The sequence below is a fragment of the Phodopus roborovskii genome, unplaced genomic scaffold (genome assembly GCF_943737965.1).
Source record: "Phodopus roborovskii unplaced genomic scaffold, PHOROB, whole genome shotgun sequence".
Lineage (NCBI taxonomy): Eukaryota > Metazoa > Chordata > Mammalia > Rodentia > Cricetidae > Phodopus > Phodopus roborovskii.
The window spans coordinates 31,487,896-31,629,912 of NW_026126517.1; the positions used below are offsets into that span (position 1 = coordinate 31,487,896).

The following is a 142,017-nucleotide window of genomic DNA, read 5'->3' on the forward strand; positions in this document are numbered from 1 at the left end:
AAACTGTCCTCTGAACTGTCCTCCAAAAATCCGTGGCAATTCTTCAAGGTCAGCCACAGCTTTGAGTGTCAGTTTCATCATCAGCTGGAATAGTGTATGACCCTAGAGTCTTAGTTCACCCCCAGGCATAAAGTAGTTTAAAAAAAAAAAGTTTCCATTATTTTCTTGCTATGCATGCACTTGAGTACAAGTAAGGATAAATATGGCTAAATCGTCTATGAATGTTTTTGACTGTGAACTGATTGTTCAGGTCCTTTGTCCTCTTATTTACTGCTGTATTTAATGTCTTTCTTCAAATTTGTTGGATTTTTCCCCTAAAACTGAGATGGGAATTGTGCTGGATAACTTTATGTCAACTTGATACAAGTTAGTTAGAGTTATCTGAAAGGAGAAAAGCTCAACTGAGAAATTGCCTTTATAAGATTGGGATGTAGGCAAGCCTATAGGACATTTTCTTATTTAGTGGCTGATATGGGAGGGCACAGTAGGTGGAGCCACCCTGGGGCTGGTGGTTCTGAGTTCTATTAGAAAGCATGTTGAGCAAGGTCTTGGGAGCAAGCCAATAAGTAGCACCCCTCCATGGCCTCTGCATCAGCTACTGGCTCCAGGTTCCTGCTCTGTGTGAATTCTTTTCCTGACTGCTTTTGATGCTGAACAGTGATATAGAAGTGTAAGCCAAATAAACACACCTCTTCCCCCAAGTTGCTTTTGGTCATTGGGTTTTATCACAGCAGTAAAAACCCTAACTAAGACAAAGATGCATGCTTCACTGGCAATATTTTTATTTTTATGTGCATGGGTGTTTTGCATGCATGCTTGTCTGCATGCCTGGTGCTTTCAGAGGCCAGAAAGAACTTGGTTTCCTTGGGAATGGAGTTACAGAGAGTGTGCTCATGCAGGTGCTGGAATCAAATCCTAACCGTCTGGAAGAGCAACCTGTGCTCTTGAGCGACTCTGCAGCTTCCCCTTTAAAGAATCATTTAGATTGATTATTTTCATTTTATGTGTGAACGTTTTGCTCACATGTAACACATGTGTCCCTGCTGCCCACAGAGGTCAGAGGAGGGTGTCATATTCCCTAGTGCTGGAGTATGGGTGGTGGTAGGCAAACATGTGGGTACTGGGAACTGAACCTGGTCCTCTGGAAGAGCAACAGCTGCTTTTTTTTTAAGTGAGTTTTATTAGAAAGGGAGGGGGAAAGAGGAGAAAGAGGGGGGACAGAGAGAGAGAAAGAAGAGAGAGAAGAGGGAGGCAGGAAAAGGCCTGTCTGGCCCTTCAGAGGAGCCGTGGGAAAGAGACGCAGCTGTTAACTGTTGAACCATCTTTCCAGTCCATTTATTTCATTTTATTTGTTGTTGGTTTTGTTTTTTTTTTTGTTTTTGTTTTTGTTTTTTGAGACAAGAGTCTTGTTCTGTATGCAAAGCTGGCTTCAAACTCATGAGACCCTTCTTCCTCAGCCTCCTCAATTCTGAGATTACATTATCATATTTTAGTAAAGATATTTGAAATAAACCAGGAAAACTTTGTTGAAGAGATTTTGTGTCTTCTAAAAACATGCTCCATGAATCGGTGAAGTGAATAAAGCACTAGCAGACAAGCTTGATGACTCGTTCAATGTGGGAACCCACATGGAGGTCAGAGGTCAATGTCAAGTACTCTCCAGTCCTTCACTTTATTTTTTGAGATTTCAGACAGAATTCATTCATTGTCTTGGTCACTGTTCTGTTTCTGTGGAGAGACACCACGGTCAAGGTACCTCCTTTAAAAAGGAAGCATTTAGAAGCATTTAACAGGGTCTCGCTCACAGTTTCAGAGGGTTAGTCTGTTATCATCATGGTGGAGAGCATGGCAGCGGTCACAGTGTTGGAGCAGCCACCTCAGATCCCACCTCCAGAAACATGCTTCCTCCAACAGATTCACATCTCTTCATCTTTCTAACCCTACCAAGGATTCCACTCCCTGGTGACCAAGCACTCAAATATAAAAGCTTACGGGCCATCATTGGATAACAAGTACCTTAGTACAGTAGTCTCTGCTCCAGAAACAAAGTATTAAGAAATGTTCTAGTGGAAAAGAATGTCAAAAGTTTCTCAGTCTGGGAGTCACGTGTTTGGTGTTCTGAGTAGAAGGGACACTGGGCAGATTTTGGAGGCTTCCCAAAGAAACCAACAACTGAGTTGAGTTTTGACAAGTGGCTGAGACTTCAGTAGTCAAGGATGGGACAACAAGGCACAAAGGGCAGAGGGGACAGAATAGCAAGAGCCTAAATGTGGAGGGTGGCACATGGGAAATATCTGGGGGCCAGCCAGCACCCTTACATGCTACTACCTCCCATCTTTGGTGTTGGAGTGAGTGATAGATAATAAACTGACAAGCCGGGCATTGGTGGGGCACACCTTTAATCCCAGCACTCGGGAGGCAGAAGCAGGTGGATCTCTGTGAGTTCTAGGCCAGCCTGGTCTACAGAGTTAGTTCCAGTACAGCCTCCAAAGCCACAGAAAAACCCTGTCTCCTGGGAAGAAAATAAGCTGACAAAATACACCAATGGTAGGAGACAGTAAGGGAGAGTCACCCTTTACAGGCATTGGGAACTCCAGTCAGAGCTTTGCTTAAAAGAGGATGGCTGGGGGTGGGGAAATGCTGAAGAAATGGTTCAGTAAGTAAAGTGCTTGCCTTGTAACCACAAGGACCTGAGTTCAAGCCCAGAACTGTACTAGAAATGAAAGGAAGGAGGGAGGGAAGAAAAAGGGTTGGAGAGATGGTTCAGTGGTTAAGAGCACTGGCTGATCTTCCAAAGGTCCTGGGTTCAGCACTCATGTGGTGGCTCACAACTGTGTATAACTCCAATCCCAGGGAATCTAGTGTCCTTCTCTGGCCTTCATGGACACGAGGCATGCACATGGTTCATAGACATACATATGTGGAGGGAAACCACCCATACACATAATAACTTTGTTTTTTGAGACAGGGTTTCTCTGTAGCTTTGGAGCCTGTTCTGGCACTTGCTCTGTAGACCAGGCTGACCTCAAACTCACAGAGATCTGCCTGCCTCTGCCTCCCGAGTGCTGGGATTAAAAGTGTGCACCACTAATGCCTAGCAATTAATGTTTTTTAAAGGACAAATGAATAAATAAATAAATAAATTCATAAAAAGGATAAAACTGTTCAGGAGACAGAGGCAGGTGGATCTCTATGAGTTCTAGGCCAGCCTAGAGTTAGTTCCAGGACAGCAATACAGAGAAAACCTGTCTCAAAAAAAAAAAAAAAAAAAAAAAAAAAAAAAAAAAGACAAACCAACAAATAAACAAACAAAAGAATAAAACTGAAAAATTGGGCCATCAACCAGGATAAAGATCTTGTTAATCAAAACTGATCCCTCTATGGAAGGACTTCACAAAGTCATTCTCTAACTTCTTCCTGAATACCCCCACACAGTAATAACAATAAATTATTTTTTTAAAGCTAGGCATGGTTGCACATGCCTGTAATCCCAGCACTTGGGAAGACACCCAGGTCTACATATTGAGAATCTGAAAAGAAAACAAACAAAACAAAACTGGGTGTGGTGGTGCACAGTAAATGCTTGGAATCCCGGCTGAACAGATAACATGGACAAGCATCCTTGGGGCTTGTTGACCAGCCACTGTGGACTGTTTGATGAGTTCCAGCCCTGTTAGGACACCCACGTTAGAAAAAGAAAGGAAAAAATGTGGGCAGCTGTGTGGTGTTTGTTTTTGTTTTGTTTTGGTCTTTTGGTTTGTTTGTTTGTTTTGACAGGGTTTCTCTGTGAAACAGTCCTGGCTGTCCTGGAACTCACTTTGTAGACCAGGCTGGCCTTGAACTCACAGAGATATGCCTGCCTCTGCCTCTTGAGTTCTGGGATTAAAGGTGTACACCACCAATGCCCAGTCAAAGCCGCAGGTTTAGCTGGAGTTCACTTCATCTCATGATATCCCCTCTCCACTTGGAATCATCATTCTTCTGTATAGATAGAACCCTTTCCAGAATGTGTAATGAGAAAAATAAAAAGACCCCAACTAAGCAAAGGGACCCCTTACTCTAAGCTATGGGACATGAAGTCAGGAACAATTCCCACAAGAAGAGGAGAGCCTGAGCTCATCACCAACTGTATAAACATCACTCCCCACCCCATTGTCTCTTAAGAAAACTGGGAACCAGGTAGCCTCTCTAACCTGCTGGTCATAAATCCTCCAGGGAACTAGATAACCTCTCCCAGACCCCAGGATGTGTTAATCAACCCTGCCTGAGCAGACAACAGTTACAGTTAAGGCACCTTTGCTAAATAACCTTTGTCTCTCAATTACCTTGTATGGAAACTTTGTAACCTTATACACTAAGAAATCTCTGTAACCATGGAAACTCTGGAATTTGTGGCCTTCAACCTCATGGTCTTCCTCTTTAAAAGTTTCCCTTTATGGCTGATTGGCATCTTGTTTCCCCACCATGGAGTGAGATCCAAGCTGGCCAGCTTGAACAATAAAGAGAAACCTTTGCATTTGCAGAACTGTCTGGCTCCTTGGGTTGGTTTAGGGCTCTTCGAACCTGGCACAACAAATGGACTTTGGGTAGACCTGGCCTGAATTACCTCCCCTGGCTCTCACCTAGGAGCCCTGTGGGGCAAAGACAAATATGGATCTTATTTCTTCACAGAAACCTCTCTGGACTGAGGGGTAGGTTTGAGTTTGCCAAGGTCTTTGGGAATCAGGACTGACCAGGAAGCAGAAAGGAGACAAAGAGAAGACTTAGAAATTACGGTTAAGAAAGAAGATTTAAAAGGAATCAGTCAAACAAGCAACCCCCAGGGGCTTAAAGTCTTTAAACTGTATACTATCCAGGCACAAGTCAATAACCACCGAACAGGGCTTAGTGCTGAAAGACAAATAAATCATCTGCAGACATCACATGTCACCTCCTAACTGGAACCAGTCCATCTTTCCTTCCTTTGTCAAATCACTACAATGGTTGACAGGATCTAGGAAACAAGCCCCTGGGTATGCTTGTGAGGGATTGCCTATGCTATGTTAATCTGATTCCTGGACTGAATAAAAGGAGAGAGTTGAACATCAGCACAGGCTTCACCTGCTCCCTCCCTGACTGTGGACACCATGTGACCAGCTGCCTCAAGCACTTTCCATCTTGTCTTCTCTGTCCCTTGAACCCAGAACCAAAATAAACTGGTTTCTTTTTTCCTTAATTTGCATTTGTCAGTGTATTTATTATAGCAAATAGGCCATAATTAACACAGTAACCTTTGTTAAAACCAACGAATGTAAAACAAATAAACAAACAAAAATAAAAAACAAAAACCAACCTACATAAACTTGTTATATATGTCCTCTGGATTTAGAATAAGTTTTATGCCCACCAAGAAACTCCTGGAAAGGTGGGTGACTTTGAGAAACTAGGTTTCCCTCTGAGTGTGAACTTTTGGTCTGTCATAAAACTTTCTCCTTATTCCTTATTTTATCTACTTTATCTCCTCTCAGTTTTCACTCCAAGGGTGACAAGGTCCTGGAAACCCTGGATAGATCTCTCTATATCTACCTCTAAGACCACCCCAACCTTTATCACCTGCAACATTTTGGCTTCTTGTTACTTACAGTTTAACTACATATTTGTTCTAGACTTGACTTGATGCCTCCCTTTCCCACTAGATACATAAGCTCCAATACTAGATGCCTCTGAACACCAATAGACACAATTATCAAAATGTACCTACAAGATGTACCCACCTAGAAAGTAGGGGCCTGACATGTAACACTAAACAGTGTTTGTAGAAGCTAAATCTAGTGGCTTGGGCCTATAAACCTAACTTTTCTGAAAGCTGAGGCAGGAGGATAGAAAGTTCAAGCCAGTTTGGATTATAGAGTGAGGTTTAGGCTGTATGGGTAACAGGAGACTTTGTTTTTAAAAAAGTAAAAATAAAGAGGGCTGGTGATGTAGCTTATTGGCAGCACTCTATTTTGTTTTTGTTTTTAGAGACAGGGCTTCTCTGTGTAGTCCTGGCTGTCCTGGAACTTGCTCTGTAGAACAAGCTGGCCTCAGACTCAGAGAGATCAGCCCGCCTCCACCTCCTGAGTGCCAGAATTCAAGACCGCACCACTCCGTGCCACAGTGCCCAGCGCTCATTAGTAGCACTCTTGCCTAACATGAGCTAGGGCCCAGTTTTCCTAGTACTAAAAACAAAAGTTTGTGGATGTTTAAGGATAAAGAGATAGATCAAGGGCAGGGTAGATGGCCCAGTGGGTGTAGGTACTTGTTACTAGGCTTAATAACCCGAGTTTGATCCCCAGAACCCATACAGTGAAAAGAAAGAACTGACTCCAACCATATGTCCTCTGACTTCCACATGTGGGCTGTCTCACAGAATCAGTCAATGTGGAGAAAAAGAAAGATGATCAACAGTTGCCAGGGTCAGAGGTCAGGAGCAGGTAAATGGACCCAAGGAACAAATCTGAATGTTAAAAATTGGATTGTAGTGATGCTTGTTGTGAACTTAAGTTCCCAGAAAAAAAGTCACGTGGTTGTTAAATATTCTACAAGGCCAATTGGCTGAATGTAAAGAGCTGGAATGTTGCAGGTCCAGATATCTTGGCTATCTTATCTCCTTCACAGGCATTTGTTGTACATCCCAATGTGTGGCCCCATATCCTTGGGACTATTAAGTAAGTCTTCTTAGAATGCTCTCACTCCTAACTTTCCCTAACCCAAAGGTAAGAATGCCATCAGATAACATCTGAGGTCTAGAGACAGGGATTTCTTGGCTTTGCTACAACCTGCCTGCCTGGTGTTCCCAGTGTATTTGAAAAGTGTGGGAGATTTTTCTTGTTTTGCTACTATTAAGATTTCACAAACTGTTGCTGTAGTGGATGTTGTATGTGTGTGTGTGGGTGTTTTTCAACTCTTGTCTTCTTGAAGTAATGAATTCAGTCAAGAGATATAGACATTTTGACTAGATGTTTACTTAACAAAGCTGTAGTTTGGTCAGTAAAGCCAAGTAGAGAATTCCCTAGAGAGTGGGAGCTGGGGGCAGCGGCTCAGTAGGTAAAGCAAGTGCTCCAAAGGAGACTGGAATGCACTTCCCTTGCCCAAGGAGCTTCATAATGTGTTATGTATTGTGGATTTTAAAGAAGTTGTTATGAATACCTATGAGTTAAGTAGCATATTCATGAGGTAAGGTGACAATTTTTCCATCTCAAATCATGAGCAGGATCTTCTTCCTTTTTGCATATTTCTTTCCATGATGTCAACAAATGGGAGGAGGTATCAACCCCATAATATAAATGATATTCTAATGATGTCACATTTTTTAAAGATGCAAACCCTTGGATCATGTATACTTGTAGGAACATGTCGCGGTGCCTCAAGTTTCCAATATAGTGGAAACAACTGAACTGCTGTTCCAAGGATGTTTCCTGACAGCAGAGCATTCCGATTGTCAGCAGGCATGGTTACCAAGAGGTACCTGCAATTTTCCTTCGCCATCTCCTATTTAGATATGCCTATAGGGGTGCCTAAAACTTTAAAAAAAAGTTTTATTTTCATTTATGTGCTCTTGTCTCTGTGAATATATGCTACACATATGTTGATGCCTAGGGAAGCCAGAAGAACATGTAACTCTCCAGAGCTGGAGTTCTGGGGAATGACAAGCCTTTTTCATATGTTTGTTTGTTTGAGACAGGGTTTCTCTGTGTAGCTTTGGAGGGTGTCCTGGAACTCACTCTGCAGACCAAGCTGGCCTCACGAAGATCTGCCTGTCTCTGCCTCCCAAGTGCACAAGCCTTGTTGATTGGGTACTGAGACCAGAACTGCTGTCTTCTGGAGGAGCAAAAAGTGCTCTTAAACTCTTCACTGCTGAGCCAACTCCTTTCTGCAGAAGCTGTTCTTACTTAGTTTGGTCAGTTTTATGGGTGCCAGTTAGACCCTGCTAAGATAGAGACCAACTCTTGTCTGGCTAACTTGGCTCTCTCATACCCAGTAGTTTTTGTTTTTCCAACTAGGGTTTCTCTGTGTAGCCCTGCCTGTCCTGAAACTCATTTTTTTGACCAGGCTGGCCTGCAACTCAGATCTAATTGCCTCTGCTTCCTGAGTGCTGAGTGAAAGGCGTGCACCACTATGCCCAACTTGCAAATTCTTATTTACCTTCATCAGAATTCCTGTCCTCAACATTCTAACTTTAACTTCCAACTGCTTTTAAAACTCATTCATTTAACTCACACATTGGTTTTGTTGTTGTTGCTGTTTTTTATCATGTTGGAACAAGGTATTTGGGGTCACCTAAACCTGTACTTCCTGGCCTTAGTTACTTATATTTGGCTTGAATAAACCCTCTTAATCGCATTAAGGTAATAGCTGTGTGTGTGTATATGGTTCTTGGCAGGTATACTTACCTCAGTTTTTGAGTCAGGGTCTCTCACTGAACCTGGGACTCATCGTTTCAGCTAGACTGGCTGGCAAGTGGGGGCGGGGATCCACCTAGCTCTAATTTTTCCACTGCTAGGGTTATAGATGTTCAGCCTCGTACCTGGCTCTTTACATGGATGCCAGGGAATGAATTCAGGTCCTCATGATTTTGAAACAAGCTCCTAACCCACTGGGTTGTCTCCCCAGCCCAAGAGAGCTGTGTTTTCTGAATTGACTTTAGGCAAGTTTCACTTACTAAAAAATTTCAAACTGTACATTTACAAGGAGTACTTTAAAAATATTTATTTATTTTATGTATATGAGTGTTTTGTCTGCATTTAGGTGTGCTCACCATTGGTACCTGGTGCCCTGGGAGGCCAAGAGAGGGTGCTGGATCCCCTAAACCTGGAATTACAGATGGTTGTGAGCCACCATCTGGGTTCTGGGAACCGAACCTCAGTCCTTTGAAAGAAAAACAAATGCTCTTAATCTCTTAACAACAGTAAGTTCCTTTTATATTTAAACTATATTTCAGTAAAGCTATTAAAAAATAAAAAAAATCAAGTTAGCATGGTGGAGCATGCTTTTAGTCCTGCACTTGGGAAATAGAGGCAAGGAAAGAGGATCAGGAGTTCAAACCCACACTCTGGTACATAGTGAGTTTGAGGCTCCATGAGACTGTCCCTAAGAAACGAAACGAAACAATATTTGGGGAGTAAGTAAAATATCTGTCTCAGTGGGACTGCAAAGTCCTAAGGGGCCCATTATCCCCCAAATATAGAAGGCTCATTGGCCCCTAATAGGTGGGAAACAAACACATCATCCATAAGGCTACTCAATGAATGAAGCAAGGGAGGGGGGGCTTCCGGATCGCAGCTGGGTCCGCTTCCCGCGTCATGGAAAGATTAAGGCAGTGATTGGCCAGCTAGTGGCAGCTGTGCAGAGAAGGGTCGGGGCTGTCGGGAAGAGACACGAAGATCCGTGCTAGGGGCGGGGCCGCGCGGGGCCTCGGGGCGGGGCCGTGCGGGGCGGGCTTCGGGGGCGCCGGCTACGCGCATGCGTCCTGGTGTTGCCGCTGTCGCCGCGGTGAGGGAAGTGGACGCGATGGCCGGGTCCGCGTGGGTGTCCAAGGTGAGCGCCACAGGGCAGCAAGCTCGCGGGCGAGAGTGGGAGGGCAGACTGTGATCCCTCGTCATGCCTGGCCGAGGCGAGCGCGGGGGCCCGGTGGAGGCGGCGCACGGCCCGCGGGGAGAGTTTCGGGGAGTGTGGCCAGCACGGCGAGCATGCTAGCCCTGAGCCGGGACAGCCGCGCCCTCGGTGGGGACGGCGTCAAGGTCAAGGCGGCCGGCTCTGCCCCGGGTGTCCCTACCAGCCTCCTCCGGGACTGGAGCACAGGCCTCGTACTAGCCCCGGAAGGTCTTGGAGTGGCCGCCCAGGCCCTATTACCTGCAGGTCTCAGGGCAGCCTGAACACGGCCCTGCTCGCCCCTCCCGGGTCCCTTAGCCTTTGACCGGCTAAACTACGGGAGCAAGAGGTTTTCCCAGGTGAGGGAATCCCCAGGCGGGCCTGCCGGCCAGATTTTTCTCCCTCTTGGAACTCTTCCTAGACTGATGCCTGGTGCCCCGGTAGCTTTTTCCCCTTCAGAGGACACAGGGCATCGTGCTCCTTGGGATTACACTCTGAACACTCAGACAGGGAGAGTGCAGCATCGTCCTTCTTCTGCTGTGGTTGGAAACGCTGTGATCCGGTGCTCCACCTCTCTTTGATACCCTAGGTACCAGAGCTGAAAGGCACTTGAGGTTACATGTGCAATCTTTTGGCTTCCCGGTGGAGCTGACCTGTCTGTCCCCAAGACAAACTTACCCAAGGTCACACAGGATGCCATTGTCATCTGGGAGAGGAACCCAAGTATTTTGATTTTTCAGTTCCTTTGTGCCTGTCCAGTGGCCAAGGTCACTTAGCTAATTGTGGATATAGTACTTACCAGGCCTTACTGATGCTATAATGAGTGAGTGGTTCCCTATAAATCTGCTGTAAGCAGTGCAAATTTTTTAAAGATAAAATTTGATATTGTTCCTATCCCCTTTCCCCGAGTTTAAAGATAGGTTCAGAGATAAACTATTATTTACTGATAATTCAATTTAGGGGTCTTAGTTTTAAACCCTGACTGCCACTGACTAGGTTTGTGCCCTAAGCAAATCACTTACTATCAGTGAACCCACCTGTAAGATGTCTACTTGTGTCATAGAGTTATTGGTGCATGAAAGCACCTAGCCCATGCAGGACATGAAAACCTGAAGCTTTCTTAGCTATCAATATATCTTGTCAATTGACAAGCAGATGGTGGTTCTTGGACATCAGTAACTAAGCTTTTTTACACAATAGCTAGAGTCTACTTTGTCACTTTCTTCAGAACCACATTTGCTTGAGATGTTATTAGGTCACATTTTACTTTTAAAATGTAGCAACATGTCTGTCCTTTAATGTCTGGGTTTACACTCTCCATGGGAAGAATAAATAAAGCTATACTAGTGAAGAGTGTGCTGGGAAATTGGTTTTGCCTTTAGCTCTGTAAAAAAACTCATAAGAGATCAGAAATTATTGGCTGTTGGGTCAGAAGATGTTCCCTTGGGACATGATTGTCTGTATGACCTTTGGCAGAATGGCCCAGCTTTTGGGTCAGTCTCTCTCTAGGGATTAGGGCCTCAGTGAAGTGCTACATGGCATTCGGGGTTTCCATCAGGACAGCCACTTTCCTTTTTGAGTGTTTTGTTTTTTTCTCAACCAGTCTAGCTGTTGAGGCTGTAGCTAAGGCTGACCTTGAACTCCTGATCCTCTATCTCCCAAGTAGATTATAGGTGTGAGCTACCACAGCCAGTTTCTATTTAAGGTTTTATTTATTTACTTATTCCCAAGACAGGGTTTTTCTGTAGCTTTGGAGCCTGTCCTGGAACTAGCTCTTGTAGACCAGGATGGCCTTGAACTCACAGAGATCCGCCTTCCTCTGCCTCCCGAGTGCTAGGATCTAAGGGGTGCGCTACCGCTGTCTGGTTTGTTTTCTTTTTTTCCCTTTGACTAGAAAATGAGGGTTTTAAAGACCTTTCAGGCTCCAAAGACTGTGATGAGCCAGTTTATCACCCTACTTCCCACTCAGTATCTCTTGTTTTTAGGTTGGAATATGAAGGTAAAGAGGAAAATCAGAGCCATGGGGTCCAAATGATCCAGGGCCTGAAATCAAGTTCAGGAAGCCAAGGCTAGGCTCTTTCCCTTCAAAACTCATCTCCTTAGGTTTTACAGAGGAATATGACACACGTGTATTATAAAAGGCATTGTGTGTGCCAAGATTTATGTAAAGTTGTATTTGAATGGACTTTGTCAATGTGTTATTTTGTTGGAGATCATAGAGGAGAGATGGAAACACGGGAAATAGGGTTGTTGGAAGAAAGTCCTTAAAGGCATGGAAGTTGGGATGGTGACCCTCAGTCACACTTAGGGTTGAGAGCAGCCTGGAGTGTTTTAGAAGGTATTTATTGAGTATCAACTATGAGGAAGTGTACCAGGCACTGTAGATACAGTAGCAAAGAATAAGAGGGCCTGCATATCTTAGGATATTTGTGTGTTGCTGTGGTGTTGGGGGTTGAGCTTGGTACCAGGGAGGCACTCTATCACTGAGCTGCAAACCTCCCTCCATTTTTAATTCTAAAGTCAGGTCTCAATAAATTACCCAGGCTGTTCTTAAACTCACTCTGTAGCCCAGCACAGGATGGCAGGCCTTGGACTTCAAATCCTTCTGAGTACCTGGGCTTACAAGCCCCAGCCATGAGGCCTGGGAAAAATAAGACAGGGTGTAACAAATGTCTCTTTGCTCATGTATATAACATGAAAAGATTACATTTACTTATTTATTTTAGTAGATTTGAGTGCCTTTGGTCTGTGTAGTCAATTACTTGTTCTTATTGTAATAAGACTTTGTACCATTTCTGAAGACTGAGCTATTACATTTGAGAGCTTTTTCTTTGAGGTCTCACTATGAAGGCTAGCACACACTATGTAGACCAGGCTAACCTCCAAACTCAAGAAGTCCACCTAACTCTGCTTTCTGGAGGGCTAGGATTAAAGCTGTATGCCATGACACTTGGCTAGAGTTTGAAGTACCTTTTAAAACATGTATATATGCTATTGGTTATCCGAAAAATATGTAGTAATAGTATTGTCTTAGAGTGGTAGGCTTGTTGAGTAACTTGTAATTTTTATTTTCCTTTTTTATATCTTTTTATAGTCTCAGAAAAACTAATAACACATAAAACATCACAAGTAAAAGTAATAACTATTGCCTTACTACTAGAAGGACTAAGTAATTAAAATATTCTGTGTGGTATTGATATCAAGTAGTGTTATGTAAACTGTTACTAATATTCTCAAAAGAGTTGGTATGTGACTGACCTTTTTTTTTTTTTGCCTCCTTTTGGCAGAACTGAGGCTGGTACATGCTAGACAGGTGGTCTGCCTCTGAACTACGACCCCAACTCTGCTTATTTTTTGACATAGGGTCTTGCTGAGTTGTTTTTGCTGGTCTTAAGGGGTACTGGTAGTCCAGACAGGCTTTGAGCTTGGAACCTCCTGCCTCAGTTTACTGAGTAGTTGGAATCACAAATCTGTTCTACCAGGCCAGGCAAGATTGTTCCTAATTTGCTGTTTGGATGTTTGGAAGATGACTTGGATGCTCTTCCAGAGGATCCCGGTTCAATTTCACAACCATCTGTAACTAGCTCCAGAAGAACTAACTCCCTTTCTGGGCTCCCTGATCACCAGACACACATATACATAAAATTCCATAATAATAATTTTAAAGAGAACTCAGTAATTGCTGATTGGTCACTTGGATCTTCAACAAATCCCTGATCTTTGTCCCTCTATCTACAGAGTTAGTTTGGAGAGGAATCCTCCTCTGGGAGTCCTTAAGAGTATGGACCCCGCTGGCTTTAAATCTGGTGAAAATTTTCTTAGAGCATGTGGCATCCTATGGTGGTCAAGAGCATTAATAAAACTAAACAAGAACATTAGAGAAAAACCAAGGTTTGAGGCAAAAAAAAAAAAAAAGCATAGAGTATAGTTGCATTCCGTCTTCAAAATCTTTTGACAATTTAACTTATAAACTAGGACTTCAAAAAAGTTCAATGCTGAGGTGTTGGATGTTGGTCCAGTCTGTTAGGTGGTTGTCCAGCAAGCATGAGGACCGAGTTCAGATTTCCTGCACCTACATTTAAAAATGCTGGGCCGTGACATGCCATGTTTTGTTGATATTCATGGAAGAGCTGCCCTTTCCTAAACAGACACGGAGGAGTAGGTTGGAGGGAGTGACATTGGAGGGGTGAACTAGGGGGAGAAGAGAGAGGGGGAGCTGCAGCCAGAATGTAAAATAATAAATGCATTTTATAAAAAGAGGCTGGGTGGTGGCACATGACTGCAATCCCAGCATCAAGGGGGCTGACACAGGAGGATCCTTGGATCTTGCTGGCCCAGTCTTCCTGGATTGGTAAGCTATGTGTTTAGTGATCTCACTCTTCTCAAAAACTAAGAGGAGAGGACACTTGGTGTAGGCCTCTGACTTTCACATGCATGTATACATGGGCATATTCATAATCACATTCATGCACACATGTGCATATACATACTAATATACCACACATGCACACACGAACCCCTCAGAAAAAGAAAAGGTACAGAACTTCAATCATATGGTTTCAAGTCAGCCACATTGAGCTAATAATATTTGAGAAAAATATTCCTGGAAAATCTCCCAAGTTTAAAAAAAAAAAAAAAAAAAAAAAAAAAGAGACTCAAGTTCTTCCAACTTCTCTGAGAAAAACTATCAGAAATGACTTTGTCTCAAGTGTTTATGTTTTAATTCTGTGCATTACATATCTTTGTTGTGTTAATGTAGGTCTCTCGGCTGCTGGGTGCTTTCCACAATACAAAACAGGTGACAAGAGGTTTTGCTGGTGGTGTGAGTATAATTATGTCTTTTTATTTTTCCTTTTAGAAGTTTCTCAAGAAAGATGCTCAAATACATTTGCTACCATTCCATCCTTATTTATTTAATGCTAAAGGGAATTGGCCATACTTCTAATGTATATTAAAATTATTGGCTGACAATTACACAAATCTGTCCTTTTCCTATGTAAGATAAGTCTTGTTACATCTGGCTATGTAAGCCTGTCCCATTAATATCTCCAAGGAACCTTGATAAAAATAGAAGTTACCCTGAGGATGTTACTTTATTTTGTAATCTCATTAGTGTCTTAACATACTTAGGGGTTTTGTTTTTCAGAAACAAGTACCAAGTTGAGAGGAAATTGTTGAGAAGCTTCACAAACCTGTTTTGCATCCCCCCCCCCCCCCCACAGCTTCCCTAAAACAGTAGATTGGTCATCATCTATGAATGTCTCATGCTTCTCTGGGCCCTACAGACCTACATTTTTCATATGCAGTCTGTAGACTCCAATCTGCTGCTTTTGGAACTCCTGGCTTGAGAGTTCTATGCTTAAACAGCTGATGGCACATTTTTGGAGCATTCCAAGACTGTGTGTCAGTGACTTCCTATTTATTGTTTTTTCCTCTTTTATAGAATCTGATTTGGATTTTATAACCCCTTTATTCCTATTCCCCCACATCACATTTTATGCCTTGAGGAATTGGTGAGACTGTAATACATTTCTCTCTCGATTTGGTGTCTGTACTGGAGAAGAAAAGTAGTCCCAGATGACATTACATGTGGGAAAATAGGAAGAAGGAGCCTTTGGACCTGCTTATGCCAAAAATGCAGATAATGAACTCACAGCAGCTGAGTGCAGGCACAAGACCAGTGCAAGCTCAAACCAGATCGAATCCTAGCATGAAAGTGGGGTTGGGCACACAATTCTACCTCTAGCTGTGGAGTGATTGGTGGTTCTTAGCAGCTGGGAGACAAAGAGTCAGACTTTTCTGATTAGGTTATAGGCCCTGGTCAGATGACCATGCTCCACACCAAGCCCACATCCTAGAATGTTTGAACAATACAAATTGGTCTTGGTGGGTAAAAAAAGAAGGAAAAAGGACACAAAGTTGGATGGGTGGGGAAGGCAGGGGTAGATCTGGCCAGATTTGGGAGGGAGGTGAATATGATCAAAACACATTGTATGGAATTCTCAAAGAACTAATAATAAAATTTTAAAAGTATAAGGCTTTCATTTCAAGCCAAGCCAACGTTTCAAAACCATTCTGAAGCTGAACTTGATGGTACAGGTCTCAGCTGCTCAGGAGGCTGAGGCAGGAGGGTTTTAAAAAAAAAAAATTACAGGACCTGCTAGGCTGCAGAGAGAGTTCAAAGCCAGCTTGGGAAACATAAAAGTGGTCTCAAAATACGAAGTGAGAAGGCTGCTCTGGGGCGGGGCCCTGGCCTAGCATGCACATGGCCCTGAGCCCCATCCTCAACACCAAAGTGAACAGAAGGGAAAAACCCAGTACATCTGGAAGTGGGTGATACGATCATGGTTCTCTGCAGTTATTTAATCTTTGGCTGCCGATTTTTTAAAAATATATTAGCCTGGTTGATGGGGTTATTTTAAAAACTTTATAGGAGGAAATATTAATTTAAAAAAAATTGATTCAGCTGTATATAAAACTTGAGAAATAATAATCAACCTGTCCAGGTGTCATTGTAAGGCAGTGGCCCAGGGAAAGTTGAATTAGTGATTTAAAACATGAATTTATGATTTAAAACATATATAACATTTTCATTAATTCTTTGGGGATTGTCATATGTGTACAGTGTATTTTATCATATTTGTCTCACACTCTTCCCCCTTAATTAGTGATTTTTAAAAATATGTAGTTGAGGGTTGGGCAGTGGTGGTGCACACCTTTAATCCGAGCACTTGGGAGGTAGAATCTCTGTGAGCTTGAGACCAGCTTGGTCTACAGAGCAAGTTCCAGGACAGCTTGGGCCACACAGAGAAACCCTGTCTTGAAAAACCAATAAATGAAAAAAAGGAAAAAAAAAAGTAGTTGAAGCAACTAGACCTGTAAGAGGCCAGGTAGAATGCAGTTCTCAATGAAGGTCTGAATAAGTCTTCAGACCCTCTCATCTTACTTCTGACACACTTCACTCATTGAGGTGCTCACTTACTGTTGTCCAGAGCATTTGGAATTGAGGTACTTGATGTCACACCATAGACACACTCACTGTCATTCTGACTGGGGCCTGTGGGTCTGAAAATGGTATTGGTTGCTGATGGCAACCCATGCTCACACATGAAGGAGCCAGTTTTGTAGAGGATCTAAGGAAAGTGGAAGCCCTCTAGAGATGAAGTCTGATATTGTCCATGGTTAAAACAGATCTCGGAAATTCTGGAAATGTTGGAGTTTTATGAGACTGTTCCCTGAGAACTTCATGGGCATCCACAGACCGTAAAGCCAGGGCTCCTGGGAGGACCCTGAGCTTCGGTAAGAACAATGCTGAAATGTTAGCTCTCTTGGGATCCACAGACTTGAATTGTTAGTCATCGAAAAGAAATACATGTCACGAAGTGTACTCGGTAGTTTATTTTTCTTAAAGAGCATCATTTGTGTAACTATTTAAATTTCCTAACTCAGTTGAGAGTAGAGACATGGAGTATCATGCAGTTGGCTTCTCCTCCGCTGTTGTGACCTCAGTGGGAAGAGGTCTGTCTGTTTCCTTAAAGCATTTGGCTCTTTCTGACATACTGGGAAAGTGAGGTTCTCTGTGAGGGATGCTCTCTTAAAAAATTTCAAAAAAACAATCCATACTGTTTTTTCTTCAATGATTTTTCCTATTCAGGTTCAGACAGTAACTTTAATTCCAGGAGATGGAATTGGCCCAGAAATCTCCGCCTCAGTTATGAAGATTTTTGATGCTGCCAAAGTAAGTGTATTTAAAATCCTCTTAAAGATAATCTACAGAGGCTTTGTTAGCCAAGATGAGTTGTTTTAAGAGTCTACATAGTTGGTAGGGTTGTTGTTAAATAATTGCCGCTGAAGTTACAGATGGTTGTGAGCCATTGTGTGAATATGGGAAGTTAAACCCTGGGTCCTCTACAAGAGCAACAAATGATCTAAGCCCTCAAACCATCTCTCAAGCCCCTACTTAGTTTTGAGACAGAGTCTTGCACCAAGCCTAGATTGGTTTAGGACTCAGTGTGCAGCCTAGGCTGGCCTTGAATTTCCTCTTGCCTTAGCCTCCTGACTACTGGATAATTGTTACTTTGATAATGCATGTTTCAGTGCTGTCTGTTCCTGCTGTTGTGGATAGCTGAAGCTACCACACTGGCATCTGTTATTTATTAGGTAATCAAATAGCACTGTAGTACTTGTGACATTTTAAACTCTGCTTGGGACTAAGGTGTTTAAATCTTGCCCACTCACTTAACCTTATTGCATCTTTCTGTGAAAATGCATCAGAATGTATATAGGTGATTTCGAAAAGCTTTTTCATGTATTATGTTTTGGTGTGTTGGAGATTAAACTTGGCTTTGCACATGCTAAACATGCATCCTTATCGCCCTTAGCTCCTTGAAAGAATTAATTTGTTTCTGTTGCGGTATTGTCATCAAGAATGGGATATTATTATTCCTACAGCATAGCTTTCAATTCAGCCACTGGATCCATCTCAAAACATTGGGTGGGTGGGTGGGGATTTAGGATTGTAACCTGGGTTTTTATTGTTGTTATAATTGTCGAATGTAAGAAATAGAAATGAGTTGAAGAATGGAATTTATTGAAATTATATGAACTCTTTTTTTTTTCCTGTGAGAGTTTCTAATTGAAATTCCTGCAGATGAGCTCATGCTTGTAAACTCCTTAAGAACAAGGTCCATCCTTTTCTGTACTTCTCTGTCTAGTTCTTTGTAGACTGTGTGATGGCTGTCAAATGTCAGTTCTCATATGACAGGTGGAGGAAGAAAGATGGGAGCACTATTTTATGCTTTAATCCAGGACTTCCATAGGTATTTCTTGTTCTTTAGACAGCGTTATTAAGATATACTTCATATAATACCGAAACCACTCATTACAGTGGTACAGTACAGGGCAGGGGAGATGGCTCTGGATAAAGTGCTGTGCAAGTGTGAGGTCCTGAGTTCAGATCCCCAGTACCCACGTAAAGCTGGATGCAGTAGCATGGGTCTGTAATCCCAGTGCTCCTATTGTAAGACAGATAGAGACAGAGTCCCTGGGAGTTTGCAGGTGGAAGGGGAGAACCCGTTGACCTCTCTGACCTCCACATTCATCATGACACTAAAAAACTTTTCACAAATAACTGTATAATCCAGTCCAATGATTTTTAGTATATTCAGAGTTGTGTAGCCACCCACACTAATTTAGAACAATTTTACACCAAAAAAGGTATCCCATAATGCATAGCAGTCAACTGTAAGGGTGCCCCACTCTCAGCCCAGGCCATTTGCTTTCTCTTTATAGATTTGATAACCTATTCATATTAGTAGACTCTTACGTGGTCTTTTATGGTAGAGTTTTTGCTCTTAGTATTGTGTTTTCAAGGCTCATCCATATATCAGTGCTGTGAAATCATGTCCATGAACCTTATATCCTTCTTATGCTAATCTAATTATAGCCACCTTAGGAGTCCTTGTGAAGAAAATAAATGAGCAGGTGGCAGCTGGATGTGATGACTGGGCAAGGGTAATGCAGAGGAGGATGCCTTTGGGCACACTAGTGAATATCACAGCATGTCAGGGGCTTTCAGGACCTGTGGTCCATGGTTTTACTAGTTGCATCCAGCCTTGGTGAACTATCATTGTAATCTGACTGCCAGACTCGTTTAAGTCTGTCCAGTTCACTGTGCTGTTGTGTGGCTTCTAGGCCCCTATTCAATGGGAGGAGCGGAATGTTACGGCCATTCAAGGACCAGGAGGAAAGTGGATGATCCCTCCAGAAGCCAAAGAGTCCATGGATAAGAACAAGATGGGCTTGAAAGGTACAGTAGAGAGGAGGTTTTGGTTGCTCCCAGGCATTCTATTTTGAGAGTGTGTGTGTGTCAGCCAAATCCAGGCTGACAGTCTTTGATAAAGTTTCACTTGTCATAAGGTACTTTATTTATTGAATGTTTTATGTTTGTGAGTCTGGGCCTCACAGTATGGCCCAACGGGCCTAGAACTTGCCTTGTACCCAAGGTTAGGTTTAAACTTGAGATTCTTCATGCCTCAGCCTGCTGGAATTACAGGCACCAAGGCTCTAGATGCTTTCTTTATTTGCTCTACCTGGAATATATTCTTGACCTGAGATGGTTATTTCTTATTTGGGACATTGTTTTAAAATTTTAGTAAAAACATTAAAGTATTGCTGACCAATACCAACTTTACTGTGTCCGTAATTTTCAACTCCATCTACCTCTACTCATATTTTTAATGTTTTTGTTATTTTTTAACTTTATGTGAAGGTGTCAGATTCTCAGGAACTGGAATTACAAACAGTTGTGAACAGTTGTGGGTGCTGGGAATTGAACCCTGGTTCCCTGAAAGAGTAGCAAGTGCTCTTAACCACTGAGCCATTCCTCCAGCTCCTGTTTTTATTACCTTTATACATGCTTAAGGCCATGATTCAGACAGATTGAAATTTGTGCAGGCTTTAAATCCATCTTTTGTAAGCCACTGGCTGGTAAGCTTAGGCCAAGGTCTTTCTCTGGGATTGTTTAGTTTTTTCTTTCATTTGTAAGTATCCTTCCTGGGCAGTGAGGCTTGGCAGATGCTAACTGTCTGATTTAGTGATTGGTCCTCAGAAATTCTCAGACAGGAAATGTAAGTCATGTCTCAGAACCCTCCCTAGAAGGTGTGTTCCTCCTATTGGGTCTGAGGGAGAGGGTGAAGTTGAAGGCAGAACACATTTTATAGGAGCCAGCTGGGTTAATGGGTTCCCTGTGAGACCAAGTGTAGTGTCCTGTTGCCATCTGACTGTCCTTTCTTACAGGCCCACTAAAGACCCCCATAGCAGCTGGCCATCCATCTATGAATCTATTGCTCCGTAAGACATTTGACCTTTATGCCAATGTCCGGCCATGTGTCTCAATTGAAGGTTATAAAACTCCTTACACGGATGTAAATATTGTGACCATCCGAGAGAACACAGAAGGGGAATACAGTGGAATTGAGCATGTGGTATGTTCATCTCAGAGGCTTTTTTGATTTAGTTTGTTTATTTGAGGGGAAGGTTTTCTGTTGATGTTTTGGGAGGTGGTTTTTGTGTGTTGTGTGTGCATGCACGCGCGCATCTTGACACAGAATGTCTACATAGTTCAGGCTGTCCTAGAACTCACTTTGTAGATCAGGCTGGCCTTGAACTCACAGAGATCCACCTGCTGCTGCCTCCCTGGTGCTGGGATTAAAGGTGTGCCGCGCCCCCCACAGAGAGGTATTTATTCCCTGTGGGATTTCCTTTTTTGCATTTGAGGCAGTTGTTCAAATTCCCAGTTGAAAATATTTCTGAAAGACAAGTAAGTGTCACCTCTATGAGAAGCAGGCTTTGGTGGGTGTCTTGGTGCTGTGGGTCTCTGGCTGACTACTCAAATAAGAGGAAGAACCTGGCCTGGCATAGTTTGGGGTATAGACTTGGGAATCTGTCCCATTCTGCAGGTGTGTCTATGGCTGATAGCCATCTCTATATATCATGTTGTCACTGTCCAGCAAGGCTTGTGATGCCTGTCTGGGGGAGGAGGGCTGGAGTTAACACTGAATATGCAGCCTGCCACAGTAGGGGGGGTCTATACTCTGAAGCTGGCTGGCACCACAGTGTTGCCACATCCCTTCCAGTGAAGCAGGGCTTTCTCTCTTTCAGATCGTTGATGGAGTTGTCCAGAGCATCAAGCTCATTACGGAAGAGGCGAGCAAGCGCATTGCTGAGTTTGCCTTCGAGTACGCTAGGAACAACCACCGAAGCAACGTCACAGCTGTGCACAAAGCCAACATCATGTGAGTTGCTGAGAGGCTGGGCTGACTTGCTTTGCTGTGGGGATGGAGCTTCCAGGACTTCCTATCCAGCTTGTTCTCGAAGTCTCAGAGTTTAGAAAAGAACATTGCACCAATCAGAGTGGCATTTTCTCCTTTGGTGCCTAGCCAGGGAAATGAGAGGACACATGAAGAAGGCCCAGGAATTTAGGTCCTGGGAGTTAAGAGGAGAGAGGTATCAGAAGGAAGCTGGAGAAGATGTTAGGTTAGCAAAGGCCATGCAGTTCATGTTTCCCACGTGGGAGAGCAGGGGTGTTTCTGAAGGGCCAGGCTTAAAATAGAGCAGATCCTGTCAGAAGGTTTCTCTGGCTAGTGAGCTCTCAAACCCCGTCTATGTCTATTAATGACTCCTCGGACTGGACAAAAACATTGCTTCCCTAACCTATGAGAGGACTGAACCTGCACAATAGGAAACCATTTAACTAAGAGTTACCCTCCTAAAGCAGTTTTCATATAAGCCAGGGCATGGGTCCGTGGGTACCTATACTCCTAGCAGTTAAAGGCCCTCCTGAGCTGCATGAGACCCTGTCTTTAGGAAAAAGTCCAACCAAACAAAAACAATTTAATTATCTCTTAGTTTTTAGTGGATAATACTACAAAAATCTAGTCTTCTCTATAGTGAGTGTACTGTCTTGTTTTTACACTTTTGTGTACCAGTAAGGATCTGAAAACTTTCCAACTTCCAGTTTATTAACTGCCCAAGAAATAGTTATACTGTAATTGAAATAATATAATTTGAATTCTGGAACTTAAGTTATTTATTTATTTGTTTGTTTTGTTTCGTTTTTTGAGATGGGGTCTTACTCTATATCCCTGTCTGGCTTGGAACTCACAGATCTATGCCACCTCTGCCCTTTAGTGCTGCTATTAAAGGCATGTGCCACCACACTGGACTTTTTTTTTTCCCGTGTGTGACTGTGCTTGGGGGGGATTTGGGGGTTGGACAGCCACAGGTGTCATCCTTAGGAGCAGTGTCTACCTTCTGTGGGACAGGGTCTCTCTTTGGCCTGGAGCTCACTGCTTGGCTAGACTGGCTTCCCAGTGGGTCCTGGAGCTCCTCTTGTCTGTATCCCCAGCACTGGTGTTACAGCTTTTCTGTGGGTGCTAGGGGTTTGAACCCTGGTCTTTAAGCACTTCACTGTGACTGCCAACTTCCAGCTCCTTGGGACTTTCTCAAACTTTGATTTGATTCTTTGCTTGTTGCAAGTCTTCATTTTAAACAATTTATCTGTGTATTTCATTAAATACAGGCGGATGTCAGATGGACTTTTTCTGCAAAAATGCAGGGAAGTTGCAGAGAACTGTAAAGATATTAAGTTTAATGAGATGTACCTTGATACCGTATGTTTAAATGTAAGTATGCACTGGTGCTTACTGGTTGCTTTTCATGGTGTGTAGTATGTGTATTCGTGGTGTGCAGATTATGATTGCTAAATGCACAACTTATTCCTTGTAGATGGTACAAGACCCATCCCAATTTGATGTTCTCGTCATGCCAAATTTATATGGAGACATCCTTAGGTAAGTCTGACTATGCCCTTTTTATTTTTATGATTATGTTTTATGCTTATGTTTATGCATAAACATTCTAAAGTGAACATGGCTTTATGTTTTCAGTAATGTATTATAAGCTATTGTATCTGCTACAAAAGAACTAAATTCATTGTCATTTCAGTGTATTTTGTTACATGCACAGCCTGCTAGAATTGTGGTCATTATCGCAATGTCCCCTCTCTTCCTGCCCCTTTGTGCTGAGGTTTGTGCTGAGCTATCATGGAGCTTCACCCCCAGCCAGTCACCTGACATAACCTCAGACTGACAGAAAGAAGTCTTACAATAATGGTACAAGGAAGCCCCCTGTACTGAGTACCTAAGTCCTCAAATGTTGGCATCTTGCAAGCTCTTGCTGAGCATTTGTTCCCTCTTTGGGTTCCTCCCTCCTCCCCTATGGGATGTTGGGACATGTTGACTCTCAAAGCCTATTCTTCTACATTTCGTCCATGGTATTCTGTTGAGAAGCTTTTCCTTCTCAGAGTCTTCGTGTAGGCTTTTAACTCAAGAGCTTTGTACATAATCAGGAAATTATGCTGTGTTTTAAATTTTAATTTGTTGTAAATTTTGAGGCGGGGTCTACATCATCTTTTATTCGTTGGTGAGTTCTTCACTGTCTCAGGTTGTCTTGACCGGGCTCAGTGTCTCCTGTCCATGGCTTCTGCGTCCTGGGCTGGGCCTTTGAGCCTTGCCTTACTCTGGTACAGTGAGCTGATGCAGGCTTCTGTGCATTTCTGACCCTGAGGCCTGGAGTGAGTCCCTTCTCCGAGGAACTCTGCTTTCCTCTAATGGAACATCACAGTAAACACTAGAATCTGAGTGCTAGGTGAAGTGCTTTCCTTATCACAGTGTCCTTTCCTGTCCTCAGTGATCTGTGTGCAGGTCTGATCGGAGGTCTTGGTGTGACTCCAAGTGGAAATATTGGAGCCAACGGTGTTGCCATCTTTGAGTCGGTAAGGACCCTGATAACCTACACAGAATTGATGTCTGATTGTTAGCCCAGGTTGGCATCAGACTCATGATCCTCCTGCCTCTACCCCTGGAGTTGAGATTTTAAGTGTGTGCCATCACACCTAGCTTTCAGGTTTTCAAGATTCCCTCAGGCCACCACTTCTGTCAGTCTGGCTTGTCTCTCTAGGATCCTGATTCCTATAGTTCATGATCAACTAGAACCTTCACCCACTTGATCCTGCCCCTTGTTCACATTGTGTACTCCCTAGTTCTCTCCTTTTCCCCCTTGTTGTGTATCTCTTTCTCTCCTTTGCCAGTTTATATCCTGCTCTGGGAAGCCCTTGGCTTCACAGAGCACTTGGCCGGTAGCTGCCAGAGCAGCGCTCAGCCCTGTCGTTGGGTTCCCTGTAGTCTATACACAGGCTCTTAACTGCAGTTTTGCACATTGTCTGGGAAATTTGACTTTGTTTTTATTTTTGTTTTAATTTTTGTGATGGGGTCTCAAAATATGCCTGGCATAGAATTTACTATGTAGACCAGGCAGCTTCAAATTCAGAGATCCACCTGCCTCAATTTCCCTGAGTGCTGCTGACATTAAAGTCATGTGTCACCATGTCCAGCTTTTATCTATCTGTCCATCTATAAATTATTTATCTGTTCGTTGTTGTTGTATCTGTGTGAGGGTTGTGAGGGTGTCTGATCCCATGGGACTGGAGTTACAGACAGTTGTGACCTGCCATGTGGGTGCTGGGAATTGAACCATGGACCTCTGGAAGAGCAGCCAGTGTTCTTAACCACTGACGAATCTTTCCAATCCCACAGCTTTTATTTTTTATATAACACTGATTTGTTTATTTTTCACCAGACATTTCTTCTTATTTATATGTTTTGAGGAGTTTTGTTATTCATCTCACACTGGCCTCAAACTGGAGATCCTCCTGCCTTGTGTCTGGTCATATGCTTTTTATGTGCCCTCCTTCATTCTAAAATGTTTTACCAAAATTTGCTGGAAATAATTGACCCATAGTTTTTGTGTGTATGTGACAGACAGACAGACAGACAGACAGACAGACAGACAGACACACACACACACACACACACACACACACAGTGGGCATGTTGGTTCTTATTTCTAGCATTGAGACAGGATCTCTTGTTTCTCTGCTGCAAATTCCAGGCTTGCTAGCTCCCTGGGATTCCACCCCCAGTCTCACCATTGGAGCATTGGGATTACGGATGCTCCTGCTACATGTTGAGCTCTTTTTGTGGGTTTAAGAATTGTAAATTTATGCAGCATGAGCTTTTCCTCACCCAGCCATCTCCCTGGGGGTGGGAGGGTTTGTTTTTGCACTCAAGAATTAGCCATTCATTTCTTCACAGCCTTATTTCTAAGATCTGTGTCAGTGAACTGCACACAGCAACTTTGTGTACACACACACACACTTTCCCTCCAAAGAAAGAGGATGAAAACTTCAGCTTCTCCTGCAGTGTCTTTTCATTTTTGTTGGTGTTGGGGATTGAGCCAAAAACTTGGCGCATGCTAAGACTAGGATGGGCTTCCTGTTCCTATCTCCCTCCTGCTGATACTGTCTTCTTATACCATCATAGGTTCATGGAACAGCCCCAGACATTGCTGGCAAGGACATGGCCAATCCCACCGCCCTCCTGCTCAGTGCTGTGATGATGCTGCGTCACATGGGACTTTTTGACCATGCAGCCAAAATCGAGTCTGCATGTTTTGCTACAATTAAGGATGGAAAGGTATCTATAACCTAGACCACTGTACACTGGGTGAATTGTGAATTGTGTTTCCTCTGTGGGAAGGAAACAGCCCTGAATGATTTGATGTTAAACAGGGGTTCTGAATGTGGACTCCCTGACTGAACTTAAGGAAGGCATATGCACATAGATATATTTTTCTTGGGGAAGATCCAAGTATATCCTGTGAAAGGGTTAAGAAGCACTGATGGCAGTAGTATGCAGCAGAAAGAGCATGGAAGCCAGAGAAAGGCACAGGCCACCCTCGCGACTGGTATTAGTATGCTTAACCTAGTGCCTCAAAGCTGGCCCCATTACTTCTTATGGCCAAGACAGAAGGATTGCAAACAGCCTGACATCACTTTAGCAGGCACATGATCTTGCTATTTATACCTAACTTGTGTTTGGGAAGTAATAGTCTAGAGCTGAGCAGAAAGATGCCTGGCTTACACAGGCTTTCTTAGTTCTGCAGCATGAGCTTCAGGAGGGAATTCAACACCCTGACACCTGTTTGAAGTGAAGAGGAAATGAGCTGGTAGAAAACAGATTGGCCATACTAGAAACTTCTCCTAAAAAGGAAAGTTAAGGAGGTAGCTGTGTAAATGTTTTTTTTTTTTTTTTCATTCTATTTGCCTCCAAATACCAAAATAGATCAGACCATGTCTTATAAATTATTTTTTGAGCTTTAAAATTTCCCCTCAGCCTTTATGCTCAGATTTTCTTTCATTTAACTATCCATAACCAACCAGTATTTTCTCAGCCAATAGTTTGAACAAAGGGTAAATTCTGAAAAACTTCCCTTCTCCTTAGAAAGGCCTTATCCTTGAGAGGTGTCTGTTAGGTGTCAGGCAGTCTGTATATCCAGATATGAGCTCAGGCTGGACTGTAGAAGGACTTTTGGTGGTCAGATAAAAACCAGTACTCCTCGGGAACTTGTAAAACTTCAGGCAGGCAGGAAGGGCATACAGCTTTTAATTGGCATGCTCATATGTAACATGGTTACGTATCAAAGTCCATGCTGTACAGTACAAAGCCCTCACACTAGCATCCTGGCCCTTCTCTCCTTCCCTCCTCCTGCCTCCACCACCCATTGTGCTGCTCCCTGTTCCCTGTCTCTTGCTATCTCCGCTATTCTCTCCTGCTCTCTTACCTCTTTAAAGATAGCCCTGGTCATGCCCAGTATGTTTCCTTTTCTCTGTTCTGGATCTTCCAGGTGCCTCTGAATTCATCCATCCTTCCTTCCTCCTTCCCTCCCTTCCTTCCTCCCTTCCTTCTTTTCTTCCTTTGTTTGTTTGTTTTTTGCAAGGCAGGGTTTCTCTGTAGCCTTAGAGCCTGTCCTGGAACTAGCTCTGTAGACCAGACTGACCCCTAACTCATAGAGATCCTCCTGCCTCTGTCTCCTGAGTGCTGGGATTAAAGGTGTATGCCATCACCGCCCAACACTTTCTATTATTCACAGTAGAACATTGCTCTTAATGGAGCAGCCATTTCCGTGGTTTCTTTACTGCACCTCCTCACATACAGTGTTGTTTTGTTTTGAGTTGGGTGTCTTGCTACCAACTCCTGGGTGACCTGGAACTCGATGTATAGACCAGGCTGGCTTTGAACTTGGAAGAATCTTCTTGCCTCAACCTCTTAGTGCTGCAATTGTAGCAGTGCACCATCATGCCTGACTTGGGAATGTTTGGGGTTACACACCTCATGGGGTTTCCCCGGAACTCCTATGGTAGGTAGATGGTATGTAATGGGATCTCCCTTTAAGATCAGTAGGCAGGTACCTTGCTCAGTTCCTATTTCACTGAGTGCTTTAAGTAAAAATATTCTTGCCTTAATTTAGTGTGGTGGTAGATGTTTATTTTTCCTTTTTCCTTTTCTCAGAGCTTAACAAAAGATCTGGGAGGCAATGCAAAGTGCTCTGACTTTACAGAAGAAATCTGCCGCCGAGTAAAGGACATGGATTAGAACTTCTGCAGGTGTATTTGCTGCTGTCAGTCACTCCAGGATACCCTGCAATCCTCCTTGAGAGTGCCCGCCATTGGTTTGCTTGCTTCTTGACAGTACATTTTAAAATCTGGCCTTTTCTTAACAAAACCCTTGCAACATATGTACATGATGGCCCTAGGTCATCATTCAGAGGGTTTTCCCAAGTGCTTGTTGTATTTATTGACTATCTGGTAAACCACCTTTTGTAAACTGTAAGTGAAGTGTTTCATTTACCATTGTTACCCATTTTACACTTCAGGCAAAATAGTTTTTCCTCAACTGTAAATATTATACAGAATTAATAAGAGAAAATATTTAACTTTTTAACACAAGCCCTGTTTTTTCCTTTGGTTTATGAAAAACATACTGAGGCTAAAACAGGGTTTTAACAATCGCACAAGATAACATTACTCTAAGGCTAAATGGGCACAAAAGAAATTTCTTGGGAAAGTTCACAGCAAAAAGTGGTATATTTCTTAGCAATATGGAAAATAAAGATATTTGTCCTGTACGTGAATTACTATTAATAAAAATGTAAGCTCTAAGAAATATATAATGAATGATGTAATTTTGTTAATAACGTATAGGTATATTTGAGTCAAAGCCCCAGATGCCCTGTGTATGCAATTATTTTGTTACCTGGAAACTTACTATTTTGGGGGGGAGAACTCTTAATTGAGGGCAGTCATTCCTTCCTCTTCATTAGACATGCTGTGAGTGAGCATCATGAGCTGTCTGAACTCCTGGACTGACCTCTCAGCTGGGCAGCCACTGTAGATCCACCCCCCAGCGAGACCCTAGAAAGGGCCACACTCCAGTCGCTGCTGCAGCTGATACTGGAAAAGGCCTGGCCACCTGGCTTGGCTGTAGTCAAGAATCCGGGGATGCTGGCTATTGATTTATATGCCCCTTCACTTCCCCCTAGAGCACCCACAAAAGACCCCACTCTAGAAGGCGAAACTGACTTAGCCCAAACTGAGGCCAATGTTACCTGCTCTGACCGTCAGTTTCCTGTCCCCATGACTCCCCATAGCCTCTGCCCTGCAGCATGAAGCTACCTACCCTCTGGCCCACAGCAAAGTCAAGCTGTCTTCCCTCAGCCCTTGTGCTAGTTTGCAAACCCATGGCTTTGCATAATGTACCTGGGTCACAAGGGGATTTCCTAACAACAGATATCCCCATCTGGGTCATTTTTAAAGCTTTTATTCAGATTTATCATCTGTATTTTACTTTCAACTACTGCTTCCTCTGTCTTACTGGATTGTAGTTGCCAGTGGCTTTGGGTTCATAGTAATAAAGAATTTAAAAACTCACTGAGATGTTTGCGTTCTCTGCCTCTTTCCTGGTCAAGTGCCTTAGGGTATTTTGGCTTAGCTTTAACTAGACTTGGCTGCTTTAACTAGAATGTTCTGCTTGACCCCATCATGCACCTTTGTTTATTGTAGGCCCCTAATGATGTACAAATGGTTACACTTCTGTGGGTTAGCTGTTCATGTTCTGTCCCACCCACCCAATCAAAAAAAAAAAAAATCAGGTACTTGTTGCAGGTCTATTAAAAGGTTTAATATTCAAAATTACATATTAAATACAGTCATATAGGCAGCAACAGTTTATTAAGCATCAAGCCTATTGCATGTAAGGTGGAGGAGTATCTGGTAACTAGTGTCCAAGAATGCCAGTTAAGTCAGGCTGTTATGTCAACTGTGACTGCTGTCTCTGCAGCACACATTAGTGATGGGACTGTCAACCTCTTCCCTCACCTCCAACAACCAGCCCTGGTAGACAAGTTCAGTGAACTAGAACCTTGTAAGTCTGCCTGGAGCAATCTTCTCTGTTGGAAGGAGAATGATCTCGTTTGACACCTGAACAGGAGCAGTGGTTAAGGTACTGGAGATGTCAGTGCTATGACCTGAACTAGGGGGTAAAACCAGCTTGTCACAAGTTCCTGTGCCCAGGAGGAGACACATGGAGCTCAAGAAGGTGTTTGACAAGCCGTCTTCCCTCCAGCAGATGCTACAAGCATGGCCCCAGACTACTGTTTTTGCTCTTCATAAAAGGCATCTATGATATCTTTATACTTCTCCAGAACAGTGAGCCGTTTCAGTTTCATGGTGGGGCCTAAAAGAAAAGTGGGAATAAATGAGTGAAGCCGAGGTTTGGTGTCTTGTGAAGGTATGGCGGTTTGGATGGAAGTGGTCTCTAAAGGCTCATGTGTTTTAGGACTTGGTTCCCAGCTGGTGGAGCTGTTTGGGAAGGATTAGGAGATACAGCCTTGGAAGAGGTGTGTCACTGCGAGTGAGCTCGAGGTCTCAAAAGACTTGTGCCATTACAAGTTAACTCCCAGCTGTTCTCGTATTATCCCTTGAGCCTCCCTGTGTCACTGCCAACTAGGGTTGGTTGGCAGCCAGTAAGACACAGGAGGTGATAAGAGTGTCACTTCCAGGAGCAGAAGGTTTTCAAGACAGGGTTTCTCTGTCACAGACCATAGTGGTCTCACTGCAGCCCCGATGGGTGCACTCCAGTGCAATAGAAGAGTCTCATGGCTGAGGCAATGCTAAACATTTCATGTTCACATTGATAAGCTCTGGCACACGTGTAACACACTCATCCCTGTGTTCACAGGTCTCAGGAGCTCCCTACCCAACACCAGAGTCCAGTGTTCTGGACCCATACGTGAAATGACACGTATTTGCACATGACCAACATGTCTTTGTTTCTAAGTCATCAGTAGATGACTTTCAGTACCTAAGACACTATAAATATTTTGTGAGGAGTTGCACTCTATTATTTAAGGGATAATTGAAAAAAAAACCTGCATATGTTCAGGACAGATACAATTTTTCCTCTGGACATTTCTAATTTAAGGTGGCGCATTTGATGGGTTTGGAAGTGACTGTTTTTCAGGCCCATGGCAGTGGCAGGAACAGCCTATGAGGAAGCCGTGCCAGCAGGAGGTATCAGGGCTTTGGACAGATGCTGCCACTGCCATGGGCTTTACCCTCCCATACGACCCCAGGAATGGTGAGCACAAAACCTTACCCAGTTCTCCACCTGAAATGGAGAAGTCTCGTTTGAGAATGGCCCACTTCTGGATGTGGTAGGGCCGGGCAGCTGCATTTGCATTCACCCTCTGGATCCCTTCCTGGATGGCCTGATACACGGCCTCATCTCTTGGCTCCACAATCTCAGATACAGTGCTGGCCCTGCTGCCCACCCTCTGGCAGAACTCCACAGCTTGCTCAGTCAGGTTGTCTGTTGGCTCAGACGTCTCTGGGTCCAGCGTGCACTGCAAAGAGGACAGATGAACTTCCATCCCTGCTCCACAGAACCAAGCTCTGGTTTGGGAGGATGTTGCAGACAGACAAGGTGGAAATTCCCGTGTGCTCAGTTTTAGAGTGATGCTTCTAGGATGTGCTAAGCCCACAGAAGTGGTAGAAGGAACAGTGGGCTGAGGGTGACATCAGCACATATTCAACAGGGACCAGACTCCTGCCTGGCTGTGCTGCTGGGGCCCTGAGCAGGGGGTGGGCAGCCAGACCTTTGCAAACTAGAACAGACTGGCAAGTGGAAGGATCCTCTCTCAGCAGCCCAACAGGGCAGAAGAGCTTCTACCCACCCACCTCCATTCCGCCCAGCCCCCCCCCCCCCAGTGCACAGTACTGGCTCAGTGGTGCCAGGATACAACTGTGAATGCCTTGTGTGCCGTGGGCCTCACTGCAGACCACCATCGTGCTACCTCTCCAGAGCCAGAGCCCTTGGCGTACCTTCAGGGTTAGCAGCATGGACAGGAACTTCCTTTGGTCCCCGATCAGCATGGCACTACTGATGATAGGCAGCTCTGTCTTTACAGCCTCCTCGATAGGCACTGGGGGCACATTCTCCCCACCTGCGGTGATGATCAATTCTGTGGAGGCAAGTCAGGTCCAGGCTGAACCACACTCCTAGGCCACAGTTGGAGAGGCCTAAGCAGCAAGCGTAGTGCTGGAGATGCCCTTGTGGGAGCCAAGAAGCAGGGCCTGCCTCCAGCAGCCCTGGAGAACAACTGCTTACATGTCTCCCATTCCTCAGCCTGTTCTCCGAGTTCTCTGCTCAGCCACCTCATCCCCTGGGGCTCATTAGCCTCATACTTTGCCCCTGCTTAGCCAGCAACATTTCCCCTCCCTGCCTTTGCTTGCAAACTGGCTGTTAATTACACGGCATCCATCAGACCCAGGTGTTGCACAGGCCGGAGCTTTACCCTCAGCTGTTTGATCAGTTCCCACAGTCGGCCTCTAATGAAGTGCTCTCTCATTACCATCTGCACAGAGGAACCCGGGGCCACTGCCTCATGGTGCCGAGTAACCAACCTACGCTTTACACCCAGTTCAGTTCCGAGACCCATTGCTTAGCATCCTCGCTCCCCTGCAATGGGGCCCCTCACTGCTACAAGCTATTCCCTCCTGATAGACCTGTCCTTCCCACATGGCCAGACCCCCCACCCCCCATTCTGACCTCTCCCTTCTCTGAGCTGTCCTCATGCTTCTCTTCCTACCCAGGGCACATGTTTCATTGATTATTTCTTGTGCCTCTGTGGGAAAGGCCACGGCCACTGCACAGCACTCAGGGGTTCAGCCCTCTCTTCTGAGTGATGATAGATTTCCAGGCTAGATAGCTGTAAACCCAATAGAACCAAACACTGAAAAGCTTCCCAGTGACCCAGTGCTGGCTGTGAGAGCAGCCACAAAGTCTAACTGCCAGAGGAAGAGCCCTCTCCCAGGACAAGAGTCCAACAGGTTTTCTTTCCTTAAAGACCTACACTTCCTGCATTTCCAGAAACTGGAGCAGCATGCTGTAGGCAAGGCTGAGAGGAGCTCTTTCCCCCTAGGTCCAGCCAAAATATAAACAAACCCATTGACTTTTAGAAAAAAAAAATAAGATAAAATTATATAATAAAATAAATGCATTGAATACACTCTGACTGGTTTGTGAGATTGTCTCCTGCCCTCCTATATTGTCTAATTCATAAATGGTCACCGGCCACACTCTGTGAACATTAGGCATAGAACAGAACAGTGCCTGACTGTGAGGAGCTCCCGGTCAGTGGGGCTGACAGGAATGCTGGAGTTATAGGGGACAGGAAGCATTCAGCCCCACCGATGAAAAGCGTGAAGAGAGGTTTGACAGGCAGAGCCCACAGAAGCACAGCCTTTGGGGGTGGAGGTGGTGGATGAAGAGGGCTCAGGACCAATCGTCACAAGACCTCTCTGTAGACAGAAAGCACCGAGTGTTTTGGATCAATGTTCTAGAATATTCCAGTGATTGGGCCAGTGATTGAGGGGGTGAGCTGGCCAGAAAGGAATCCACATGAGTTCAAATGACCAGGGTTTGCTGCTGCAGCAGAAGGCAGAGGAAAACAGAAACTCTGGAAACATGAAGACAGCTCTAGCCTTGCTCATATGCTCACATCTACCCTCGTGAGCTTCACTCCTGCTTTTCTGTCACTCCCGCCCTCCCCACCCCTACCAGCATCTTCAGTAAGTGACTAAAACCCTTTAGAAAACTAATATGGAATGGAATTTTCTAAATCTAATGAAGCATATCTTCAACAAATCTATGGCAAACAAACTTAGCAATAAACTATAGAGGATAGGCCCTTTGATAGGTACTGCAAGCCTGATGGCCCACGTTCGATTCCCCTGAGCCCATGGAAAGCCAGGTGTGGTAGTATACATTTGTAATACCAATGCTCCTACAGTAAGGCGGGTGGTGCAGATAAGAGAATTACCCAGAAGCTCACGGGTAGCTAGCCTAGAGTATGCAGTGAAGGAAGAGTCAGAGAGGTCCCACTTCAATAAGGCAGAAGGCAAAACTGAGTCCTGAAAGTTGTCCTGAGACCTCCACACATGAGTCATGGCAGGTGTGCACAGGTGTGCATGTTAAAATGTAGAAATGGTTCTTAAATTCAGAAGATAACCTTCTGAAGATCAGGAACAAAACAAGAGTTGCCTCCATCGCACATTGTGTTTCTTCTGTTCTTTCGATTGATGCTCAGGGCCAAACCCCGCTCAACTATTGCCATTTCTGTTTGGCACTGTGAAAGAGTAAGTTTTCCTAACCTGAGTGAGAGGGCATAAATAATAACAGTAACAATGACGATGAATTAAAAGGAAAGAATGGAATTGTTATTATGTACCGATGACGTAATTTTGTCCATAGGAAATTCAAAAGGATACACATGCTAGAATTAGCAAGGGGACGGGGGGGGGGGGCAGCTCGGTGGTACAGTACTTTCCTGCTGTAGACAATGTCCTGGTTTCATTCCACAGAACTCCAAAAAAAAAAAAAAAAATCAATAGCAGTCATGCATGGGGCACAAAACCTATGATCCCTGCTCTCTAGAGGCTAAGACAGAAGGATTGCTATGAGTTCAAGGCCAGCTTGGACTACCTAGCAAAACCCTGTTAAATAAGTGAACAAACAAATAAATAAATGACAACAAAACAAACACAAGACTCCAAAACAACTACTCTGTGAACTTGTTAAGGTCATTTGAGGCAGGGCCTGGTGGCATCTGTAATCTCAGCGAATTGGCAAGCTTAAGGCACACATATTAAAAGTTCAAGGCCAGTCTAGGCAATGTAGCATGATCCTGTCCTCAGGAAAAACAGTAGGAGTCTGGGCAGTAAGTAGGTCAATGGTAGAGTTCTTGCCTAGCCTGCTCCAGGACCTATATTTAATCCCTAGAACAAGACAAAGATCACTTGACTCAAGACCAATATATAAAAAACAGTTAATTGCATTCTGTATCTTAGCAAAAAACAAATCAAAAACAAAAAAATCTTATTATTTACTATAGCATACAAATAAAATTCTCCAAAATGGATATTAGTAAAGGGATGCAAAAGCTCTACACTGAACACTAGAATATACTGTTGAGAGAAAAGTCAAAAGATGTAAGTAAACAGAGCTGGGAGAGACAGCACATTTGGGGACCAGCAGACTCAACTCTGAAAGGTCTACACCCTCACGAAGTTAATCTACAAACTCATGAGATGAAAATCATCTTTTAAGCCATCCTATAGCATACACCCAAACAGTGAGTCTAAAATCCAAATGGAATGCAAATTCCAAGGTCGTCGTGGAGAGGAAGATCATGGCTGCAGAACACACAGAACCAGACACTAGCAGCCCGGCCCCGATCTAAAGCTACACAAGGGGAGATTATGCCATGAAACAACAGTCTCAACATTGACTCATAGAGAGTCATTGGGCAGATGAGAAAGGTAGCACTGAGGGACAGTGGATAAAGGGTGTCCTTTTGGTCAACAGTACTGGTTTAATTGTATGTTTTGGAGAAAAGGTATCTGGGTTCTTAGCTTTTACCATGCTACCTTGAAGGTCTGGAATGCATGTTTCCTTATTTGTCACTACAAAAGTAAACACTAGGTGGTGGAAGCGAGCACTGTTTCCATAGCAGCCAGCTATCTGTTGCTCTAGGGACCAGGTTTTTACTGCAGGGCTCACTGGCCAATACAGCCTAGTGCCACCTCCTGTGTCTTCAAATGACCAGAGCCTCCTTCAGCTGGAACCTAGGGTGAGCTGCACCCCTGCCTGAGGAAGGTCCAGAAAGAACGTGCAATTGCCATCTGGGAGGAGTTCCTATACTTCCCTTTCTCTGCAGAGAATGCCTTTGAAGTTTCATGCTTTCTTTAAATTTTGTGTCCACCCTGCTCTACTCTCTTTCGTGTCTGTGTTTCTACACAAAAATACATAATACTTATGCCTTGGAGATTCTAGGAGTCTCATCTTGTTTCTTCTGGGGAATTAAATCCCTTGCCTCCCATTCACTATCTAAGTGACCCTGAAGTAGTTACATAACTTCTCTGGATGTCCTTATTTATTTGTGAAAATACTTGCCCAGAACTGATGCTGATAGAGACATTTAACAGTCACAAGCAATGGTGATGAGCAGTGTTAGAAGCAGACTGATTTCTGCCTCCAGTCCCCATCTCCCCCAGGGCAGGGATGCTCACCTTTGAGGCGCCCAGTGATGTAGAGGAAGCCATCAGCATCCAGACGGCCCATGTCACCCGTGTGTAGCCAGCCTTCGGAATCAATGGCCTCACATGTTTTGTCCTCCATGTTCAAATAGCCCATGAAGATGGTGCGGCCCCACAGGCAGATCTCACCAATGCCATCTGCATCCTGATTCACTAGCTTCACCCGGCAGCCAGGTACCACCCTGCCAGAGCTGGCGATAAAAGAGACAAGGACAGAGAAAATCCTGGGTCAGCCCCTGCTGGGATGCTCTGGGATCCCTAACCTCTCAGTCTTCACTGGTGGCAGGGGTTCCCTCTCAGGGTTGCCTTTTAAGACTTAAAAATAAATGTGTGTATGTGTGTGTGTGTGTGTGTGTGTGTGTGTGTGTGTGTGTGTGTGTGTGTGTGTGTGTGTGTGTGTGTGTAGGCCAGAGGTCAATGTTGGGTGGGTGTCTTCCTCCATCACACTTGATTTTATTTTTTATGACAGGATCTCTGATTGAAATTGGCCCTTTCCAATCTGAGAGTGGCTAGCCGGTGAACTCTAGAGCTCTTCCGTCTCCATATTCCCAGCATTGGGATTCATGGCACTTAAGACAGATCCTCACTGTGTATTGCCTTACCTGAAACTTATCATGTAGACCAGGCTGGCCTTGAACTCACAGTGGACCATCTGCTTCTGTCTCCCTCCTGCCTTTCTACATGGATTCAGGGAATCAGATTCTCATGCTTGTGTGGCAAATGATTTACCAATTGAGCCACCTTAAAAGCAGAGGGTTTTTGTGCTTTAATTAGCACCTTAGCTGAGTAAGGCTGATCCACTTGAAGGGTTTTCATCAAATGAATAAGTGAATGAATGAATGAAAGGCCAGAATACTAATAGTAGAACTTAGAGCACTATCATACGAGATAAAGAAGGAGGTGCCAAAGCACAACAGACCACTCTTAAATCACTCTCTGCCTTCCAGAAGCCTGGCCCTGACCCTTAGTCCCACCCCTGGGGGAGCCTGTCCGCCAGGTCTAGCATTCCCTGCCCTATTGGAAGAAATGGAAGAGGGAAGCTTCTTCACCAGGGACTCCTGGCCCTGGCAACTAAGGTGTCTTCAGCCACAGGACACATGTCACAGTGTCAAAGACTGCCCACCTAGATGGAGGAGGGCAAGCAAGGGGCTTGGCCCAAGGCGGCACTGTGGCCACTGTGGAAGGGAGAGTAAGAGGAACAGTCCCCAAGGCACCAAAGCATGTCAGCAAGGACATCTGGGCTCTCAACATGTCCCAACTGCAGACTTTACCTGTAAAGACGGTAGTTGTAGGGGCTGGACATGAAGTGGGGGCCTGTGCTCTCGCTGAGGCCATAGCCTGCATACAAACGGATGTTAAGGCCCAGAAAGAATCGCAGTGTCTCTGCAGTCATGGGGGCTGCTCCGTAGAAGTTCTTCTGACACTTGGCAAAGCCCAGAGCCTGGCGGACCTTGGCTAACACTAGGTAGTCTGCCAGTCTGCTTGTGAAGGGCTTCAGGTCACTGTGAGAGGGGTGGGGGTGGGGGAAAGAACAGTCCACAGAAAGAAAAACAAATACTTTCACATGAGCACACACCTGTTTTGATGAACTGCAAATATTTTGGATATTGGCCTTGTGTGCAACGTGAATTTGTGTGCAATTGTATGTGTGAGTGCTCCTGATTGCATGCAAATGTGTCGCAAAGTTAAACAAGCCACGCTATCTCTCTAGCTCCTTCTTTTTGATTTGTTTTTCTTTTGAGACAGTTTCATGAATTTACTCAGGCTTTGGACTTACTCTGTGGCAGAGGCATACCTTAACTGTCCAGCCTCCAGCATCAGCCTACTGTGTGCTGGGATTATAGCCCTCCCCCACCCCCACCTCAGGCCAGATGTCTACTGTGACTACCCCCACAGCACTGTGTGGCAATTTAAAAAACAGTCACCAGACAGGTGATGGTCTACACCTATAACCTCAACACCTAGAAGACCAAGGAGGGAGATTTCCTAAACTTTAGGCGGGCCTGGGCTATCTATTAAGACTTTGTCGCAATAAACAAAAGGTAATAATAGTAAGTAATCAGATGGGATTTGGGAGAGATCTGAGTAGTCAAATGGGCTGCTGGGAAAACTGGAATGGCCAAGTCTATATCACTGAAGCCAACTACTGAGGGCAGGCAGCTGGCAAGAGGAAAGTGAACCTAGGAGAGCGAATTCTTCTGAAAAACAAAACACAAAACAAAACAAAAGAACAAGCCAGTCTTCCCAGCTAAGTCTCCATCAGGTTTGCAATTGTTTCAGAGTACAAGCCCAGATGTAGGCAGGCTACTGTAGAGAGTTTCCTCAAACTGAAGTCCTCTGGAACCAGGACAACCCATCACATTCCTGCCTGTTACTGTGTATGAGCCAGCCCTGCACTTCCTCAGGCCACCTGCCCCAACTTACTCGCTAGGGCAGGTGAGGTTCTGTTCCAAGGTCACTGACATAGCCCACAGCAGCATCTTGCGCCGGATGAAGCCAGACTGAGCTGCCACCTCCTGGATCCTTTCCATGATCTTCTCCCACACACGGGGCACCCCCATGTGGGATGTGGGCTCCACCTCCCGTAGTGTGTTCACCAGGCTCCCCTGCTCAAGGCCAGAGAGAAGCAGAGGTGGTACCAGACCTGCAGACCCAGCTTCACAGTATAAATGCTACATCCAGGTGCTCTCGTAGATGTACACACGCTTGTACCCAGTTTGTGCACATGCCAGTGGCTGCGGTTCAACAGCTGTATCTCTGTGTCTGCTACAGAACTTTGGTGTCCCTAGCCAACCACTGTATCCAGATGCCTCAGCAGCACCTTGATCCCTCAGATCTTATTGCACCTGTCTAACTCAAACGTGATAACCTCATTTGCCAGATATAGCGGTGCATGTTTGTAATCCCAGCATTTAGGAGGCTGAAGCAGGAGAACTGTGAGTTCGAGGCTCAGGCTGGACGAACAGCAAGTTGAAGCCAGCCAGCCTGAGCTACCTCATGAGAGCCTACCTCAATACAAACAGACACACAAAACAAAACAAACAAAACAAAAACAAACAGACAAAAACAAGGGCCAGCAGGATGGGTCAGTGGATAAAGGGGCCTGTGGCTGAGCCCAACTGCATGAGCTCATTCTCAGAACATGGTGGAAAGACACAGCTGACCCCTGTGCGTTGTCCTCTGACTTGCCAGGATAGAGGGATTGAGAGCAATAGTGGGGGGAGGGGAATAGCGGGGTACAAGTGATAGGGGAAATGGGAGGGGCTCTTTAGGGAAGAGGAAGGGAGGTAAATATAGAAGAAGATGAGTAAAATAACAATAAAGATGCCTGAAAAAAAAAAACACAAGAAATCATACTATTAACTATTAGTCTAAAAATAAAAACAACCCTACAATACAAAATTCCATGTATAAACAAACATACATAGCTTTAATGAACTTTTCTCATTTGGACTGGCAATGCTCCCTCCAAGACCATCCAACAGAAATCCAAATACCAGATATGAGAAGCTATCTTTTCAGTTGTTGGCCAGGGCTGTCAGAGAGACTTGAAAAATTCAGCCTATTGCTGTGCCCTGGTTACCCACTCAGAGATGGAAAATAATCCCTGTTGCTGAAGACACTGCATATGCCAGGACTTAGAAACCCCTGAGTTGGAATTGAAAGCTCCCTCCCTGAGGATTACCTTTCATGATATCAAAAGGTACTATGCAAGCTGCCAAAGGAGGGAAGCAAACAACAGTCCTTCCTGGCTGTGCTATCTATGAACCACAACAGTGACCAGCATGGCCTCATAACCAACAACTTTCTAATTGTACTGAAGACCCACTCAACAAGAGAGTTGTCATGCCTGACATCCCGGTTAACTTAGTTATGCCATGGATATTGATGGAGATTCTGCAAGCCCTAATTTACTGAATCAGCATAATCCCTGTTCAAGACATTTCGTATATTGATACAATTTATGCACATTTATTCTTGCCATATTCTATGTATGTATACTTTTCTTGTATTCAAGACATTTTGTATATTGATACAATTTGGGATATTTATCATGCTGCCCTTTATAGTTCTACCTCTTGTCTAGACATTTCTACTCTACCTCTATTTTAGGGATTTATATGTATGTATATGTACATAGTTATATTGTTTAGGTATTTGTCCCTGCTTTACTCAGGGAAGTTTCATTCCATTTTTTAGCTAAGTTCCTGATTATTACAGATTATCTTCACTCATGATTCCTTTACCTATGAGATTAGTCAGATATAGATACTTAATCTTCAATCACTTCATAGACATGCAGAACATGGCATTTAAATGTTTTAATATTAGTACTCCATTGACATGAGACACTGTTGCTCCTGACAGCACCGTGCACTTTCCAGAAAATATGTTGGACACTGTTGTTGCTCCTGCTGGAGTCCATTCTTGCCTCAGCTAATGGCCTGTTGGTCAAAGAACTGCCCCCACCTTGACCACTGATTTGGACATGCAGTCCTATGTGCTTGCAGGAGACAAATATAGAAGGCTGCTGGACCTTGCCAAGTCAGGGTAAGACAGCCATTCTACCTCCCTGCTGTTGTTGTGGTCTGTCAAGTACTCTTGGCCTTAGCCAAAACTGGGTGTACCAACATTGCTGTGAGACCTTGGGTGACTGTCCAGGTAGCTTGCTGTTTCTGTCCTCGCTGCACCTTGGAAGTTGCCTGTCTACCCTAGTATCGTTATTTTCCTTCTCAGGTCTTGATGAGGTTGAAGATTAAACTATCACCACTATTATTCTCTCTTCCTAGTTAGATATATTAGATACTAGACTTATGTTTTCCAGCTTAGGACAACTCTATTGTAAACTCCATTATGCCTTCACCCTAGGACTAGATATTCTCAATTTTCCTTTTCTTAGAGCACACTTGTTAGTCACTGTTTTGTATGTGGTTTTGTATCAAGCCTAAATCTTTTCTTTAGACTAAAAGGGGAATTGTAGTGGGATATTCACTTAGTCTCCTTCTGTGGCACTGACCACGCCCATGGGGGGGTGGAGCCAGGGGCGGAAGATCCGGTGGAACTTGATGGTGTTCATCTTTCTAGGTTGTAAGTTATTTCTCCCTGAATAAACTCTATTCGGCCTATTTGTTTATCCTGATTTTTATTAAACCACAATAAATCCCTAATAGCAATCTATAAATATTTGTCCTTATGTCCACAGAGAAGTGTAGTCTTCACTCCTTATCAAGGAACCTTCTCTTTCCAATAGACAGAGCCACTACAGAAAATCACAACTAACCAAAATGCTGAGTTATGGAGCCCAGTCCCAGTAGATATATCTACAAAGCACTTTCACGGCCATGGTGTAGGGAACATTACAGAAGAAGGGGCAGAAAGACTGTAAGAGTTAGAGGATCCGGGGGTTTTCTGTGAGATTGTGTCTCCTAGATATGTCAGAAGCTACATCCATGTCTCACCTACACGACAGCCTACTTGTGAGCTGATCAAGGGGACACCAACACATAATACCAAAGTGTACAGGGAAAAGCCCATGAGGCCACAACCCTACACAAACAACTATAGGCAACTGAGGAAAGCTGGGGTGTGAGAAATGGTCCTCCCCAGGGAAGAGCTGTCTCCCCCAGGGAAGAGCATACCAATTGCTTGCCAGGGCCAAATGGTCAGCCCTGAAAACATACATACAAGTAACATTATGTGGAATGAGCAGGTTATATTTAGATATACATTTACATGCATACACTAACTATTACTGAAAAAAGAGGCCATGAATTTTGAAAGAAAGCGGGGGGGGGGGGTATAGAAGGATTTAGAGGGAGGAAGAGGAAGGGAGAAATGTTATAATTATATTATAATCTCAAAATGAATTAGCCAGGTGTACTGGTTCATGGCTTTAATCCCAGATCTTAGGAGGCAGAGGCAGGTAGATCTCTGTGAGTTCAAGGCCAGCCTGGTCTACATAGTTCCAGAACAGTCACAGCTATATAGTGAGACCCTGTCTCTACATCAATAAATACCAAAAAAATGTAAACATTTATTTAAAAATATTGATTGTAGGGTCTAGAGAGATGGCTCTGTGTTTAGAGCTCTTGTGGCTCTTGCAAAGGAGCCAGGTTCAGTTCTTAGGACCCACCTGATACTTCACAAGCATCCATGACTCCGGTTCTAGCAGATCTAATGCCCTCTTCTGTCTTCTGACCTCTGAGGGTACCAGGGACACATACACTCATGCAGGCAAAGTATTCATGCACACAAAATAAGGCAAATATTTTAAAACTATATCAATTGTAGGTTAAAATTCTGTATTTATAGGGTTGAATTCAACATTATTAAAATTAGTTTCATTTGCTTTATTACAGAGAGGGAGAGAGCCTGTCTCAAAAGAATAAGGTAGCTGTGGTGGGAGAGATGGCTCAGCAGATAAGACTGCTTGCTGCTCTTTGAGAGGACCAGAGTTCAGTTCCTAGCACCCACACCGGGCAGCTAACCATTGCCTGAAACCCCAGCTCTTGGGATCTTATGTGTTCTTCTGCTCTTTATGTATGTGAAGCACATATATAAATTAAACATTTTTTAAAAATACTAATGCTTTTAGATTTTAAAGTTGGAGAATTATATAAGAAACCAGCCCATGTTTACTAGCTTTCATCAGTATGTGCACGGGAGAGTATAAGAGCACACATCACACACACACACACACACACACACATACACACACACACACACACACCAACAATAGCCAAACAAGGACATACTGCCTGCTTCCCCCCAGCAGTGTTTGTTTTAGTAATAAGCATGTTACACTGTTCAAGTTACAAGACATCAGGTCAGAGAAGCTGGCCAAGGGGTTTCTGGGAACTTTTCTTCATGATTAAAAAAAAAAAAAGATGCAAAGAATAGATATATTTTATGAGACTGAGGTGCAGGAAGCTGTGGCTACCCTTTGGTCATCTTGTGGTCATACGCTGAGGAAACTGTGGCTTGATGGTGTTTGAGGCTGGGGTAATTTATATGGCCCAATTTAATGTCATCAGCGTCTGATCATTTGTGTCTGATCATTTGTGTCAGGCTGGGCAAAGAGCTACTGAAAGAATTCTGAGTACCATGTGCACCAGGAACCAGCAACCTATGGATGCACACAGGGCTTGTAGATCTAAGCACACAGGAGGGCAGGCCCTGGCTCACATACTGGGCACACACAGTCAGGAAGACAGACTGACCTTTAGGGCATCAGAATCTGCAAAGCAGACCTGGGCCCCCCACTGGATGCCGGTCCATAGGTCGTAGATCTGGGCAGCAATGTGGCTGAGGGGCAAGTAGCTGACCACTACCTCCTGCTGGACTTCTGCTGGCTGGATGTCTCCAGCCTGACTGCCATACCGTGCTGTCCATGTGATCTGAGGGGAAGGAGGTCATGAGGGCTTAGGCTACCACTGTAGAGATTCCCAGAGTATGTAGGTGCCTTCTCAGATATTTCTACAGTCTCTGGAGACCTCTAGGGACAGGCCTCGTGCCTGCTCCCTTCCCTTTCCTCTCTGCAGGGCTCTGTCTGAACCACAAATGGGTGGACATCCCTACTCACCTAGCTCCTTAAACGGAGCAGACAGAGAGGCCTCCCCATAGGCTGTTAAGGCAGGACCACAACCCAGAATCATTCCCATCCCACCCTCCCATTTGGATATCTGTCCTACATTGTCTTGACTCAGCATTACGCCCTTGGGGTTTCCGGTGGTGCCTGATGTGTAGACCAACACGCAGCACTGGTTGGGCTGCTGGGTATCAATGATGGTGTCTAGGGCCTTCTCAGGCATTTCTTGTCCCAGTTCCATGAGTTCATCCATCTGTGGCAACACAGGGCAGAGGAGTCGGTCTGAGTCAGCTGTGCAGGCACAGACAGGCCCACTCATCACCCGGGACCCGCTATTTGTACCGTGTACACATTGGGCATCTTCTTTGGAAGGGGGTCTTGGTATATGACCACTGCCTTTAGATGTGGCAAGTCTTTCCAGATCTGCATGGACAGAGAAACAAATTGGGTTTTAGCAAGAAAATGGTCACATCTTGAAAGCAGCCCTGCATGTGTTGGTCTTTGGCAAAAGTCTCCTATTTCTGATCCTCTACTCCAATGGGACATCTCTGTCCACAGTTCACCATTAGGAGAACTTGGGTGTAGTGACGGTGGGGACCTCAGGCCTGACTGAACAAGTCACACAACAGAATGTTAGGTTGGTGCAGATGACAAAGACAGAGGTATACAGGGAGTGCTAAAACTCCAATAGAGAGTGTCTCCTAAGTTACCAAGTGAGAAAAATGTGTGCCTCCAGAGTGACATCTTCCCCTGAGGAAGGAGTGCAGATGTACCCACACACAAGCAAGAGGCACTTGTTTATGATTGCCACAAGGGACTCTGGAAGGTTAAAACTAATTAACCTGATTTCCTACAGGCAGAGAGGGAACAAACATAAGAAGGAAAAGACGGGGGAAACTCAAGTGTTGGCTTTGGGATCATGTAACTGTCATAATTATTGAACAAATACACTTATGCGTAAAAAAGAAAAGATGATTCTCCAGTATTTGAGAGCAACCTGAAAGAAATGAATACAATAGTCAAGTGTGGTGGCATGTGCCTGTAACCTCAGTATAGGCAAGGCTGAGGCAGGAGGATCACAAGCCAGCCTGAACTATAGACTAAGACTCTGTTCAAACAAACAAACAAAAAACCAAAAGCCTCAAGCAGACATAAATGAAGATTACACATCGAGCTGGTAAAATACACACAAGCATAAACACACACATACACACACAACTGCATCAAGGGTTTTTTGTTTTATTACTTGTGTGTTTTTGTTTGTTTATTTATTTTTCCTAAAGATTAGGTCCCACTATGTGGCCCTGGCTGTCCTGTAATTCATTCTGTAGACCAGATTGGCCTCAAACTCGCAGAGATCCCTGCCTCTATCTCCCAAGTACAGGGTCTAAAGGTGTGTGGTGCTGGCCCCACCAAGGGATTTTTATACCTGAATTTTGATTCTTTATTCTTAGGAAAGAGTTAAAAGAAGTTTCAAACTTCATGCAGCAGGTTTTTGCTTTGTTTTATTTGACCTCTGTGTGATCGTGTGTACATACATTTTGCCTTGCCCAGCTTTTTATAAGGTCTGGGGACACTTGGGTCCTCGTGATTGTACAGCAAGCCCTTCACCGGCTGAGTCATTTTCCTAGCCCTCTCTCCCATTTCATTCTGCCTTTACATGCTATTTATTTATTTACTGTTGTGTATACATGATGGGCATAATCACACCCATGTCATGCATGCACATGTGAAGGTCACACAACCTGGCGGCGTTAGTTCCCCATTTATGTGAGTTCCAGGGATCAAAGTTAGGTCATCAGACTTATACAAGTGTTTTATCTGCTGATCCATCTAGCCCTCCCACCTACGTGTGTGTGTGTGTGTGTGTGTGTGTGTGTGTGTGTTCTCAAGTGTGCTCCTGTGAGATCCTGTGCATGTGCTTTTTGAGACAGGGTCTCATGTAATTCAGGCCGACTTCAAACTTGTACTTGGCTGACCTTGAACTCCTAACCTTTCTCCCTCCACTTCCTGAGTGTTGGGATTGCATGTATAGCACCATGTCTGGCCTCATCAGTCTTATTCCAGCAATAAATCTATACTGCTATTTTGAAATTATTTGATATGCGTTATAGGATTAGGTCAATGCTATTACTGCTACAATTTTTAAGGTTCATAAGAGAAATTCAAGAATAAAATTAAACAAAGCCCCAATAATGTAATGTTTGAATCAGAGCAATCACTGTGAACAGGAGAGGGGGGGAGGGAGGGAACAGGAGAGGGAGTGACAGAGAGAGGGAGGAAGGGAGAGAGGGGGGGAAAGGAGGGAGGGAGGAAGGGAGGAGGCAGGTAGGATGTGGTGCTAATTGAACTGAGATGAGAGAGAGATGAGTCAGGCAAGGGTGTTCAGAGGAATGGTCCAGAGAGCTACAGAAAGGAGAGTTCCAGACACTGTCCTAGGGTCCATGACTCACTGACTGAACAAGCATGCTGACAGACTTCTCATTGGTGAAAGCTCATGAAACCGCAGACAGAACTATGGCTGAGCCGGAAGAAGCAGGCCTTGCACAGGTGTCTTGGAGGCCATGAAGCAGAGACCCAGAAAAGCCATGTCTTAAGGGGGCTGAGATTGGACTTGCCCTCAAAAAATGTTTAGAGCAGAAAAAAATTAGTTGCATAATATAAAGAAGTTTAATATATGTATAATCAAAATCCCTAAGTATGCTTTAAAAATAAAGTTGGAGAATTGTCTAAGTCAGATTAAAACTATAAATCCACCAAGTCAAGAATCTCAGTAATTTCAAAGCAAGATACATACACATACACACAAATAAATAAATGAATTAATTGATACAGAAAGAAAGAATGAAAGCAGCCCTCCAAGACACAGCCTGAGTGAAAGTGTTAAAATCGGTAATACAGAAAACACCTTGAGTCAGGAATGCTAATTAGGTGCCCAGAAGGTGCAGGCGGAAGGGTAAGGCTAGCCTCAAAAGGGCAAATGAAACCAGTCTTAAAAGTAGCCAGAGAAACTGGGCAGTGGTGGTACACACCTTAATCCCTGCACTCAGGAGGCAGAGGCAGGAAGATCTACATGAGTTTGGGGCCAGCCTGGTCAATAAAGCATGTTGCAGGACAGCTAGGGATACACAGAGAAACCATGCCTTGAAAAAAACAAAACAAAAACCCAAAAGACAAACAAAACAAAACAAAAAAAAAAAAAAAAAAAAAAACAAGCAAACAAATAAAAAGGCAGCCAGAGAAACAAATATATCATGAGGAACAGAGAGAGATCACAGACGCCTATCAGGAACCACTCACAGAGAAAACATTAGCATGAATCTTTAAGAAGAAAGGAAGGAAAGAAGGAAGGGCCAACCAAGAACTCAAAATCAGATGAAATTAATCTTTCAATAAATGAAGTCAAAAGCAACCCCCCCCCCAAGGAAAAGAGAAGCTGAATGAATGTATTGCTATAGAAACCTAGGGAATGCTGAGGAACGACCCAGCAAGATGCCTTCAAGGGTATATACCTTCCAGGAAGCCTGACAGTTTAGTTCAGTTCCCAGGACCTACTTGGTGGAAGATGAGAACCCACTCCTGAGAGTTGTCCTCTGACTTGCTCAGTTAGGTTTCAAGCAGGTACAAATGGCTGAGGTGTCCATTAACATATCAAAGCAGACTTCCCTCAGCAGCCCTCAGCCCCCACCTGTTACAGGATCCTCCTGGCTGGCATACCCCACTCCCTACCCTAAACTCCTCCATCCCAGGGGCTGGGTTGCCCTTTCCCCAGCTGCCTTTCGGTTACCTGGTCTTTTTGTGTGTTCTCCTTTGGACTGCCTGGTCCCTGCACCTGACTCCTCTCTCTCTCTCTTCCCTCCCTCCTCTCCTCACATGGCTCAGGGTCATGTCAACTCTGGACTCTCCCAGACATCCCTGTCTCTGACTATGCTCTCCCACATGTCTATAATAAAATTTTTCCTCCATCATACCTAGGAGCAGTCATGTTCTTTCCTTTTATTTCCTTTTTCATTTCCTCTGTATACTTGTGTCTCCCAACCACACACCTGTACATTTTCAGCACAAATGCAGAGACCTCATTATTTTCCTCTGAGATAAGTGAACCCCACTGTAGGGTTTGTAGGTCTGCCTGCATTCTGCCGTGGGTTTCCTTCTCAAGTGACGTAGTATGCTGTCTGCAGGTGCACTGTGGCATGTTCAAGATGCATATTATAAAGTCTAGAGCAAACCGTGAGGTAAGAATGTAGATGGAATGTAATGCCAAACACAACACAAACCCTAAGGCAGAAGTCAGAAAGGGGCAAAGAACAAGTAGCTACATGGTTGATTAGTGACATTTTTTTTTCCTCAGAAGGGACAAAAAGGTAAGACCCAAATAAATGGTGGGTGCAAAAGACTCACTGAAATTTAAAGACATAAATTATGTTTATTTATTTATGTCTGTCTACATTGCATGGTTGTACATGTGTGTGGAGGTCAGAGAATGATTTGAGGAGATGGCTACGAGGAGATGGCTCCCTCCTTTCACTGTGTGTATTCTGGAGATCAAATTCAGGTCACCAGGCTTGGCAGGCTTGGAGCATCTTTACAACTTTATAATACATTTTACCAGCTTTTTTTTTTCTCTTTCTTTTTTAAATTTTATTTATTTATTTATTTAATGTATTTATTTATTGGTTTTTCGAGACAGGGTTTCTCTGTGTAGCTTTGGAACCTGTCCTGGAACTCGTTCTGTAGACCAGACTGGCCTCCAACTAATAGAGATCTGCCTGCCTCCGCTTCCCAAGTGCTGGGATCCAAGGCATGTGCCACCAATGCCTGGCTGGACGTGGACTTTTATTTGCCCTCTCCTGGCTTCACCTTTGACTCAGCCAGTGGCAGAAATAAAGCCTTTTCTTGGCAATTATCCCAGCTACTCCTCCAACCCCATGCCCAAGGGAGGTTGGGAGGTCTAATGAGTTAAGACCCAAAGGTCTCTGTGCTTTCAGAAGCTCTGAGCTCTGGATACGAGAAGCGGCTAATCCGAAGGGTGATGTTCCATAGGTATGAAAGATGGGCAAAAGATACTGCTTCATGGAGAAGGAGATCAGGAGCCTGAGCTGGAGTCTGGTGATGTCATAAATTCTGTTTCAAATGTAAGGCAGTCATATAACCAAGGCCTTGGGTCTGGACTTCAGCTTCTTCAGGCAAACTCCAGAGATGATTTGTCCCCCAGGCAGGAAATGGTAGGTAGCTTTTTAAGCTGTTCAGCTCTCCCCCACCCAGCATGGGAGGATTCAAAAGAGGGTGTATTATTGGCTACAGGGGCTGTCAAGTTGGTTTTTCTTCTTCTCAGGGAGGGCTCAGAGAAACCACTAAACTAGGCCATCTCATGGGTGGGAAGGAGGTTTTACCATAGATATGAAACTGCCTCATGACTATCATGTGTGTGTGTGTGTGAGAGAGAGAGAGACAGAGACTCATCCAGAGACACAGAGACAGACACACACACAGATATATAGAGAGAGACAAAGAGAGATAGTATCCAGAGGCATTTGGGGATGGCTGCATGGCTACCTGGGATGGGAGTGAGAGAAGTAGAGGGTCAGTTTAAAGAGAACAGTACAGCTTGAAAGGGAGGGGGCAGAACCTGGAAGTTTAGAGTGGAGGGAAATAGGAAGTGCATTACAGGTAAGCATTAATGTTAGTAAGGGGAAAAGAGCCTGGAGGTTCGGGTAGAGCTTTGATATGTGTTACATGTGTATGCTAATAGGCCAGGAGTAGGGAAAGCAGCTCTTCCTAGCAGTCAGAGACAGACTTCACAGGTTTCTGAGGAACGCTATGTAAGCTTCTATCTTCTGCCAGCAATCCTCGGAGCCAGCCAGATGCCATTTAGTAACAGTGGCACTGCCATTTTGGGAGTTGAGCCCTAACAATACCCGCGTGCGTGCGTGTGTGTGTGTGTGTGTGTGTGTGTGTGTGTGTGTGTGTGTGTGTGTGTGTGAATGAGTATGTGTGGCCACAGGTTGACAGCAGATGCCTTTCCTCAATCACCTCAAGCTTATTTTCTGAGGTCTTTTGGTGAGCTTAGTCATGGGCTTCAGGATCTACCCACTTCATCTACCTTCGCCTGTGCATACAGGCACTTTGCTACAGTGCCTGGCTTTTCATATATGTGCTGCTGATCCAAACTTGGGTTCCTGTGCATACCTGGAAGGCTCTTTACTCGCTGAGCTGTCTCTCCAACCCGGCTAGATTGGTTCCTTTAAAAAAAAAAAAGTTTCTTTCTCTTCTTTCTTTCCTTCTTCCTTCCTTTCTCTTTATTTCTTTGTTTCTCTTCCTTCCTTTCTTCTTTCCTTTCTTTCTTTAATTTTTTTGAGATTATAATTACATCATTAACCCCTTCCCTTTCCTCCCATCAAACTTTCACAGACTTTTCCTTGCTCTCTTTCAAATTCATGGCCTTTTTTCATTAATTGTTGTTTCTCTCTCTCTCACACACACACACATACATAAATACAGCCTGTTTAGCCTGTATAAGGTGACATGTGTGTGTGTGTGTGTGTGTGTGTGTGTGTGTGTGTGTGTGTGTGTAAATTTTCAGAGCTGACCATTTGGTATTGGATAAACAGCTAGTGTACTTAGCTCAGGGGAGGATTATTTCTCCTGCCCTCAGTGTTCCCTAGTTGCCTGTAGTTCTTTGTGATGGAAAGATTAAAGATCCAGAGGATCAGGGAGCTTTCTGTGAGATTGTGTCTCATGGTAATGTCAGAGACTATGCCAATAAAGTTCACCAACATGAGCTCAACAAGGGCAACAAGAGACATGCCAGTATGAATGGTGAGGAGAGCTCATGAGGCCTCCACCCTATGCTAGATTGGTTCCTAAGCCATCAAAGCTTCAGGCCTAAGTGGGCCTGGGGGAGCCTGACTGTGTCATGGGCTAAGCTGTAATGAGTGAGTCTCAGAAAATGACCTAATGCCTCTGGTGCTTCTGAGGCCACTGGGTTATCTGAAGATTTTTGGGTCATGCTAAGTCTAGGGGTTTGAAAATGCCAGTAACAGATACATATCCCTGGTGACTACTCCAGGAGAGACAAGGGAAGGCATTTTCCAGGGCCTCTCTGGAAACCCAGGCCCCATGGTTTTAGCAGGTTGAACACAGCCCTCAGACCAAGAGTTTGGAGAAGGAGAGAAGGCTGCCTGGAGATAGCTCAGTCCTTCTTGTCTCAGAGTATGGTCGGGGCCACACAATCTATACCTGTGTGTTCACACCCAATTCTACACATTCAAATAAGACAGACAAATGGAGAAGCTCAAAGTGATATCCAGAAAGCAGAGCTCAAGGGGTGGGGGGATGTGAGGAGGCAGGACAATCCCTCACTAGTCAAGCAGCCACAAGAGAAGCCCCTCATAGTAAAACAGAAGGTCAGTGAAATGGAATTTTCATAATCACTCTAAACTGGTATGAGAGGCTGTGCTCATATGTCCTATGGAGTCTGAATCGAGCACAGAATAGCCAAGTATAAGATGCAAAGGTAGGTACCATATTCAGTCTCCCTGACAAGTTCAGGAGGACTTGTATAGTCACACTTGCCAGGCCAACTCTGCTGTTTGAGGAATTATCTCTAAGGTTGATGATTCAGGTCCCTTCTCAAATCTTCTTGGGTGTCTGGGTCTCCCTCATCTCCCCCCCACAGCTTCCCTGGCCCCCGCTCTACATCCCCCCCCTCCTCAGGGAGGAGTGACACTCAGGTTTCCATGTTACACTAGTGTTCCTTAAGCAGACCTGGACTCAGGAGGCTTCCCAGAGGTCTCCTCACTTCTGTGTGCTAGTGAGTCTCAGGGCAGCTCACAGCCTCACCTGAGGGGACCTTCTCCAGGAGCTAGCTGGGCCTGCCCCGAGGAAGACAACCACAAGCCCCAGCTTGCTTCTTCTTGGCTTATGAGACTTCTCTAGCAGAGATGAAGGGAGGTACCTACTGTGGTCTCTCTGGAGACACAGGTTCCATGGTTCTGGAAGGTTGACCACTTAACCCTCAGGAGTAGATGAGTGAAGACCCAATGAACATTCCCTGAGTGCACACTAAGCCACAGAGGGGTCCAATGTCCACAGCTCTCCCTGTAGGTAAGACCTTCTCCAGAGGGAAAGCCATGGTAGAAAGTGGACTGGTCAGGATTCTCAATGGTCCAATAAAGGCACCCTCCATACACTACAGTAGATATCCAGCCTCTAACCACACCCACTGCTCCTTCCCACCAAACCTTCAGTATCTTTTCCAGCTGCTTCTGTGTGTCAACCACGATCACATTGGCACGGCAGTCATGAGCAATATACTGGCAGGCTTCTGGGGAGCTAGTGGTGTAAATGCCAGTGACAATACCCCTGTAGGAGGCACAGGAAGATTCATGTCAGGTGCAAAGGAACCATCCCCTACCCACAGCCTCACAGCCTCCATCCCCAGGGAGCTCAGCAGGCAGGGATGGGAAAAGGCAAGCTCAGAAGGCCCTGGGGGAGTATGGGATGCTGGGGAGTTGTAGAGGGCTCCCTAAAGAGATAATAACACTCGCTGTGCTTTCTGCCCACCACCAACCCCCAGGAGACCTTGCCCCTGCCCAGCCACTCACCCTGCAAACACCGTGCCCACTGCAGAGAAGAACCACTCTGGGGAGTTGAAGCCGAGGATCGCCACGCTGTGGGCTGGTTCCAGGCCGAGCTCCAGGTCAAAGGCAGATAGGCAGGTCAGCTACACAGAAAGGGCCTTTCCCTCCCCTGCTGCCTCCCAGTAGACTGCAAAGTCTCCTCCAGGCCCATCTCAGAGTCCACCTAGCCACAGAACCTCCCAGGGGATCAGTTTCTGGCTGCCCTGTTGGCCCTTCCTATGGCTTTCTGAGGAGCTGAGTCTATTTGCTTTTCCAGCCTTTCTTGAAGGTGGCCTGGGGTAGAGGCTCCATAAAAGTAAAAATCTTAGCACAGGGCTCAGAATATAGTGTTCGCCTAACTGATGGTGTCGGGTTTTACAGTGGTGATTCCTAGGGATCTTGCCCGGTGGGGAATTGGGGAGGAGGCCTATGAAAGTTCAAGCTAGAAAGCAGGTCTGGGGGTAGAAAGGATGTGGAGTGAGGGTCTCCTACCTTCAGGAAGCCTTTGGCAACTTTGCGGGCAATCAGGTAGTACTGGTAGTAAGAGATGCGCTCCCACTTGTTTCTGCGCTTGAAGCCCAGAGCACTGAGGTTCCCGTACTTATCCAGGGCCTCGTAGAACATCCGGTGCACAGTATAAGGGAGCTGAGTGCAAAAGGGTTCCAGGCGTAGGCGCACTCTCCCGTCAGCCCGAGTCGTCCATAGTGCTTCCTCTGCAAGGGGGAAGATGACCACAGTCTGGTCAAACCTACCTGGGTTGTCTGTAGGGGATCCAGTCCTGACCTGGGCAGAGCCTCCATGCCTCCTCCTCCTGCTGCTGCTGCTGCTGCTGCTGCTGCTGAGTCAGGCGTGTGGTGGGCCAGAAGGCAACTTGGAGGAGGCAGTCTGGCTTGACCTTAGCCAAGCTTAGGGATACAGCAGGGAAGATGGGTGGAAACAACTGGAGGGAAGCCCAAGAGATGGAGACTTCTGGGCCATTCTGTGCTTTTATCCAATTGGAGTTTGCCGGCCAAGGTTGGGGTGGGCAGAAGCAAGGCTCACACCCACTCACAAGAGTAAAACTGTCTCTGAGCTCAGTTTCTCAGGCTCCCAGCGGCGTGGGGACAGGTCCAGTGGGACAGAAAGTCTTGGCTTTAGAAACAAGCTGGGGGTGGAGAGGTGGGCTGAGAACCAACAGGACTAGATCCCTATCCAGCAGAGCCTGCAGGGCACAGGACAGACAGACAGTTACACCTGGATCTTCTCATTCCATCCTCAAGGTGTTAATCGAGACAGCTGTGGCCCAGACAGGGTCACTCATTTTCCCAACACCACACAGCAAGGAAGTAGCAGAGTTAAGACTTGAACTCACATGTGCCTGATATCTCACACCACAGTTTGGGAGATGGTATGGGTGGGAACAGAGCCAGCTGAGGCAAACACTACAGCCCATCTGCTTCCTCAGAAGGAAGGTGGGACATTTGTGGTGGAGTACGGGAATCGGAAGGAACGACATATATGAAGGAGAGACAGGTGCTCAATAAATGCACATTCTCCTCCATTTCTCTGTTTGTAAAGTTTGCATGCATGCTCTGAACTCTTGTAGATCTCTTTGGTTTATTTGTTTGTTTGTTTTCAGGGTCTTGAAGGCCAGCCTCAACTTTACAATTCTCTTGCCTCCATCTTCTGAGTACTGGGATTATAGGTATGTGCCGCCATGTCTGGCTAGGCCTCCCTTCCTCAGGACAAGGGTGAGCATTCTAAAGAAGAGAGCACAATGTGGGTAGAGAGCGAGCTGTCCGGGACTTCCATGAGGCCTCGCTGCTGCTCACTGGTCAGACACGTCTCAACAATTGCTCATCACCCGTGGAAGCGGACTCCTTCACAGTGCTTGCCTCAAGGCTGGCACCAACAGGATATCTTGCCTCTGGTCCTGTCTGACTTAGACAAACAGACCAGATGCCCTCGTCCTTCTTAGATACCTTCTTAGACTGCAAATAGACTAATGTTGGCAGAAAGAGGTGAAGCTCATGGGCTGAGACAGGAGAACACGTCTAGGCCCAGTCAAAAGGAAATATGAGGAACGGGACATGGGAGCACATGAGAGATGCAGGCTGGGCCAGGGGAGGGCACCAGAGAGACGGTTTAACTGTGCCCTGTATTGGCAGAAGCCAGAACATGTTGGCTGCCACCCCCCTCTTTCCCAGGCCAAATTCCTGTTGCAGCTGTTGCTAGAGCCCATTTCCCTTAGGGTGAAGTGTGAGCCTTGTCCCAAAGCCCTGGCCCAGAAGCCCCAATCCCCAACCCTACCCTTTGCAGACTCCATCCACTAACCCATAAGCTGAAAAAGAGTCAGGCTAACTTGGGTTCTAAACCTTGACCCTATCATTCCCTGATGTGACCCTAATAAATGATCTTCCTCTGGGCTACACTGTAATCATGGAAGGTAAAGAGGGGTTAGTGGGGACAGAGGAGCCAGATGCTCAGGCAGTGCTGGTGGGAAGGAAGGCTGTGGTACAGCCTATCAGGGCAACAGCTTAGCAAGTCCTCAGAGAGTTACTACACCGCCCAGCATTGTGCCTCCTAGGTATCTACTCAAGAAAAACAGAAACAAGAGTCCCCACAAACACTTATATGTGGATGCTCATACCAATATTATTTATCAGCCCAAGAGGGGGCAGAACTCAGGTGTCCACAGGCAGGTGACTAAAGGCATGGTGTGCACAATCTGTATGATGGGACCCATTTCTATGCTAAGAAGGAACAAAGTACTGATTTATGACTTGAACAAGGAGACAGCTCAAACCATGTTCAGTGAAAAAAGCCAGATGCAAAAGACCAGGCACCAATTGTAAGAAGTATCCAGAAAAAGAATAGCTTGTTGCCCAAGGCTAGGGGTAGGAATGGGGATGTCCACAAAAAAGAGTACTAGGAATCTTTTGGAGTTGATGAACATATTCTAAAAGTGAATTGTGGTAATGATTACAGAACTCTGAAAAATTTTAAAAGTCATTGAATTAGGCCTGGCAAGATGGCTCAGCAGGTATGCCTAATGATCTCTGTTCAGTTCCTAGGACCTACACACTGGAAGGAAAGAACTAACTCCTGATTGTTGCCTGTGTACCATTGTACCTCCACATCCCCAGCCTGCATACATGTAACACATAAGTAAATTTGAAAAAACCCTTTACATTGCACACTTACAATAGGCAAATTAAATGGCATATAACTATACCTTAGTGAAGTTGCTTCTAAAATAACTAGGGGAGGAAAATGAATGGGGGAAGGGCTGGGGATGTAGCAAAGTGGACAGGGGGACTTATTTAGCATGAGTCTCTGGCACCAAGTTTGGTAGTATATGCCTATGAAACCAGCTCAAGAAGTAGACATAACTGGATCAGAAGTTCAAAGCTGTCCCTAGCTACATAGTAAGTTTGAAGGCAGCTTGGGCTGCATGAGATCCTGTCTCAAAAAAAAAAAAAAAAAAGTTGATCTTCAACAGATCAAGGCCCCAGAAGCTGGTGTGTTTAGTGTGTGTGGAGCTGGGAACTCAATTGTTATCTTCCTGGCAGTCCTTTTCCCTCCCTAGAGGAACAGAAACTTCTGACTGCTTGGACCAGAAAAAGCGGCCTCCTGTGATCTCTCCCAGAAGCCCATGCCCCACTGCACCTGCTCCCCTAGCCGCCAAGACGAGCAGAGGTTAAGCCTCGGTCTTATGATCATTGCTAAAACCTCCCTCAAGCCAAGAATTTTCTTCCTCCTTTTTCCCCATGGGCCGGAGATTGACACCAGAGCCCTGTGCATGCTAGGGCAGGTGTGCTACTGCTATGCTGCATCCCCAGTCCAAACCAAGAGGCTTAACACTAAGCAGTTATAATCTCTTGTTTCAATGAAAAAATGGAAGACTTCCTCTAAGCAATATGAAATGGCCCAGAGGCCTGTGCAGTACACAAGTGGGTGGCCTCCTCATCCAGACAACAAAAAGAAGTTGGATTGGCTTTGGTTTTGTGTGCTGCTGCGGCTGTGCCCTATACGCCAGCCTACCACTGAGCTCTAAACACATCTCTGCAGTGCGGTCAGTGTTCATCCAAGACGAAGCAGGGTGGGGGAGGGAAAGATCATGCCATTTGAGTAATAACCAAGGAGGGAAAACTCAAAATGCCCTTGAGACCTTTGTGGCTCATGTGTCAGCATCATAATAAATAATGCATCATAATAAATAATGAATGAATGAGTGCCCGCAATGAGGACTTGCCAGTGAAACCCACAGCACGGTCCAGTCTTCACTTCCACAGAGAAAGGGACCCTCTTGCTTTCTCTGAGACTCGGGACGCTCCACTTGTGCCTTCAGTTTGCCTTTGGTGGGGGCCCTGAACAATGTGACATGTCTCTAGTCTGAGAAAAGCCACACAATTTGAGAGCGTACAATTCATAACAGCCCATTAGCCTGTGATATAGTGCATATGTTAACAGTCTCAACTTATCCATCCCACACTATATATGAGTTTTAATTTGTCAACTTAAAAATTTAAGGGAGGAAATCTACAATGCAAGGGCAATAATTGTTCCCCCAAGCCTCTATGTCAGAGAGGGAACAGGGACTGGTAGGGACTACTAAGGAAATGCAAGAGGGTGTGTCACACTAAAAGAGGGTCGTGTTCCTCGTGGTGGAATGCCGTGCCGTAGATTGGGGTAGTGTTTGAGAGAGAATGGTCCACTTAGGCTCATATGTTTGCATACTTGGTTCCCAGTTGGCGTGACTGTGTGGGAAGGAGGAGGAGGTGTGGCCTTGTTGGAGGAGACATGTCATTAGGGTGGGTTTGTAGGTTTCAAAAAGGCCTCACTATTTCCAGTTAGAGCTCTCTCTTCCTTGTGCTTGTGGATTGAGATGTGAGCTCTCAGCTGCCCCTCCAGCACCCTGCCTGCCTGCCGCCTGCCTGCTTGTCTGCTTGCCTGCCTGCCTGCTGTCTGCCTGCCTGCCTGCCTGCCTCATGCCATATCCCCTGACATAACGATCATGGGTTGTAACCCTCTGGAACCGGGAGCCCCAAATTAAATACTCTCTTTTATAAGTTACTTTGTCATGGTGTTTTATCACAGCAATAGAAAAGTAACTAAGACAAATGGAGACCAAAATTTACAAGAAATTGGAGTGTGTGTGTGTGTGTGTGTGTGTGTGTGTGTGTGTGTGTGTGTTGTGTGTATGTGTGTACGTGCCCATGTGCTTATTTTTATTTGAACATTAAAATATTTTCAAAAATTATGTGGATCAGATCAAACAAAGCCATTAACATTAACCATCTATTCCAGGCCCTCTGGAGGATGACTCTCTAGAGGTAGGATTCATTAGGCAGAAAAAAGGTGTTTTTAAAATATTGTTTTGCTATTAGGGAATGCTGGGGATTGAACACAACACACTCTGCCCCTGGCCCTGGTCTCCAGCCTCAGCTATGTTTACATTTTTGGTGCATACTTTAGGATAGAGTTCCCCATCTAATTTCTTCTGTCTTGTTCCTGCTCTAGCTCCTGGAGCCTATTCTTTCCTGTACTCTGCTTACCCGGTGCTTGAGAGGAAGACAGACAGAATGGGAAGAGAGGAGGAGGTGGTTGGTCTTTACTCCTTCTTAGTCCAGCTGTTTCATGACCCAGGCCAGAGCCCTAGCCTTGGGAAACTGTGCTACAAAAACAGAGCTTTCTACATAGCAGCATGAATCTTGCTGGCTCTGTTTTCCAAGAGCCCAGTTAGGTCAGTAGGTGCTTTAGACTGGCCTGAAGAGAAAACCTGGGGGAAAGGACCTGCCCCTCCCCTCCCTGAGGCCCAGAAAGAGGTGATAATGGTCATATGAATTGAATGCTGTTTTATACACCACAACCTTCCATCATCTAGCTAAAAGCATAGGTCTCAGGGAGGCCAAGTGGAGGCAGAGCTGGGTGGCAGAAGTGTGGTTCAGAGCCACACTGCCTGACACTGACATGGTCCTCATCCGGTGTACTGCCTGTCCCTCTTAGCAGGCTTCTCTATAACCCGGTTTCCATATGTCTTCTGGGAAGAAATAGTGGTCCCTGACCAAATCCCACCTTGGTAACCTTAGACTTCTAGATGATAACTTGTCCCACATTCCTCAGGCTTCTAAAGTGACCTTTCTGAACCCAAATCAGATCTGCTCAAAAATCTTCCTTTGAGCTCATGGGCCACAGAGTGCTGGCCACCCCCTCTCACAGTGTCCCCTTGGCTATCCTAGCCTCGGTGACCCCTTCCTTACAGCCTGGATGTTTCCAAGCCCCTCTGCCTCCTTTTGTATTTTTGTGCATGTTGTGACTTTAGCTGGAAGACCCTTCACTCTACTACAGGGACATATTCTGTGTCACTTCAATTCCTAAAGGCCTCTACTCTGTGCTAGGCTGCTAACACTCAGGTTCCAAAGAGGAGGCCACATGTATGGCAAGCAGGAGAGGCAGGTGTAGCCAGCACCTAGTTAGCTTTGGCATGGAGATTTTCAGTATTCCTAGTTCTGGTAGAGGACTGGCCTGAGTGACTATGTGTCAAAGAGATCACGACTTTATCTTTCTACGTCACCTGGTCCCAGAGGATACTGCGATGACGAGACAGGGCATAGCTATCCAAATTCAGGCAGAGGAGACCCATAGAGCAGTACATACCAGACCAAGCCAAAAACAAAAGGGTTCAGGATCCCTCTGGCTTGAATCTACCACAGGTCTCCGGCCCCTGAGTTTCTGGTACCAGCTGAGAAGCCTGCCCTTGGACTTGGAAACAGAAAGGAGGGCAAACAGATTTGGAGTACCTCCTCCACCGATCCCTCCTATCTGTATCTCCTACTTCCAAGCCTGTGCAGACACTGCCTTCTCCAACCTCTATCCCTATAGCCAAGGGAACACATTGGACAACAAGTTAAAAGGCCCAAGCCTGGGTTTTAGCTATTGGTGTGCTGTGCTAAATGCAGAGCAGAGCAGTGAGAGGAAGCCCATGGGTGCTGGTCCTGGACAGTAAAGAGTCCTACCGCCTTGGCCACACAAATGCAAAAGAGCATCAAGCTTGGCCATGTACCCATGTGTCACTGTGCAGGCAGACAGCTGGATGACTCCAAGCAGGAATGACCGACACAATCTGAGCTTTTCCTGTCTCCCTCCCTCCCAGAAGTGACTGACCGAGATCAGGATAGACATGCTGAGATCAGGTAGGCAGGCTGAGAGGTCCAGGGATTTGGAGCCACTTCATAGAAAGTGAAATATGCACAAACGGAGCCGGTAGAAGCAGCAAAGGCTGAGGGAAGCTGGAGCCTGTTCCCTGGGGACCACCAAAGTCCTCATTTCCCATGAGCCTCTTCTCACTCCTCTCCTCTTCCCTGGTCCTCTAGATAAATAGCATTTCATCGCCTGAAGCATCTCACCCACCTGCCACCTCTCACTCCTGACTCTCCTAGAAGAAAAGAACCCAAGCAGCAAAGACACCATTGTTGGGAACGGTGCCACACAATGTAGGACACAAACTGATGATTTTACCAAGGGTGGCTGCCAATGCTGCCTCACAGAAGGAGTATTCCTCAAGTCAGCAAGAAATTGCTGAAGTGAAACAGGGAGACAAATACAGCAAGCCTATGGCAATGGGAAACCTTGTGTCCTGTTGGGAACAGACTCAGTGTCTAATAGGGATTAATGAGATGCATTGTGGGAACCAGGGGTTCCCAGACAGTCATTGAAATGAGATATTAAAATACTTAATGATCCAAAGAAATGCTCACAGTTACAGCATCAAGCTAAAAAAGAAGCAAATGGGTGGTGGGAAGATGCCACCCAAACATGAGGATCTGAGTTCAAATCCTCAGCACCCATATAAAAAAGCCAGACATTGTGGGAGGTAACTATAATCCTGGCACTGTAGGGGTGGACTCAGGTGGTCTTCCCAAGCTTACTGGCAAGCTAATCTATCTAATCTGTGTACTCTGAGTTCAGTTAGAGACCTTGTCTCAAAAAAAAAAAAAAAAAAAAAAAAAGTAGCATGCAGCAGACATTCAGGAAAGGAGGGAGGGGGGAGAGGAGAGAATTTGCTTCTGAGGAGAAAATTGAATCCCAGGGGAGATACAGATGAGCCAAAGTCAAAGGCAGGATTGGGATACTATCTCCACTGGTCCTGATGTCTTGTGTCCCGTATCTAGAAAGACTATGCAGTGAATGGAGAGTGGGTAGGTCTGAGTCCACAGGCTATGGTAGGCTGCTCAGAGCCAAGCCGGAGGGAAAGATCATGGGTTAATTCAGGCTTGCTGTGAGTACCTCTATCTCGTCTAGGGTATTGAGCAACTCACACGGCTCAATCTGGTATGAAAATGGAGCCCAGCTGCTAGGAAGCCTGTCCAGAACCACAGTTCAGCAGCCAGCTGGTACTGCCTACCTCAGAGCCAGGCTGCTGGGCATGTGGGGTGGGCTTTTCCTGCCCCTCTCACACTGTTGCCTCCCTTTTCTTCCAGTACCTTTCATGTTGCCTTTCATCTTGGCCCGACCCTGGCAGGGTGCTTTACAAGCCACCCATTGTGCTAAAGGGCGCTGGGCAGGCAGGAGGTGTGCACTCTGGATTTTTGGAACAAAACCTTCTAAACAGCAGAGAAAAATCACTACATTTTCTGGGAAGGAGAAAAACCCCAGCACAGTGGTGGAAGGTGAGGGGTGGAGAATAGGGGACAGGGGGTGAAGGGAGGGGGGGTGTTTCCTGTAGCCTGTGGGAATAGCCAGCCTCAGAAGCCAAGTATATTTGTTGGGGATAGAGGTGGGGATGGCATACCCTGGGCCTGAGGACAAGAGGCTCTCAGGCCAGTGACAGGACTCTCTCCAAGACCACAGGAATGAAATCAGAAGGGCCTCACAGCACAGCATGACACCCACAGCCCCTCTCCAATGACCTATGGAGAACCAATCCCAGGAGGTCTGCTCACACAGGGATCCCATGATGAGGGCCTGTAGGTGGGTACTTAGAGGGGCACTCTTAGGGATATAGAAGGTGCAGAGGTCACATTGGCCTCAGGACATGAGGAGGGATAAGGACAAGGCACACAGATATTTGTGGCCTGTCTAGACCTTGGTGGTGTGGTCTAGACTTTTCTTCTGAAAGCCCAGTGATTTTTGTCTCTCTGTATTTGGTAGGAGAGGCCCTGAGGTTGGAGGCTCTTGCTAAGCTTTCCTGTGATTGGTCAAAAGAGCAGAGTGACCCTGGGCAGGTGTCTGCCATCCCTGAGCCTTGGTTTCCCTTTCTAAATGATAACAAGGAAAAACATATAACTGCTATGAGTCCCTTCCAGTTATTGCTCTAGGGTTTTTAGCCAGCTTGGAAGACACATAGGAGACTCTGGGCTGAGTGTACTCCTCTGTAGAGGAATGAAGTCTGGAATTCTCCTACCTGCCCTGAAAGGAAAGTCCCCAGAAGAGAGCAGATGGTTGGGACATCAAGAAGTGTCTGAAGAACATCTAGGAGAAGCCACACACCTTGACCCCTGAGGAGGTCTTTCCAAGGACACCTAGGTGTGTCTTTGGTTGACAGGGCTGGGATTACCTCCTGTTTCCATCTTATAGATGAGGAAGCACCTCCATCAGTTCTCCAGATCTCAGGGAAGCCCTTCCCACTTCCCCCAATCCCGTTCCCACAAAGGCTACCATGAGAGCTGGACCCCTCCCTGGTCTCCAGCTTCAGTCTATGAGCTCCTAGACATAAGTGTAAAATCCTTCTGTCTCTACAGCTTGGTGCTTCAGCCTAGGCCCTTACCCGTGCTCCTGGGATGAGAGCGAGGGACAATGAAATGCCATAAATCCCTTGGGCCCTAAGGTCCTCTCTGGCCTAGGGACCAAGTAGGGCTGAATATCCCACTTCCCAATCCTAAACTTAGAGCCCCCCAGTAGGCCTGGCACGTTCCTGGGGGTGGGGGTGGGGGTGGGGGGGGGAAGGAAGCTAGCTCTAGTCAGCATCTCTATTAGCTTTGTCCCTGGCAGCTGTTCTGCCTGGCCACCCCCACCCCACTTCTTCAGCTGGGGTTCATGTTCAATCTAGAAAGGGCTAGAGAGAAATGTGTCTCAGGCCCCAGCACAAGGCTGCCTTTGTGTGGAGGTCAGATTCCAGCACGGCTTGGCATCACTGCTCCCTGGGAGTCTAGCCTGGGGACTGGAGGGTAGGACCCCCAAACCTCTTGGGAACTCGAGGAGATCAAGGCGCCTCTGAGGAGGCCACGCTGAACCCTGACTCCTGCAGGCAAGAGTCCAGGAGCTCTGGGGCTAGGTGGTGGGAGGCTAGGACTGGCCTGACTCTTGTGTGCAACAGAGTCCAGGGCCAAAGAGGCCAAATGGATTGGTGGGAGGGAGAACACTGGCTCAGAGAAAATCACTTCTGACTGTGGAGACCTACGTTTTTCACCCCAGCACTCAGGAGGCTGAGGCAGGAGGATAGCAAGCTCAAGGACTGAGTAAGATGAGAGGAACAGACAAGGAGAGACAGGTGGGCAGACACACAGGGAGACAGAGACAGGTAGAGGGAATAAAATCAGAAAGCCCCTAAAGCTCTCTGTGGGGTTTCTTTTCTCAGTTGGAGGCCCCAGCAGATGCACCACCCCCTCCACTGAGGATGGAGAAAATGAAAACCCTACCTTCCTAGCCTGGCCACAGTAACTGTTCAACAAGGAATGAGGAATAGGTTCCTGTCTGAACCTTTCAAATGCACCTCACAGGCCTTCGGAATATATTGCCTTCAACCTGCCGAAAATCACTGTGTCACAGTGCGGCTTCACCACCCACCCACTCACCTGTGACCCTTCCCCTCCCCTTACCTCAATGGCCACTATAGCCCAGCCTCCCCACAGCCCCCAGGAGCTTCCTCGCCTAGGGAAACAAAGAATATCGGGTCTAAGCTCAAGCTTAGGTAGATAATCAATCCAGTTTCATCTGGAGCTCCGGCCTGTTCCACCAATATCCTCCCCACCCCAGAGCCGTGGCTTGTGTGTACAGGACCTGTAGGAGCCCATGCATCCTCTGTTTCTGAGTGCCTGCTGACAGCCATGGGGATAAAGGACCCGTTGCCCTCCAGCCCTGCCTCCCCTGTCTATCGGAGCATGAGGGTCTGAGAATAGCAAAAGATCCTCCACCCCTAGGATGCTTATGCTAACCCCAGCCCTCCAGGAGCAGATCTGTCTTTCTCTGTCCGTATTGTTCCTCAGAGTCTGTCAGCATCCAGGTGGGGAGTCCATGGAGGGCAGGAAGGAACTCATCTCCTTCAGCATCTCCAGAGCCCACGATACAAGGCAGAGAGAATATACAGGGCCAACTGACCTATGTCTGATGGATGCCTACAGTCCTGCAAACTAGTTGTGGTGGCCTTGTCCCCTTCCTGTAACCCCACCCTACATTAACTGCAGAGTCCTCTCCTCATCCCGCATGTCCCCAACTGCTCAGGTGGTGCTGCAGATGGCACCTTTACTGGGATTCCATACCCAGCTTGTTCAGACCTGCTTTTTCTTGTGTGTTCAGCTGCTTAGCAGCTGAGGCCCACAGCTAGTATCCCTCACACCTTTCAAGGAAGCCAGATGGCCTTCTGAGTTCTCTCATACCAGCTCCCTTCCTTCTCTTTCAACTGGAAGAGTACCAATGCTACCACCCTCTCCTAGGATATCTGAACCCTGGAGCTTCCCTGACCTAAGTCACTGGTTCTGGCATCTGTCCTTTTGTGCCCCAGGAAGCAATTAAACACCTGCACAAGCAAGCTGGGTTCATGCAGGGAGGAGGTACTGAGTGGAGGGGACAGATGTGACATGACTAACACTGCCCTGGGAACCTGACAGGTCAGTGAGGTGCCTAAGGCTCCCTGGAGGTGTCAGAGAAGGTTGCCTGGGCCTCACGTGGTCTGTGCTTTTGTCTCTCCGGAGCCTAACAAACCATTCTCTGAAACCAGGGGATGGCCTGGTTCCTTTTTTATGTCTGACAGGAGTGCCTGGTAAAGATCCCTAGAAGGCATTCTCAGCACATACTATTGCCAAGGTCACCAGAGGCAGCTTGTCAAGCAGCAACAAGCCCACTCAGTGAAAGGACTAGAGGGTGGGGTGTCGCGGGCCTGGTGCAGGCCTCTCTGCACTGTGCTTCTTTGATTGTTGTTTTTGGATATTTTATTTTATTTTTATTTAGAGACATGGCTGGCTAGTAACATGCTATTTCTCCCTGGCAATTATCCTGCTGCATCCTAAGTGTTGAAACCACAGGTGTGTGCTATTATACCTAAAATGAATAATTTTTATACCTCAGTTTCTCTGCTGAAAATGGGCATAGCAGAGAAACCTGGATCCTGTTGTCTTTTAGCCACTCCAGGGCCCCAGCAAAGTCCAGTTATCAGAAACATGAGGAAAGGATTTGGGACAGAGGCTACCGGCCTCCTCCTTTCTCTGGTCCCTGATTCTGACATCACTCCGTGGACTTAGAAATGGCCCCTTCTTCCCTGCCTTGCCTTATTCCACACACTGCCACCCATGCTCCCAAACTTGTAGACACTTAAACTGTGAGGAGAACACAGGCCATACAACAAAACACTTCAGACAGCCGCCTGGTAACAACTTGCCTTCGACCTCAACCAGCTCCCCTGTAGATGACCATTGGGCTGTCTGCCTGTCTCCTGGAGGAGCCTACAGCTAGCAGGTTCTCTGCTGGGAAGCCCAGCAACACAATGCTCAGCCCTGAAAGGTGACCCAGGCCAGGGACAGTTAAACCTCAAGGACAGCACAGACAGTGAGAAGCTGGGAACTGCTGAGCTGGGCGTCTATTGTTTCTTTTTTGATTTTGAAATGATGCTTTTGTTACAGTACTGTTCTGCACATAAAAGTGAACAAATGCTGTAGTGATATAATTATCATTCAGATAAATTTTCAGGATGAATGATAACTGCCTTCCTTGAGGCACACTTATCTAAGGGGAAGGTCACAGAGATAGCATGTGACGATCCAGTTTCCAAAACAAACTGTGCTAGCTTGCACCCGTCTGCCTGCCCCATGCCCCAGTTAAATAGGTCCAGACTCCTAAGGCATTGCTTAGCTGGCTGGGCCCCTTCCTGTCCATTGGCAGCCTAAGCATGCAGGCCCTGCCTGCTAGGGTCTCCCCATTGTTGGCCTCCTTCCCAACCTTACTGAGGAAGGAATCAGCCCCCAGTGATTTGGGCAGTCACGAGTGAAGAGTTAGATGGGGTCGATGGAATGTGTACATAGTAAGATTTGAATGAACTCCTCCCCGGTTCTGCTCTGTGGCTCCCAGCAGTCCCCACAACTCCCTCCAGAGAAATTCCACTCACACAAACTCACCTGAGACATTTGACGGTGAGGCCTTCTCTGGAGCCGATAGTTCAAGGCCATGACTTGGGGACTCTTTGGAGAGTGTCCTCCCATCAATGAAGGAGCTGGTGGTGGGTGAGGGAAAGATGGGTAACATAAGTTAGAATATACTGTGTTCTATCTCACTTCCTCCAGTCCCCTCCCTTTCCCTCTGTAGGAGAAATCAAGTCTTGCTGTGTCCCAATTTGTTGTGTGTCTACGTGCAAGATCATGTCTCCCTTCAAGTCTTGGTGTCCCCATCCAGACCAGAAAAGTGTTGGGCTCTAGGGGAGTCTGAGCCTCCATTCCAAGAGAGTACAGGCTTTAAGGGTTGGATGATGCCCCCCCCCATTCTTCACACCTACTAGTCCTGGAGCTCCACCGAGAAGCTCAGAGTGGAGTTGTGGATGCTCCTAAAAGTCTTGGAACCCTAAAGGGCTCCCTTATCCATGGTCTCTTCCTACAGTCTTAACCAATTACCCCATGGAAAGGACATGGGCCAAAGAGAGCTGGGGCTTTGCTTGTCCTAGCTCTGTCTGGGCTCCCAGGCTGGGTGGCCTTGAGTAAGTGCCTCCTCTATCAGCCTGAATAGGCTGGTTCCTGGATCTCTGCTATCATCTCAGCCTCGCTGCCCCTCAGCACCAGTGCTTCCCAAGGTTTATCTGGTCACACCTCACCTTCCTGGCTAGATGAGCAGAGGGATTTCAATACACACCCTCAAGACTACACAGGGCTGCAAGATTGTACAACACCAGGGACACATCATCGTCATAGCTATGTAAACAAAACCTACTGGAATTGTATAGTGGGTAACCTGTATAGCTGGTCACAGATGCCTTAAGGGTATGACCCTGGCTCCAGGGAGTCCCATCAGTTTGTCAGGGTGGGGTTATCCCCATCCCTGCCCAGTTCCCAGGAAGCCAGGTCAATTACCTGCTTCGTACATTCGGCCTTATTCCTTGTTGGTACTGCAGGTTCAAACTAAGATTTCGAACACACCCAGGCCCACCTGGCAGCAGTCTGCTTAAGAACCTGAGATATGTGTTAAAGCAAAAGACATAGGGAGTTATGAAGGGAAAGGGATTGAAAGGGGAAGAAGGAGAGGACTGAGTTGGTCCTTTATATGTATGTGCTCTTTGTGAGTAAGGCATGGTCCACAGGGCTGGAGCATCCCTTCTGTTGCTATGATGACCTGGCACAGAAGGGGAGGAATGAGCTGTCTCCTTGTGCACACTGTGAACAAGGCTTGGGTCACAGGGCTGGAGCATCTCCTCTGTTGCTAGGGTGACCTGTTCCAGAGAAGATGGAAAGGAAGACAAAGCTGAGGTTTCTGAGCATTCTGGACTTACTGACTTTGGAGCATCTCTTACACCATGGTTTTCTAGGGCTGCTGGATGGAAATTGCCCCACTTGGGGATGCAGATGGTAATGTTACCAAACAAGCCCCTGAGCTCCCTTACTGAGGTGTGTCCTCAAAAAAATGGGGCCTGGACAACAAGGCCAAACCCTGTGCTGAGCTGATCTACTTTTGAAATCACAGACTGGAGAGCCACTACAAAATTAGCCTGTAATTGCCCACCATCTCAACAGCCTCCTTTAAGTAGATCTGTTTTTTAAGTCCTTGCCATTAAAGGGACAGGTGCACTTCCACTCCCAATTAAATTTGGGCAAACTGGTTCTGGCTTTCACAAAGCTAAACAGAGGAAATGAAAAGGCAGACTAGAAGCTAGAAGCTAGAAGGCTAGGCTACGTATTCTGATGAGAGTCTTCTGGTTACAGAGTGACGGAAGCCCTCTTCCCAGAACCGGCCTTTCCTGAGCTCTGGCACCTGGGGCAGGGGAACACTCCATCCTTACCAGGTCACCCTATGCTTCTCTCTCCCTTCAGGTGGACCCTGACCTTCCACCAGAACTTGGTGGGAGGGGACACCTCACTTACCCTTGCAGCTGGCCCACAGAGGGTCATATTCAATCAACCCTTATGTCCTGGGCTTAAAGAATTTGGGGTATCTAGGTTAAGAAAAAAAGTCCAAAGAGAGTTTTCCAGAAAAATTGAGCCGCTCTCTCCTTGCAAGGGCCTTGGAGACTGAGGCCTTCTAGGGACTGTCACCTGAGTTAGAATGGGTTTACTGGCCTCCCTGTTCTCTTGGGGTTCTAGCTAGTGGCAGAAGTGGGTTCAACTGCATGACATCCAGAGACATCCACACAAATCGTCAGTACAGCAGCTTGTGTGCTTTTAACTCTTTCCTGCATCAGTGTTTGCCACTGTCAAAGTAGGCTCCTAGCAAGGCATCAATTCATAGCAGGATGGGAGGGAGGAGGGCTGACTGTGCTCACACTATAAGTTATCTCAAAGGAGAGGTCTCAAGATGGAACGGCTTGTGTTTTCCTCAAAAGCCTACTCTTCTGAGACTGTCCAAAAGCACTGTGGAGTCCTGGGTGGTAAAACACTCACCTAGCATGTGTGAGGGCCCACGTTCAATCCCCAGCATTAACGGAAAAAAAGGGGGGCTCTCTGTTCTTTCCAGAAGGACAGGTGACCAGTGCCTGATCCCAGCAGGGGAGATGACACTGTGGATGGTAGGGAGCCTGGTGGCGGTGATCAATCTTTTATGCCTGTCATTCTGGAAAATGAGTGAATCAGTGCTCTGGAAGCTGACAGGTCTCCAGCAGGAAGTCACCTCGAGTCATAAAATGACAGGTGGTGGGAAAAGGGCCTGAGCTGACTTGCTTCTGTCTGTTTTGAATTCCAGAGAGGAAGAATCCCAAGATGGCAAGAGGCCAGCCCCCCTTTCACCCAGAGTCCTCCTCACAGGAGCACACTGTTTGCTCCTCACAGAAACAAACCAACAAAACCCAGCCAGGGTTCATTGCCACCTCCCCAGGTGTGCAGGGAACAAGAAAACCAAGGTACTGTTTGAGTAACTCGGTATGATACGAACAGGGCAGAGGCGTGTGGCAGGGCCTGCTCAGCACCTCTCTTTTAACCATTACTCCACCTCACCTGGTCTCCCAGACTTGCCAGCATAACTACGGGGGACCATCTGGATGCAGAGCCTCCCTAGCCTCCTTAACTCTTCCTCCAGGAAGCCCTCCTAGATTCCCTCGACACCTTCTAGCTTGATCTTTGAAGGTCATACACAGGAAGTTCCTGGAAATTCCTCTGCTCTCTGGCCATGAGTAATCACTATAAAAGCCTAGTAAATGCTGGTTGGATATACCCATCATATCATCACTGGGTGACACACAAGGAGAGCCCTTGCTCTCCGTGCGACTCCCTCACAGCCATCCATTTCCTATAGACTCTTTTCAACCATTCTTCCCAGTTATCCCTGAGCAGTAATGCAGCCCTGAGCAGTAATGCAGCTGGTGTCAGATCAAAGTTTTCTGGAAACAGCCTAGCATCAAGTCTGTCCATCTGTTTGGGCACGACTAGCTTTTCAAACTATGTGCTGTGGTCAAAAAGCTGTGTGTCTCCGAGCTGTTTCCTAACCCATATCCTATGCTGTTGGGAGATGATGATGTAGAAAGGGTACTCAGTGTGGAGTCACCTGTCCTCGTTCCTGGTGAACTGCCACGGATCTCTTAGGAAGTAAGAAGACTTGACAGTGAGACGGGGCGGGTGAATGAATAGGGCAAAAAGTCTTAAACCCAGGCCTGGGACTCAGGTACTGCGCTAAGTACTTCCCCATGGGAGATGGTGGTGGGCCGGAGGCAGGAGGATGGTGGGGCCTGGATCCTTACACAGTCCTCAGGATGGAGTTGGCAGACCTGAGAAGCAGCACCTCTGGCATGGTCCCTGTGGGGTGGCTGCACCCCTCGAGCTCACCCTGGAGAGAGCGAGAACCTCAGAGGGCGTGTCACAGCGTCCCCAGGGGAAAGCCACCGCAGCCCCAGAGAGGCCCAACTCGACCAGACCGCCCTGCAACAGAGACACAGTGTGAGTCACACTGCCCAGGCCTAGCAGGGCAGGGGCAGCTGCCTTCCTTTGAGGCGTGACTCACCACCACTCCTGGGGCTGGGTACCTGACTGCCTTTTTATGCCTCTTAAACCCACACATTCATTCGTTCCTTCAATAGGGGGACAACACAAGTTCACTAAGAGGTGACTTGGTGAGGCTCTGGGCTCACTAGACTGCTCACCCACAAGAGCAAATCAATCAGATTTCCAGGACTATTCCCTGTTTTGCAAAGCTGTTGATCACTGTCCACTAGCCTGTCTGGTACCTGAAGTGTTCATCTGTCGCTACTCAGGGGCAAAGAGAAAACCAGCTTCCAGAAATCCTGAGAAAGTTCTTAATGGAGGTGTTGGTTACCTCATTACCGCCCTTCATCCTAAAAACCCCAAAGATGTGGTGGGGCCCCCAAAGAAGGCCGAGTTCACACTTTGCCAACCTGTTACCTTGTTCACCAGACCTCACATCCCAGCTTCCTTTTGGTCCTCACAGACTGCTTTGTCTCAAAGATGAAGCCCCTGACAGCTCTCTCCAGTCCTTGCCCCCGACCCGAGACGCCCACAGAAGACTCCCAGCAAGGACTTGTCCAGCAGGCTCTGCCCCAAACTCCCCGCTCACCTTCCTCTTCCTTGTGGCAGCAGGTTCAGGGCTACATACCCCCTGCTCCTGCAGCTAAGGCATGGTGAATCTGAGAACTGGCTGCTGCAGTAGCCTAGGTTCCGGGTGATGAGCCACAAGGGCTGGGCATGTGTGGGGACCCGCCCCAGACTGCCTTAGGGCTCCTGGTGAGGTGTGGCCCCAGATACCTCTGACCTACATGGCACAGGACCCAGCTGCCCACCTATGTGGCTCTTACATAAGTGGGGCGGGAAGCAGGACAGGTACCTGTCAGTGCAGTACTAGAGACAGCTTGTTGGCTGTGAACCCTAACAGAGCCTTGGAAAGATTACTCCTGCTACTGGACCTGTGTACCTGGGAGAGCCCACCCAGGGCCACTGGGGCTGGACCAGAAGATTGACCTGTTTGTTCAGTTTGGTTTTGGGGTCCATGTTATGGTTCCTAAGTACACATACCTTGTCAAATAGAGGGAACTGGGATTTCTGTATCCTCTGTTCTACTTGTAATGTCAGTAATGCCCCATTTTTCAGATGAGTTCATGGAGACCCAGAAAGCACTAGACTTGCTCCTTGCCCATAGCCAGTGTGTTTAAGCTGGCTCTCCACAGCTGGAACTGAATGAAGCCAGGATGCCAGGACACTGGCTTATCCCGCACTTGCATCACAAAATCAACCATCCTATCCACCTTACCTCATGGACCTTGCCCTTGGCTTTCTAATGCCTCCAATCTCCCCACAATACTGGCAAGTTTGCAGCTGCAATGGCTAGCACTCTCTACAAGGGTCCTGCTGCCAGGAGAGCCTCTGACCACCTCTCCATCTGGCTTCTCAGATTTCTCTGTTTCTTGTCCCCTTTGAGAAATCCAGCCATATCTTCATCTTTAATTATCCCCTAGGAGCTAAACTCCAAACCCCAAACTGCTCCTAGGCAGAGATAAGAGGCTAGAGGTTCCCCAGCCAGTGGGAGGGAGGGAAAATGGCAAACCCTAATTTAATCCACAAGCAGGGCACAGAGACAGCAACAGGGTGTGGAGGCAAGAGATTGTTGGGAGGTCCTCTGCCCCTTGGGTGACAGATAGCTACCAACACCCCATCTTCAAGATACTTCTAACCTTCATCCTGTTTTAATGCCTTAACAGCGTTTTTCCCAAGTGGCTCCTGCCTACTGCTTCACCTTGTGACATCCAGGACTTGCACTCTTCACTCTGAAACCTGCTGAACCATTTTAAGAACTTTCTAGAAACCCACTACTCATTCCATCCATAGACTTCCACACTCAGAAGCACTCTTCCTGTTTGAGAAAACGGTAGGACCCTGGAAGTTCAGGCCCAGCCATATGAAAGGCCTTTGGATTTTCCTCCCACCAAGAGAACTAATGATGTCCTTCCCTTCCTTCCCCAGGGCTGGCTGAGCCAGTGGCTTAATGCTTGGGGGCAGCACTGGGTTGTACTGTGGGGAGGGGTGGCAACATCTACACTTGAAGGCAAAGGCAGCCTCATGCCTAAGTTTTCAGGCTCCCTGGGTGGCTGGGTATAGTTTCCACATTGATGAGATTCAGGGAGCTTGGGAAATGTGTAAGTCCCTTTCCAATCCTTTGGGAAACCTATCAGTGGGCCTCCTCCAGTTGAGTTCTACTCCCCAAGCCCCACTTGCTCCAAGAAGCGGGTCTGAGAGGGACTCCCTGCTGTCTCTTCCTAGAGCTGGCTAGCTAGTCCAAGGCATGGAGTTAACATTTATGGGCTAGCAATCACTGGGAAACTAAAATATTAACTCAGTCCTTATACCCAGAGTTGGAAATAACTTCTCCCTGTACCGGTGACTGACAGCTTCTGGGGGTCCTCCCTTCTACCCTGGGTGTTGATTTAATGCCTTCTATGTGCCAGATGGGCATGTGGGCTGTGTGGGCAGAGGTGAGCCAACCGGATATGGCTTAGAGATAGTGTGCTTGATGGGTGATAAACATGTATGTATTCAAGGCTACTGGAAGGTGGGGGTGTCATCAGTGACAGTCTTGGGGAGGGCAAAGAGAGAACATTGAGTAGGGCTTAAGGGATGATTACTTCACGCGAAGCAATGGGGATAGGGCAGGGGAAGCTAGGCTGTGGACCATCCAGTCTTAGTTCCCCACTCATGGGTGGGGTCTTGGGCCAAAGTAAAGACCTGCTGGGTATGTGTAGTCTTTGGGAAAGGATTAGGGTAAGGCTTACAAACCTAACACTGCTCAGGGTCACCAGATTGGAGCAGACATCCTGGGGCCCTTGACAGACTGAGTCCCAACAGGAGTGTGTTGTTTACTGAGGGGCCTCACCCTCCAACAATTCAACCTAGCTAAGCCTTGGCTCCCATCTTGAAGGGTGGAGCAGCCATCTAGCCAGTTCACTTTTTAACCCAGCTGGCAGTGCCTAGACTAAGTGTTCAGCGTTGTCAAGCCAAATTGCCTGTGTAAGGAAATAAATACACCAGTCATCAAGTTCTATTACAGTCACTCACAGGAGTTGGCTAGCAAATTGGTCAAACCCGAGGCATGGTCTCTGGACACTAATCTTTGGATTCTGGCACAGGCTTTGCCTTGATCATGTGACTTCAGATCTCTGGTACTCCATATTCTGAGATGTCTCAGGTAAAGGGCCTCCCAGTTTCAGGACTGTGACAATTAAGGGACTAGGCTAGAATTCTGTTTTTCTAAGTAGAAATAAGGTTACAGGTTTGCACATTGCCAGGATCTCACGCCTGAAAGGGTAGGGGGAAGCACACAGGAATAAGAACAGTATTTGCTCTTAACTTTCCTATACCAAGCACTTACTGGGTGTTGTGCAATGTTTTCCATGTTTTCACATCTGTGTGGAAACATCCATCCTCACAACAGCCCAATGAAAAACTGCTGCTGTCCACATCTTATAGATGAAGAAATGCACTCAGACCCACAGTTCAGAGAGGTTAGGCTCCAAAGCTCCTGTCCTTAGCCAGATAGCCCGGAAGAAGTCTTGCCAACCTCCCCGGGTGATAGGATGGGCACAAGGCTAAAACAAGAAGGTCAGAAGAGAATGGGGCATTTCACCACCTTTCTGCACCTGTTCTTGACTGTGTATCAAATATCCAGGGTTGTGAAAATTTTTATGGATAATAAGAAAGGTCAGAACTCCAGTTTTGAAATCCGAAGGAAGCTGTATTCTTTTTTCAAACCCAAATATTTCTCTCTCTCTCTCTCTCTCTCTCTCTCTCTCTCTCTCTCTCTCTCTCTGTGTGTGTGTGTGTGTGTGTGTGTGTATGGACATGTGTACATACATGTGGGAGTCAGAGAACAAGAGTTGATTTGAATGTTTTCAGGTATTGGTTCTCTGGTTCTACTATGTGGGCTCAAGGGATCAAACTTAGGTTTTTCAGTCTTGGCTGCAAATGCCTCAGCTGCTGAGCCATTACTGACAGATACAGGGGAGGCAGTGTGAAGCTCAAAGCTGACAGACTTCTAGCCCCAAAATGACTTGAAAAACACTGACTGCCATTTATTTGAAGTGCTGCACTGTGTCTCTGTGCTCTTTTTCCCCACGGAGCCTCAGCTACCCTATCTACAGAAAACAACTGGGCTATGTGGGGGGCTGTAAATACCAGCTCTGGTCTAAGAGGGGTCTCTGCTTCTCTCCCAGGGAGATGTGGGGAGGGAAACACACTGCTGTTTCTCCAGGAGATCCTCACTATAGAGGGAAGCCTTCGATCAGTCCAGCCAGCTGATGCTGGCCCCTGTCCTGGGGGACACACCAGCCAAAGAAGAGAAACACAACCACAATCTGGGGGCTCTGCTGTGAGGTGGTTGGGGCGTCACTGAGCCGCAGCAGGGAATCTAACTGTAGAATTTCTGAGGCACCGGAATATACCAGATAATGTTCCAGTTACTGAACAGTACTTGCTCTTTTAGCTGTCTTGACTAAATGTGACTCCCATTTTATGAGGAAGCAGAAGTGCAATGAGATGAAGTAAACTGCCAAAGGTCACACAGCCAGCATTGGGGACAGCAGGGACCCAGGTGAGCAGACTCCAGAGTTCATGTTTTTGTTGTCAAATTTTTATTTTGTTTTCTGGTGTTGAGAATAGAATAAGGTTGAATAAATCACTTGTGCATGCTGGGTAATCTCTGCCTTAAGCTTCCCTCAGCCCCAGCTCTATGAAGCCCCCAAGCCCATTCTAGCAACATGAAATTTCCTAGAAACAACTGACCCAGAACAGCAGATATCGTGGCTAAGTAACTGGTTTAATATGTTTATGTTTGTAAATCCTCCAAACTAACATAGTTTCATTCCTCTCAATGCCCAATTCATAATATTGACCATTCAGCCAAGAATGACTAGACATCTAAAACTATGCATGATCAAGGGGGAAAGGCAATAACAGCAACAAACCCTGATATGGCACAGTTATGGAAATGAAGATACCAGGACTTTACAGCAGTTATTAAGGCAAGTTGGAGAATTAAAGAGGGAAAAAGTAGTCACCATCCTTTGTGTGTGTGTGTGTGTGTGTGTGTGTGTGTGTGTGTGTGTGTGTGTGTGAGAGAGAGAGAGAGAGAGAGAGAGAGAGAGAGAGAGTCTGTCTGTCTGTCTTTGTGTTTGTCAGTCAGCCAGTCTATCTGGGTATATGTATGCTGTATATATGTTTTGTCCTATTCAATGGGTATATGCATGTGTGTACTGGGATGTATGTGGGTACATGCTTATGTGGGTGCATGTGGAGATCAGAGATTGATATTGGGTATCTTCTCCGGTCACACTCTACCTTAGTCATTGAGCCAGGGTCTCTCACTTGAATCCTGATCTCACCAATTTGTTGGGTCTAGCAAGCTAGTTTGTCACAGGATTCCCTTTTTCTGCCTCCCCAAAGCGAGGATGACAAGAGGACTACCAGCCACATCCTCCCAGATTTACATGGGTGCTGGACACTCACTTGCATAGCAAGCTCTTCACTGATTGAGCCCTCCCTCTAGCCCTCAGGGAGGAAGTCTCCACAGAACAAGAAATGTATGACAAGTACAACCTCTGAAGTTAAAGGGTCACCAGACCCCAGGGTAGATTGAAAAGAAGTGTTAGCAAACTTGAAGACAAGTAATAGAAAGTATTCAATCCAAGGAAAAGAGAGGAAAGAATTTTAAACTGGATATGACAAAATATTACTGAGGTAAGTTGAAGAACTGATTAAAAAGATGCCTGAGGAGAGAGAAAACATTATTGGAGCCTTCATGATGGCATAGACCTGAAGTCCAGCACTTGAACTTTGGCAGGATGGAGAGGCCAGCCTGGGATACATAGGAGCCCCTGCTCCAAAGCAAATAAAAGGAAACAGAAAAGAGGGGGGAGAGGTAAGGGAAGAAAGAGAGAGATTGATTTAATATTGGCCAAATTGACCACAGATCAATATAATCTCATAAAAATCCCAGATGGTGTCCTTGCAAACATTGAAAAGACCCAGGAGCTGGAGACAGGGCTCAACAGTTAGGAGAACTGACTGTTCTTCCAAAGAACCGAGTTCAATTCCCGGCATCCACATGGTAGCTCACAACTGTAGCTCCAGTTCCAGGAGATCCAATGCTCTCTTTGACCTCCATGCGCACCAGGCACACACCTGGTATACAGACACACACACAGTCAAGCTATCCACCCACACAAATTTAACAACAACAACAACAACAATAAATAATGCTTCCAAAAAGAAAACTCAAGACCCAGAATAGGACAAAGTTGGAAACTTCACATTTGCTGATTCCAAAGCATATTGAATATCTACTATAATCCAAATGATGAGGCACTAGAACAAGGGTAGACATATGGACAAGTGCAGTGCAGTAATTAGTTCAAGTTTCTTGTGAATTTACAGTGAACTGATTTTCACCTAGTTGAGAAGACAACCCAACAGAGAAATAAGGGTCTTTCCAGCAAGCGGAGGTGACTGAGGAAGGATGAAGGCAAAGCCCATTCCCTGCCAGCCACAAAACATTAACTCAAAATAGAGCAAACTAATATAAAGTATTTGATCTAATTCAATGTGCATTCAGTTGCTTACTGCAAAAGCTAAAGCTGTAAAAACATTGGAAGAAGGAAATCTTACAACTGTGAATTAGGTAAGATTTCTTGCACACTGTACCAAAAATACAAACAAAAGAAAAACAGATAAGTTGAGTTGGGCAGTGGTGGTGCACGCTTTTACTCCCAGCACTTGGGAGGCAGAGGCAGGCAGATCTCCGTGAGTTTGAGGCCAGCCTGGTGTACAAGCTACACAGACAAACCCTGTCTCAAAAAAAAAAAAAAAAAAAAAAAAAAAAAAAAAAATCAAAACAAAAAAACCAAAGCCAGGTAAGTTGGGTATAATCCAAATTAAAACTATCTGAGCTTCAAGGGACATGATTGAGAACATGAAAAGTTAACCCAGAAAATTAGAGGAAATATTTTCAAATCAGATATGTGATAAAGAGACTTGTGTTTAGAACATGTAAAGAGTTCTCACCCCTCAATAAAGAATAATAGACAAAGGAGATTTGAAAAGACATCTCTATGAAGAAGATAAAAGGCTCTTTAAGTGTTACTCAACATACTCAGCCAGCCATCAGGAAACACAAATCAAAGCTAGATGAAGTAACAACTTACACCTGCCAGGGTTGCTGTAATCAATGAGGTGAAGGGAGTTGGCAAAAGTATGGTCATGCTAGAACCCTTGCAACTGCTCAGAGCAAAGGAATGGCAATGCTGGAGCCCTTGCAACTTCTCAGAGGATGGCTTCTTCCACTTTGCAAAAGGTTATGTGTTGAGCTGGGTAAGGGGTGCACTCCTTTAACCCCCAAACCTGGGAGGTTGAGGCAGGCAGATCTCTGAGTTCGAGGACAGCCTAGTCTACACTGAAAAGTCTAGGCTAGCCAAGGGTACACAGTGACACCCTGTCTCAAATACGAAAATAAAATTTTAAAAGGTTATGTATCTGACTCAGCAGTTCTTTTATTGTTATATACCAAGGAGAAATGAAAATAGATGTTGACATCCAAACTTGGACATGGATATTCAGAATAGCCTGATAATTACAACACCTAAGTGCCTATCAATGGATGAAGGGGTAAACAAGTTGTGACATATAAAGGAATATTATTTAGGCATAAAAGAAATGAAACAAACTGCCACACCTTTAATCTGGCATTTGGGAGGCTGTGGTAAGAGAACTGCTTTGAGTTCAAGACCAGCCTGGGTGGCACAGTGAGACCCCATCTCAACACCCTACATGCACAGACACACAAACAGAAGGAGACACTAATACATGCAACATCATGACTGAGTCATTAAAACATTAATGCTAAATGAAAGTGGTTAGCCGCAATAGGTCATACATCACCTTGTTTCAATGGATTGTCTCTGCACAGACTAATTAGTAGTTTCCTCAGATTAACTGCATCAAAGGGCTGATGGGTGCAGGTGAAGACAATATTCTAAAATCCATTGTGGTTATGGTTACATATCCCTTTGAATATACCACCAAACAAATTGTACACTTTAAACAAGTAAATTTTATGTATGTGACTGTATCTCAGTGAAGCCATAATATTTTTAAAAATAAAAGATTCATAGCAACCTAATATATGCTTTAACATACACTTATAATGCATACACATTTAATGTTCTAACATGCATATGTTTTCTGGGATTTCTGAGAAGAAGAAAGGGGGGACAGGGTAGAGAGAGATATTTGAAGAAACTGTATCTGTTTTTTTTTTTAAGTTTGGTAAAAAAAAAAATATTAACCTATAAATTACATAAGAAAGTCTAGAACATTCATGTCACTGGGGCTCAGCTGAATTTTAACAAAAAGAAAATTAAAATGACACTTAAACCCTTCATGGTCAAACGCCTTGAAACAAGGAAACATAAACAAGGGGCAAAGACAGTATTTTAAAAAACAATGGAGGGTTGGGGGGAAAGGACACCAAAAAAAAAAAAAAAAAAAAAAAAAAAAAAGGAGGGGGGCAAACAGAAGTGACTCCACAGAGATCAGAGATGGCAGTAAGGCTGTAGCCAATGCTTGGATTCAAACCAGAATCCTCTTCAGTTTTAGAAGGTAAAAGGACAACATTCTTCTGCAAATGAAAGATGTGAGGATTTGTCACAAAAACTGCTGTAATAGGTTGACATCACGTCTGCAAATTCTTTGTTGAGATTGGATCTCCATGGGGTAGCCCAGCCTGGCTTGAACTCCATCTGCATGCCTCATTGTCCTGAGCGTTGGAATTGCAAGAGTATGCCACCTTGCCTGGCCATCCTGCAAATTCTTAACACTGCTTCTGTTAGTAGGTGATATCTAATTAATCCCACCCGCACCCCTTAATAAGCGCTAGCCCATTGTTGGCTTCTAACAAACATTGCAGGGAAGTGCCTAGCTTCCAAGACTAGGTCAAAAAAGCAACAGTAGTTTCTACCTAACTCTTTCAAAGCAGGTCATTTTGGACCCCTGACTGGACCATGGAAGGCATGATGGTGACATCATTCAGGGGAGACACATAGAAATACATATGCTAAAGTGACCAGAGGGCCACTTCTCAGCACATTGAGTTTTCTCAGCACAGGCTCCAGACATGTGAATGATGATTCTCAGACATCCCTAGCAGCCCCGATGACCAGCCACCAAATGTGGAGACACTCAAGTAGCTCATAGAGAGGATCAGTGGCAAAGAACTAAGTTCTCCAGACAATGCCAGCATAGTAATTGAAAATGTCTCCCAAATTATCCACATCTTATCACTGGCAACTTGTAAATATGACTTTACTGGTGGGTGGGGTGTGGACGTGATTAAGGACTGCTGGATAGGAAGAGTATCTTGTATTACCAAGAGGACTCTACATACAATCACACGTTCTGAAGGAGGTGGCAGAGTTCAGGATGGTGGTGGTATGTGTGACATATACCAAACAAAACAAGAAACTCAAATGACCTTTGGCAGAATAAAGAATACATTGTGGCATACATACAAAGAAGCAAAAATATGCCTGACAATGCAAGGAAAGTACTACTGGGACACTTAATGACATGGATGACATCTCAGGCATAAGGTATGACAAGAGCCAGGCACAGAAGTATGCATTCCATTCCATGTGTGTTGGCTTGCACAAATGGTGTTCAAGAACGGCTAGAGCAATGGGTGGACATGAAGGACTTTTCCAGGAATAAGGAATATTTCCTATATTCCAGTTGGGCTATTGATCATGTGGTGTGCACACTGAAGTCATCACGCTGTAAGTCAGTATGTTTCACTGTAAGCAACGTTTGCCCCCATTGGTAAGACTCCACCTCCCTACTCAGCTCCTCAGATGGACACTCTGCAAGTGAGATTTTGGGGAGCGAGGTCCAGGTGTCTCTTCTGTGATTTATACTTTCCCAGCACTAAGCAAGCCCTGTTCTTAAGCATTTTCCATACACGTTGTCCTCTGTCAAGAGCCACAACAAGGGATCCAGGAGACTGCCTTTTCTTTTATTAATTAATTTAATTGTTAATTTTTAATTAATTTATTCCTTGGCATGTCATACACACACAAAATACATTCTGGTCACAGTCACCATCTACCCTATCTTATCCCCATCCCTTGCCCCAAGTCTCTCTTCTCAACAAGTGCCCCTCCTACTAACATTTTTAAAGGTTTGTGTTTATTATTTTTAATTATGTGTATTTTGGGGTAGGGTACATGCATGCCAGTGCCTGAGGTGGCCAGAAGCTGGAGTTACACTGGGTGTAGGGAACTGAGCCTTGAACCTCTGCAAGAACAGATGTGCCCTTAATCACTGAGCCATCTCTCCAGCCCCATACTATCAGGAATTGTGTTTTATGACCCACTGAGTTTAGTCAGGGCTGCATACATGGACATGGTGGCTGTACCACTAAAGACAACCTCTTCCACTTCCACAAGAGCCATCGGCTGCCAATAATACCTGGAGGAGGGGCCAGGCCCCATGACCCCCTCCCTCATCTGTGACTGAATGTTGATGGTTCCAGGCTTGTGCAGGTAATCCCAGCTGCTTTTAGTTCATGAGTATGACAGTCACTTAATTCGTAGAAGATAGCATTCCACAGTCTCCCCTCATTGTCTGGCCCTTCCATTCTCTCCACACCACAGGGGTCTCTTGAAGGGCTGGGTATGAAACAGAACTCTCCCATCACCGCTGTCCTCTCCAGAGATCCTTAAATTAAGTAAGAAATTCTACTTTCCTGGAGGTATTCAATAGAGTAGATTGATTCTGTGTGGGTGTAGTGACAGAACCCATCCTCCTGGAAGGGCATCAGTCAGTCATTTAAAAGAGCTTGCCTGGGGACACAGTGATTAACTTCGGTCCCAGCCCCTGACTTTGAGCCAGCTTGGCCTCTGCTGCTCCTGGCTAACAACCAACAACCCGGCAAGGACCCAGAGCTGGCCTTGGTTAGTCTGAAGACATCAGATTGGATTTCATATATCTGGGACCAGGCTTAGTTTGCCTCAGAGACTCTGAATTCCCAGACAGGTACTGCCCTTTGGGGACTCTTGGCATTACCACCTTGACTTTCTGTGGTCATTGTAGTCCCCAACTCTGCCATGTTCCCATTGGCCTTGAACCCCAAGGTCCTTCCTACCCTTTCTGTAGAGCTCTTCCCCCTATGAAACTGCTTACCTTTCAGGTCTCAGGTTTAAATTCTCCTTTAGTCCCCAAGACAAAGTCTATTATGTCACCTCTATTTTTTTTTAATTACCAACATCAAAACTCATTGTTATTAAGGTAAAATAAATATAGCGTAACAGTTGACTTTTTTTCCATTTAAAATGCATAATTCTCTGATCCTGAATATTTTTCCTTTCTTTTCTTTTATACATTAAAATTTTTTATTTGTGTGTTTGGGGGATGAGCATGAGGAGGGCAGTGGGCAACTTGCAGTAGTTGGTTCTCTTGGGTTCTGGGGACTGAACTCAAATTGTTAGGCTTGATGACAGACAACTTTTCGGAGTCATCTCACCAGCCACACACCCCTGTCTCCCTTTCCACTGGGAACAGAACCCATGTCCTCATGAAAGCCAAAGTAGTACCTACCACTGACACCCCCCCCAACCCACACACATCAGCATTATTTATTTATTTTTGAAGTTTAAAATTCTTTTTTGGTACCTACCATCAAACTCACAGTTTAATGGCTCATTACACAATTATTTATTAATGTCTGTCTTCTTGGTTGGTATGTAAATTCCTTAAGGTGGAGACTTGCTTTGTGGTCTATAATACTCTCTAGTGTTTAGGGCAATTCCTGAAGATTCAACAATAAGTAATTTTGAGTGAATGGGTATATTATAAACCAGAGGAAAACAATAGAGATATCAAAGGAAAGGAAGACCAGACACAAAGTGAACAGTGGGAGTCACAGGAAAAAACATCAGAACTGGAAGGCTCTGTGTGTTCCCAATGCCAAGGACGCTCATACCTTCGGTAACATTCTACTCTAGTTGTTTCACTTAGACTAGCACGCCCCTGAGATAGAGTGACCCCTCCCTGCCATCCTTGACAAGCTTTATCTGTGAGGACAGCTTTTCTTGCTAGCTTGCTGCAGCCTCCTGGACTATCTTCCATCATGGGCTCTCAGGCGGGTCCTCTCCACGTCTGGCTTCTGCCCAGCAGAGCTAAGACAGTAGCAGGCAACTCAGAGTGAGTGTGGGCAGTTTGGAGCCATCAATTCTATGGACCAATTCTCTGCCTCACTTCCCCCGGCTACCTTATATCCAGTCCCTTTGTGGCCATCATCAGATTCATTCCTTTCTTCCCACAGACTGCCACCCACTATGAGTGGCTCTGGAGCCTTCAAATGATGAAGGGATGCAGTGATCTGTTTCCTGCTCCTCTCTGGCTGTCCTAGACCTGTTTATCACAAATAAAGCACATCAGACTTCCCAGACCCATAAGTTAGCCTGGCCCCTGCCTGGTGGTCTGATGGCTACTTCTGCACAAGCATACTGCTCCTGCTACCATCCTGGGACCCTTAGCCTTTCAAACCTGAGGCCAACTGTCCTCCTCCCAGGTTCCTTTGGAAACTTCTTCCATTGAGGTGTTTCTCCTGGACCTGAGACTTGACATGACTAAGGCCTAATGGCTCAGGGAATGCTCAGTAAGGCTTCAGTCTCAAGAGGTACACCAGTTCTAGGCACCCCTTGGCTGCCCAATGTCTGTCACTCCACCACCAGCCAACCCTCTGCAGCATGAGGGAGGAGAGAGGAAGCAGGGGTCTGTCTCTCGGTTTATGGGAAATTTCTGGAACCACCCCTACCCCAGGAGCACAAATGTGGTGCTTTGGTGACTCCAATAAAGGCTCAATGGTCTCTCCTTGCAGCTACACTGCAAGGCTGCTGAGGTACATTCAACTGTCAGACAGGTGGGGAAACTGAGACTCAGAGAGGGTATGTCTTGCTTTGGTTACAGGGTAAGTCAGGAGTAGAGCTTGACCAGAGTCCAAGCCATGAGCTTTGCAGCCTACTACCAAGATGCCCTGGGGTTTGCTCTGGGTGCCTGTGGTGTGTGAGCCTGCAGCCCTGGAGACATCATCATACATGATCAAGGTCAAGAGAGGTCAGGCTGTTCATCTTCAATTGCACTGAGGGAGACCCTGAGACTCAGAGAGGGCCAACAACTCACCCAAAGTTGCTCAATGAGAAGGTGCTGGAACTGACATCCCAACCCTGACTCCAGTCCTTGTCTGTCCTACAGGGCCCTGATCCTATGCTCCTTCCCATAACAGAGCCCTTCCCTGCCCAGGTTGGGGAGCCTCCGGGCTTTGCCACCACAGTATTGTCAGTGAAACAGACCCAGGGCCTATCAGCTCGGATGCTCAGCTTCCTTCCTAGTGGCCAAGTCCCTGTCAACATGGACCTGACACATGGACTTCAGCAAACATTGGGGCTACTGACCCTACTCAGGCTCTCAGTTAGTAGAACAGGGGACTTAATTTTAGAGGTCTGGGCTTCTCGGGCATCTGTGAGCATCACCTGGGATGGCCTGTTAGCCATGAGAGATAGTACCCAGAGCCTCCAGGGTCTTTTTGTGCCAACAGCCCATGACCAGGGCCACAGCTGTTTCCCTACCCTTGCATCTCCTACAAGGGGGAGGGATATTGGGTACAGGTGAACAGCCGCCCACCCCTGGAGAGTTTGCTCAGAGGACTTCGTGGGACAGATTAACAGGTCCTCCTTTCTTTCTGCACAGCCCTTTTGAGGATAGTGGTCATGTTCTCAAACCCTTGCAGGTTCTGTACCAAGGGCTCAGACCTTGGCACTTAGCCTTGACCAACCCTGTATACAATCCAGCCACTTAGCACCCTGCTGTTCCTGAGCCCCTGCCTTCTACTATTCTAGGTTCTGTTTCTTACTCCTTCATGGGGCACAGATGCAGTCCTTTTAAATCAGTTGCCTTGGAACAATTTCAGCTACTGCTCATGTACAGTCAGCAAAGTCCAGGGACTTGCCAAGGTCATACAGCAGGCTGGAGCTGGGGTCATGGGCACTTTTCTGAACTTACCAGTTATTGATCCTATATGCCATGCACCACTCCACCCCAAGCCCCAGGGAAACAGAGGAACATGTCTGTTGACTGAATCCTTCTTTCTTAATAGCAGTGTGACTCATTCTTCAATCGAACCTCTTAAGGCCACCAGAGGAGCAGACACATTAAATGGCACATCAAAGGACAAATGTCCCTATCCCATTCCTTTTCCATCACAGAGATCAGGTAAAGAAATCAAGGCTCAGAAAGAAGCCGCTTGTACGTTCCTACAGCAAAATGAAGTCAGCCCCAAGCTCCATGTGCTGACACCTGACTTGGACTCACCTGGTTTGGGAGTTGTCTTGGGTGGTCCCCACGTTGGCACCCTGCTGCTGAGCATCTCTGCTGTCAGGCATGTTGGAGTCCCTGGACACACCGCAGTATCCTGCTTCGGAACTGCGTGGCATCTGCTGTGGGCATTCACCAAAGACAGCTCGGTCTCCCACAGTGAGAGGCTGGCCTTGAGTGGGCAGCGGGGGCGGGCATGGGGCAGAGGTGGGCGGTGCCTGGAGTGACCCAGAGGGCCCCATGTCCTCTCTATTTTCAGAAGCCCAGAATGTTCCTAGGCAGTGAAGTTGCTCGGGACGAAAACTTTCCTTTTCTTCCTGGTTTCACTGTGCTCAAGATGAGGAGAATTTCAATGAAGCCCGCCTTCATTTTTATGCAAATTGACCCCGGTTCTCCCAGAAGGTCTAGCCAATAGGCTCAGGACTTCTAGGCCCCCAGAAAACCTCCTCACTGTCTTTAAACACTTTGGAGCAAAGGGGGTTCCCAGCACAAATCCTGAGCCGGAGATGGCTGCTAGTCCCAATGTCCGTTCTACAGCCTCAGTTTGAACAGATGAATGCAACCCAAGAGGGTTTGTCTGGACCCGCGTGGCTCCACATCCTGTACTGGACACTACAGGAGATCCCTGGGGGAGGGTAGGAAAGCGGAACTACCAATAGGGGGAAATACTATATGGCTCATAGAAGCATCTGTACTAAAGTAGGAATGAAAGGGGGCCCCAAAATGTGATCATTAGGGACACCTAAACACAGTTGAGACGCGGCCTCTGTAACCCCTCTACTTTCCCATGGCCATCTTCCCCTCTGTCTATGCCTGTTTTCGTGTAAGAGCACCACGTATCAGACACATCACAATCCCAAACAGGTTCATCGTAGCTGATTACACCTTCGTAAACCCCATTTCCAAACAAGGCCCGTCTCTGAAGCTCTGGGTGGAAATTAATTTGGGGAAGACAAAATTTAACTCGGTGCAAATTGTGTACAGGAGGTTTGAGCAAGGGTTGCTATTGTTATTGGGGAAATCAGGCCCCCTTTGCAGGTCTGTAGTTCCGTTAATAAGAGAATTAAGGACCAGACACAGAAAGAAGCCTGAGAATGATTTTATTATAATTTGAGAGACAAACAACATGACAGGTGGGAAAACAAACAAACAAACAAACAAAAAAACCAAACCAAACCAAAACAAAACAAAAACCTGCCAAAGAAGGGAGCTGGAAGTCAAGTTTAAGTTAGGTATGAGGGTCAGAGGAACAGTGAATGATAAAGAAAGTCTATTTAGGCTTTTGGCTAGCATCTAAAACACAGACAAGAAGGAGAAAAAAGAACAGGTTTAGTACCAGGCTGTGGATCTGGATTCATGGGTGGGGGTGGGGTCCCCACAAGCTCTTCAGGTGGCAGAGAAATGAATTAGAAGTAAGGGAACCTGGCTCAGCATGACTTAGTTAGGCAGGCTGGTTCACATTTCGGGAGTCTGACCCTGAGCAGTTTATTTTTGATATATTTAAACATAGTACAACTTTGGGAAAAGTTTCCTCATGACAAATATCACAGCAAAGCTTAAGGCGTGGCTACACCTTCATTCCTTTGTGAAGCACTTGTCTTTTGTACAGGACCCAGGAGCTCTGCCTCAGAATGGTTCTAGTGACATTGAAAGAATGCTCAGGGCACGGGTCTAGGGAGGAAGGGTTGGTAAAAAAATATGATAGCCAACTCTTTCCAAAGTACATGGGACCTCCTTCATAAGGATTGGTGATCTGGGTGAGGCCTGGCTCTACAGATAATAAAGGTTACCTGCCAGTTTAACACAGCCACTCCCAGCTTTCTGGATGGAAAACAGGCATGCACATCCCTTCTGTTGAAGAGAGAAGCCTGTGTGTTTAACAGTTCTTGACTCTCTATTGCTATCTGTAAGCCCGTGGACCTCATGCCTTCTACAGGGTAGCAGATTCCAGGCTCTTGTGTCCCAAGACAAAAGATTGCACCAGGGACATGTGGCTAGAAATAGACAGAAAACATTTATTAAGGAGGAGAAAACTAAGTGGCATGTGCCTTTCATCCCAGTACTCTGGAGGCAGAGGCAGGCAGATCTCTGAGTTCAAGGCCAGCCTAGTCTACAGAGTGAGTATCAGGACAGCTAGGCACAAAGAAACTCGGTTTAAAAAAAAAAAAAAAAAAAAAAAAAAAAGGAGGAGAAGTAGAAGAGTCTTTGTAAGATATTTACATAGCACCCTCTTTTTCATGTTTGTGTATCATGGGCTTTTGTGGGGTATGTGTGTGCATACTTTACTAGATGAAGCCCAGGTGTTCCCCTGCTAGCCAGCTCTTTTCATATTTTAACCTTGCTGTAGCTTTCTATGATCTCTACTCTGCTGTCACACCAAGAGATGTCACCAAAAAGATCAATGAGTCTGTTAGTCACAGGTGATGCTACCCTAACTGAGGAAGTCAGGTGACTAAGAAACACTGGACTGTCCCAAAAAATTCGGGGCATGGCTCACATTTGCCCAAAGCTGCCTCCATAGTACAGCCCAAGTCTTCCTCCAGAGTCTCTTTAAATTTGTCCTGGCCCCTGTGTCTCCCTGGGCCTCAGTTGGAACGATTTAGATCACTAGATGCTGGCCTGGAGGCTGGCCAAAGTGACTGTCAGCTCCAACTGGACATGAGGAAGTAATGGGGAGAGGCCCTGATTGGCTGTGCTTCGGGGAGAGGTAATGTCACCATAAGTGATATCAGAGTGCTCCCATCATGGGGGACTGGATCAGAAGGGAGAAGGCGTGGCATTGTTGGCCTTTAAGTTCAGAAGCCTTGTTCAAGAGACTGGCAGTGTGCACAGGGCCTACTCAGGTCTCAATGGTGTTTTTGGGATTTTATTTTTTGTTTGTCTGTCTGTTTGCGTCATAAAGCTTTGTCAGGGCAATTTTTTAACCTTATAGATCTTTTGCCTATATATTATGGTTTCCAGTTTTATTTTTGCAGGCTTTCTTTTTCTTTTCGCTCTTCTCTCTCTCTCCCTCTCTCTCTCTCTCTCTCTCTCTCTCTCTCTCTCTCTCTCTCTCTCTTTCTCTTTCTCTCTCTCTTTCTTGTTTTGTTTTGTTTTTTGTTTTTTGAGACAGGATTTCCCTGCATTTCTTTGGAGGAGCCTGTCCTGGAACTAGCACTGTATGTAGACCAGGCTGGCCTCAAACTCACAGAGATCCACCTGCCTCTGTCTCCTAAGTGCTGGAATTAAAAGCATGTACCACCAACGCCCAGCTTTTTTTTTTTTTTTTTTAAATGGGTTTTCTGTGTGTGCAAATGCCTGTGTGTCAGAGTCTGTGTTACTTGTAGTTTTTCTTTGGCTCTTTTTATTTTTTCTCTGTTTGTTTTGCACTATTCTGGTTTGTTTATTTTTATATTAAGTTTTTATTTAAAAACTTTTGGATTCCTGCTGGTTTCCTACTGAGAGAGAAAGAAAGGGTGTAGATTTGGGTGGGTGGGGAAGCAAAGAGGATCTAGGAGGAGTTGGGGGTTGTAAAAATAATCAAAATATATTGTATGAAAAAATTCTTATTAAAACAGCCTATTCCAGTCTTTCTCTCTCTGCCTTCATCTTGCCGATAAAATGAGATAAGATGTAAACTCTCAGCCACTCCTCCAGCACCATCCCTGCCTGCCTGCTGCCCGCCTCTAGGCTTCAAGGCCACAATGATTATGGACTAACCCTCTGAAACTGCTTTCATTTGTAAGCTCCATTGGTCAAGGCATGCCTCACCACGGCAGTAGGACAGGAGACCAGAGGACAACTTTTCGGCAATTAACACTCTCCTTCTACTGTATACACATCCCAGGGATCTGACTCAGGTTGTCTGGCTTGGCAACAAGCCTGTTTACCTTCTGAGAGCCATCTTGCCAACCCACAGAATGCATTTAAAAATTAGGCTTTTCTTTATCAAGCATCCGCTATCTATTTCATAAACAGTAAAGAATTGTACGGAGGCAGAGAAAGATAACTCTGTGGGTGCTTGGCTTTTAAAACATATAAGAGGTGGTTAGCATTGACTGCTTGAGAAATAGCTGTGTACTTTATATCTTGTTGGAGAACCAGAAACAATACAGGGCAGTCTGTGTGTGAATAGCTCCTGCCTGTAGTGTTCAGACATTTTGAAACAATTATATCTTGCAATGGATAATATTGGGTCTTTTTGTCCTTATTTCCTATCTCCACCACAAATTCAGACAACAGAAAAACTTATATCCTCCCCTATCAAAAAGCAAGCAAGCAAACAGTAAAATCCTGTTGTTATGATAAAATCCTGTTGCTGTGATAAGATTCATATATATAAAGAAATGTCTGTGCCTAATGCAAAGGTACCAGTGTTCAACTAGAACCTAATTCTTGTGTCTAAAGCAACAAAGTTGTCTTAAGGATAATGGCTTTTACATTTTTAAATGTATTTTATTTATTGCAAAAGTTGACAGAATTAATACAATTTTAATACACACAAAGCAAGCAGAAGATGCTTTTTTTTAACCCAATATGCATTACATATAAAATATCCAGTGTAACTTTTTTGACATTTCTGTTCATTTTAATTAGAGCCATTCAGATTTTTTTTTAATCTGTCATTTTGGACAATCCTGCCATTTGAAAACCTGTCTATTTGCCCCAAGTAAGTAAGTAGTTTGTTGTTGTATGAGACACATTTTCACATTAGCAAATGAGTGTGTTCCTAGTACTTAAGCACTGTTCCCAGAATTTGTCAGGTCTAAACTGTTTTATTTTTTCCATGTTGCAATCCAATTATCCACTAAGCCCAAAATTCTACATTTGATCAGTAGGAGAAACTGGATGATCAGAGGACTTCTGTGTAGTTCTGTGTAGTGTTAGCTGATGTAGTTGTGTACTGTAGAAGCTGTCAAAGACACAAAACTTAGAAGACCACTGACTGTCACAGGTGCTCCACAAACCTCAAAGATGCTAGCCTTTTCTTGGTTTGTGTTGTTTCTAATTGTATTATGGCTATTTTCTTTCAGCAATGGTAATTCAACACTCCCTAATACAGTGCATTCCAAGCCATGCCTTCAAGTAATTAAAAGGGACATTGGTCACCAAAGAGGTATGTCTGTAAACAAATATTTAAAATCCAAACTAGTTTTAAAAAATATTTGCTAGATGGGTATTGGTGGTACTGGGTAATCCCAGTACTCGGAAGGCAGAGGCAGGCAGATCTCTGGGAGTTTGAGCCTGCCTGATCTACAGAGCTAGTTCCAGGACAGGCTCCAAAGCAATACAGAGAAACCCTGTCTTGAAAACAAACAAACAAACAAAAATATTTGCTCTTGTTGATTGTGTTTTGTATAACTTTATAAATGTCTTTTAATAGTGTATAGAAGTATTTGCTCTTAATAGTTGTAATTGTGTGTGGGTATATGGTGTGTGTGTGTGTGTGTGTGTGTGTATGTGTGTGTGTGTGTGTGACAATTTGCGAAAGTTGGTTCTCTCCTCCCACTAGGGATAGAACTCAAATTATCAGACTTGTCAGAAAGTGCCTTTACCCACGGAGCCATCTTACTGGCCCCTAATTTGTCTCTTGACTTGGCCCCTTGAGGCCATCTGGATGAGCTTACCATGTTAGGGATCCCAGGATTCAGACTCCAACCCTAACAACTCCTGTAACAGAGCAAAGCACAAACAATGAACCCAGAAAGTACTGGTTGAGCTTGGGTGGTGAAAACAAGCCTGCAGCCCATTTGTCTCTCTCAGCTTGGGAGATGAGGGAGGCAGTAGAAGGAAGAGAGAGTGAACCACATAGCTTACGGGGAAGAGTCCTGGAGATGGCAGGGAGAGACTGAGGTGTATGCTGGGGGACAGAGGCCTACCTGCCCTCAGCTGTGGTCAGCTGGCCTTGACCATCCTGAGCCTCTACAAACTTTCCACAGGCTGCAGTCATGATCTCTGTGTGGCAGGAAGGCCAAAAGGACCAGTTAGAACTCAGGTCTGACAGCACACTGCTCCTTTGCCAGAAGCTTCCTTTCTCACAACAAAAGCTAAAGTTCTCACTTGGGACAGCCTTCTGTTCTCTGACCTTGGCTTCTACAGCTCAGTTCTGGCCACAGTCACACTGGCCCCTTGCTGCTATGCAAAAGCGACAGGCACACTCCTCCTCTGAGCAGTTTCCCTCTGTGCTTACCACACCACCAGCAGCTCCTCTTCTGGTTTTTTCCCTCCCTCGCCCTGGTCAAGAGCACTGGGACATACTGTGTCTCATTTGATCCTTGGTTGCAGGTGATCTGTGATTCCTACTCTAGCCTCAATAGCTTAACCTTGTTCTAGAGTCCCCTCCCCATGGTTTCAGTTAGCCACAGTCAAGCACAGCTCAAATATATGAAATGGGAAAATCCTAGAATGAAAGAGTCCATACATTTTGATTTGTATTCTGTTCTGAGGGCAACTTGGATATAAGCAATGTAATGTCACTTGATCTGATACTGAGATGGTTAAAGTAAATGATAATTGGGTCAGATGTAGGGAAGATGCTCATCTGGGACAGAAGGGAGGAGATGACAATGGGATTCCAACATGCTGCTCAGAACATCTTCCCCAGGGCTGATGGGGGGGGGCGGTGGTGACAATACCAACCGAATACAACACCTTGATGCCTGTGTAATTAACCTCACTTCATCACACAGGCACCCTATCACCTCAAGTCTTCCCAGAAACCATGCAGAAACATGAGGTAGTTTGAGAGCATTAGACTGTATTTGTATAACATGATGCTATACTACTACAATTGTTCTACTTTTGTTACCATTGATTATTAATCTTTTGTTGTACCTAATTCATGAATTAGATTCAATTTACACATGGGTGCTAATGCATAGGGTATCTATAAGGTTGATTTAAGCCATCTACTTGAGCCCTGCCCTGCCTAGTTTCATGTCAACTTGATACACACTAGAGATTTTCAGATAAGGGACTCTCCATTGAGAAAATGTCCCCACTAGATTGGCCTGTGGGCAAAGCTGTGGTATATTCTCTTGACTGATGGTTGATATGGGAGGGCCCAGTTTAAGCAATCTATCCCTGTGCTGATTGCCCTGGGTTCTATAAGGAAGCAGGCTGAGCAAGCCACGAGAGCAAGCCAGTAAGCAGCACCCTCCATGGTCTCTGCATCAGCTCCTGCCTCCATGTTCCAGTTTGAGTTCCTGCCTTGGCTTTCCTCAATGGACTATGAGATTCAGGATATGTAAGCCAAATAAACCCTTTCCTCTCTGAGTTGCTTTTGGTCACAGCAACAGAAACCCTTACAAAGACAGGGTCTAGGTTTCACTTCAGTGGATAAAGAAGGCAGGTAACTGCACTTTGAAAGAATGCCTGGTTTAGATTAGATGCTCTGTCAACATTTGCCAAATGAAGGAACTGAATTGCAAAGTGATGCGCTGTGGACCCCTGTCTGCTGTGGCATGATAAATGATTCCTTTTAGAAATATCAGATATCTCTGAATGAAAGGGCAAGGCCTACATCCAAAGGGAAATGGGTGAGATGAAGCCTTAACCTGAGGTGTGTTCACAAGTGAGGAAAACAAGATGATTGGAATTATCAGGAAAAACAACTTGTGAAACTAAATCATGACAACTTGAAGGCAGTGGAGTCCACCTGTCTTCAACATCTGGCATGTTACATTGTTGCTTGGGTAGCCCAGGATGTCCATCTTTGGTCTCTGCTACCTCCTCAATTTTTCCTCTGCCATTATACATCACTGAAAAAAGTTGTGTGTGTGTGTGTATATTTGGGTGGCATGAATGCACATGTGTGTGCAGTTGAATGTGTACCCATGTGGAAGCTAGAGGTTAAGTTTGGGTGTCTTCCTTGATTGCTTTCTACCCCTGTATTGGATCAGGATCTCTCAAAACCCCCAGCTCACTGATCTGGCTAGTCTTGCTAGGCAGCATGCTCCTGAGATCCCTCATCTCCTGTTCTTGAGTGCTGGGCTCATAAGCCTATAGTCAGACCTACTCTGCATTTACTTATGTGCAAGCCATCTTCATTCCAAGCCATCTCCCCATCATCTAGTATTTTATTCACCTCAATTCATTTTTAAAATTTAAAACTGGTCTTTAGTTTTACCCTAAGGAATTATAGATGTGAAATCACAAACTGAAGGATGTATGTCTATGTGTACACACACACACACACACACACACACACACACATTCTAATATATTGAAATTAATATGAAACAAATTTTTAAATGCTTGCCTACCTATTATGTAGTGCTTTTGGAATTTCTATAGGAAAAACTGGGGAAAGAATTTTAAAAAATGTATTCTTTCATAATTTCATACACATATGCATCTCTCCACCCACATGCGCACAGTCTTTTTTTTTATGGTCCATGGAGTCCTATTATTGATGCCCATAAGCAGATGTTGTGGGGACATCAACTAACCATGGGCATCTTATCAGTAACCAACCCCCAATGAATGAGGACTCCCTGTCCCAGCAGCCATCAACTGCTCCTCAGCTGGGGTGGGGACTCATGAATAGGGATGCTGGACTGTTGAGGCTTGATCTTGTAAAGGTCACCACAGCAGCAATGAGTCCCCCGTGAGTGCAGTGGCCATGGCGTTTCACTGCACTCCTCCCTGTCCTCTGACTCCATTCTCTCTATGCCCTTTTCAGTCCTGCAAAGTAAACGGCTGAAGGGAGGGGAGGGTAGAAGACAGAGAGGTTGCCCACGTCCTCATTGTGCAGGAATGCTCTTCAGAAACGGGGCTCAAATGCGGGGTGGGGGGAGGGAAGGGGGAAGATAGCACGTGAAATTATTAAGTACTAGACGAAGGTGGGAAGGGAACTGATTATAATGACCTAAATCACGGGGGAAAGTGCCCCGTGGCAAGTGACTGTTTAGATTTTTAAGCAAATAAGACCAGGCTGTAGCTAAGGATGACCCTGAACTCTCTAGATTCCCTCCCTCTGTGCCACGAGCCTAGTTTATGTGGTGCTGGAAACCAAACTCTACCAACTGAACTGCAGTCTTTTGTTGGTGCTTTAAAAGGTGACTTTAGGTCTTGGGTAGGAAGGTCTTTACCGTGTGCCAGCCACACACGCGTACCCAAACTCCCCTCCTCCCTACTTCCTCTTTTTTTCCTTCCTTCCTTCCTTCCTTTTTTTCTTTTTTTTTAATTTTCAAATACTTCATATGGGGCCCCTAGTCTGAAGCCTGCTTGACTTTGCCATGCCGAAGTGGTGTGGGCATTTTGGGTCTCTGCTGACCTCTGCTGGTTACAGCCCCCTCTGCACTCCAACCTTCTCACCAGCAATCCCTGCCTTCAACTGCCTGCACCAGCGCCTTGCCTCTGTCTGGAGTATGCAGGTGCTCAGCTGTACTAGAGAGCCATGTAGCCCTGGGCTGCATTCGTGTTCTCTGGATCTGGGCGACAGGGACTGAATGGAGTGGGTTCAAGGTCAGAAAGCAGTTCTCCTCCAGCTCTGGATGAACCTGGAATTTGCGGAGGCTCAAGGCCTTGGGGACGGTGGTGGGTGGCATACATCTACATCAGGACAAGGCTGTGTCTAGAGTTGGGGCCAAAAACTCTGGACATAGTGGGGATTTGGGCCAATAGAGCCAAACTGGAGCACTGAGGTCGCTTTGGAGGGAGAAATCAGTCAAAAAAGGAAGGACGCAAGCACATTACCTGCCTGATCCCAGCAGACAGGACGCTGCTTTCCTCACCTGGTTGGGCCACACAGGCCGTCCTCAGGAAAATGGATGGCTGGCTTTACCACACGACCTGGGCCAAGTCACCTACCCTCCTGGTGGGGACTCGTGGTTGTGAGGTGCAGAAGTCCTATAGGAAACCAATTTAGGCAGAAAGGACAGCTCACGGATTCCAGGGTGGGTGAGATTTTATCTGTCCTCTGCCAGATGCCCGTTCATTCACATGGCCTGCTTTTCTCCCCATCACCTGCCCCACACGTCAACATATCCCCCCCCCACCCATCCACTCCCCTCTCTCAAATGAATGGGTGGAATGCCAAACCTGTCCAGATGTCTTATATGGCAGAGAGCTATCTACGTTTTCTTGGACAATGCCAGGGAACTCAGAGGTCAGCTCACTGCCACATGAGCTGTCCTGTCTTCTTCCCTCACGCCCTTTCTTCACTGGTCCCACCTGCTCCCTCAGTCTCTGGTCATGAGCTTTGCCTTGGTCTTGTTTTCTAGGAAACCTAAGTCAACTGTGTAAGATGGAGTCTTAACTCATTAGGTCACACAAGTTACATACAGGAAACATTAAGAGCAGCCCGCTATTCTTCAACAACAGCGAGTGTTGCTGGGCCAGTATACTCTGGCCACTCCTGAGGCTAAGACAGGAGGGTGACTTGGACCTGCCTCAGCAGTTAAGAAAATGGCTGCTCTTGCAGAGGACCTGAGTTCAGTTCCCAGTACCTACATGGTGGCTCACAGCTGTCTACAATACCGGTTCCAGAAAATCAGGTCTTCTATGGCCTGCAATGGTAGATAGACAGATATACATATAGGCCAGACACACACACACACACACACACACACACACACAATCAAATAAAAATAAACTTACATTTTTTTAAAGAAGTGTTTACTGCTCTTGTAAAAGACCTGGGTTCAGTTCCCAGCACCCACATGGCAGTTCATAATCACCTCTAGCTCCAGTTCAAGGGTATCTGACCCCTCATTTTAGTCTTCAAAGGCTCATGTGCACACGTGGTACACATATACTTGTGCGTGGGTTCACACAATGCACATAGTTAAAAATAAAAAGAAGTAGAGTTAGCATTTGTTCATGGTACTCTGGCCTAAGGTAGCCTGGGATTGAGGCAGGCCATTAGGAAAAGCATGGAGGTGGCGCGGACATTCTCCAGAGCCTGGCACTCATAGTCCTGAGGCTCACGGTGCTTCCATAGGCTCTACCCCTGGCTTTAGTTGAGTCTACACTTGGGAGAGTGTCCTGAGGCTGAGGAAGGTGTATACCAACAGAGGCAGGGACTGGGGGTCTAGCCCCCATGATCCTAGGAGAGAGTTCCAAACCTCAGAACCTGTTTCCTCCTTAGTCAAGTGGCTACACTGGCTGAACAGGAGGCCAGTGGACACTTACCTATGGGGTCTGGAAAGATTCAAAGAGAGTTCTCCCAGCCCCGTGCATTCAGTAACAGATGAGGAAGTGGAGAAAGGAGAGAGGGGAAGAATGGAGATGGGGAGGAAGGAGGGAGAGAGGGGAGGACAGGGGCACCTCTGGTGCAGGGTCCCAGATCTTAGAAAGGCATGTCCACCCTAGGTCTGTGACCCCTCTAGTGTAGCACAGATAATAAAAACCCAGAGGCAGATACTGGGGTTCAAGCTGAAGATCAGGAAAGCAAATCAGCCAAGCCAGTAGCTCTTACCTCTACCAAGCTGAAATGGCAATCCTGTCTCCATGCATCCTCAGAGGCAAATGCCCTCCCTGTCTGGAAACTGAATCTCACACAAGACTCGTTGCTTCTTCCTTTCCTACCTCCCTAGTGCTGGGAGTAAAGATGTGAGCTGTTATTCTTTTTGACTGATTCACTCTTGTGTAGCCTTGGCTGGCCTTGAACTCACAGAAATCCATTTGCCTGTCTCCTGAGTCCCGGGATTAAAGGTGTATGCCACCACTGCCTCTATAGTTAGCTAGTGGGGCTGCTGGGATTAAAGGTGTGTATCACCACTGCCTGGCTGGGCCTGGCTTTGCATTTTGATCCCCAGTGGCTTTATTAGATCTTAAACAATTTATCACCACACTCTAGTCTCTGCCTAGACTGGTGGCTGTAGCTAAGAACTAGAGAAGTATAGCAAGACTCAGGAGGCCTGGCCAGTGGCCTGGGAGCCAGGGACCAGGGCCAAGCCTGGCAGAGCAACGCTGCTCACCAAGGGCCTGGACACCTAAGCATGGAGAGTTACTTCCTCACTCAAATCTCATGTCCCACTTAATAACAAACTTCTGAAAGAAACAAGAGGAGGCAGAGTGGGGGTCAGGGCCCCAGGAGTGCTACTTCACATTGAGGAGGAAATGGCTCAGTTAGCACCCCACCCCCTAAGGACAGGCTGCTGCTTCTTGGTCTTCCCAAAGGAGGTAGAGAGAGGAGGACAGTGATCACACTGGGGCCAACATGCTCAGACCCACACTAGCCACTCACAGCCAAGGCTTCACGCATGCCTTTGACAATACTGCCGGGAAGCCTAATAATGACGGCAACACACTAGTGGGGATGCTCTGAGGGATTTGACCCATGCTGGAGTTCCATGCAAGCCAGGCATAGATCTAAAATCTCAGGCCCAGCCCTCGATCTCTGACAACAAGGCCTCTGTATTGGGTGGTGGTGGTGGCGGGTGTTCAACTCTGCAGTCAGCGGTGGATAAGCACTTGTGGTGGTGACAGTGACCCAGGAGCCTCCAGAAGCCCAGTGGAGCTTGCGGTACAGGGTCACAGATGAACGACTTGTTCTTTAACGCTACCCACAAATCTAAAGGTCGTTTTCTTTTCTTTCTTTCTTTTCAAGTAGAATCTGATCCTTTATGGGGATGCTTTCTTTATGGGGATAAGGCAAAATCCAGACAGACTGCCCTCTCTCTAAGAGGACACAGAGCACCTGCCTTGGCTGGGTTGGGTGGAACCAGCCTTGAATGGCCTGTTCTCAGGGACCCTGGGCCACAGAAAAGCCACCTCATCCCTAAAGACCCTCCCAACGTCTAGGAGTGACTTTAGCACTATTTATAAAGAAAGCCTACATTTGAGTTTGCGGAAGGAGATGGTATAGAAGGTCAGAGGGGTGGGGAGAGCCTGGGAGCTCCCTTATTTGAGGAATGGACCCAGGTAGACAGGGCAGGTAACCCACAGCCTCCTCTACGGCAGCGTCTCATACTGACCTCCTCTAGGAAGGCTTTCTGGGAACCTCTGCTTTTGCTGACCCCCTCACATGACCCCTGGAGACACTTCCTTTTGCTACTGTCAGCCAAACTGACATTTCTGATAGTGCTTGGCCTGGGTCATAATGCTTGTTGCTGACTCCATGGAGTACAATCAGATGTGGCCATGCCCGTGTCCCCCCCCCCCCCAGTAAAAACTCACGGTCACCTATGATTACACCATCTTGGGAGGCTGTGGGGATCAGATCTGAGTGAGTGAAGTGCTGCTTGGGTGTGTTCTGCTGGCATGAATGAAGCCTTGTCAAGGACTCAGTCCCATTAGGAGGGGTAGAGCCTTACCTGGGTAAAACTCACGAGGGATGGCGAGGCTTTCCTCTGGATCTGAGTGTGAATGAGTGGTCCGCATCTTCATACAGGTGGAGACTGTTCACACACAGAGACCTCCTTCTGAAATAGCTAGTCCCTTCCCTGTGATGTCCCTAATAAACATGATGAAGTTCCAGGTTGCCAGTAGCAGTGGGTGTCCTTCATCAAATCAAGCATCCCACTGGCTAGCTTTCCTCTCTCATTTTTTTCCCCTTTGTAGTTGTTTTTTAATTGCATCCAGATGTCTTTGTTATTTTTCTATCACCATGACAAAACACCATGACAGGAAGACAACTTATAAAGGAAAGTGTTTCATTGGGCTTGTGGTTTCAGAGGGTTAAAGTCCATAATGGGTGGAGCATAGGTCCAAAGGACAGGGCAGTAAAACCTATGGTGCTATGAAAAGATGCTGTAAGGGGTAAATGTGTGGCCTGTCCCCCGTGCTAATTTGGGGGCAATAGTATGCATTGTGAATAGTATGCATTCCCTGAAGGTGGAAGGATCACACAGGGTTCAGCCAAGAGCCTGGCTTAAGGTATGAGGAGGCCTAGGAATAGGAGATAACCCAGTAGCTGCATTTCTGATGTGTCTATGTCATATCTGTGTAGGTTAAGTCTTGTCAGGTGAAAAGCCTACTGAACTTACGTCGTTTTTGGTTCAGTGGCTTGATCACATTCTTCAATTCCTGTTTATACTAATGACTCCCTCTGTGTGAGGGGCTACTGTTGTCATCATCTGGAGTCCTAATGGGAACTGTTCAAAAGGCTATAGCCTTTTGATCCAGACAGGATTTAATTTGTCATATGAATTATCAACACACATGTGTGGTGACAGCTCCTGAGAATTAGAACAGATATAATTGGGAATTAATTGGGGCCTACCTCTTTGGTGTTTGGACCCACGATAATGACACCTAGGAAGTGGCCTAATTATGTCAACACAGCCTAGAAATGTAAAAGGTTTATGATCAGACTGTTTCTCCTGCTAACATTGCAAAAATGATTCTCAGTGAGCTTCAGGGTTTTAATCCCCTTACCCTGTTAAAATGTCCTGTAGTGAGATATTCACTCTGTCTGTGCCTGTTGCACTGACCACACCCATTGGGGGTGGGGACAGGGGCAGAAGTAACCTGGGGGAACTGGTCTGGGGAAGAGGCATCCTTGGGACCAGGAACCTGCTGGCATTCATCTGTCTCTGTTGTAAGTTATTTCTCTCTGAATAAACATCTATTCAGCCTATCTGTTTTTCCCGATCCTTATTAATCCACGATAATGTCCTTTTGTTCTTCTTGGGCATAGCAGCTGTTTGTTCTTCTCTCTTCTCGTGATTACAGTCTGCTGTGGAGAATTGCAGGGAACCACCCCTAGACTAAGCATGAAGATTCATCCTGAACATCTAAGAAATAAGAAAGCAGGCATTGAAGGGGAGGCCCTGAGTGAGTGATGTCCTGAGTGAATGTGTAGTGTTGATGTGGGCAGTCATGACAAAGACCAAAGCCCCACCCCATGGGAAGTTGATAAAGCCTTTTCCACAAATAGGCCAGGCTTAAGAGGGATAACAAAGCTTTCCTCCCTGATCTGAGTGTGTGGGAGTGGCCAATGTATGCAAAAACTAGCAACTGCAGCTTCCTCCTCTTCCCAGACATTCACAGCCTAAAAATGCTCGCCTACAGAGATCTTCTACTGAAACAATCTAGACCCTGCCCCTATGCTGTACTTAATGAACATGTTGTTCAGGGTTATTGGGTCATAACAGGGGCCTTCCATCCCCTCAATAGTGAACATAACCCACCTGATCCCAGTTTTCCTGTATATGTGTCTGTGCGTCTGTCCTTTCTTCATTCTCTCACTGTCCCTAGTCAGGGTTCCAGGACTAAGCTGCAAGACATACAAAAATGAAAACAGTATGTGTATGTGTGTCACTGGGGATGAACCAAAAGTCTCTTGCATTCTGGGCAGCCATTTTACCATTGAGGTATATCCCCAGCCCCAGACAGTACTATTTTAAAATCTTGCTTTTACTGTACATAGGACTCTGTTCTATACCATTTAAACAATTTATTTTTATTTTAAGTGTTATGCATATTTTGCATACATGAATGTTTGTGCACTGAGTGCCTGCCATTAGAGGCCAGAAGAAGGCATCAGATTCCTTGGAATTGGAGTTACAGATGGTTGTTGTGAGCTGCCATATGGGTGTTAGGAATTGAACCCGGGTCCTCTGCAAGAGCAGTAAGCACTCTTAACCACTGAGCCATCTCTGCAGTCCTATGCTACCACACTTTATGCACATTCTTTGCCTAACACACACTTGGGCAGCTTTACACAATTTTATCAAATCACTACTATTACTGTTTTGTAGAAGAAGACAGCACAACAACAGCACCAGGTTGTCTATGTTTATTTACATGCACTGTACACAGGAGATTCAGACAGCCAAGCAAGGCCACCCGACAGAGCCACCAGTCATGTGTGAGACAAGAGGAGGCCACACCCGTGTGTGTGTGGGGGGGGCAGGAGTGGCTTCCTGGTGCAGTGACTTCTAAGTGGAACTCTGAAGGAAGGACTTGCTTGAAGGCACTGGATTCCGGGACATGAAAACTCTAAAAGCAAGGTATAAAAGTACAAGGGTGGCCAAGAAGCCGTGCACTGGCTGCGGGAAGGCAGCGTGTGTATGGACTGATGAGAGCAAGGGACAGATTCATAGATGTCATAGTTACTTTCCTATCACTGTGCTAAAATATCACGACCAAAGCAACTAAAAGAAAGGGTTTGCTTTGTGCTTATAGTTCCAGAGAAATAGGAGTCCCTTACTGTCATGGCAGGGAGCATGGCAGCAGCCTGGAGGCATGGTACCCGAGCAGCAGCCAAGAGCTGGAGTCCTGATCCACCAATAGGAACAGAGAGTGCTGGGGGATGGGGGAAAGCTTTTGAAAACTTAAACTTTCCTTCAAAGACATGCCTCCTCCAACCAGGCTACACTTCCTGATCTTTCCCCAAAGCCACCAGCTGGATATCAAGTATTCAAATGCCTGAGACTTAGGGAGGACAGATAGGTCATTCAGTCTACCACAGTAAGACTGCAGCCCTTCAGTCAGGCAGTCTAAGGGGGTGGGAGATGTACAGATGCCCCAAAGTGTGGAAACATACTAGTCTACTCGACAAAGTTGACTTTGCATGTAGTGTTAGTTAAGGATTTTTATCACAGTGACATTGTAAAAGAGACAGGATGGTCAGAGTGAGAGGTGACATAAGGACAGACTTAGGATTTGAGAGACTTAACGACGACTCTGCCATTCTGCATATAGAGGAGGGACCATGAGCCAAGGAATGCAAATGCAGGAGGCTTCTAAAAGCCGAAAAAGGTAAAGACAGGGTTTCCAGAACCCAGTGAGACTCGGTTTGAGTTTTTCTTTTCTTTTTTACATGTATTTATTCAGTCTCCACAAGCACTTTGACTACCGTGTGTGTGTGTGTGTGTGTGTGTGTGTGTGTGTGTGTGTGTGTGTGTGTGTGTGTATTGGCACAGAATTCATATATGAAGGTCAAAGGACAGAAGTTGGTTCTCTTCTGCCAAGTGGGTCTTGGGGATTGAACTCATGTCCTCAGTCTTGGGAAGCACCTTTCCCCTGAGCTATCTCACCAGCCCTTCCCTTAAGTTTCTGACACCCAGAACTGTGTGACAACCAGCACACACCTGTTTAAGTGTGTGGGGCCATTTGTTTCAACAGCCACAAGAAAACTGATACAGGGCCCTTGTCAGCACCCCGTGGGCACCGGGGCTTCAAGCAGCATTTTCTCACTGGCATTTTAGCATGTTAGGTTCATTCCACAAATCCTTGCCAAGCACCTTCTGTTTATCAAGCTCCAGGCTAGGCCAGGGGAATATGTGGCAAGAAAAGACACAGCTCCTCCTCGGGGAGGGACCAGTGTCATTGTGGGCATTTCAGCCGCCACACGGGACTTGAAGTGGGTGTAAGCTGGGAGACTAGCGGTGACTAGCAGTCTAACAGAGCCTTGCCCTCCTGGCAGTTACGGCTCCTTGTGTAGTCTGGAGAGGGCTTATCTGACGCAAACAGAGGGAAGTGCTTTACACATGTGCAAGAGACTGTTAGCAGCCACTTACTGTGACAAATGTGTGCCCTGGCTGCCTCAACTGGATAGCCTGAGCTCCTGAACAACATAGCAAAGAGGGCTTTGGAGAATTCTCAAGGCTCCAAGCAGAAGTCTCCACTGCTAAGGGGGAGTGTGATGAAAAAAGCAAAAAGAATGTTGAAGTGTCACCTCCAAACCACCCAGCCATCCCAGTCCTGGGGCCGCCATCCAGGAAAAGACACACAAGCACTGGCTGCTCTTCCAACTCCAGTCCTAAGGAACCCGATGGCATGCATATAGTGCCCACATACATGGAGTAAAATATTCATGCACATAAAATAAAATTTAAATTCCCAGTGTCACATACATGGAAAAAAGTCAGGATTCAAGGCCCTTAGGGGTGAGTGGAGAGAACAATGGTTAGGAGGAGGTGGCACAGGAGATCTGTGGCTCCTCTTTTCATTTTGGGGTGGAGTTAAATAGGAGCAGCCGTTTCTTGATGGTTTGTGACAATGTATGTTTACAACCAGTGTGTTTTGTGTAAAGTGTATCATGTACATCTATTGAGAAATTAATGTTTTCTTTTTTTTCAGTGGGGGAGATTGAATCTAGGGCTCGTCATACTCAGTAACTCACTACTACCAGGACTCTAAGTCCCCACAAAGTGCTAATGAATGTACTTATATGTTTAGTTGCCATGTGATGTGACTTGGAGTTAGAAAGTCCAGGTTTGTAATGTTAATCTGCCTGGGCTAAGATGCTGGCTGGGTGACATTGGGCAAGCTCTGGTCCCTCTTTAGGTCCAGTTTCCTTCATCCAAAAGTGGGAAGGATGTGCATATGGTGAATGAATGTTCTCTATAGAGGTTGTGTCTATGGTTTCAAGGTAGAATGCTTACTGGGCATGTGCAAAGCCCTGGGTTTGATCACCAGTGGTGAAGGTAAATAGAGAACATCTGTGTCAAAGTCTTTGAGCTGCTGAGCCTTGAGGACATGCTCTAGATCCAGAGCCAGAATTATCCTGGGCTGGTGAACAGTTACTACCTTAACTTTTGTGTCTGACCTAATGCCATGACTGCTATGTAAATGTCCCAGAAAGCATCACACAAAAGCAGATCACTGGTCTCTATCTCTTCTAAAGCTACATGGTGGCATCTGAAACCTGGGAAGAGATTTGCCAACCTTGCTGTATCTGCCCCCCCCCAAACCTTCCTTCCCCATCACCAACATAACTGATAGGTGGATTTACCAGGTTTTCTGCTGCTATGAAAATTCATGTGACCTCTCTTACTCAGAGTAACCTGAACACATGTTTCCTGGCCACGGCCACTCATATTTGGCCAATAATAAACTGATTTTAAAATTTCCTTTAAAAGCAGAATGAGAGGCTGGTGAGGTGGCTTAGTGGGAAAAGAGATATGTTACCTGGGACCCAACTCCTGACAACAGTTAGTTACTCTCTGACTTCCATGAGTGGTATCATCTGTGGTACCTGTGCAAGCATGCATATGCGAGCAAGCACGCACATGCATGCATGTGCACACACACATAATGAACTTTGTAAAGAGATAAACAGTACTATTTTATGGTGCATATGCATTGTAGGATTTTTTGCAGATGATCAACAAAATGCTGGTGCTAGAGCTAACCTGAATAAAGAAAGGGGAGGGAGAGAGAGAAGTGAGGGCTGGAGGGAGGGCGGGCTCTGTTGGAGCTGGAGCTGTTTTCCTGTTTCTCTGTTAAAGGGGTCATGGGACAAATTCACTCCATTAACTGTTGGCTGGATTCCCGGCCCTTGGCCATGGAGACAGATGCGTGGTCAACTGGAAAGAACATGGTGGGCTTCAGGATGCTTTTGTCTGGGTTATAAGTGTGGTAGGGTACCATTTTAACTGTGTGCGAACTTGGGCGAGTTTCCATCTCCTAAAAACTCAATGGTCGTGACTATGGCCACAATATTGGCAGGAGTGTTGGTTACCAGAAAAGTGCCCAGCCACCTTCATGGTGAGGCCTCTGCCTCTGTGCTAAGTGGTTTCCCTGTTGGGAGAGGGGCAAGGAACACATTGATCTCTGTCCAAAATAAACAAGGATTCTGCCTACTGCCTCCTCCAAGGCTGGAGGATCCAGAGTGCAGCCGCCTCCTTTACAGTCACAGAGACTTGGCTCCAGGGGTCCAGTCCCACCCTGCTTCCTCTCCTGCCAGTCTCTGGGAGGCAGGGGTGGAAGTCTCACAGGGTGAAATGCTGCTCTGAGAACTGGGAAGGGCATGGGTGAGCGCTCTGGGAGCCTGTCTTCCAGTCCAGTGTGTGGGGAAGGCACCCAGAGCAGGTGCTTGCTGAGCTGAAGCAGAGAGCTCAGGTGTGGGTCTCATGGCAGTTGGGTCATGGGTGGATGCATCCAGGCTAGGAAATGGGGTAGTCTTTTTCCATGAGAGACAGCTGGAAAGTCTGAGAGTGGGAGCAGGACAGCTCAGAGAAGATTCAGGAATCCAGGAGACACTGCTTTTCACAAAGCCAATGGATTCTGAGTTTCTTGGTCTTTAAACAGCAACTAGTGTTTCTCTGTCCCTCTCAGAAAATCTAATTCAGTTAGTAATATCCCCTAATTGTGTAGTATATGCATGTGTATGTGTAATACATACCTGTTCATGCAAAAAAATTGAAGCATATGAAAAAGCAAAATCAGAGTATTAATGCATCATTCGTCGTTTGAAGATGGCTATTGCTAACATTTCTGTCTGCTTCCTTCAGATCCACGAGCATTGTGACCATGTGTATTTGTTCCTTCAGTTGTTGGCTGAAGGCAGTATAAACTGGTCCTGGTTATTTGTATCACTTAAAGCATAATTAGCTGCTCTATTAGGAAAATCTCCAAATGACAGCTTTACACCATGCAAATTTATTTCTTGCTCATGTAATGCTCACAACAGCCATCATTGCTGGGAAGAGAGATTAGCTATGGTTTGTATGTGCCTCCCAAAAGTTCACATGTTGGAAACTTAATCTCCCAATTCCCATGTTAGTAGTTTGAGGAGGTGGGGCCTTCATGACATACTTAGCATTAGATGAAGTTATGAGTAGTTCCATGATGACATTAACTCCAGCCCCACCCTCCTGATTGCCAGGGAAAGGTCTAAAGGCAAATTCATTGCCAATGATGGAATCAATACTGCCCATTTATCAAAGCCTCCATGAGAACCAAGAACAGGTTTCTGAGTGTTCCCAGAGAGCCAAGCCTCCGAAGGACCTGGAAGGTAACACTTCAAGAGACAGCAAGCACAACAGCTTTGTTGCCTTTTCCCAGATGCCAAGGCCAGCACTTCTCTTCCATCTGCTGGTTCAGCTGTCTTTTCCACTGTCCATCTTACTGAACTGGAATCTATGAAGTGTTCTCACATATTCATCAAACACAAGGAAGGTGCCGGCAACCTCTGTTTATAGCCAGTGGGTCAGAAGCACTCACTGATCACAAACCCATGCCTGGCACCTGAAGTGAAGGAAAATTTCATGGGGCTGAGCTGTCTCCAAGTGGACAGGGTCAGAACAGTGTGAAACAAGGACACCCAGCAGCAGAGCTGCTTGCTAGGCTGTTGGTAGGGAGGACACCCCACCCCCCATCATCACAATAACAGCCTATGAGTCAATAAGTTCACTATCAGGTGAGGGACCTGATAACTCAGGCCTATAATCCCAGTTACTCCAGAGACTGAGGCTGGGGGATCAAAATGTCAAGACCAGCCTGGCAATGCAGTGAGACCTTCTCTCCCCTCCCCCAAAAGGTGTTGTTTAATGGTAGAGTGTTTGCCTAGCTGACTTGAAGCCCTTGGTTTGATCCATAACATCAGGGAGGAAGAAATGTCAAAAATGTATGGTGAGCAAAATCTGGCAAGCTAAAATAGTATCACATCTAAATTTAAATGGAGGTCAAGAACAGACAAACTCTAAGTGATAAAATTCAGAATAATGAGCAAATTACAGGGCAACAGAATTGTCCTATATCTGATTCAGGAGGAGATAGATTGCATATATATATATATATATATATACATATATATATATATATGTATATATATGTATATATATGCAAAATGTCACTGAGTTGTGCATTTTACTATTATGCTGTAATCAAGCACTGAGAAATTTAAAAGTTAAAAATTATGCTCCCCCTGGCCAGCTGAGCTACACCAACTTGATGCTCACTTCCATGTCAGTCACCAGCTTCTAGGGATGCCGGAGGATTTACCCCTCCTCTCTGGATGCTGGACTCATGGTGCCTGTTGCCTAGTGTGCCCAAGCCCTGTTGGCTTCCTCCATGAGGACTGCAGTTGGTAGGCATTCTATCTACTGCACAGGAACTTACTGACCAGTCTCTCATTATTCTTCACTGGCAAAGCCAAAAACCAAACAAAAAAACTTAACTTGGATGTCTCTAGTTGGTAGATGGGCTGAACTGTCAAGAGTTATGAGCCTTTTCAGTTTCCTTGTTCAGAGGCTGACCGTTTGTCTCTAGGGCTGTGCCAGCTCATCAGGAGGAAGAAGGTAACGTGTCATTGCTAAGACGAGAGACCACTTCAGGGGGAAGGCTTAATCTGGCTCATGATTTGAAGATACAGGTCCAGCATGGGCCAGGAAAGCATGTCAACAGAAACACAAGGCAGCTGGTCGCAGAGCCCACTGCCAGGGAGTGTAAGGGAGGTAAAGAAAGATGCTCAACCTGCTGGTCCCACTTTTTACTCAGCCCAGGATTCCAGTTCATGGGATGGTGTCATACCCAGGGTGTCATACCCAGGGTGTCTTCCCTATCTGGCTGCACGTCTCTGAAAGCATCCTCACAGACCTGTGCAGCAGTCTCTCAAGTGACTGACAATGAAGACAAATAATCCAGACATACACATTTCTCATCCTTTAACAATGGTATAATGGAGGCAAATGAGTCAGCTGATTCCCCTGGAGAAGGGAGAGATTTTTCCAAATGTTTGTCCTATTTGGCTTTGTGTGAGTGTACATGTGTATACACACATTCCTGTGGGTAAATATGGGTGTGCACATGTCACATGTTTGTGGAGGTTAGAAGACAACCTTGTGTCTAGGTTCTGTACATTTTATTTTCTAGACACAGTTTCTCTGTGTAGCCTTGGCTGTCCTGGAACTCGCTCTGTAACCAGGCTGGCCTCAAACTCAATGATTTGCTTGCCTCTGCCTAGTGCAACTAAAGGCATGTGCCACAATGCCCAGCCTTACCTCCCACCTCCTTGTTTCCTTCCTTTCACAAGGCTGGCTAGCCTTTGAGTTTCCAGCAAGAGACTCCTGTGCTTGTCTCTGATCTTCCCATGGAATCACAGGCATTACCAATGCTCCCTCCACACCTCTGGCTTTTACAAGGATTCTGGGGATTTGAACTCAGGTGCTTACAGTAGTGCAGCAAACACTTTTACCTACTGAACTGCCTCTCATCCCTCCTGCCCCATGCCCCTATGTGGCTTTTCTATTTTCAGGCTGAGCACTTTGTAGCAATGCTGTCTCCTCTACCAAGCACCACCTAGGGCTTTTTATTATATATCAGCATTCCTTACAGTCCTGTGAGGCAGGTACTTTTTTTTTTTTTTTACAGACCAAAACAAAACAGAAGCAATGCAGTAACCTGGTTACACAGCCAGGAGCTGACAGAGTCAACATTGCACCCAGGTACTGATGAGTTTATTCTTCAAAGAATAAAGCAGGGTGTGGCTCCAGCTCAGCTGCTGAAGGCTACAAGTTTGGGCAGGCATTCTGAAATCACTCAAGAGATTTTGGAAGCCGTGAATATGTTCACTATCTCAATTAAGGGGATGGTTTTAATGTGTACATATAAGGACATCCAAATGTATCAAATGGTATGCTTTCTCTGCAATTTGTTGTGTGCCAATTATTCCCCAATAAAGGCATTAAAAAAAATCGCAATCGTGTAATGGAAGAAAAATATTTGCAGTTTTTCTATAGTGACTGTCCTATGTGATTCCATTACAATGCTCAAGTCTGATGCATAAGATTCATGGTCATTTTGAGTCTAACATTTCTTTGACAATTGAGAATCTCACTATGCTTCAGAAGAACAAACTGTCTCCAAATTAAAATTAAAAGACAGTTATTCAAGAAAATGCTTCATAATTCCACATTACTAACAAAGAATGAAAAGATGTTGCTTATGACAACATGGTGGAGTTTGCTGAAGTTAAAATTTAACTTAAAAATAAAAAGTGGCATACAGCTTTAATCCTAGCACTTAGGAGACAGAGGCATGTGGATCTCTGAGACCAGCTGGTCTACACAGTGAATTCCAGAACATGCTATATAGTGAGACCCTGTCTCTAAAAAAAATAAACAAAAAAGTAAATTGTATGAACTAAATATGAAACAATCTCCCATCTAAGGCCTTTTAGAGGAATCTCAGTCCCCAAAAAAGTATAACCTCCCAACAAAGGTCTGTATCCCCATTTCATTTCTATCCTGGACGCAATGGTCCCTTTCTGTTCCTTAGGAGCCAAAGTCTTCCCACCTAGGCCTTCAGTCTTCTCTGGCACTTTCCTCCCCAGCCCTGCAGGACCCACTATGGAGCCCACCAATGCCAGGACACCTCTTGACCACCCAGAGCACAAGAGAATATCTCTTCCTTCCCTACTCTTATCACATCACACAGTAGGAGCTTTATCTTCAACCTCTGTGAGGGTGAGAAATGGTGCCTGGTTTACAGTGTCCTACACCTTTCTTTAGCTAGGACACAATGTGTCACAAACGCTTGGATGTCACATCATCTGTATCCCCAAATAAAGGTGCCATCAACTTTGGGTGAAGGCCAACTTCCATAAGTTGCCTGTTCAAGCAAGATGACAGTAAGTTATGAGTTCTTTCAATGAGTTCCTTAAAATTCCTATGGTGTGGAGAGCTCCATGGGTCACCCAGATACTCAGGCATTGCTAGTCCATGAGCAACTCAAGGATCCAGGCATCCACATTGAGCAGGTGCACACAAACCATGGCACGATCACTTTCTCCATTTGTTGTGTATGCTGAGCCCTTTCTACACTCTTCATCCAATTTACAGCAGCCATGGAGACAGCTGTTCCTGGCCTTCTCTCCACCCTTTTAGTCATCCTTTCCTCTCCCTTTTCTCTTCTTCTTCCTCTTCTATTCTTTCCCTCATTCTCCCCTCCCCTCAGTTAATGCTGAGACAGATAATCCTAACTCTGTCTCCCTAGCTCTAGGATTATTGGCTGGTGCTGCCGTACCCAGCTTTGATGTGGGTCCTGGGAGAAAACTCAGGTCCTCATGTTTGCACAGAAGGATGCTACAGCCCAAGCCCTCTTCTTACTTTGGAGATAAGGATGCACTAAGTTGTGCAGGATGACTCTGGACATACTCTGTAGAGCAGCAGGCAGGATTCTCAGCCCCTAGAGTATCTGGAATTATAGGTGTCTGCCACCAGGCCTGGCTGACCTAGGTATTTTTCTCATTTTGTGGAGGAGAGGATGGAGTGACCCAGAGAGATTTAATTATTTGCCCAGAGTCACACAGCCAGTGAGAGGCAGGGCTTCCCCAGGCAGAGGTTCCTTGTGATAGTGAAACAGCGGTTTGGATGGTAACTGTTTTGTAAGCGAATAAATTAATATCCCTTCATTGGAAAGCCCCATGTCTTCCCCTCCCACGCACTAGCCCTGCCACCATAGGCTCTGGAGGACTGAGCAGTCCTCTCTGCCCTTTCTCTCTGCTCCAATCCTATGGCTTCAATCCTTCCCATTTTCTGGGGAGGAGGGGGGTGTCTCTGCCTCACTAATGGATGTTCTTTCTCTTTCCATCTCCTCCAGGCAAGTGCCCCCTAAGGCCTCTCCCTGGCTCTCTCTCCCCACACTCTCTGCACCAGCCACTCAAACCTGTTTATCAAGCTCTACCCAGGTCTCATGGCCACTGTTTGTTTTTACTCCACCCAGAGTGGAGCCCTTGCTTCCCAGAGCCCATCAGAGAAGCGATGACCTCCCTAAGACATCTAGGGATCAGTTCTGGGCTCTCTGCCTTTGTAAAGCATGGCTCCCCTCCTTCCTGCCTCTATTTGGGTACTTCCAACCCCTCACTGTATCATCTTTGTCACTTCTCCACCACATCCTTCTTGTCCCTTTCCCTATTAGATTTGGCTCTTATGGAGGACTTGGGCCAGATTCCCTGGCCCAAGCTACTACCATGCTTGACTAACCTCCTGCCCTAGCCAGAAAGCCTAGCACCAGGAGTGGGGAGCAAGGCCCATACTGCACTGTCATTTAAGGTTCCCCATCAGGAAAAGAAAGTGGTGGAATTGGGCCCACATTTCCCAAACTGCACTACTTTAAGTACCACCAGGCTCCCTTGATTCTTGCATTGTTCACTGAGTCTGGAAAACCAATGCCAGCTATCTGAAATAAAGGTTTGGAGTAGCAACCATGAAGATAAACATGATAAAGGTTTGGCCTCAAATCCTCCTAAGTAGAATTATAGGAAACAGTTCAGATCATCAAAGTCCTTGTCAAAGACAGATGTGGAGGCAGAAGGATGAGTGTGTCCCATCATTCTTGGCATGGCAGCCAGTTTAGGTTGGACTCCACGAGACCTTGTTTCAAAAGACAAAGACCAAAAACAAGACAAACAAAGCGAATGTTCATAAAAGTCTTAAGGACAGGTTTTTGTCACTGAGAAATTTTGCAAGAATCCTGTGATAATAGATTCCAATTTCTATTTGCATGAAAGTCCCTGGACTTTTACAGAAAGGATGCAGGCAGAGGGAGAGGGAGAAGAAGGGCTTCTACAGGGCCAGGGAAGTAAGACATTTTAAAGGGTTGGATGGTGGAGAGGAGATTGGGCTGACCGTAATCAGTCAGGATCCCACCCCTCTTAAAGGATGGAAGCCAGAGGCCCCAATCCAACACATGGGCTACAACAGTCAGTTCTTTGGCAGCCTTGAGTTTTTCAGGCAGGAATGTTAAGGGAGGCTGGGGTCATCTTCGAGATACAGTGTTTACAGATCTAGGCTGGAAAAGGCTCAGAGGAAAGTCTAGTGGTTGGTAAACTAAATGTTTATCTGTGTTTAGCTTAGATTAAAAAAAAAAAAGTCCAAGCGTTTAACATAGCACTTGAGAAGCAAAGGCAAGTGGCTCTCTGTGAGTTCAAGGCCAGCCTGATCTACATCATGAGTTCTGGGACAGTCAAGGATACAGTGAAAAACCTTGTCTCAGGAAAAAGAAAAAGGTCATCAGCACGTATTGAGACTACATACACTGTGTCACATGGTTCATTTGGAAGCTTAAGAATACAAGTTTGAGGCCAGTCTGCACTATAACTAAGACTTTGTCTCAAAAAAAAAAAAAAAAAAAAAAAAAAAGTAATGCTGGGATTTGTAACCTGGCCTCCTTGCTACCTGCTCTGTTTCTAGATTCTGACCACATGTAAGCCATCTTTCACCCAGGCCCATCCTACCACTGCCACTGGTCCACAGAACTGATTCTGGTCAAGACTGTGAGACTGTCTGTGTTCTCAGCTCTAGCTCCAATACTGGGTCTACCTGACTGTACTCTATACTCTATCTGAAAGCTCTGCAATGTATGGGATGTAGGCTGGAGTTTTAGAAATTTCCAAATGAGCTAATATAATGCCTCATGTCTATAATCCCAGCCTGGAGGGTCCTGAGTTTGAGGGTTACTTAGGCTATGTTGCAAGACCTTGTCTTGAAAGCAACAGCAATAACAAAAAAACAGGAAAAGAATAGTCTCCAAGTGATCCCTATGAACAAGCCAGGTTCTTGTTAACTCTATAGCCATCATCTTGTTTGATCCTTATAGACGTCCTAAGAGAAATGTGGGCACTTTCCAGTAGGGGACAAATAAGCCCAGAAGCAGAGGTTCCTGCAGGTGAGAAGATATAGGAATGGAACCCCAAATTCCTGACCTCCAGTACTGAATCTACCCAAAGGGAGAGATCCAGAGAGAGAGAGAGAGAAAAACCATGTTCCTGGGAAGAGGAGCTAGAGGCTTGGCTTGGTGGTGCACACCTTTAATACCAGCACTCGGGAGGCACAGGCAGGAGGATCTCTGTTTATTCGACACCAGCCTGATCTACAAGAGCTAGTTCCAGGACATCCTCCAAAGTCACAGAGAAACCCCATCTCGAAGGAAAAAAAAAAAAAAAAAACACAAAACAAAAATAAAAAATAAAAAAAATCTCATTGGTATTAAGTCCTCTGTATTCCTATTGCTCACAGGAAGAGAAGCTTCAGCCAGGGGATCAGAGGATCGATCAGAGGATCCCAGGGAAGCTGGGCAGGCTGGCTTCCTCTTCCTGGTAAAGAGGTGGCCTAGGCCAGAGGGGCCTGCAGTATTCTGATAGCGCTGTACGGCCATTCCATGCCCAGGCATTTCAGTAGTCATGGTCATGACAGCTGTTGAAAGCAGCCTAGAGAAGTTGAAGACTGGACCACCTGGCCTTGTCTGCTTCGACGCCCGTTAGATCTGCAATATTGGATCTACTAAGTGTAGTTCTACCTCCATCATTTTGTGCACTGATTTGTGGGGGGGAAGCAGGGGATACCAACTCCTGAGAAAAAGAAGGATCACAGCCCATCCTTAAAAGACTTGGGGGATGTCATTGTTCACAAGTGACATACGTCATCACTGCTCACAGCTGGGAGACGTCACTCCTCCCCCTGGGGTACTTATGAGGTTTCCAGCTGTGGGCAACAGAGAGGCCAGTGTCCAAACTCAGCCCACCTGAAGACCACTGTTTACGCCTGCAAAGGCTAAGGGTCACCCAGCCTTCAAGATGCCTAGGGGAAACCAGCAACAGCAGGATCTCGACACCACCACAGAGGGGAGCCATCCACTCCAACCCCCTCAAAAATGCAATAATCCGAGGCAGGCCCCAGAGCACACCCCAGCAGTGACCGAACAGAAGGCGGCCACACCCCGGGGCAGACGCCGGGTGGGGCAGGCTGCACATACACAGCTCTCCCAGTCCAAGCTCCAGGGTTCGCGCACACGAGGCCCTCCTGCAGGCCAGCGGATCCCAGAGCGGGCCAACCCCGCGGACCCACGCAAGGGCAAGGGTTCGGCCTCGGGGCGGCGTGACAGTCGGCAGCGGGCACCCTCCACCCCGAAATCGGATTCCTCCACCACGAAGCCCGAGCCCTCCACCCCGAAAGCCAAACCCTCCACCCCGAAGCCTGAACCCTCCGCCCGCGAGCCCCCCACCATGGCCCGCGGCGGCAGTCAGAACTGGAGCTCCGGGGAGTCAGACGGACAGCCGGAGGAGCAGACGCCGGAGGAGAGCGGGTGAGCGCGCGCGCGCCCAGCTGGCCGGAGAACCGAGCCCGGGAGCCGCCGGAACCTCCGCGAAGGTTCTGGGCCTTTGTGGCGTCACGCCTCCTAGCGGAACCTTCCGCCGGCGCCGAATAAAAGCCCGCGGCGGAGGTGCCGGCGGCTCGAGTGCGGCTGTGCCGGGCGCGCAAGTGGGTCCCGGGCGCACGCTCGGGACGGAGCCCGGGGAGCGGCCGCGACCGAGACGGTGACGCGCAGGCCGGCGACGGGGGCGCGGGCCGGGGGCCCCGGGGGCGTCGGGGACGCGCTGACCCGCCTCGCCCGGCCTACCCCCGCAGAGACAAGATGGTGAAGGAGACCCAGTACTATGACATCCTGGGGGTGAAGCCCAGCGCGTCCCCGGAGGAGATCAAGAAGGCCTATAGGAAGCTGGCGCTCAAGTACCACCCGGACAAGAACCCGGATGAGGGCGAGAAGGTGCGGGGCTGCGCGGGGCGCCGGGGTCACGGGAGGACCGGGGCTGTGAATTATTGACAGCGGCGCGGAGGGAGGTCGTGGGGCGCGGTCAGTGGGGGACACCTAGCCCGGTGTGACGGGTGCGGGGTGCGAGCCCCAGCAGCCATCCGTGCCTGCATTCGCTCTACAAGTGTTTTTGGAGCCCCTGCTTCCCGGCTGTGAGGACCTTGGTGGGCTCCGGCACTGACCTGTGGGAGCCCAGCCCTCAGAGCTACTGCTGGCTTTCCTATGGGAGAGGACGCCGGCAGACCAGAAACCCCGGGCACCGGTGTACACAAGCTGTGTGCTTGGTGGGCACCCCTGGCAGCGAACTACTTTTGTGTTTATATTCCATTTGTTGCATAAGCCCTAGGGATGAGTTTCTGTGATCTCACTTGGACCCCACACAGACCCAGTGGCCCTTTTAAGACGGACTGAGTAGATTTGATCTCTGAGGCCACCTCCTGTCTGATACAGTTTTCAGACACCGAATCGTCACTGTTTTTTGTTGTTATTAAACAGTGATGCAGAAGCCTGTAACTTGACACATCTGTTTATAGTGAGAACTCCGGGTTTCCTGTGACAAATGACCCACAGTTGACCACTAAGTACTTACAGATAATAGGCTGAAATGCTCTGCACATTAGTGACCTAAATCAAACCTTTTCATCCTGTTTACAGAAATTAAACATTTGCTTTTGTTCCCAAAGAGGACGTGCCCCACCTGAATAGGTGACTCAGAGTACCAGCCATTGCAAAGAGAGCTGGCTAGCTACCCATTTCTCCCTTTACTTCTTGCCATTTCAAAAACAAAACAAACAACCTTTGGATGTCCCAGATGAGTCTGGGGAGCCAGTGCCATGGTAGAAGTGGATAGCAGTGACACCTGGACTGCTTTTGGAGTCCCTGATCATCCCATCTGGCATGTAGACTTGTAGAAATGACACTTGGATCAAAATACCTGTCTGTATTTGTAATTCCAAGCTGGAGCAGGCAAGCTACTTAAGGAAGGTTAGCTGGTGGAGGCAATGATAGAATGTTTATATTTAGCCACATGTGCCGAATGTGGCTGTCACAAGTTTAAAGTGCTTCCCTGTAAGACTATTATGCCCATTTGTGTTTTCTGATCTATATTTAGGTGGCTTACTGTAGCTTTTAAAGTCACCGGCTTTCTGCATTGTGTTGGTGATTCACAGATGTGTTTCCTCAGTTCAAGGTTGTCTGTCATTGACATTCTTTTTCTTGATATTTTTGTGTGTGTGGGTATTTTGCCTGAATGTGTATTTAGGTACCACATGCCTACCTGGTGCCCTTGTGAGCCAGAAGGTGTTGGGTCCTCTGGAACTGGAGTTATAGGTGGTGGTTAGCCACCATATTGGTGCTGGGAATTGAACCCTGGTCCTCTGCAAGAGTAGCCAGTGCTCTTAACTGCTGAGCCATCTCTCTAGCCATGCTGACAACTCCTTTAAGGAGAGCCTCTAGGCTTCTGACTTGGTGTTCAGCAGGCAGCTTGGGGAAAAGCCTTCCTCCCTGGTCTCAGGTCATATCAGTCACCAAGAGACAGTTCCCGCTGTTTGCTTATCATTAGAGATGAGAGTGCATTTGGTGTGGTCAAAGCTTTGAAAACAAATTACATTTGCCCTCTTCACATAGTGTGTAATTTTCACCCCCTACACACCTGCCTAGGCAGGTTTATTTGTTTTAAACTAATATTTACTTATAGGCAGGTGCCCATGTTAGTTTTATACAAATAATTCTTTTACACAGTGAGATGTGGCAGGTACATCTTTTTTTTTTTGTTGTTGTTTTGTTTTGTTTTGTTTTTTGGCTGGGACCCTCATCCTTATCCTACTGTGGTGGACCGTGTTAGTCTAATGGTTGTTCCAAGTAAGTGGGTGGGTGAATCTAGCTATGCTAGATAAGTGTTTGTGGTGAGCTGAGTGAATAATGAGGTCAGGAGCAGAAACAGACTTTAATTCTGTAATTCCACATGTAAGCCTGAGGCTTTTGAGAAATGGGAGAGCCACAGTGAGGAAGGACTAGAAGGAAATGTGGATTGCAAATCAGAGGGGATGAAGAGACTGGGGATACAATTTATAGAATGGCTATAGAGATCCCCAGAAGGCTCATTCATTCATTTGCTCACCAAATAGCTTCTGTTGTCCTGTGAGATGCTAGGCACACCATGCAGGCTTTTTCAGGTTTTTGTGAGGATTTGTATGTTGTTTTGAACTACTTTATATGCTATGGGCGGGAATTTGTCAGGTTTTTTCACATAAGTTTATATTATCAATGTCATCTTCACAACTAGGCTGAGTCCTGCTTTTTCACCTTGTCCTGGGACAGCTGGGAAACCTGCAGTGTGGTCTTTGTTTTCTGTTCTGTTGTCCTGTGTTGCTAAGCAGTGGGCAGCCTGTGTTTGTTGTCAGACACGCTGCCCAGCATGAAATCTGTGCTTGTTCTAGCTACAGTTGGTTTTCTACAAGACACAAGGTGGCAGATCAGCAAAAATAGTCCCTTTCCGAGATGATGATAGATCATTTATTGAGATATGTCAGGCCCTTTGGCCAGTTTCATTGCAAATTTTAGTTTGAGTAACAGGCTTTCAAGAACAAAATCTAGGCAGATTGTAGCAGTGCAGAAAGTTTCAGAGTATGAGCTGGGGCTGTACAGGCCTCTGGGTTTGGTCCCCAGCGCCACATCAGCCAGGTGTAATGGTCCATATCAGCAATCCCAGCACTTGGATCTTAAATTCAAGGCTATTTTTGGCTACATAGTAAGTTCATGGGCAACCTGGGGTTTGTTAGACCCTGTCTCAAAGGAAAAAGAAAGCCAGAAAGTTTCAGAATATAGAGAAGTCACCCAGAACATGCTTGGTCTGACATGTGTCTCTCCAGTTCCCTTCCTTCCTTTTTTTTTTTTTTTCCCTTCACTTCATAATTTATCATAAGCTATGTGGCTCTCGGAGCCATTACTCAGATGAATTCCATGAAAGGTCTGTCAGAAAGATCACAAAACCCTAATCCCAACTGAGAAGAAAGGAGGTCTTTGCAGGAGCCGAATTAGACCCTGGAGTGCTGGGTACCAGAGGTAGGAGGACTTGTTACCAACATTTGGAGCCCCTGTCCCATCAGGTCTGGCCTATAGTTGAATCTCCCCAGTGACAGGGCAGTTCTGTTCTCTCCTTCAGTCCATCTGTTAGGTCCAAGCCTCCTTGGGGGCATTCAGGGTATTTGGTGAGTGTTTTAGTGGGCCCTCTCCTGGAGCATAATTGCCCTCAAAGAGACCCAGAAGGCCCTAGGGACAGCCTAGTCTAGTTACTTTCTGACTTTCCGAACTATGTAGTAATCCGTGTCTCAGGTTGGTGTGTTTGTTTTTGTTTTGCTGAAGAAAGCAATGGTAGTGGGTGATACTCACTTCTTGAAAAAAATATAATAGGAAATTGTCAAAAGATCTATCTACCATGTATGTGATGCTGACGGCTTTGTGTGCCATGACACCTGTGTGGGATCAGTACTTGCCTTCTGCCTTGCTTTTGAAGCAGGGTCTTTCTGCTACTGTGCAGTGTACTCCAGAGTGGGTTAATCCTAGAGCAACCCCTCTGTCTCTCCTCCCATCACACTGGGAACACACACAGCTTTTGTGTGTGTGTTCTGGGGATCTGAACTCAGGTCATGAGGTTTGCATGGTAAACACTTATCCCCTCAGAGTCATCTTCCCCAGGAGCCCTGGGGGCTGCAGAGATGGTTCAGAGGTTAAGAGCACTGCTCTTAGAGAGGACCTAAGTTCAGTTTCTGGCACCCATGCCAGGTGGCTCACAACCCCCCATAACTCCAGCACCATGGGAGCCTTATATCTTCTTCTGGTCTCCATGGATACCTACATGTGCATATGTATATACATATATATACACACAAATTTTAAAAAAAATAATTAAAACTTTTAAATCTTGATTAATGTTTTTTGGCTGTTATTGCTTATTTGGTCTTGGTCAGGGAACTGTGGAACAATTTTCATATCTGTGTCTCTGGCATTTACTTTCTCTGTGGGTTCTAAGGAGCATGTAGGAAGGGTAGTTATATGTACTTCTGTCCTTCAGAGTAAAGATCAATCCCAGGAGAACCAAGAGCCAACCTCATTTATTACTATCTGAACTTCCAGAATCGAGCTGTTCATTTAGTAAATATTTGCCAAATATCATCCACATGGCAGACATAGCTGCGGCCTCAGGGATCCCCTTGGTGCTCCAAGCTGACCTGTCTTAATGGGGCTTGTCTTGCAGTGTTTAGGAATCAACAGATGATATGGCATTGCCAGGTGGTGGTGGCACATGCCTTTAATCCCAGCACTCAGGAGGCAAAGGCAGGTGGATCTCTGTAAATTATAGGCCAACCTGGTCTACAAAGAGAGTTTCAGGGTAGTCAGAGCTGTTACACAGAGAAACCTGTCTCAATAAACGGAATCAAGCCAAACAGATGGTGCAGCATGATAGAAAGTAATGCCCTTGCAAGAACCGAGAGACCTGGGGGCAGGCTTGCAGTTTGAAAGCTGGAACATATGGGATTGGGCTCCATGGGAAAGGGGCTTTGAGCGGAGGCGTGAAGACCTGTGCTTGTCATAGGGACCCCTGGGGCACATGTTGCAGTGTTGAGAAAGAGCAAGGAGGCTGTAGACTACAGCAGAATTGAGATCAGGAAGATAGAGCCAGGAAGATTGTTGTGAGTTTGAAGTCAACCTGGATAACATAGTGAGTTCTAGACCAGCCTGTGCTACAAAGTGAGACCTTATATAAAAACAAAATTATCAGAGGCCAGAGAGGAGAGGAAGGCAGAATTAGGTTGTAGATGACAGCAAGGATGGTGGCTTGGGAGGTTCACAAGCTTAGTGTGGAACAGATAAAAGGAGTGGCAAGGTTACTGGAATGAACCAGGCCACAAGATAGCAAGCGAATTGCACATTTTAGTGTTCTGTTTTATTTTAGAAAGGTCCATATACTTAAAACAAGATTGAGGCAGGAACCATATCCCCCTCAACTACAAATAAATTGTCACATAGTTGTCCTATTTGCTAGCAAATGAGCAATTTAAAAACTGTAGGTAGCATGCATTCCCTAGGAGAAAGGAGTTAGCAAACATATTTAATATTTCCCCACTTGTTCCAATAACATACTTTATAACCATTTTCCCTGTACATGATACACCCCAGGGTGAGCCTGTGTATAGTTTGCTTCATTGTCCTGTCTTTTAGACTTGCAGGGTGCCTCACCCTCAGTGTTGGTTTTTTAGTTCTCTTTTCTTTTTTGAGTTTTCGAGACCCTTACTGTCCTGGAATTCGCTTCGTAGACCAGGCTGGCCTCAAACTCAGATCCTCTTGCTTCTGCCTCCCTAGTGCTGGGATTAAAGGCATGTGTCACTACTACCCAGCTTGGAGTTCTTTCCTTACAATTGGATTCTGGTGATAAATTTTTGGCAGGCATGCCTCACATGGGGTATTGTGTCTATCACCGAGTTCAAGAGTTGCAGATGGAAGAGTAGCACCACCAGGATTTGTTGACAGGTGAGGCAGGGGAGCGTTTCCCCCACACCTGAGATGGGGGAGATGCTTTGATCATCAGGCAGGACTGCAAGGGGCAGCACAGGTCTACATGTAGTATCAGGCATGCCTGCAGGTGCTCACAGATGGCTGTGGTTGAATTTCACGTTTGTAAACTGGTAAAATGATTCCACTAGCTGGCAACCCTGGTAACACCTGGAAACCAGGGCTGCAGTTTAGATGAAGCCTTGCCGGTCTCCTCTCTCCAGGGGGACTCCATGTCTTCTGGCTGGTTCTGCCAGAGTAGAGACAAGCTTCTTCTCCCTACTGATTTCTAGCCCTGTGCTTGGAACGAATGTCCCTTGTGTCCCACATTAAAAAGACAGCAAATGTATAGACTGACAGCTGGAGGGACTGGCTTTTGTGATGACATTTAGAGTTAGGCTTGCTTATAGGAACATATCTCAAACCTCACTGGGACTCATTTTAAATCTCTCTCTTTCTCTCTTTCAAAGTTTAAACTTATATCCCAGGCATATGAAGTACTTTCAGATCCAAAGAAAAGAGACATCTATGACCAAGGTGGAGAACAGGCAATTAAAGAAGGGGGCTCGGGTAGCCCCAGCTTCTCATCACCCATGGATATCTTTGACATGTTCTTTGGTGGTGGTGGACGGATGACTAGAGAGAGAAGAGGTAAATGGTTTTAAATTATCCTTTTCCCATTTATTTATATGCGCACGTGCGTGTGTGTGTGTGTGTGTGTGTGTGTGTGTGTGTGTGTGTGTGTGTGTGTGTGTGCACGCGCAAGCACTGGTGGGTGTGTAGGACAGAAGACAACTTGCAGGAGTTGGTTCTCCTCTTCTAAACTCAGGTCATCAGGTTTGGCAGTAAATGCCCTGATGTTGAACTATCTTTCCAGCCTGTAATGTGTGTAAAAAAATGTAAGCTGGCTTTATATTGTACATGTTGCAGGAATCAAGATGGATCATGATTTAAAAGGGTGTGGTTGTTACATCTGGGGATCTTTAAATAGTTCTGAATTTTAGTATGCAGGCTACTGGAAGCTCTTGTATACTTAATTGTTTGACACCCTTCCAATGTTCCACATAAAAAAAGGAGCAGATGGGATTATAGATAGAATGGAGGAACATACTAGCATCTGGGACGGTCAGGGCAGGAGTACTACTGAGTTCTAGGCCAGTCTGACCTGCACAGTGATGCCCTGTTAAGTGCTAGTCCATCCTCTGTACCAAAGTGTCCAAAGGGACATAATTGATACCTCAGTGCTTAACAAATCTTCTATCAAGAGCGCTCCTCTTCCCTCCCTTCTCTACCCCTCCCCCACCCTTCTCACTGACTCTTGGGCCCCATCTGGGCGAGGGCCTGTAGGCTCTCATTATTGTGGTCAGTGCACTGCCCTGTTCAGGGTGGCCTTGTCCCCAGCCCACATCAGATTTTCTGAGAGACACAGTTGACCTAGGTTTTAAAATATTTGTAAAATAAATGACCATTTCAAAATCCATTCTGGTTAGCATCCTCAGTCCCCATGAGCCTGCTCTGCCTGGGGTTCTTGTCCTCCTTACCCTCATCCCCCTCCCCGCTCCTTTTTTTAAACTGGAGTTTCATGTGTCCTACTCTGCCCTCGGATTCCCCGTGTAGCTGAGGGATGGTCTTGAACTTGTGGTCCTCCTGCTTCTGCCTCCCAGAGCTTCCTGCATGTTAGGTAAAACACCCTGTGAGGGGAGCTCGGTCATCAGCTCAGGTCTCTACTTCTCTCTCACCTCCTGCCAGCAGGCCTGCTGCCTGGCTGCTGTATTATCAGCCTTCTCTGGCCGATAGCTCCTCCCTGCCAGCTCACTGCTGATCATCCACTTTGGATCCTAAAACCATATAGACAGCCAAGCCTACTACACTGCTAGACAAAATCAGGAGGAATATGCTCTTCATTAGCTTTAAGAAGTGTGGCTTTGGTCAGTGAGAAACCCTGGATAAATGTATTTGTTTTCACATTATAATTGGCCTTGAGCTTTAAAAAGCATGGCTGTCGATTCTGTGCACACAGTGTACTGACAATCACAGTGTTTATGAGTGAAAAATCCTGCCCCACCTCTGGGTCTACTGCCTACTCATGTAATTGATGGTGTGGATGCGGTTAAACTCCGGGCATTCTCTTGCCCAGCTCTCTAGCTGCCCTGAATGCCCTGAAATAAAAAGCTTCACTCCCTTAATTAAGTCATCTCTCAAGGTTGGCAGCCAATAAACCAGGACACCTTGTCCTAGCGATGCCTAGAAAGCCTGGGTAGCAAGGAAGGTGTGTGTTGGTCCCTAGCAATAGGTATAGCACCAATGCTGCCATACTGCACCCTGAGGGCTAGCCCCCATCCTGAATGCAGGTACAAGATTTGGTCAGGAAAGCACTCCTGCTTGGCCGTACACTTCAGAAGAGCTTGGAAAGTTAAAGGCCTGCTGCCCTTGCAGGAGCTTCAGTGAAGGGGCTGCCATACCTTCATCTCTGAGGAAAGGGCTTGTGTCCTGTGGAGGACTTAGTTTTCTTGCTTCACTACCTTCCATTTCTCCCTGTCCTCAGATGTGCTCTCAGAAAACAAAGGTAGACAGTCTTTTTGCTGACCTCTGAATTATTGCATAATCAGCCCACAGCTGGACAGGTGGTAGTTCTCCACCTTGGAAGGGACCTGTAGGATGGGTTGGTTTGATGAAGCACTACTTCTCTGGGGGACGAGGTGTTTGGTCCCAGCTCTCAGTATTGGGAACTTGTGGTTTTTGACTCTTTGGCTCTTTGGGGGATCCATTACCCAGCTCCCAAGTAAATACACATAGAGACTTATTATTACTTATGAATGCCTGTCCCTTAGCTTAGCTTATTCCTTGCTAGCTTTTCTTCAATTACCCTGTCTACCTTTTGCCTCTGGACTTTTACCTTCCTCTATTTCTGTATATCGTTTCTTCTTACTCTGGCTGTGTGGCTGGGTAGCCTGCTCCTTCTTTTACCCCTTGATATTCTCTTCCTATATTTCTCCTCCTGTTTATTCTCTCTGCCCGCCAGCCTGTCTATCCTTTCTCCTGCCTCACTATTGGCCATTTAGCTCTTTATTAGACCAATTGGGTGTGTTAGACAGGCAAAGGAACACAGCTTCACAGAGTTAAACAAACGCAACAGAAAAGAATGCAACACATCTTTGCATCATTAAACACATGTTCCACAGCATCTTTAATATTCTACAACAGGAACTCCATAAGGCTCATGTGGTACAGTGTAGGGTGGTGGTCTGATTAGTCCAGTCACTGGCTCTTTCTCCCTTGGCAGGCAAGAATGTTGTACACCAGCTGTCAGTAACTCTGGAAGATTTATATAATGGAGTCACTAAGAAACTGGCCCTCCAGAAAAATATAATTTGTGAGAAATGTGAAGGTAAAAACTAATTTTGGAACAACTCTCATAGTTCAGATGTCTTGGTTCTACTTATTTCCTAGCTCAGAGAAAAATTTAATCTTTTCAAATGTGGGGATCAAGCAGGGTTCTTAACCAGGGAACGCTAAATCACATCTGTTTGAATGCCTGTATTTTCTGGGCTGGACATTTATTCAACGTTGGCATTTATTCTAAAAGTTTCAAAATCTGAACAGGTCTCCTAAATGTAGGGGTTGGCAAGGTTTTCCTGTGAAGGGAGAGACAGCAAACATCTTAGGCTTTCTTCTGCCATGACAGTGCATAGGTGAATGTTCTGGTGTCCTAGTAAAGCCTTATTTATAGTAATATAATTCACATGAATGTTGTCCCACAGAGAGCTACCCGAGCTGTGAGACACACCCTGTGCTGACAAGGCTTGTGTCCCTGCAACCTCAGGTGTCATTCACCTGTGGCATGTGTCCTGTAGTTCCCTGTAGTCCCAGGTCTGTACACTTGTGGTATGGGTTAGCACCCTGGGAGTGAACATCTAGATAGAGTTTGCTTGACTATTATTCCCTTCCACACATCCCCACATTGCTTTCCTAACTTTAGAATTCTTAGCACAGTGCCCAGTGGGATAGGCAGCCCCCTGCTGAAAGGAACATGGCTCTCCTGCTTGTCATCTCCCCCCTCCACAGGCATTGGTGGGAAGAAGGGGTCCGTGGAGAAGTGCCCTCTGTGCAAGGGGCGGGGCATGCAGATCCATATCCAGCAGATTGGGCCAGGCATGGTGCAGCAAATCCAGACTGTGTGCATCGAGTGCAAGGGCCAGGGCGAGCGCATCAACCCCAAGGACCGTTGCGAGAACTGCAGCGGTGCCAAAGTTATTCGGGAGAAGAAGATTATCGAGGTACACGTGGAGAAAGGTGAGGCTGCGTAGTTATCAGTGTCCGGCCCACTCCCCCGATCATGGCATGTACAAGGTAGGCGTCAGGGATGCACCATGAGGTACATGTTTACAAGACAAGGGCAGCCAGAAGTCCCTTTCCAGGTCATCTTCCTATGACCTTTCCTGGCCTGAGGCAGGACCAGCAAGGTCACAGAAAGCTTTCCAAAGTTTTCCCAGTGCTCTGAAAGCCCGTACTTCAGGGCTGTTCAGCTGCTCTCACCTGCCCTTCTCAGCACACCCTTTAGGAAGCTTTTTGAAGCATTCCACCCAACAGCTTTTATTGCTCATTGGCTGCCAGAGCTTTTTAAAGGTTTTTGGACTTGTGTGCCTACCGCCCCATCTTCCCCTCTGTTGCTCAAGACTCTCCCAAATGCAGTACCTCTTCCTGCTGTTTCATCTGGTACCCTCATCTTAAAGCCCACTTCAGCCCCTTCTGTTTTTTCAAATATTCAGATTCTGTGACTCTGATCCAGCAAATATATCATATATGAGACAAAAAAAATCAAGCCATCTGCTGCTAGAAGACCTTAAACCTGCCTTCACTTTGTGTCTGTACACCAACATTCTCTCAGCTTCAGGCTGCAAAGCCTGAAATGGGTGGTGACCTCCCAGTGTATAGTCTAAGTGTAGCACCCTAGCACCTGAGGCTGGGAGTGTGGTGTGGTTAGATGTGGACTCTTTTGTTTTTGTTTTTTGTTTTGGGTTTTTTTTTTTTTTTTTGGTTTTTCGAGACAGGGTTTCTTTGTGTAGCTTTGGAACCTGTCCTGGAACTCGTTCTGTAGACCAGGCTGGCCTCCAACTCACAGAGATCTGCCTGCTCTGCCTCCTGAATGCTAGGATCAAAGGCATGTGCCACCAATGCCTGGCCAGACGTGGACTTTTATTTGCCCTCTCCTGGCTTCACCTTTGACTCAGCTGGTGGCAGAAATAAAGCTTTGCTTGGCAATTATCCCAGCTACTCCTCCAAACCCATGCCCAAGGGAGGTTGGGAGGTCTAATGAGTTAAGACCCAAAGGTCTCTGTGCTTTCAGAAGCTCTGAGCTCTAGATACGAGAAGCGGCTAATCCGAAGGGTGATGTTCCATAGGTATGAAAGATGGGCAAAAGATACTGTTTCATGGAGAAGGAGATCAGGAGCCTGAGCTGGAGCCTGGTGATGTCATAATTGTGCTTGATCAGAAGGATCATAGTGTCTTTCAGAGACGAGGCCATGATTTGATCATGAAAATGAAAATTCAGCTTTCTGAAGCTCTTTGTGGCTTCAAGAAGACAATAAAAACGCTGGATGATCGAGTCCTCCTTATTACATCCAAGTCAGGTACGCCTGCCCTCCCTTTCTGCATGTAGGTCTAACAGTTCGCACACATCAGCCTGGCTTCACAATCACAGTGATACTCGCTTACTCTTCTTAAATAGTGAAGTCACCTTACTCTTTTAAAGATAGACTTTATTTTTAATTATGCATATGTGTATATGTCCTTGTGTGGATATGTGCGCTTGTATAAATGTACCAGTGGAGGCCAGAGAATCTTCTTGGAGCTGGAATTACAGGCAGTTGTGAGTCACCTGACATGGCAACTGAACTCTGGTCCTGAACTGTAAGAACAGTATTAATTGCTAAACCATCTTTCAGCTCCCAAATTTAATCTCTTACAATGTACTGTATTGTATGTATTGTGTAGGGAGTTGATTCTGTCCTCTGCTGCAGGTTCTGGGGATCCCACCTGGGTAGTCAGGTTTGAACAGCCAGAGCCTTTACCCCATGCACATCTCATCAGCCTCATGCTGTGAAGTTTCCAAACATGGCTGGAGAATATGATGGATTTCTTTAACATTCTCATATTTAATATGAGGGTAGGAAGAGGATCCTCAAGTAAGAATCTTCTGGGTCTGAAATTTTATCTGGAGTCTCCCAGTTAAGCTTCCACTTTACACATCTGGAAGCAGAGCCCAGCTGACAACAGGGCTTTCCATCAAGTGGAGTCTGCACTGATTATCTTGTCTGTCCCTGAGCTGTTACATATGAGAACGTTTCCAAATAGCATTTTCCTGGTCCCCCTGGGGGGAAGTGGCAACAGCTGCGAGCATCTCTTGAGAGGCTGCCACAAGAACTGACTGAACACACCCATGGGGCTGTCTCTGGGCTGAAAAGGGGTTACAGATCCCCAGGCTCAGCCTCCCAGCATTTGCATGAGCGCCAGGCTCTCAGCATCTAGGAAGGCTGATGTTCACACAAGTTATGGGTCTGCACAGGCTTTAGAGCACCTGTCTAGAAGGACTGAGGTTGGGGCTGGGCTAGTGACAAAGGCAGTTGTACACAGCCAAGATGTCTGCATAGCATGGAAGAAGCTAAGCAATCTAAGTGCCGTGGGCTCTTACCACAGGCAGGTTTGCCAATGATGGGGGCTGGGGGAGCAGCCTCCAGAACCCCTCCCTGCCTACTCTGTTCTTTCCTGTCTTGTCTGTCACCCCTTTTTGACTTCTCCTTGCTGGAGATGATAGGAAATGAGATAGCATTTCTAAACTGATCAATTTATGGTGATTTTTAAAAACCTGAGTTTCAAGCTTATATGCATGGTGGTGTATGCTGGAGCAAGAGACGAAGGATTAAAGCCAACCTGGGCTTTATAAGCAAGATGCTATTTCTTTTCGCATTTTCTTTTTGTTTGTTCTAGACAGAGTTTCTCTTTACACAGTCCTGGCTGTTCTAAAATTCTCTCTGTAGATTAGACTGGTCTAGAACTCATAGAGGTCCCCCTGTGTCTGCCTCCCTGGCAAGATGGTATTTCAATGGAGACTGGGAGTGTGTATGTACTGGATGTAGCTCAATTAGTGCTTGCTTAGCACTCACAAAGCTCTAGGTTTAGTCCCTAGCACCACATAAACAGATGTGCTGGTGCAGGCCTGTGAGCCCAGTATGTGGAGCTTGAGCAAGGTCTCTCCACCAATATGAGATTTGCCACTAACCTTTTACCCATTTGCTCTTCTCTGTTTGTGGTGTGCATGCATGTGTGTAGACTTACATATACTTAATCACGGATCACTGTGATGTAGTCAGTGAAGGTTTAAAGTCGGACGGACGCCTTTCTGTCCGCTCCACTCCACAGCCCAGTCCCTCCTGTCACTTGAAGTATAAAGTTGAAGGACTGTACACAAGGCCTTAAGTCACTTTTTATGAACACAACTAGGCCTGGAAGTGTGTCTCAGACCCCAAACATTGTCACAACCCAGACTCTAAGCCATTCTGAGAGCCAGGGCTGGCAACATCTGTGTGACTTCTTTGGAAAAGCCACCTGTGGCCTAGGGTGGATAGTATGAGTTCAGGTCATCCTGGCAGAATTCCCTGGGACAGGGCCCTGCTGCAGAGAGAGTGTTCCCTCCACTTTTCCTGATCCCAGCCTGGGGAACATGGGAGTCAAGAACATTAGTGGGGGTTATGGGGAAGGAACCCCAAAGGAAGGGAAAGTAAACCCTTAGAAGCTCATTCATTCCTTGCTTAGGTGGGCGAAGGGGCAGGACATTTAGAAAGCCTGCTGGGGATTTCTTCTGGGTATTGTGTGCGTGTCTGTGTGCGTGCCCGTGTGCCCGTCTCATGCTTTCCGTGTCTCCCTTTCTATTGGTTTCTCTCATCCTCTCTCCCTTTCCTTCACTGTTGAACCTCTCGAGTTTGTGGCTGATTAAAGCAGGGAGGTGCCTCTGGTAGAGGTACTAGGGCTTTCCCCTTTCCTCCCTTATGGTTTTCCACTCTTGCTCTCAAAGTTCCCATCTCCCACAAGTTCGAGACAGCTTTGGGAGCTGGGCTGGGGAACAGCATTAAGTGTCACCTGATGCAACAAGAAGAAAGCGTGTTTCTAAACAACCCCAGTAACAGCACAAGAGCTCAGCAACCTTACCATCCTACAGTGATGTGATGAGCCCTAGCATAGGATGCATTGGCACACTGTGTATTTTAAAACTACTGATGAACTTAAAGTTTCTCTGAAATTCCACTTTCTGTAGTGCTGTCCCTCTGAGAGGAACTTGCTGCTGAGTCAGTCAGTCCTTAGCTTCCTTTATCCCTCCCCCATTTTCTCTGAGCAAGCCTTTTCTTCCATTTTCATCTCTTATGTTTTATGGTACTGCAAGCTAAACATAGGACCTATGCATTCTAGACAGCCTCCAAACCACTGAGCTACAGCCCAGCCTCTCATGACTGAAGGGCACATTTTTCAGACACCTTTTTGTCCCTGATGTCTTCCATGCCTATGGGAAATAACCCTTTTAGTCTTAGGGAAGAGTCTAAATGCTCCAGGTTCTAACCTCCCATGATGCCTTTAGAGATGTTCCCAACATGGACAAGGTGGATGTACAGGGAATATCCCAGCTCACCAACTTCAAGTAGAGCAAGTGCTTTGTGATCAGTAAAGGGGCCACCTGGCAGCCACCAGGGAGGCCCCTCCTCAGGAAGCTGTTCCTTGAGTAGGAAGCTGGGAGACTCCTGTGAATCCTTTTCTAGGCAGAGCCTAGAAAAGGGTTAGGAACATCCACAATCACTTGAAGAGACAGGTAGGCAGGTACTGGCCCCATTGGAGGCCAGGTGAGAGGTCCTGATTTTAAATCATTCTACATTATGGTAGAGGTGTCAGTGTACTTGCTGCCTTCCTGATGTGGGCCAGATAAGATAGTTTTGTCCCATCCCTGCTCAGTGCCCAACGGGGATAGCACTTCCTCCTCTGCCCATCACTGCAGGGCCACTAGAGCCCACCCTAGCTCTCCTTAGAAGGAAGTTAATCTCTCCAGGCTCCCTTTGTCTTCCTTTATCGTAATGGAACCTTCTCTGTGGCAGGTGAGGTGATAAAGCATGGAGACCTGAAATGTGTGCGCAACGAGGGAATGCCCATCTACAAAGCCCCCCTGGAGAAAGGGACACTGATCATACAGTTTTTAGTAAGTGCAGCATTTATTCTCATGAGACACACCATCAACTGCCTTGACTTTGGAAAGCCAAGAAACCCCATGTACCTGTGTGCTCACCCCTGCAGGTCCTCTTCCCTGAAAAGCACTGGCTCTCTCAGGAGAAGCTCTCTCAGCTGGAGGCTCTGCTCCCCCCTCGGCAGAAGGTGAGGGTCACAGAGGACATGGATCAGGTGGAGCTGAAGGAGTTCAATCCCAATGAGCAGAGCTGGCGCCAGCACAGGGAGGCCTATGAAGAGGATGACGATGGGCCCCGCGCCGGTGTGCAATGCCAGACGGCATGATGGCACCACGTAGCGTGGCCTGGTCGGACTAGTACATGATGAATGTAAACTTGGCACAATGAAAATGGCATCGCTTTAATAGCCTCGTGTTTGGGGTGTCCTGTGTGTTCAGCAGTCTCCATTGCTGAGTTGTCTTTGGGGTTTTCTTGTTTCACTTCTGGTTGTAACTTAAGTTATAGCTTGATTTATATTTAAATGTTTTAAGTTCAATCATGTCTAGTCTGCATATGGAATCTGTTCATTTGTACTTTCAGGACATACTCTGGAGATGCTATTACCACACTGACCCTTTGTGCTTCTTGGTGGCTTCGCCATGGCTCAGTTCCACAGTACGCTCAGACAGCCACACTTGGCCCCTAACAAAGGCCAAGAAGGTAGTTGTCTGGCCCATCTCTAATCTGTGGTCTTGCTCCCCTTCCTCCCTTAGCAAAGTCACTGAGGATATGAGCTCAGGTCTGCTAATATTTGAATCTAGACTCTAGAACTCTTAGACAGTAAAAGCACATGTATGGCTTGTACTTGGCCCAGTATGCCTGTTCACACTGAGTAGGCTGCACTCAAAAGCTGCAGGGCCAGTCTAGCTCCTACTGCTCTGTCCCCTTGAGTGGTTAGAAAGGGCTTTGTCTAGCAATCTGTCTTGGAAGTTTTCTGAACTTTCCAAGCCTTGTGATGACAAACCCATTTTAAATAAGCCAATAAAGCCATTTGCCTGTGACCCCTCACCTTGTTCTTTGTGGTTTTAATGATTATATGTTGACAACCTTTGCAGTGTTGTCCCACCAAAGTGCTTACCCTAAAGAGGGCTAAACCCTCCATGTCCCTGCTGCCTCTGTGCAGCTACAGAAGCATCCAAGGGAGAATGCTGGTGGTTCAGCCCCTGGCACAGCTGCAGCCGCCTGGTGTCTCCAGATGACTTAAGTGTTATGCAATGGCACAGAAACCCTCAGTATTTTCACATTCTCCAGACAGCTCCTTCTTAAAGGCCAGTTCTGCTCACTGTACAGCCATACTACAAAGGGCTTCCTGCTTGTGATGCTTGGTAAGAACTGAACTAACCAAGTTCTAGTTAGCTGGCATGAATACCACTGACAATGACAGCTGCTTGAGACAGGTACTAGTTACTACTTTATTCCTGGCAGGCAGACTGCACTTTAAATAAAGGCTACCTCAGCCTCTAGCCATTACTACTCCTTTCTTTTCTACTAATGAAGTTAAACACCCTGTTTTTTCAGCTGCTGGGCTGACCTGTCATATCCACCCTTATTTGGTTTTTATGGTACCAGAGTTTGCTGCAGACCAGGAACCTTCCCTAGGAGGGTCAAAGGGCAGATCAGACCCAGGCTGGTTGGGGAAGCCAGCTAGTGGGACCAGGCTCCCCCAACACATTGCTGGCTAATGGAACATAATTTGCTCAAAGCACAGAGAGTCCACCTATGCCCACTTTGACAGACTTAAAATTGATTCCTCCAACTAACCCAATTTATAAATGGACCACAACTCCAGGGTGTTGTTTCTGTGCTGTAAGGTTCTAATCACTGGAGAACTACTGTTTAGCTTGTAATGGGACAAAACTATACTCAGCTCTTCCTTGTTACAAATTTGCAGGGTGTTGCTTAATCTTCCCACTTGTACATTTGTCACTTTAAAATTAAAATTGAGCTATATGAGAGACAAATGGCTTTGCTTTTTCTTTTCTTGAGCACTCAAGTGTTAAGTGCTAGACTGCGGCCTATTGGTTGACAGAAGGAATGAAGTGGGAAGAGTACAGAGGTCAGGGGGTGACTGCGATGGAGAGCTACAGTAGTGGAGAAGAGCAGAAGGAATCGGGGGCAAGGACTCTGATAAGCTGCCATCTGAGGCACCTCCCAACTGTCTGAAGAGGAGACACTGAAGACCGTGTAGCTGTAGGGGGGTGGGAAAGGCAGAGGTGGGAAATAATCCAGTGTGGACTATTCTACAGAGCTGGGCCTGGACCAGCACAGCATGACCAGACACACAGTCTTGGTAAGCAAGAAGCAGCAAGCAGCAGGATGTTAGTGTATTAACCCTTGCCCGTTACCACGCAGACCTAGTCTGGAGGCGACTGCTGAGGAGGCAAAGGTGCTGGAACTCTAGTCCAAGGCAGCAGCATTCAGCCCTGTCTGCCAGTCGAGCCTGAAACGGTTAGGGCAGGCCTTTCTAAAAGAATGAGAAAGTGAGGGTGTGCCAGAGGGGCATTTTAAATATATGACACAGAAAGATCACCAGGCAAGTGGAGCCAAAATGTTCCTATGGTCCCAGCCTGTTTCCTTCATACGCCATTCTGACATAGGGTGGTGTGCTTAGGACAGCCTGAGGGAGCTCACGGCACATCATCACGAGTCACCCAGGGAACTCTGGTCCCTCAGGCATGTCCTCCCTTTCCGTAACTGCCAGTTCACACTGTTCTCCAGGGACAGGATCAAGGAAAAGAGCAGTGTGTTCACAAATGCAGGTGACTGCATTAAGAATGCTTTATTTACATTAAAATATGAGCAGCATTTCCAATAAAACAGGAAACACTTTATAGTGTATCTACAAAATTTACTACAATATATGCTGTATTTTAAGTGTGCCTAAGAAGGTAAGGAATGTCATGAACAACCCTGCATACTCTGTGGCACTGGCCTCGAAGATGCTGGTGTTTAAATGGGGCAGTCATAGACATGAATTTCCTGGTCATCTCCAACAGACACAATTTTTGATCCATTTCCATTGTATTTTACTCCCCAAACCTGCAAATAGAAACAAAACCAAAAGGCATTCTAATTCCTGAATTTGGGTAAGGAATGCTTAAGGATTCAACATTGTTCCTTTCTTCTCCTGAATCTAGACTATCAAGAAGCCAGCAACAATGGAGGAGTCAACATTGTTCCTTTCTTCTCCTGAATCTAGACTATCAAGAAGCCAGCAACAATGGAGTCTAGCCTCTAACTGGGCCACTTCCTCTGGCTGTTGTGGACTAGCACTTCCCCCTCTAAAATACAACAATCTATCCTTTCAAAGGGTCAGAATCCAAGGGTTACCCAATGCCATAAGGTGACTCCTGCCTGGGCCAGCACTATGCTCCTAGGAGAAGCCTGTAGGCAAAACTGCAAACCACTCATCCAACTCCTGTGCCCATCCCTAACCTTAACGTAGTCAATCATTACCCTTTTTCAAAGGCCTGGGAACTAGACAACTCGGTACTGAACACCACGGATTTTTTTTTTTTTTTTTTTTTTTTTTTGGGTCTGTGCTTAAATTAGCAGCTTCACACTTCCTCTTAGAATGAATGTGGCTGAGTTAACTTTGTGATTACTAGGAATTCTGTCACCCTCACCTTGAGACTGGACGCTAGCCTTGGTTTCAGGCCATAAAAGGGCCTCACTTCCATTCCAAGCATCTTTCTATGAAACACCACCATAATAGCCCCACAATAAGCAATACTAAGAAAAAATGCTTAAAGTCAATAGTGGACTACCAACATTCAACTCTTCAACTTCACTGAGATAATTTAAGATAAATACAAAGCTGCAAGAATAATTATGCTAGCTTACAGTAAGATGCATTCAAAAAGAAAAATACATAAGATCTCTGAAAGCATTCAAATATATTAAGGGCTGATTTGTTGCTCTGAGAGTTGTAATTTTTATGCTGCCTAGTTCCTTGTTCCTCTAGAGTCTAAACCCTTGCTACTTGGAGTTGCTGAGAACAGCGATGAGGGCAACAAGCAGGAGAGAGTTACAAGTAGTCTCAGTCAAGCAAGGTGGTTCACACCTGTAATCCAGGCAGGAGGACTGCAGAAAGTTCAAGGCCAGTCTGGGCTAAAGTGCAAAATTGCTTTAAAAATCACTTCCCCTTGATCAAAAAGCAGGGAAAGGGATCCTCAGGCCCACGTGGCTCTGACTGAATTAGAATCCACTTCCTTTTGGAAGGTTGAAGCTAGGGCTAGGCAAGCAGTATGCTGCTACAGCTCTTCAAGCCTCAGACTCCACATTGCTGGATGACAGGCATGTGTTACTACCCTCAGCTCAGAGGTGGCATTTTAAGACTCCTCAGGGAAGTCCTATGGAGAGTAAGGACCAAGAAGTACCTACATTACCATTTCCCATTCATCTTACAAAGATAGTCTACCTAAGATGGAAACCAGGCTTAGTACTATCATTACAAGAAAATAAACTATAACTTCTATGTTTAAAATATTCACATCCCTGGATAATTCCAAAAATGTAAATGATTATATTAAGCAGTGGAACCTCCCAAAGAGGGAGGCTCCCCTAGAAGCACCCAGAGAAGGGTCCCAGGCTTAGGTGTATAATTTCACAGAAGGGAGTGGTCAGTTGTGTTTTGGTATGTGTAGCAGACATGCCTTGGGGGTCACAAGGCTAACATGTCCCAGGGTTCTAATACTCTTAACTCCAACAGAAAGGCTAGTAAAGGAATGTGGCCAGCAAGCCAAACACAAAATAATTTACATGCTTATTACTCGTACCTGATCCTGGTGATCAAAGAAGGTGTGAACACAGGTCCTTGTTCCAACATCCCAAACCTTTACACTTTTGTCAGATGAACTGTTTGAAAAGCAAAGGTTAGAATCAGAACACTGTCTTAACTTGCACCCCTCTGCAGACTTACACACGACTACCCTTAGAAGCCCCTTTGTTGCTAGACTAGAGCACCAAATGACTATGTCCTCACCAAGGTGGTCAAGATTCTCCTTATCAGCTTGGCTGCCTGCCAAGTACCACTGTCAGGAGCTTCAAGCCTATCTACCCTTTTCCGGATGAGAAGGAAGTCTAGTGACATGTCAAAGCTCTTTGAACCACCGGGCAGTGCCCTTCAGCTGCCCTGGATGTCACTGGTACCCATAAACACGTTGTACAAGCAGATCTCCAGAGTCTAAGTTCCTCTTAGAACACCAGAATATGTCAAGACAGTAAGTGGAAACCTAGACTTTTAAGAAAAAAATCTAAGATTTCAATAGTATAAGAATATCTTTGATCAAGCTAAGACCAACTTTATTAAAACAACAATGAAGTCCTTTAAAAGCTAAAATAAACAAAGGCAACTTGAATTTTTGGTTTTTTTTTTTTTTTTTTTTGTTTCTTTGTCTCTCTACATAGATCTAGCTGGCTCTGAACTCACTATGCAGACTAGTCTGGCCTTGAATTCACAGAGATCCACCTGCCTCTACCTCTCCAGGGCTGGGATTAAGGACTGTGCCACCACCATGCCTGGCCAGGGCGACTTGAATTTATTTTATTACTTTAAAAAGTTTTTAATTTTATTTATGTGTATGAGCATTTTGTCTGAATGCATCTTAGTAGGTCAGAACAGGGCGTGGGACCCCCTGGGACTGGAGTTTCAGATGGTTGTGAGCCCCATGTTGGGGCTGGGAATGGAAGAGTGGCTGACCAGTGCTCTTAAACTGCCGAGTCAGCTCTCTAGCCCCAGAATGTTAAAGTCATGTAATGTACTCTCTCAATTTTAAGGCATTATCAGAAGACTGTTTTCCCTTGCCAAGTGCTTTAGAAATTTATGACTCCTACGTACCTGGAGACAAAGTGAGTGTCATCAGGACAGAACGCGACGTTCAGCACCCAGGATGCGTGTCCACTCAGTGTGCCAGCCAAGTTGGCATGTTGTCTGGAAGAAGAAAGATTCAAACAGAAATGAGATGCTAATTTGGGGCACTCTAATTGCAGAATTGGTTAATGAACTATTAGCTCTACTCACATGGCTGGGTGTGATATCAGAATGGCCATTACGTCATAAATCCTATTTTCAGTGAAGTAGCATCAAACACCAGAGACAATTTTTTAGCAGCATTAAGTTAAAAATATCAAGAGTTTGGAGGTGCAAAGATGGCTCAGTCAATTCCAAGATAAGGAGACTGAGCAGTAGGGGTGAACAGGACAGCCAGACCCTCCTGCAACAGGACCTTTCCCACAGTGACAGGCAAGCAGCAAGATGTGCCCATCATAACATATGTGGCTCAACAGAACATAGTCAAGAACAAGGTAGGAAGCTGGGTGTGGTGGCACATGCCTTTAATCTCAGTATTTGAAAGAAGGTAGATTTCTGTGATTTCAAGGCCAGCCTTCTCTACATGTCAAGTTCCAGGCCAGCTAGCGCTATATAGTGATACCCTGTAACAACCACAGAACCCCTTCAAAACCAAAAAATACCTTTAAAAGCCAAAAAACAAAACAAAAAACAAAAACAAAAAACAAACAAACAAACAAAAAAAACGAACAAGCAAAAAACCAAGGTAGGCCCATTTCCTACAACTACTTCCATGATTGTTTCATTTTGAAAAAGGTTTTATTTTATGTGTGTTCCATCTGTGTGCAAGTGCCCATGAAGTCCAAAGGGGGGGCATGAACCCCTGGAGCTGGAGTTAAGGTAATGTGAGCACCCAGTGTGGGTGCCGGGGACTGAACTCTGGAAGACTGGCAAGTGCTCTTAACTGCTGAGCCATCCATCTTTCCCGGGAAACCAAATGCCTATGACAGGGGAAGCAACCTGGGCCCGAGGTCAGCAATTTTGCCTCAGGAAGAACAGAAGCAGCCCTAAAAGGATGTGGTGGACCCCAAGAGGGTAAGAAATCGTGAGGTTCACTACTGCTAGGGCAATCGCCACCTCAGCTTGAGGTCCTCTTCATCTAAGGGGAGGCGTGGATGTCTCAGCACTTTAGATTCTACTGCTAACAAGCTCATGTTACATTTAGAGTTCTTGTGGCCCCAGCATCCTCTCACCACTAATGTCAAAAGCAGCATGCCCTTCGATTGCAGAGTTCACCTCTCAAAGAGCTTACGGAGGCCCACAAAGGACATATTAGAGTGAGAACTGTGTAAGACATTAGAAAAGAACTGGAAAGTGATGAGCTGGAGGCACACTTAGCAGGGGACTAATAATGAAACCCAGGACAGCACAAGGCATACGCTGGCAACAGCAGTGGGGATGAGAATGTGGGAGAGGAACACAACAGAAGGGACAGCAGAGTGGGCCCTCAATGGTGGTGCTGAGAAAGATGTACTTTTCCTCCACACAGTCCTTGGGGACACACTCTAAGCTCTAGCTAGAGGGGCTGGATGGGGGAGAAATGGCTGGGAGTTCAAAGCATCTGAGCTGCCTTATGGCCACAGAGCAGGCACAAATTCCTAGAGTGGCTTGTCTCAGTAAAGGGAAAAAGCTGTCACTTGCTGACACCTTTACTATTGGAAAGGTAACTCACACATCATAGATCTTGATGTAGCCATCATCTGAAGCCGTGACGAGGAGCTGGGAGTCAGGGGAAAAGGTCAAGGAGCGAATGGGCATCGCATGGCCTGAAATTCAGAAAAGCTGTTGAGCTGGCAGCTCCGTGGCACAAGCTTCCTGCTAACTGTGCCCTTTTAATGACCACTGGTAACTAGCTGTAACAACCTTGGAGCTTCAGTCAGAAAAAAAGGTACTGACTAGATCATTCCTCCACTCCCACAGGCCTCCAACCTCTCTCCTGGAGCCATCTCTCCTTAGTTCTCTAATCAGCTGGAACTCAATATATTTTGTTAAAAGTCAAATCAAAACATGTACTGCTCTCGAAGAGAACCCAAGTTCATTTCCTAGCACCCACAGCTGGAAGCTCACAACCATCTGTAACTCTGGCTCTAAGAGATCTGAAATCTGGCTTCTGAGCTTGTGCACACATAACACACACAAAATCTTAAAAAACAAAAAACTGGCTGGGTGGTGATGGCATAAATCTTTAATCCCAGCACCCAGGAGGCAGAGACAGGCAGATCTCTGATTTTGAGGCTAGCCTGGTATACATAGTGAATTCCAGGACATCCAGGGCCACACAGAAACCTTGTCTCAAAACAAAACAACTAGCCCCACCCCCTCCCCAGCTACAAATATGGAAGTACAGGCAGCATCTGATTTATAAGGTTAGACAAACAACATCTGTAAGGCTCAACAAGTAATAACATTATTTCTCTACCAAATCTTTTGCAGTTGGGTAAAAGGTAAACTAAAGCAATACATGCAATTGATTATAATTCAAAATCAGACACAAGAGGAGCAATCTCTCCCAAGGCCACCAATGTGGAGTTGGACAGGCTTCCAATCACAAAGCTCATGAGGAGAAAAGAGAAAACACACACAAATAAAAAGTAACCTATGTCACTAAAAAAGAACTATTGTGTCCAGATTAAAGCCACAGTGCTATGTCTAACACATAGTAGCACTTCAGTTTTCCAACAGAGATAAAAAACAATTTTAATAAAAGAAGCATTTGTGCTTTGTGATCTGATAATCCCTCCAGTGAGCAAGCTAGGATGAGGAGTTGTGGATACCTTCCAACGTATGCAGAAGTTTTCCAGTTGCAATATCAAAAATATTGATGATCCCATCTATGGCTCCGCTGGCCAGGTATTTCCCATCAGGACTCTGTGGGGAGAGATGAGTGATTTGAGATCAATCAGTTAGCACGTCCCTTCTGAATACAAGCCATCCTGCTGGCCTCAGAGCTAACTGGCTGCCAGCAAACCACACCAATAGTCAGCAGCTAATAAGCACTGCAGGGTCTGGCAGGGGAACCACAGCTACAGCAACTCAACAGAGAGGTTTCCTTACATATGCAATACTAAGGATGAATTTTCCTCTAGTGTCCAAAGAATATTCTTTTTTCCCACTTTCCACACCAAAAATGTTGACTTTCCCCACGTGAGTTCCTGTGGCCAGATACTGGGAGTCAGGAGAAAAGGCCAAAGTCCAGGCGTCCACTAGAAAGGAAGCAAAGGGGAGCGCCCAGTGAGAATTTTACAGACTGTAGTTTGATCAAATGCTCGTCTTTAAACTTGGAGAAAGTGTCTCGAGTCAGGGAACCATGCTGTAAAGATTCTAATTCTTTTCTTTACCAAGTTTAAATTTTAAGAGATTCTTAAGTGTTTTGTTTGTTCTTAAAATAAAAACCACCTGAACAATATCCACAACTGACAAGGACATGAGAAACCAGAACCTCCTTATTCTGATGGCAAATGTAAAATGTGGCAGCCACTCTGAGAAGCAGTTTGACAGATTCTTAGGTAAAAGCAAACACCACAATACTCACAAGTCCACTGTTGGGAGCTACTCAGGAGGAATGAAAGCATGTACAACGGATTGACACGCTCATCTCTACAGCAGCTTTATCAGCATATAGCTCAAGCTGTATGTAAACAGTCCAAATGAAATGCAAACAGTTCAAATGGTGAATGAGGAGAGGAATATACTACATCCTTATAAGAGAATATTTTGTGTCAACAGAAAGGAGCAAATCTGTGCTACAAAATGGTTGAACCTCAAAAACACTGTAAAAAACAATAAAGACTACATATGTCCTATTAGTTCTGTTTCTTCAGAGAACCATAATACACCCACTTTTGCCAGCCCTCATATATGTCATATCTAAGAAGAAGTATGGTTGTCTTTTTAAAAAGTAATTTTTTAATTTTTTAAAGTTTATTTATTTTTATTTTATGTGCATGGGTGTTTTACCTGCATGTGTGTCTGCGTGAGGCTGTCAAGTACTCTAGAACTGGAGTTACAGACAGTTGTGAGCCACCATGTGGATGGATGCTGGGTCTTCTGGAAGAGCAGTCAGTGCTTTTAGCTGCCTAGACATCTCTCCAACACCAAGAAGTATGTTTTTAAAAGTTCTGTTATAATTAGCTATTTATAGAGAAAATGATTAAATAGAAACCCCGACTTTTATTTCTCAAAGCTTGATAAAATGATTCTTTCAGATTATCTTGGCACATCCCAATTACTTTCTTTGCAATATAGACCCTTTCCTACCAGATGTCTTCAGGCACAAAACAGGAACCATGTGCACTCATCAAAACCTGCACACTAAGATTTAACCTTTAATACTTGCAGAGTAAATGTTTATTGCAAGCCCTAAGTTCCTCCTCCTCATCAAGGGTTGCTTTTCTTTTTCCATGGGCATTTTGGATATGATGTACAGGGACCTCTTCCTTGTGTCAGCAGCTAGACAGCCACAGCCTGGTGGAATGCCAATTATGGGGTAATCCCCCCCCCCCCCCCCCGCTTTACTTGTCTATTTCCACTTTCTTCTTCAAGATAACGACTTCTTTCTCTCCACTCTTTCTGTCCCTTTTGTGCTGGTACATTTTCACAGCACATCCGTTTTCCCTGGGTTCAGTAAACCCAGACTTACCTAAAGCACTCAGCCAGTTAGCTGTCAGCAGCAAGGCTCACTCATTATTTGACAAGACATGATCTAGTTTTGAAGAGATTCCCTTCACCCCAAAGCACATCCACCCACTTTATTATTCTTTTCAGTATCTTCCACAACGGTCATCTTATGCACTGGCACTTGGGAAGCTGAGCAGAAGAGGCAGCCATGACTTGGAAGCCAGCCTGAGCTATGTGGTAAGACTTAGTCTCAAAAAACTGAAAACTGAAACCCCAAAACCCCAAAACCAGACAACACCTAAGACATTACAAAAACAACCCAGTAACTTTTACAACCAGTAGAAGGAAAAGCAAGCTGGACAGATATAAAACCTTTTACTTGCAACCACTTTTTCACATATGATGTGTATAGGGCCACAACAATTACACATTAACCAGTGCCACTGTCCTGAGAGGGTGAAAAAGTGGCAACGGAGATGGCTCAGTGGGCAAAGGCACCTGCCACCAAATCTGATGACCTGAGCTCAAGTCCCAGGCCCACATGGAAGAACTGACTCCCACAGATTGTCCTCTGATTTTCACACACACAAAATAATGTAATAAAAATATTCTTTAAAATCAGCAACAGATCCGATTCTTTCTAATGCTAGCAGGCTTTGCAGGATGGCTGGAGATCCCTGTTCTCCATGAATAATGTAAGCCCAGAAGAATGTAGACAGCCAACTGGGAAGTCATCAGAAAGTATCCAAGTGGCTTTTTTCAGATACACATTTCAGTCTCATACTTTTTATTTTTAAGATTTATTTACTTATTTATTATGTATACAGTGCTCTGTATACATGTATGCCTGCACAACACCAGAAGAGGGCATCATCTCATTACAGATCATTGTGAGCCACCATACTTGCTGGGAATTGAACTCATGACCTCTGGAAGAGCAGCCAGTACTCTTAGCATCTGAGCCATTTCTCCTATAGCCTCACACTCTTAAACTGTGACTCAGTGGATCCAAAAGGGACTGGGCATGAGTACTCTGAACAAAAATTCCAGTTGGAAGTCAAGGAAACTTGACTTCTGAGGAGAGAGGCACCCAGTTTCCAGATATGGGGCTTCCTTACAAGCCCTGGAACCTTCATTCTATGCAATATAAGGGTCCACAGAAGCCAAGAGCATAAGTAGAGGGAGGCAAGTCTACTGGGCAATCTGCTCCCCCAAGAACCTGATCAGCTCTTTCACAATCCATCCACAAGGGAGTGTGTGCAGTGAAGCCAACTATCTGCATCTCTGGAGGTCACTGCACTGAACAGAACAGGCTTTACTATGAGGACCACATAGGCATTTTAAGTGAACAGGAGGCTAAAAAGAATCTTGAAATGCCACAGTATTTGCTCTACACCACAGTACTTTTAAAAAAATCCATGGACTTGTTTCTTCCTCTCTATGTACCACACACTAGAACCCAGGCACTTTGACCATAATTAATAGATAACCACTCTTCCGACCTGAGGGTTCTGCAAGGCAGTGAGTGCCTCTTCAGGTGTCAGGTAGAGAAGCACTGGCACAGCCAGCACAGCTTCACAATCCCCCCCCCCTTTTTTTTTTCTGAGACAGGTTTCTCTGTGGCTTTAGAGCCTGTCCTGGAACTTGCTCTGTAGCCCAGGCTAGACTCGAACTCAGAGATCCGCCTGTCTCTGCCTCCCCAGCGCTGGGATTAAAGGCGTGTGCTCACAATCCCAAATGGTCAATTCTGAAATCAAAAAACACTGGTTTGGTTTTCCTGTAATTATAGCATTACAATGCATTTGGCAGCAAAACTTGGTCTGAAATGATGTGATGTTGTTTTTAGCATATGCTTATCACTTAGCATAGCGCCTTGTGTGATTACAATGGCATTAGGGTTGGTTTAGAGTGACTACAGTTTTCTCCCTAACAGGTCTGGAAAGGGACTGTGGACTTCTCTCACCTCTCCTCAACGTATAAAGTTCTTACCAGGTCCTGCATCTATAGACTTGATCTGTTTGCCATTTTCCAAGTCCCAGAGACGAATATGAGCATCCAGAGAGCTGGATGCAGCAATGGGAAGGGTGTGGCTGATGTCCACTGACACCACCCCCAGCTGATGTCCCTCCAGGCTCCACTGTAGCTCCAGTCTCTCATCACGCCTAGAGCGAGGACAGAAATGACTCTTTACAAACAACATACTATACTGGCATCTGAACTTCTATGTCCTTGGACATTACCAACAAATGGTCAATGAGATGAGAACCCTGAGAACTAAACATAGAATGCAGCCAGGTTTAACTTTGAGGGCCCCACCACACACAGCTTTAATTCCAAATAACAGGAAGCCAACAAGAAAAAAATAAGCTGATAGTCCAAAGCTACTATGCTGCCATTGTTTTCCTGCCCAGATCATTGCTTTCTTTATAGAAGCAAAGCCCTTGTCCCAAATTTCCAAGGTTTTGAAAGGGAGAAGCGCTCACCATTTCCAAACCTTCACCAGGTCATCCAGGGATCCTGTAACCACAGTTTCAGTGTTTTCCTTTTTGTTTGTCCCCCAGGTAACAGACCAAATGGCATCATCATGGGCTAGAATGGAAAGTGCTTCATTTAAAGTTTCTATGCACACAACTCCTAAATTTAATGTGATAAAAACAAAGCCGAAAAACAAGCTGACAGCTCTGAAGTATTGTCCACTTCTGTCTATCTTTTCATGGCTCCACTGGACTTGTGGGTGAGACTATATAAAAACTAGTGGTTCTTCTTTAGTTTTAGCCACTTAGCCTAAAACACAGTTACAAGAAGGGAAGCAAGATGAGGACAGGACAGATCTTCAGACTCCAAATACAGTAACTGACCTGTTAGTCTGCTATTCATCAGACTAGAACATCAATCACTTGGCTAAAATGACTAAAGTGAGCAAAAGTATCCCATTCCCAAGAACCTCAATTTGACTGAAGCTTTACCTCAGAAGCCTTTAGAAACCAGGAGACAGTTCTATAAATAGTAATGGTCTAAAAGATCATTTTCATTCCACAAATAGGGAATAGGAGGCTTGGTGATGCCTTGTACCTCACCCAAAGGAATGAAGCTAAGAAGGGGCAGGGCTAGGATTCAAACTCAGAATATTAACTGAAGTCCACATTTAGTCTAAATCTGGAAGCTACACACTTTGTGAGCTCTACTGTGAAATCTGCAAAGTTGGCATGCACCTATTAAACAAGATAAATATACATAAAACCTTTATGCCTGGTTACAGTTCTCTGAGGCTACCTTTCCAAAACACGAATCCAAGGGGATTAAACTTAAACAGCTGTTGAGTTAGACGTTATCACAGCTTCCTTATAATCCTCATTAGACCCAAGCCTGCTAAGATGTTAGCTACAAGCAGATTGATTGCCTGGCACACCTGAAATGCTGACTGGTTAACTAGGGGGGGACTCATAAATGTCACAAACTCCCAAGGCTGTTTCTAACCCATCTGATTGGATAGGATTACCCAGTCCATGCATAAATGCTGTTCCTGTGCAGGTCTCTCACTAGGGAGTTAGCCCTTCAGCTGGCCTCAGGCCTGCCTTACCATGCACACAGGTGAGACAAGTGTCCTCTAAAAGAGTTTCTACACTTGTAATTGGAGGATGCTATGGAAAGCGAATTCTGCGTTAGAGCCAGGTTGAAGCCCACCTCCCTAGCAGTGTAGACACCGAAAGGGTTCTTGCCTCTTCCTACCCTGGCAGCAGGGAAGGCAGGACTACATCTTCGTCAGGTGGAAGAGTTTCCCTCATCACAGACTTCTCCATTATGCCACCCGGCTCCCACCTTTCTTTTAGTTATTTTTCATATATTTACTTATTTATTTTGTAGTACCGGGAT

General features: G+C 45.9%; 4 protein-coding genes across 7 annotated transcripts in view; 2 read left to right on the top strand and 2 right to left on the bottom strand.

Annotated features, from left to right (window-relative positions):
* Nucleotides 1-9,427: 9,427 nt before the first annotated feature.
* On the top strand, nt 9,428-28,994 carry Idh3a (isocitrate dehydrogenase (NAD(+)) 3 catalytic subunit alpha). Its single transcript, XM_051197491.1, has 11 exons — nt 9,428-9,555; nt 14,369-14,431; nt 17,264-17,347; nt 19,303-19,417; nt 20,407-20,594; nt 21,271-21,404; nt 22,691-22,793; nt 22,897-22,961; nt 23,860-23,944; nt 25,551-25,703; nt 27,579-28,994. The coding sequence occupies exons 1-11, from the start codon at nt 9,481-9,483 to the stop codon at nt 27,660-27,662; spliced, it is 1,149 nt and encodes a 382-aa protein (XP_051053448.1). The 5' UTR covers nt 9,428-9,480; the 3' UTR covers nt 27,663-28,994.
* Nucleotides 28,995-29,508: 514 nt separating this feature from the next.
* On the bottom strand, nt 29,509-83,927 carry Acsbg1 (acyl-CoA synthetase bubblegum family member 1). Of its 3 annotated transcripts, XM_051197495.1 has the most exons (16): nt 69,821-69,938; nt 68,991-69,168; nt 66,181-66,279; nt 65,239-65,333; nt 52,424-52,644; nt 51,917-52,005; nt 51,554-51,674; nt 43,653-43,733; nt 43,414-43,563; nt 42,943-43,119; nt 38,147-38,328; nt 36,994-37,224; nt 35,696-35,913; nt 31,448-31,587; nt 30,723-30,969; nt 29,509-29,801 (listed from the first exon to the last, which is right to left on the bottom strand). In XM_051197495.1, exons 2-16 carry the CDS (start codon nt 69,038-69,040, stop codon nt 29,716-29,718), a joined length of 2,187 nt encoding a protein of 728 aa, XP_051053452.1. In that variant the 5' UTR covers nt 69,041-69,168; nt 69,821-69,938; the 3' UTR covers nt 29,509-29,715. The 3 variants fall into 3 exon arrangements, with proteins under 3 accessions (XP_051053452.1, XP_051053453.1, XP_051053451.1); XM_051197496.1 differs by lacking the exon at nt 66,181-66,279 and having other exon boundaries at nt 69,821-69,937; XM_051197494.1 differs by lacking the exons at nt 66,181-66,279; nt 68,991-69,168; nt 69,821-69,938 and adding an exon at nt 83,668-83,927.
* A 27,908-nt stretch (nt 83,928-111,835) lies between these two features.
* On the top strand, nt 111,836-129,625 carry Dnaja4 (DnaJ heat shock protein family (Hsp40) member A4). Its single transcript, XM_051197497.1, has 8 exons — nt 111,836-112,353; nt 112,677-112,815; nt 118,881-119,061; nt 121,694-121,798; nt 122,476-122,703; nt 123,813-124,043; nt 127,551-127,651; nt 127,747-129,625. Exons 1-8 carry the CDS (start codon nt 111,845-111,847, stop codon nt 127,960-127,962), a joined length of 1,710 nt encoding a protein of 569 aa, XP_051053454.1. The 5' UTR covers nt 111,836-111,844; the 3' UTR covers nt 127,963-129,625.
* Nucleotides 115,140-142,017, bottom strand: part of Skic8 (SKI8 subunit of superkiller complex) — a 27,979-nt gene continuing 1,101 nt past the window's right edge. Inside the window, exons 3-10 of one of the 2 annotated variants that reach the window (XM_051197499.1) lie at nt 140,628-140,733; nt 140,134-140,306; nt 136,582-136,730; nt 136,302-136,395; nt 135,200-135,293; nt 133,516-133,608; nt 132,455-132,533; nt 115,140-115,312 (exon numbers count right to left, since the gene is read on the bottom strand). In XM_051197499.1, the coding sequence (XP_051053456.1) occupies nt 115,295-115,312; nt 132,455-132,533; nt 133,516-133,608; nt 135,200-135,293; nt 136,302-136,395; nt 136,582-136,730; nt 140,134-140,306; nt 140,628-140,733 (806 nt within the window). In that variant the 3' untranslated portion in view covers nt 115,140-115,294. Of the gene's footprint in view, nt 115,313-130,422; nt 130,716-132,454; nt 132,534-133,515; nt 133,609-135,199; nt 135,294-136,301; nt 136,396-136,581; nt 136,731-140,133; nt 140,307-140,627; nt 140,734-142,017 lie in introns of those variants that run through there. The other variant, XM_051197498.1, reaches the window with a different exon arrangement.

What these genes read in the sequence shown, in the direction of transcription:
- Idh3a (XM_051197491.1), top strand. Translation starts at nt 9,481, where the DNA reads ATGCGTCCTGGTGTTGCCGCTGTCGCCGCGGTGAGGGAAGTGGACGCG. An exon ending in GTGTTGCCATCTTTGAGTCG is followed by an intron (nt 23,945 to 25,550) that starts GTAAGGACCCTG and finishes ATACCATCATAG; the next exon opens with GTTCATGGAACAGCCCCAGA. An exon ending in CTACAATTAAGGATGGAAAG is followed by an intron (nt 25,704 to 27,578) that starts GTATCTATAACC and finishes TCCTTTTCTCAG; the next exon opens with AGCTTAACAAAAGATCTGGG.
- Acsbg1 (XM_051197494.1), bottom strand. Translation starts at nt 83,912, where the DNA reads ATGGGGCCCTCTGGGTCACTCCAGGCACCGCCCACCTCTGCCCCATGC. An exon ending in TACAACTACCGTCTTTACAG is followed by an intron (nt 35,914 to 36,993) that starts GTAAAGTCTGCA and finishes TTTTATCGCCAG; the next exon opens with CTCTGGCAGGGTGGTACCTG. An exon ending in CATCACTGGGCGCCTCAAAG is followed by an intron (nt 31,588 to 35,695) that starts GTGAGCATCCCT and finishes TTGCCTCCACAG; the next exon opens with AATTGATCATCACCGCAGGT.
- Dnaja4 (XM_051197497.1), top strand. Translation starts at nt 111,845, where the DNA reads ATGCCTAGGGGAAACCAGCAACAGCAGGATCTCGACACCACCACAGAG. An exon ending in CGAGGTACACGTGGAGAAAG is followed by an intron (nt 122,704 to 123,812) that starts GTGAGGCTGCGT and finishes GATGTTCCATAG; the next exon opens with GTATGAAAGATGGGCAAAAG. An exon ending in CACTGATCATACAGTTTTTA is followed by an intron (nt 127,652 to 127,746) that starts GTAAGTGCAGCA and finishes TCACCCCTGCAG; the next exon opens with GTCCTCTTCCCTGAAAAGCA.